The 121,394-nt window shown below is 42.9% G+C and overlaps 3 protein-coding genes across 5 annotated transcripts; all 3 read left to right on the forward strand.

The window, feature by feature from the left end:
- Positions 1–2,088: 2,088 nt before the first annotated feature.
- On the forward strand, positions 2,089–81,258 carry LOC129327451 (serine/threonine-protein kinase N1-like). 2 transcript variants are annotated; one of them, XM_054976103.1, is made up of 22 exons: positions 2,089–2,474; positions 55,697–55,997; positions 64,426–64,571; positions 65,682–65,811; positions 66,108–66,253; positions 66,790–67,003; positions 67,308–67,508; positions 67,752–67,861; positions 68,321–68,464; positions 71,509–71,584; positions 73,764–73,926; positions 74,566–74,662; positions 74,792–74,877; positions 75,815–75,890; positions 76,137–76,228; positions 76,933–77,109; positions 77,368–77,430; positions 77,737–77,813; positions 78,046–78,188; positions 78,588–78,695; positions 78,997–79,077; positions 79,622–81,258. In XM_054976103.1, exons 1-22 carry the CDS (start codon positions 2,454–2,456, stop codon positions 79,823–79,825), a joined length of 2,856 nt encoding a protein of 951 aa, XP_054832078.1. In that variant the 5' UTR covers positions 2,089–2,453; the 3' UTR covers positions 79,826–81,258. The 2 variants fall into 2 exon arrangements, with proteins under 2 accessions (XP_054832078.1, XP_054832077.1); XM_054976102.1 differs by lacking the exon at positions 2,089–2,474 and adding an exon at positions 52,160–52,234.
- An 8,127-nt stretch (positions 81,259–89,385) lies between these two features.
- On the forward strand, positions 89,386–110,353 carry LOC129327579 (UPF0575 protein C19orf67 homolog). Its single transcript, XM_054976333.1, has 7 exons — positions 89,386–89,663; positions 90,460–90,604; positions 98,095–98,195; positions 98,974–99,159; positions 99,676–99,798; positions 101,083–101,230; positions 110,231–110,353. The coding sequence occupies exons 1-7, from the start codon at positions 89,386–89,388 to the stop codon at positions 110,351–110,353; spliced, it is 1,104 nt and encodes a 367-aa protein (XP_054832308.1).
- Positions 110,226–118,679, forward strand: LOC129328979 (ATP-dependent RNA helicase DDX39A). 2 transcript variants are annotated; one of them, XM_054978335.1, is made up of 11 exons: positions 110,226–110,370; positions 112,307–112,520; positions 113,173–113,300; positions 114,028–114,120; positions 114,635–114,818; positions 115,094–115,212; positions 116,528–116,659; positions 116,787–116,896; positions 117,142–117,286; positions 117,410–117,557; positions 118,399–118,679. In XM_054978335.1, the coding sequence occupies exons 2-11, from the start codon at positions 112,313–112,315 to the stop codon at positions 118,413–118,415; spliced, it is 1,284 nt and encodes a 427-aa protein (XP_054834310.1). In that variant the 5' UTR covers positions 110,226–110,370; positions 112,307–112,312; the 3' UTR covers positions 118,416–118,679. The 2 variants fall into 2 exon arrangements, with proteins under 2 accessions (XP_054834310.1, XP_054834311.1); XM_054978336.1 differs by lacking the exon at positions 110,226–110,370 and having other exon boundaries at positions 112,442–112,611.
- Positions 118,680–121,394: the final 2,715 nt, after the last annotated feature.

A 121,394-nucleotide genomic window follows, 5' to 3' on the forward strand; every position in this document is an offset into this window, starting at 1 on the left:
TTTTCCCTTCCTTAGGAAAGGCAACAGAAAGCATACAGTTACCTTTATACCATTTGTTTGTTATTTCAAGGTAGGGGCAGCTTTCCATTCTGAGACATATGAGCTGCTCCTATGAACTGAAATCTTTGTTCTGCAGCACAAGGCCTTCCCTCCTTCCTTAGCCATTCCATATTAGGGATTGGTTTGTGACTTGTTAGGCATATGAAGATCAGTTTATGATTTAGGACAAGATACCCAACTGGATTCGCAGTTATTCCTACACAGATATTTATTTCATGTTAAATAGTTTCAGGTTTTGGAGAAAATCATGGTTCATTCTTTTTAAAAAAAAATCAGAAGGGAATGAATATATTCCATGTATCAAATATTTTTCTGGAGTTACTCATCCAAGGAATGAGGTGAGAGGGGCTTGAGCAAGCTGGAATGCATGCAGTTGGTTTTGGCAAACTAGTTACATGATAGCAAATATTACAGGTCAGTGCAGTTTGGGAAAGTTTGGACCTGTACCAAAGGCTTTGGGTACCCTCCTACAGCTCTTCTTTCTTTCTTTTTTTAAAGTCAGTCCTCACAGTACAATGACTATGAATTAAGCATGCAAATTGTACACACAGTCGATAGCACAAAATTTTTTCCCCTCTGTCCAGATTCTGCTCTAAAGCTTGGCTGTGGGAAGGATCATTTTGCACTTCTCCATGGCCTCAAGAGGGAACAAGAAGATATGGCGTCACCTGGGGAGGAAGAATCCAACACTCTGGGGATAAAAGCTGTTGCTGTATGAAGGCTTGGAGTTGAGAACAACAGGGAAATTTGCTTTTTGTGTGTGAAATGTCTTAACTCCAGGCCCCCAATAATTTATAAAGTGCAAAGTATTACTAGCAATATACTGATCTTCCAAATAGGATGTGAAGTATAGGTTGCTCTTGCATTTTAATTTGGAATTATGTTACACTTCCTGTGCAACCCTGAAGCTTCTCTCATAATTTATGTTATAGGAAATAAACAGACTTGCTTGTTAGTTAACCTAGTGATACTATCCTATCTAGGTTAATTGAACTACCTCTGCCTTAGGGATTTCTTGTCCTCCAGGAAGAAGCTACTTTCTGGAAGATTTGGAAGGATTGTAGATCAAAGCATGCTTGCTGTAGCAGGAAAATTTGAGGATGTACCTGTGATCGCTGATGCTTGTAATCCCCTGCCTGTGTTGCCATGCAAGCCCCCATGCATAAAATAGAGTGATAAGAGGAGAAGACTGAAGCAGCCTGGGCAATTTCTTTTTGATACCCAGATGAAAAAGAATGCACCTCGTCTGTAACATTTTTGAGTGCCCTAAGGCTGTTTGAGCCCTTCCACAAAGTGACAAAGCATTGTATCATCACTGGCCCTTGCTGACATCAGTATGTACTTGGGTTTGTCTTACAGGATCTGAACGGCCATCATTTTCTAGGGGCTTTCATGTATGCCTGGGCCTCTCTGGCAGACAACTGACTTTCTCACCATTCAATACGTTGAATAGACAGTGCAAACCAGCAGCCGTTGGGAGAAGAAGGCGGAGCAATGTCAAAACATCAGTGGCTGTGCGAAGTCCATTGCAAAGAAGGAGCAATCTGTGGGGAAGGTCAGCAATAACTCTGCAATATAACTGGAGGAGCAGCTGCGGAGGCGGGAGAACATCAGACAGCGCTGCAGCGCGAGAAAGCGGCGGTTTCAATTCGGGGGAAACATCTGTCGAAAAGGCACCCCCGCCTCCCCAATGGCGGTGCCCAAATGAGCCTTGTGTGTGTCCTTTCCCCAAGCAGGCATCGGTCGGGCTTCTGGGAGGCATGGAGGGGGGATTGGCTGCCTCCTTCAGCCCCCTCCCTGACCGTTGTTGCTAATCTTTTTTAATCTTCTCCGGAAGGGCGGGAAGGGGGACCCGGGGAGGGTTGCAGCAGCTGCGAAAAAAACCCGCAAGGCTCCGGCCTCGGCTAGCATCCTCCCCCCGCCGCGGGCGCTGGCTGCGGCGCTGTCTCTTCCCCCTCCCCGCTTCCCCGACACGCTCCCCTCCTCACGTGACCAGCCCGGCAAGTTGGGCACCGGCAGGGAGCGAGCCGCGGGGCCGGCGCCGCGGCGACAATAAGGGCGGCAAAACAAGCAAGACAGAAGGACCCCGGCCTCTGCTGAGCCGGGCGCTCGGAGGGAACCGTCCGGAGGGCCCCAGTAGCGCGAGGAGCAGCCGCAGCCGCAGCGCTGCTCCCGCTAGGCGGGAGGGACGGAGGGAAGGACCCTCCCATCCCAACTCTTTCCTTCAGCCGCTGGCGGCTTGTTCCTGGGCGGGCCGCCCCCTTGCGGGGCTCCACTGCTCTCACACGCCCCACGGACCCGGAGGAGGATGGCAAACCGGCGGTTACAGTAAGGGCAGCCCTGCGTGAGGAGCAGCGAGAAGGGGACGAAGCCAGCCGGCGCGAGAAGCAGACATGGCCAACGAGTCGCTTCAGGTAAAAGCCGGAGCACTGGGGTGTGTGTGTTGCTGGTCGCGCGCGCACACGGGGCGCGCAGCCCGAAGGAGACCAGGCCGCCCCGTGTCGCGCGTTTTTGGACTGGCCACGAGCGCGGGGAGCTCTTTCCGCGCCTCTCGCCTGGCCTCGCTCCGGCCAGATGGTGCCGGCAGGCTCATCCGTCGTGCGGCCACTCCGTGTGCCGACAGCTGGACCCTGGGGCTAGTCTCTGTTACTAGCCTTGACTGCCTTTGGCCCGAAGGGGAGAGCCGGCCTTGTCGGCCAGAGCCACCGCTGAGTAGCCTAGAGCAAGTCTCCCGCCGGATCTGTAATGGGGAGGGGGACACTAAGTGCTACCAGTATGAAGAACAGCGGGTGCTTCTCTGTCTTCTTTGGGTCTGGGTGGGAAGTTGATCCAGATCCCCAGTAGTCTGTGTCTCCCCGAGTGCTGGTCTAGGCTTGTGCGCTCTGCCCCTTTCCAGTTTAAGAGTAAGGTTCGAATCCAGATATCTGAGGAAGGGAGCTTTCACTCTCGAAAGCTCATACCCTGGAAATTTTGTTGGTCTTTAAGGTGCAACTGGACTCGACTTTTGCTCTTCTACTGCAGACCCAACAGGGGCTACCCATCTGAAATTGTTTCCAGTTTATGTCACTTAAGGCACCAGGCAAGTAGACCATCTCTTAAGATGGCATGCTGCCTGTTTACTTTTTTTGACTTACCGGTCTCCTTTATAAAGCATATTCTTGTGAGCCTGTGCCAGGTAGCTCCTCAGAATGGGGAACTTCACCTTCTCTTTCTAATTTCCCTTTGAAAAAGTGACCCAAATGCAGCTGATGAATTGGAATAGATATGATATGAATTCTAACCACAGTGTGCGTGCATGTGAAGCCAAAGATAGTTCCTCTCTCTTTTTGCTTGGGTGGGTGTCTTATATTTCCTTTACTCTTTTGGCTCGAGGGTCCTAATGACTTGCTAGCTTGAGGGGTTTTATTCTTTGGGAAGCTGCAAGAGCTATACTAGCTAGTTTGAGGCCAAGTATTTTCATAAGGCTTTCATGATTATTAGTCTTTGTGCCAGTTTGTTTCTCTATTACCACCATCTACTTTAATTTATTGTTTGTATCGTATGTGTACTCAAGGGAGTCCTCTTGAGATGAGAGCTTTGCAGTCAAAGAAATGCTGAAGTGAGACTTTTAATAAGAGAAGCCTGTGGTGGAGCTCTGTGGGAGGGAGCACTGCCTAAAGAAGAATTTATTTTGTTAGGCAGGCATCCACTGGGCATAGCTGTCCTGTGTTCAACCTTTAAAATCAGGCCTGTCGTAGACTTTCAAGGGATGCTTTATGTTCTGCTACCTGTTGATTGTAATATTACAGAAGGAACTTTCTGGAACTAGGGATAGATAATTTACTCTGGGCATTGGATTGTTCTGAAATATAGGACATTTGGCAACTCATCCCTTTAAAGCAAATTGCACCATAAGGAATGTGTATGCTCAGTTGCTTGCTTGTTTAAATTATCATTGCCAGCTTAAAAATCGATGCTTTGAAACCATTCTTCCTTGCTTGAGTAGCTAACAACATTTCAATTATTAAAGATACATTGCTGATAATCAAATCCATTACTGTCAACCCTTTACCTTGCACTGTCAACAGAGTACATTGAGCTAACAGGGACAGAAAGATCAGATTAAGCTTTTACCCTGACATTGCATTTTGTATTTTGTTCAGCTTGGATGTCTGAAATAAAGAACAAACAATCGTGATCTTAGGCTGCATACTTCAGTAGGTCATAGAGTGGAGAGGGTTCTTGCAGATAGCAAGAATGAGGAAAGGAGCAAGAAAAAGACTTGCCCTGAGCTGGAAGTCCCTTAAAAATTAGCAGCCCTCTTATAAAGGAACTTGTGCTCTGTTCATGTTCAGGATAGGCATTATTTGCATGTGTGTGTGTCTTTCAGTGTTTGTTTAATGAAAAGCTGCCATGGGGCGCTGCAATTGGGAGGGGAGTGGGAGTGGGTGCTTAATCTTTTCCTGGTGTGGGGAGAAGGGAAGTAACCAGTCAGGAAAGGATGAAGCACCTTTTCTGCCCTGGCATGTACATCCTCATCTCCCAACTGCAACACCTTAGGGCTGCTTTTCAATTAATGTCAAGAGAATATTTCAAGTCGACCCTCAGAGTAAAAAAGTGGGTAAGAACTCAGATTTCCCTTTCACACACTGTCATCCAAATTCATAACTGTGTTTGTCACATGCTATTAAAGATTCTTTTAATACAGACTTAACCTCCTCAACATTAGATGGATTTTTTCACTGCCACATTATCTTTAGTCTCAACAGTATGGATTTGTAATAGTCATTTAGTGGGAAAGTTTGCTTGTTTTTTGTAACCTTCTGTAAACATGTTTATATTGTAAAGCATTATAAGTGGGAACTTTGCCTAATTTCTGGTTTGAACTGTCAACTCTTTTGCAGATTTCCTGTCTTTCATAGTGCATGCTTCAGTTACAAATCCCAGGTTTAGAGAGAGCGATTAATACGACAGAATAGTTAGAACAAAGGATGCAACCCAGTGCACATTTACCTGGGAGTAAGCCCCACTGAATAAAGTGAAGTTTATTTCCGCGAAGCATGCGTTGTAGATCTAATTTAAACTCAGTGGAACAAGCAAGCATAGGATCTAGCTTCAGGAATCAGAAAGTGAAACTGATAAACTAGTATTGATTATCCAAGCAGAAGTAAAAATCGAACAGCAGGAAGTAACTGGGAGCCCTTAAAGAGCTATTTAAGGATTTGGAGCTTTCAAGTGCTTCTGCTGTCTCCTCTTATTTTGCCCATTTGAGGAAGTTCTGCTGACTGAGGCCATCATGGGAGTGAAACGAAGAATATAGCTTGATACATGTGAGACTTCTAAGGCAACGGGTTTGGGCTACTTGTACTGTTTTGTTAGAGCAGGTATGCATCTGGGGGTGTAGTCTGGATTAATTTAATAGGGCAAGAGTTAGAGTAGTGTTACCTGTTCTTAATACCCCACTGAAAAAAGCGTGAGACAATTGCTGATACAGGCTTTCATTTTTCCTAGAAACTTTCCTTTAAAAAAAGAAATATGTTAACTATTTGTAGAACCCACATATTGGGGAGGGGGGAAGGCGGGAAGGCGGGAATGGGAAATGAGCACAAGTCAAGGGATTGCTAACCCGTTATTGCAATATGCCTTATTTATGACATTTTAGAAAACAGGACATTTTTCTTTTCCATCTCCTTCCTGCCCGCCTGCCTTCCTGTCTATTTTGTGTATCTGCCCATGCTACAGGTTTCTACCATGCCATTGTAAACTTCAAGGTGTGCACAATTTGCAGCAAATAAAAGATATCAAAAGCACCCAGAGGGGAGAACTATTCCAATCATTTTTTCCCCCAATCTGATGGGAGAAACCTGTATTCGTACCCTAAAATTCAAGCTGTCAGATGTTGTAATTGTATCTGAAACATTTAGTGATAGTTAATATTTATAACAGGGGTCTGCAGCCTGTGGCGCTTGACCCAAATGTGACTCAGCACAAAACAAAATAGTTTCTTTAAAAAAGAAATAATTAAGTTAAGGTGTATTGGAGTCGTAGATAGGCTGCTAGAATAACCAGTATGTGAAGGGAACGGCATAAAGCCACTGGGTGAGTTTAAATTTGGGATGGGGTTTGAACTCATGCTTTTATAGCCCACTATACCATCTTTCAAGGTGCTTATGAATTTTCATGTCATCGTTATGCCAGGGCCATATTCTTTGTGGCATTCTAGTTTTACTGTATGTACCACTGAAGCAAGCATCCATAGGCAGAAATTATATTTGGCAGAAGTTTTCTTTAGAAGGCAACTCTTCCATAAGGATTCTCCCAATTGCTTGGTGAACGATCCAGATTGCTTCCCAGTAAAGGAAGTCAGGTCAAGGCCACAAAATTATGCTACCAGGTAATTTCTTTGTGCAGAAAAATATGTTAATTATGCACAGAGTATGTAGGCATCTCTGTATTTGTGTATGTGTATAAAGTGATGTCAAGTGGCAGCTGACTTATGGCAACCCTGTAGGGCTTTCAAGGCAAGAGGGTGAGCGGAGGTAGTTTGCTATTGCCTGCCTCTGCATAGCAACCTTGGACTTCCTTGGTAGCCTTGACAAATCAGAAAACTAGAGAAGGTGTGAATTACTCTGGGTTGTAAAAGTAATTGGTACTGGATGCTGAGCCATTTGCCCCTCCAGCCAATTTATGATTATCAGCTGTGCTCTTGGCTCACTTAGGTATGGGTGTGTGAATGTTCTGTGTCGTACTCATGTATGTGTCATACTCATACACATAGTTCATCTCTTCTTTAGCGCTGATTTAATCAGGCTTGTTTTTCTAGACATTGTAATTAAAACTGGAAAAGCTTCTGCTTGGGTCCTAGATTTCTCATTCTAGTTGGAATAGGATGCTATGATCAGAATTCCTGATTATATAAGTATCCATTTGAAAAGGGCTGCTTTTCTCACTCTGAAAATCATAATGCATTTCAGCCACTCTCAGGGCCAAACTACAAGTGATGAATGACACAGGCTGGACACTTGTCAGCTTCCCTCAAGTTTTGATGGGAAATGTAGGCAGCTTGGCAGAATGTTGGACAAGTGACAGTTGAAAAGTCCATTGGACAGCAGTCGGAGAGCCAAGCTGCAAGACCAGGATGCCTACATTTCCCATCAAAACTTGAGGGAAGCTGACAAGTGTCCAACCTGTGTCATTTGTCACTTGTAGCTTGGCCCTCAGATGAAAAATAGATGACTACCATATACAGGGCTTTATTTGCTGTGGCACCTTTATGTTTGGAATTCCCTTCTCATACCTATTTACTTCTAAGTTTGACGCACTAGATGAAAATGTTGTGCTGATGGCTGAGTATGTGTTTTCACCTGTATGCACCATTTTGTTTATATTTTTGTTACAACTTCAGTATTTTTTGCCTTTTCTGCTTTTATAGTTAAGGTTGTATATAATTGTTTTTAGTATGCTAGTTGATTTTGCATTGTGCTTCTTGTTATTTTTATGGTTCTGCCAGTTTTTAATTTAATTTTATATTTTTCTAGGCTGCGTTCATAGATCTTGAATACGCAGGACAAATGTGTTCTTAAATTAAACTGGGTGACCACAGAGAGAGTCCTTTTTTAAAAACCACGCAGTGTTGCAGATAAGAAATATATCATTGAATCTAGGTTAAATTTTCCATCTGCAGTATTTTATGTATGTATGTAATTTATAATCTGTCTTTCTCACTGAGACTCAAGGCAGATCACACAGTATGAAATTAGTACAATCAGTATCAAGTACGTTTCAATACAGTATCAAGGACATTTCCATAAACAATGCCATAGGGTAAATAGAGACAAGTTTAAAAGACATAGTATTAGCAAGAATCCAATACAGAGTAGAAAAAATACTGAAGCAGAACATAATCAATTCTAGGACTAACATTAGACAACATGGAGCACGGGTGGTATGTAGGAGTACCTATTTAAAGCAGCAGATAATATGTAAAGCAATATAGTGATGAAGTCTATGGTACCTAACTCATTAGCGAAGCATCTGAGACCCCATCCCTACAATACAGCCCTTCCATTTGAGTAAAAAGCCTTTTTGAATACTTTGGTTTTGCATTGTTTACAAAAAGCCAGGAGAGCGGGGACTCTTCTGACTTCCTCAGGCAGGTCATTCCACAGGATAGGGGCCACCACAGAGAAAGCTCATGTACAGGTTGCTGCTGACTATACCTGTGTGCAGCCTGGCCCCTGCAGGAGACCCTGTTCACATGAGCGAAGCTGCTGTGGAGGAACATGGGAGGTGGTCCTGTAGGTATGCCGGACCAAAGTCGTGAAGAACTTCGTATGTAATAACTAATTCCTTGAACTGAGCATGGTAACTGATGGGTAGCCAGTGGAGCGACTGTAGGATGAGAGTGATGTTCATGCTCATGCTCGCTCCTGATAACAGTCGAGCTGCAGCATTTTGCACTAATTGGAGCCTCCTAGTTAATTTAGATGGGAGACCTATGTATAGGGCATTACAATAGTCATGGAACTTCCCTGTCTCCCATCCCGCTGCAGCCCACTGATCTCCACTAAAGTTGCTTCTGGGGGATAGTAGACCCCGAGAAACAAGTGTGTGTGGGGGGGGGGGGTCTACAGTGGGAAGAAGGAATCAATGGACATTGCTCATTTAATCTGGATCCAACCCATAGATTTGCTTGAAATGACTTGTGTATATTTGGGTTACAGGAGTGGGCAAGCTGGGCAACTAATATGCCCTTGGGGGGCATACTAATCATACGTTTCAGATGTTGTATCAATAAGCTTAAACTAAACTGTGAGTATATATTTTTCTCATTTTCTCTCTTTCCAAGCCAAATTGCATTAGTGATTTTCTTGAATCTTTCCTCCAGCCAGTGGAAAAAGGAGCTGTAAAGTTCTAACATGTGTTGCTATTTAGACATGCCCCTAAGCTTCATTTCTAATTGGACAACGGAATATCATCTATAAGTCATTGCATCTTGTCTGGTGCAAGAGCTGGACAGCCAGGTTGATATGCAATTAGCTTCAGAGGGATAGCACAGTTGCATGTACTTCTAGAGCTTGTTATGCTTTGCTAGTAGAGTAGCTAATTAACTCACTGACACAAGAGGAGCGTAGTTTTTCTTTTTGGGAAGTATTACGTCCCTCTGAGCAGTCTCTCCTGTGGTGTTCACTGTATTATTCACGGTATGAGTTAATTGTGCAATTGTATTTGGCCTGGCTTGTTGGAGCCAAACCTCCTCTTGATTTGGAGGGAAACTTAAATTATTGCTTTCCTTCCACTGCTGGTTGTGCAGTCGGAAGTGGCTGCTGCAAAGTGCTTATTAGTGTCACAGTTGCGTGGTGACTGCTGCCATGGATGGAGGCTGCTTTCTATGTGCAGTGCTCACTAGGGGAGCTTGAGCAGAGCCAGTGTGTAATTGCTGGCCTGTATGGAGGCTGAATTTATCTTTATTAATGCACACAGAGAAAAATGAGTTTTATTTGTGAATAATTCAGTCTGAATTAATGGAGAAGATCAAATAATCCTCTTTGGGTTTTCAGGGTTTTCCTTTTCTTTCTTAGATCTTTCCTCCAAACTGAGCCAAATAATGGCATAGAAAAAATGTATGGAAATGCTGGGGGAGGTAGCTCTTCCAAAGGAAAAAGAGGGGTGGGGGAAGAAAGAGAGAAACCAAAAAGCAGTCTATGAAGGGGGTTGGCCTGTTGGTACAAACAGGGATTCAGATAACAGCCTCTCCAGTTCCAATGCAAGCTCCCTAAAAGTCAATGGGTGAGACCTTAATGTTTCATTGTTCTCAGTTCTCTAGCTAAAGAAATTGAAGTTTTGTGAAGATGCTAGAAATTCTTTGTTAGAAGTTGATCACATCTACTCAAAAGCATTATTTTTTTCAAGGTCTCTTGAACAGAAGCCAGTATTATGAGACATAGCTTTAAATTGGTTTACAACTGTAATGAAGATATAACCTTAATCTCAATGTGTCTTGGTTCTGTATTCTTGCCGTGAACGTTCTTATCTCATTAGGGTTGTGTGATAAAGAGACTGTCACTAGTCAGGAAGTGGTACTAGCTGTTTTGTTCATTCTCTGCTGCTTTTATGTATGGGATGGAAGGAAGGAGATACAGGTAATCTGTCAGTGGAAAGGCAGCAGATAAGAGGATTTATAGCAGTGAAATTAATGGGGAAAGGGTTAAACACCCCTTCTTTCCCACTTGCAACATTTAGCGGATAGTTGTTTTTTTTAAGTTGGGGGAATGGTACATGTGTGTTATGTTAGTTTTGGCCTTCAGCAAGAGGCAGAGCTGAGTCTGACCCCTCTGGAATTCTTTTATATCTAAAGCAAGAGCAGAAAAGACTTTCCAAGGTTTGGAATGGAAGGCTTGTGGATAATGGATGTCTGCAGTGCTGCTCCTAAAATAAAGTGTAGGGAAACAAGGCTAAGAGAATTTGTCATAGGTTTTAGTGGCAGAACCAGAAAGCCTAAGTACCTGCTGACTGAAACTACAAGGGTGTGAATCACAACAGTTCCTGCTGTTTTCCTATGCAGTATTTTCTTTTTGAAAGTATGTGCAAATACTTTCAAGCTTGTTACTGAAGCCTAAACCTGAAATCCTGGTTAGTTCTGCCTAAAACTGATTTTGATTTTGATGTTCATTTGTGAATTACTTAAAGAATATTGGTCTAGAATATGGGGCCAATAAGAGTGTGTTATCTTTCTGGAATGGAGTCTGCACTAAAGGCCTGCATTTTTCTGCTCTGGATCCGCTTTCTGCTCTTCTACTGGTCAACTGAGTGTGGAACTACAAGTGACAAAAGGCACAGGTTGGACACTTGTCAGCTTCCCTCAAGTTTTGATGGGAAATGTAGGCAGCTTGGCGGAATGTTGGACAAGTGACAGTTGAAAAGTCCATTGGACAGCAGTCAGAGAGCCAAGCTGCAAGACTAGGATGCCTACATTTCCCATCAAAACTTGAGGGAAGCTGACAAGTGTCCAACCTGTGCCTTTTGTCACTTGTGGTTCTGCTCACAGTTAAACTGTTAGAACTTGGGGTGTCTGAATTAGAGATTGACAGGTGCACACGCACCAACCCTGGAAAGCAGAAGCCCCAAAGTGTGGGCCTGATATGTCAGCAAAGCCCATTGCTGATATATTATCTTATATGTCATAAAGGAACCTGTCAATAGTACCTCCCCCTTCAGTGGGGGATTGTCTATTTGTGCATGAGATCCTGGATGCTTGTGTGCTGCTTGGTGATATAATTTCCTTTTGGAAAGGGCTAAAAAAAATCTAGCTTCTTGGTGGTCTGAAGAACAGGAATGAATAATGAGTACTAGTAAAGCTGCCTTTGCAAGTGTCTAGTCTTGATCGTCTGGTTGTGAGCAACAGAGCTTTGGTGGCTTCCCCCAAAGGCAAGTTACTGAAATTGCCACCTTTCTGAAAGGAAGAAATCTTAGCCAAAGTTAATGTTTGTTAGTTATGCATAACCTAAATACATAAACATTATCTGACATCTAGCAGTGTGTGTGTGTGTGTGTGTGTAAAAATTAGCAGCCTGGTCAGGTGATATATCTGAAGCCCATTCAGATCAGCCAATCTGCAACTCTTTTAATCACTGTCTCTGATAAAAATCCTGAACCCTGCTTCCCATCAAAAATGTGTCCAATGATAAGTCAGATATCTGATGACAAGGGCGTTGACTCTTGGAAGTTTATACCCTGACAATCTTGTTGGTCTTTAAATTGCCACTGGACTTGAATCTTGCCTTTCTTAATTAGTTTTTGGTACCTGATTAGTCATTTTAGTCCTTATCTTGTGAAATTATCTGTTGATTCCCCTTCATCTGTACTGTGAAATGGATGGACCTGAATTTCAGGTCTTGTGTGTGTTATCAGGCTGGCATTGCTTAGGTACAGAGGGATCTCACAGTCAACACAACTACAGTCACTCTGTAAATAACAATATGACCTAAATGCAGAACCACCAGCATCCATGAGAAGAAAAAAGTTGTTAATCTTGCTGGTTGAGAAGAAAAGGGAATATATGGGCAATATGACTAAAAGGCTTTAAAAATCGAACTTAGTTTTCGTTTCTACTGGGGAGGTGAATTTCAGCACAATTCCCTCATTTTTTAAAAAATGAACAGTGACTTTTGTCACTGTTGGCAATTTATCTGCCTTGAGTGAGTTACTTCAATCATTATGAGCTAGGTTCTTATGCACAAAGATGTGCACACAGGTCCATGCACGTGTACGAGGTTTCTTTTCTGACTCTGGGTCGTTCATTCAATCGTGTCTTTCCCCATCCTGCTATATATTTCATGTCCTCTTAACCTCTTAACGCAAATACACAGGTGATGCTATTTCCTTGTAGGAAGACATATATATACAATCCTGAACCTGCACATGTACAAATGGAACATGGGCATCTCTTAGGATTTCATATTCACATTGAGTGCTATCCACATATACATTTCTATATTTTGTTTTCTTGTTGCTGTTTCATATAAAAAGTATTCCCTCTTATATTCTTTCATCTCAAAGCATCCACTGCTCAAAACTGTACCTCATACTGCCACCACCCCCTTTCCCAGAAACAGTTGGGGGATTTCATACAGGAGCATTAAAAAGGAGAAATAATAGGAAAATACTATTTGTGGTCTGGCAGCACCTTCCCTGTATTTTCTTTTTTTAAAAAAAGCTGTTGCATCAGCTCTTCTAACAGCTTTTTGAACTTTGAATCTAAAGAGTACTGGGGCGATCAGGGTTCTGCAGGACACTTTCTAAAGGGACAACTCAAACGGGAAAAATCAGTGTGTGTGACTCTGCTGCGGGGGTTGACTAGGAATCTGTGTGTCTTGGTCAGTTTAATAGGTAAGGTAACTCAGCCCTTTGCATCAAACTCAGTTGCTTCTACTAATTGGAACTGAAACTGAAAACCCCAGTGCTGTGTAACGCTAGACTGGAAGTGTTGGGGAGGGCAAGAAAACTTAATGATCTAGCTGTCCGAGAAGCGTGTGTTCATGTCTACATGTATGCTTAGTATATGTGCATATTCATATTGGGTCACACAGTTTTGTGTATATGTGTGTATTGTATGCTCAAGGCTTTGCAATCCTCCTCTAACTGAGGCTGCAAGAGAAACAACTGCTGTGTTTGGGAGTGTTTGTGTGGGGAGATTCTTTCTTGAATACAAAGTGCTTCCCGTTGCTAGGGCTGCCTCTGGTCTTTGAAATCCCTTTTGCTGGCCCCAACCACAAAACCAGGCTAAAAAGCTCCAGAGTAGCTGCTGTTGTATGGGCAGGTGGCTCTCTTTGAATGCCAGGCCCGTTTAATTTCTATGTTCTAGCATTGGCTGTTATTGGAAATGCCTTGATATTCCAAATTTGCTACCTTCTAGTGAATTGTGGGCTGGGAAATGTTTATTTTTACACTCTCTGTGCATTTAGAACTATGTGTTCATGAGCCATAATGTGAAATCATTACTGCCCCTCTTGTCCTGTTTTCATGAATAAAAGTCTGATCCAAGCGGAGCAATTATACTGATTGAATTTTACTGTGCATCAGGCAAAAGCAACATGAAGGAATTAGGGGAAATGGGCATCAGTCTTTACTAGTTCAAACAATATATTAAAGATTTTCATTTAGGATGGCAAACATGGCAACACATCAGTAATATAACCACCAAGTGTGAGAAGTTCAGCCCCTAAGACCTGTGTCTTCACACCCCAAAATTCTCAGTCCTTCCAAAGACAAGGGGTGCAGATTAAATCATCCATTTTAATATCAAGGCAGGGATTTCAATTAAGGCATTTATTTCTTCAGGAGCTTTTAAGAGAAAGCAGCACAGCGACCTGAGAATTTCAGAGGCACATTAACCAAGGATCTTTTGTGTAGCCTTCCAAAGCTCCTCACACCCTAGCCATGAGTAATAATTCAAGTTTGCAGGATAACAACTGAGAGTATCGTCCTTACAATGTAATCTTCTCTGGTAATTCAGTCAAGATCCCAGCAAGGTCCATCAGGCCTCCTCCTGGTCATTGTAAACAGTAACACCTGTCACACAAGTTAATTCAAAAACATGCCACCAGACACATTTCCTTTCCCCATTTCATCAGCTAGCTACTATTATCTGACACTCCTCATTAACAGAAAGTTGGAGTTGTTCTTTAGCAGCTTGGATCTTGACACTCGCACCAGTAGGGTCTTTGATCCTAAAGTTGCATCAATCATAATACAACTGAGATGTCACCAATGAGCAGCCCAATCATGAAACTGACTCAATGCCGCTTTGGGATCCTAGTTTTGTACCAATTCAGCCAGTAGTACTGCATAACTTATTTGTGCCTAGGTAAATTCAGTTGTGTAAGGTTATATAAAGCCATCCATCTCTCATTGTTGGTTCTGCTCCCAAACTTTATTTTATCATCGTGGATACTGAAATCAGTAGACCTTCTCATGAAGATAAGCAGAATATGATTCTTCTCTATGCCATTTTGTTTCCCTTCCTGGATTGATCCTTCATATCTTACTGTCCACTTGCCTGTTCTTTAGGTTATTCCAGCCTTGATCTCAACCAGCCAGCCTTACAGCTGACTGGTCTTCACCCATAGCATGGTCACCCAGCTAGGGTCTCCTTTATTTCCTTCCAAAAATCATTCTCTGTTTATCCCACTACACCTTTTGGGCAACCCATCATCAATTTTTTCTCTCCAGATTGGTTTCCCTAGACTAGCAATATGGGAGGAACATAGTTTGAGTTAAGTGTAACTTAAATTGGACATTAGCTTAAAATAATACTGCAGAACATTAGGTCTGTGCAAACGTGAATGGTTTTTGTTGAATTGCCTTACGTAAATTGCTCTGTATTGGTGTCATTGAATAGTTCAGCCTCACTGTCCTGACAACCACCATTTCTCTTCTGTTTCCATTCTGTACACTCCACTGGGTAATAAAATTATTTGCTGATTAAATATCTCCTTTCCCCTTTTCTGGAAGAATTCCTGCAGGAAACTGGGAACTGTGTATACAAAAAAACTCAATCTCTTTTACCCCAGAACTTCTACACATGTAGAGGATGGCCTTTGTGTGCCTGCCCTGACACAGGGACAGAGTTGGGTAATCTAAACAGGGATATCAGAATCTTCCATACTATTAATATGGACACAAATTTAACCACCATGGCATATTCCTGCCCCCCTTCTTCTTTGCAATCTTTCCTTTCCCCTGACTACAAACTGCACTTTAGAAGCGCTTGAAATGCCTCCAGTACAAAGTTTGAAAGAGAGTCCTGTCATCCTGTCCTGAATCCTTTGTATATGACAGAGAGCTTGAGAAAAGAAAAAGGTGGAAAGATCTAATTTGGTGGCAACTGCAAATGAATATTGCCTGCTGAGGATAGCTAGAAATTGATAGGCTTCTGAGGAAGAATTGTTGAGAGGTCTACTGTATAAAGCATCCCTTATCTAGAACTTGTTTTAAATGCAGACATTTACTTTGAGATGGTAATGGACATTTATAGACTTAACAGGATAGTGATTTGTATGTGGTGAGACAAGAGAGATCAGAGACTGTTTGCAATTAGATAAGTTTTCACACTGGCTGATGCTGGTTGATCTGAATATAAGAAGGTGTCTATAAATTTAAGGGTATCTACAGATGTACCTTCTTACCATTCAGGTTTTTTTCCCTAGTGTCCCACCTCTGTTTCTCCTATGCTACATCTGCCTTGTTCTGACTGCTTTGTATGTTTTTGGTCTCTTCTCTCTCAGGCATGCTTATCGAATTAAACAATTAGTTGTAATCTTTTATGTTTGCTTGAAACATTGTTTGTGGTAACAGCAGGAACAACTATCTTGCTCTTCCTGGTCTTGATTAAGCTTGGAAATCTACCCAAAAGGCGATGAGAGTAGACCCACAACATCTTTACTGCTAAAATATCTGTTTGCAGCCTAAAAATAATTTATCAAATTGAGATTAATTATCCGTTAGCAAATATCTCCACCTGTCTTAGCTGTTGTGTGATTATCTAAAATCTGCTTTGACTTGAGTGTATCAAGGCAGAACTTTGCCAGTGCTGTGATTTTACTGTTACCTTAACTTCCCTAAGAGAGTCTGTCTTGCAAGAGCAGCTCTGATTCTGCTGCTTCCCTGTTGCAGTGGGTCAGGGTTTCCATCCTTCATAGCATTTGTAGCATGTGAATTTGGTTTCCCACAGCCAAGTTTTATGTTCAAGGATTGTGGTTCTTAGGGACAGGGCAGGATCTGGGGTGGTTTTTATGGCGAATTTTGGACTGCAGGGTGGCTCATTGATGCCACATGCTCTAGGATAGCATAGTGCAGCAAAGTGCAGCAAAAGCAACAGAAGGTGGAAGGTTGCTGGTAATACCGATTTTGAAAAAAAATTAATCTAGTAGTAACTCTACATGACAATCAGATTTGTTGCTTATTTATTGGAGCTTTCTGTTGGAAGTGTGTTGGAAGAAGGTTGCACAAATGTTTAAATCCCGTTTATTAGTGTTCCTTAGTTACTATTTACGGATAGTAAGTAACCCTTAGCTTCCACCCACCTTTCTAGTGAATCTTAATTCTTGAGACACAGCCTCATGTTACCAATTACACTTGTGGCTTACTGACTGATAAATAATTGGCTGTGCAAGTTGTTTGTTTTGTCCTAAAGGTAGAGCTAGAATGTTAAATCTGTGTCTCTTTTTTTCATTGAAACCTCGTCCCTTTTCATTAAAGGTAAACTTGCTTATTATGTTATGGTTAAAACAGCCTTACATATCTGAGTCCTGGTTTGCCTCTCGTCTATTCCCATTATAGAAAAAATTAAAACGGGAAAGTGAACATCAACCAGGAAGTATTTGCTGTTGTCAAATGAAGCATAAAATGGGCGTAGAAGAGTGACTGTCACTCATCTTGTCGTATCTTACACCCCACCAGACACTCTATCAAAGAACCTGGGTCCCATTGTGATAGAAACATACATGCACACACATTTTTTTGAGAAGAACATTTATAATTATAATAATAACATTTGATTTATTTACCGCCCTTCAGGACATCTTAATGCCCACTCAGAGCGGTTTACAAAGTTTGCTGTTATTATCCCCACAACAAAACACCCTGTGAGGTGGGTGGGGCTAAGTGGATAGCTGGTTCTGGAGCAGGATAAACAGCTTATACCAATGCCTCTGGGACATGAAGCTGCTGGTGGCACTGATACAGGATATACTGTTTATACAGATACAGCACCTGTACAGACAGAAAGGGTTGTTGTGGTCAACTCTGGAGCCTCTTGTGTCTGTTTTAATTGTTTTTTAAGTTGAAATATCCAACAAAGACATGACTGACAGCAACTCAGGAACAGCTACTTTCTGTTCAAGAGATCTGGGTTCAGCATTCACAGAAAGCCATAAAATGGAGCTCCCTTACAGTACTTTTCGGGGGGGCCATTTGGGCTCAAAGAACTCCATTATAGTGCAAATTATGTAGACATACATAATTTGTACAGATTGCAGAATTAAGCAAATTTGCTTATTTCATTTGAACCTCACCTTTCTCCCACATCGTTCTCTTCTCCTTCACTGCTAGTTAAGCCTTCCACATGAGCAAGGATGGCATCTACCACCTTTCCAAACAAGTTCTGCTTCAGTAATCATGGCATGATATGATAATTGTTAGATAGATTACCTGTATGTATAGGGAACCACTGGGGTAGACAAGACTGATCTCTCTACCCTTATATGACCATGACGTGTACGGTGAGGAAAGCTAGGATGATATTCCCTGTAAGGAACTGTCCTTCCCTGAGCATGCTTTGTGTATGTTATCAGAGAATTCAATAGAAGTATTGAACGCACTAGAATTTGCATGCCACATCAGTGCATTATAGCCATGCTTTGCCACAAGCAAAGGAGCATCCCATCTACAGTCCCACTATTTTTGGTAACGTGTTGCAGAATTAAGCTTTTCTTCACAGAGGATTTGCGTTACCACAGTGCAGAATGTTTATGCATTTTTCCTGGCTCTGTTCCATCTGCTCCATTCCAAAGCATTTTATGAAAGTTCATGTGTTCACAGCAGATCAGCAGTTGACCCGGCCTTTTGTGGTTTCTATTGGGAGAAGGATCTACATCTGCAGCTTTAACAAGCTGCAAGAGTGTTCTGAGTCATGCCTGCCCTTTTTGTTGTTCCTAGAAAATGCAGCAGAGTGGGGCCTGCTTCTGTACTTTTATCTCTGTACATCAAACCCACAGATAGATAAGAGAGGAGGCAGTGAAAAAGATCAAAGCCATGGGCTTGGCAGATTCAGCAGTATCCTGCCCTTTCTGAGGTACTAGACATCAAGTTCCATGTGCCCCCCCCATCTTTGAAATGGAAACCCCAACACTCTTTTGACCCTGTAGGTTAGGTGTTGTTTATCCCCATTATGAGACTGAAGGAGACCGGCCTCATGTTCAACAGATCTTAATGCGACTACCTGCTGGATATGATTTCTGCTTGTGCTGTCGAGCCACAGATTGGGGATGTTGGTTTATATTTTGCAGTCATATTGAGAAGAGGTTTAATACCTGGATTGTGTTTACATAGAAATTAATTGTTGCCTTTGTAAATCCTTCAAAATTTTCCGTCAGGTTGTATTCTGTCAAATAACGGTGCAAGCAAACATCAAATCAATTTTGTCTAGCCATTTATCTCAATCCATCCAGTTCCTAAGAGGTACAACAGAAGAACCTACAAGCCCAAACAGGTATGGAATAGGAACCTAGAGCACCTTCTCTCTTTTCATCTCATGGAGACTATTCCAGGCAGGGAAGTGTAGTTTGGAGAGAATGGCGAGGATCTTTAGTTGGAGATTGGTAGCTGTTCTCACAAAACTACAGTTCACAGGGGTTTCCCTGAGAGTTAAATGCCCAGGGTGTCTCCAAGCTGAGAGATGGCATAGCGCACTACCCCTATTACCTAGCCAGCTGATTGTACCTATTTGCTTTTAATTAACTTTATTTTATTTAAAACATTTGAATACTGTACTTCCACCCAAAACAGCGTCCCCAAGGTGGTGAACATTAAAACACTAACAAACAACTTTAAACAACATTTTAAAATAATTTAAATTTAAGACAATGTTTAAAATGGTATTAAAACTGTTCAGTAAGTACAGGTACAGAAACACACAACACAAGGTTGTTCCTAGTACATAAAGAACATTGCAGCCCACCACAGCTGTAGTCCTAGCTTCATTCAGTGCATACTGCTACAGCTGAGGAGAATGGAGGGGCAGGCTCAAGTAGCACTATGTGGGTATATGCTGACTCCATAGAAACTTTTCTGCGAAATAGACACAGTCCTCAATCTGACAGTTTAGTCTGTGGCTCCTTGCCTTGGTTGCCTGCTGTGAGATGCAGCAGCTGTGTGACTAGCATTCCTCCCCTACGCAGTGCAAATCTCTCTCTGAAGGACACAACTGGCAACAAATCCCCCAAGTTCCCAGCAACTGACTCACTTTATCCCATCTGGCTTCTGTCCATGGTGTTGTGAGGTGAGGGTTGGGGTGGGGAGAGAAATTAGTCTCTGGCCTTCAGAGATGAGGTTGCTGAGGCAGATAACACCTCATGCATTTTCTGTTCATGATGGCTGCATGTTTTACCCCAGCCCCTCTGGCACTTCTTTGTGAGTCAAGACATGGCTCCTCTCTGGTTTTGAATGTATAGCTACTTAAAGCTAGAACATTTTGCTGCTGAACTACAGTGACCCATGAATGGAGAGCTGGCTGGCATGGACTCAGGTGGCTTGGCTTCCGTCATCCTTTCTTTAGACCTCTGGGTCCTGGGAGATTAGGGGATCCTGCACTAAAAACTACGGGTTGGTCCCTCACCATGAGAGATCATTTTGGCCTTGTCTGTAATTCTGTTTTTTGAGCTTGACTTCCTAGTGACCTCTGTGCACAATTGCTGGATGGCCTGGGTTGCACACAGATTGTAGGCAGAGAGAATCTGCTACTGTAGCTGGATCAGACAGAGAGATGCTGTGTTGGCCCTGATAATGGCTAACATGGGAATTGGCCTGCATTTGCAGAGCTTGACACCAGCAGCCTGCCATTCACAACAAATGAGCTAAGCTTGTAAGGATCTCAGAAATCTCTTTCCTCCGCTCTGTGTGCAGCTCTTATGGCTTGTTACATAGTTGTAAAGGGGTAAGGAGAGTTCAGATACGGAGAGACAAATAGGTTGTCCTTGCCCTAACCACAGATTTAAAAGCAGCAGGTACACATAACCACCTGACCTTGCTTTTGTCCATCTCTTTAAAAAACAGGCTTGGTGCTTTGACAGAGTCCATAAAGTTAGGCCATGTTCAAAGATGGCTGAAATAGCACTCATGATAGAGGTGCTTTCCATTCAGTTATAATGTGCCAGACCTCTTGATCAGATAGACAACTAATAGAACACTGGATTCTTCCATCCTTAAGATAGGATAGAAAGAGCTCTGACAAATACTGCCATAACACAGAAACAGATCCCAAGACAAAAAGCTTACTGGCAGTTTCACATGTTGGAGAGCCTTGGACTTGATTGTAGCTACAAATCCACCTACTTTGCCTGGAAATCAACAGTATTTTTCCTCTTTGGGGAACTCATGCATGGACAGCTGGTTCTGGAACAGGATAAGCAATTTATTCCAAAGCCTCTGGCAAGCAGCTGGATTTTTCAAGTTATGCTCTCACTGAAAAAGAGCCTGTGAATGGAGCTGTTAATATATTGCAGGAAGTGGGGGTGAGGGACAGGGGTTCCAAGCCATGAAATGGAAACGTTCCAGACTTTAGGGGGTGGGATTCCATTTGAAATATTTTCATTTTCAGAATGAAGGTTGACATGCTTTTATTTTCAGTGCATGCACATTGCTGCACATCTTAACGATCAAAGATTCAAAAGCTAGTAATGATAGTGATGAAAGCGTTTTGACTGCATTTCACTAGATTACTAACTGGCAATTTTAAGACTTAATGGTCAGAAAAGTATTGGCAAAGCTACTAATATATTCGATAGACCAGAGTGTAGTCGTTTGCAGATCACCTTCTGCATGTTTTAAAGTTTTATAAATATCAATATATCTTAATTCAACATGGCCCTATGTGTGGATACAAATATGGAGACTGGGGTTGTAGACAAACAAGACAGACCTTTCTCCACACTTGAGAAAAGGTCCAAGTTTGCAGAAAAATCTGAAGTCTGAAAAAAGGAGTGTTTAAATCCTTCAAAAATGGTAGAAGCAGCACCTGTAGTTTGAAGAAATGAATGCCCTCAGTGACCATTGCTAGGCAACCACAACAGTATTGTCAACCTTCAAGGCTTGATTTCTGTCAGTAAAAGGCAGGGGAGGGGAAGAGCCCTTTCCAGTGCTGTTTTGGCCTTTGAGAATGGACTCTTCAGGGCCAGTCCTGGCAGCAATCACTGGGCGACTTGATACCACACAACTTGCATGACTCATCCAAGCCCAGTTGTTTGCTACTGTTCAGCAGGGAGGCCATGGCAAGGTTTCTGCCATGAAACCTTGCTGGATGACCTTGGCCCAGTCACATTCTCAGCCTAATCTGCCTCACAGAGTTGTTGTGAGGATAAAACAGAGAGGAGAGGGAAATGATGTAAGCAGCTTTGAGTCCCTACTGCAGAGAAATGCAGGGTACAAATGCAGTAAATAAATAATAAATATGGCTGAAATTCCCCACTGGCTAAACCTAGCATCTGGCTGCTTTGAATGACACTGGGCAAAGTTGCAGCAGTGTTGCTTGTTTCAGTTTGGTTTGGGTAAAATTGATGTGATTTTCTGATATAATGTTGTTCCCCTTGCTTCAGTTTGGTTCTGTTGGGCTTTCTCTGGGATGAGCTCAGCTTGCATTTGGGAGTGTGCCTTGGTCATGGCTAGCCCAAGGTCATCCAGCTGGATTAGAGTCCCGCGCTCTTAACCACTACACCAACCTGTCACCAGTGGATTTTCATGTATAAGTAGCATTCTTATACACGCCATATTTGCTTGACCAGGATACCTACTAAATAAGAGGAGGATAAACTTAGAAGAAACCTCTTGATATCAGGAACAACGAAGTAAAACGTGTTCCATAGTTTTGATCTCCCTTGAACTACAAGGGCATAGCCTGCCTGTCATGGGAACTATTTTATATCACTTGTCCAAAATTGCAGAGAGTAATACTTGGCAACTGGCAAGGGTAAATGCATTCCTGTGACTAGAGATCTCCAACTGAAAGAGATCAGTAGCTGGGGAAGCTACGTATCTAGAGTTTTCTGATCACAGAAAGGTCAGTACCCTCTCTAGATCTGCCTGCCCTTTGCTTTAGAACTTGCTTCAGCTCTCAGAACAGAACAAGGGAAGAAGCACAAATTGCTTTTAGCCACATGGATTGATCTGCCTTGAAGAATCAAGGGGGTTACACCTTGAGGCTTAAAATTTAACTTTATTCAAAGGTTAATGGAGGCGAGACACGCCCTAGCTTTCACTTTTACCATATCTGACTCCATAGCATACCTGTCTCCAAGCACAAGTTTGCATTTGAGACACAACAAAACAGTTGAAGGGCTGCTCTCAGGAATTTCAATTGCGTTTGCTTCTTCTTTTTTTTTAAAAAATTTTTTTTATTGGATTAGAAACATATAATAACAATTATAATCACATTCTTTAATTTCTTCTAATTCTAACCCCCTCCCTTCCCCCCCCTATTTGTTGACTTCCAACAGTTTTCCAACCCCCTATCCACTTTCCCTCTACTCCCTTCATACTTATTTTATTTATTTATTATAATATACTTTCAGATTCTTCTAAGCACTATTTCCACTTCCTTTCACATATAAATTGTCATATAAATTGTCATATAAATAGAAACCTCTTAATCTATCTTCTTCATTAAAACTAATAACAATATTCATTTTGATAACCTGTGTTTTATCTTACTCCTTCTATTCTCTTCATTATGGGACAAACAATTTGCCCCCCTTTATACATCAATTCCAATACTACTATACACATACTTATTATACACACTTATTGTCATTTACTTAGGCTTCTATTCTATATATTGTTCTTTATCTATACATATACCATAAGTCTAACAATTAGACCTATCTTTAAATTTACGTATGTATGTATACATTCACTCTATGTTATGCGATTATCTTTCCAAAAAATATAGAGTAGTTAATTTCTATCCCAATAATTCTCATAGTATCAACACTACTTAATATAATACTTAAAAATCATATAAAGTTGCTTAGAGTTTTTCCATTAACTCTCTACCCCCACGGTATAGTCACTTCTCTCCTCCTGTGTACCTCAATAGTTTTCAAACTGCCACAGTTCTCCTCCCACCTCCCATTTTTTCACCAGATATTGTTTCAGCTTTCCCCAGTCCGTGTTAAACTGCCCTGGATCAAGGTCTCTCAATTTTCTTGTCATTTTGTCCATCTCCGCCATGTACAGCAATTTGTAAATCCAGTCCTCAATAGTTGGCACTTCTTGTACTTTCCACTTCTGCGCATACAAAAGTCTGGCTGCTGCCGTCATATAAAATATCAATGTCCTATGTTGTGCTGGAATGTCTTCCATTCCCAAGTTCAGTAGCAGGAGTTCTGGGTTCTTATTAACTTGAAATTGTAAAATCTCACTCATTACTCTTATTATTTCCCCCCAGTACTGCCTAGCTACCTCGCAAGTCCACCACATGTGATACATTAATCCCTCATGTTTTTTACATTTCCAGCATTTATTAGACATATTCGAGTTCCCTAGCGCAATCTTCTTGGGCGTCAGATACCAACGGTAGATCATTTTGTAAATATTCTCTTTAATATTGGTACATGTCGTGATTTTCAGTGTATGTTTCCACAAGTATTCCCACGCCTCCATTGTTATTTCTTTGTTAAAGTTTATAGCCCACTTCACCATTTGCACTTTTACTATCTCATCTTCAGTATACCATTTTAACAACACTTTGTAAACCTTGGAAATTTCCTTTTGGTCTTCTTGTAAAATTACTTTCTCTAATTCTGAGTCCTCCATCCTTATCCCTCCCTTCGCACAGTCTGAGTAATAAAGATCTCTGACTTGTCTATATTGAAACCAGTCGTAGTTTGGAGACAGCTCTTGTTGCGTTCTTATTCTTATTTTAGAAGATTCTATTTGAGTTATCTCCTTGTACGTTAAACACTGTTGTTCATTGTCGACCGTTCTTGGATCTATTACTTCATATGGAACCACCCAGGAGGGAATTCCTTCTTGTAGGTATTCTTTATACTTCTTCCAAATTGTGAAGAGGCTTCTCCGAATGTAGTGATGCAGAAACATAGAATCTGCTTTTACTTTGTCATACCATAGGAATGCATGCCATCCAAATAATTTTTTGTATCCCTCTAAGGCCAGCAGTTTGCGATTTTTCAACATGATCCAATCCTTCAACCATACCAGACAGATTGCATCATAATAAAGTCTCAAGTTGGGCAGTTGCATTCCCCCTCTTTCTTTTGCATCCTGTAACACTTTCATTTTCACTCGAGGCTTCCTGCCTGCCCACACAAACTCTGATATTTTCCTCTGCCATTTATCAAATTGCTTGGAGTCCCTAATGATTGGTATCGTCTGTAACAGAAACATAACTCTTGGTAACACGTTCATCTTAATTACTGCAATTCTTCCCAGCCATGACAAGTTCAGTCTATTCCATTTAATCAAATCATGCTCTATTTGAGTCCATAATTTCTCATAATTATTCTTGAATAGATCTATATTTTTTGCAGTCAATTCAATTCCCAAGTACTTCACCTTACTTGTTACCTCGCAATCTGTTATTTCCGTTAATAACTGTTGTTTTTGTTTGGTCATATTCTTACATAAAATCTTTGATTTCTTTTTGTTTACATAGAAACCTGCCAAGTCTCCAAACTCTTTAATTTTTTCTATTACCTTAGGCATGTTTTCAATTGGATCTTCCACAATTAACAATTAACATCTGCAAACGCTCTGACCTTATAGGAAAAGTCTTTTATCTTTATACCACGGATTGCATTGTCTTCTCGAATCTGCATCATCAAAATTTCAAGAACCAAAATAAACAACAATGGGGATAGCGGGCAACCTTGTCTTGTACCCTTTCCAATAATCAGTTTTTTAGTCAGCTCGTCATTCACTACAATTGCTGCACTCTGGTCTCTATAAATTTCTCTCACTGCTCTTATGAACCTTTCCCCCATTTGTAGCTGTTCCATGGTGGCAAACATAAAGTCCCAGTTCAAATTGTCAAATGCTTTTTCAGCGTCTACAAAGAAGAAACCAACCTCCTTATCACATCGCCTGTCATAATATTCTATAGCGTTTATAACTGTCCTTAGGTTGTCTCTAATTTGTCTATTTGGTAAAAAGCCTGCTTGTTCTTCTCCAATAGCTTCGGCTAGCCATCCCTTTATTCTCTCCGCCAAGATCTTTGCAAAAATCTTATAGTCATTATTGAGTAAAGAGATAGGTCTGTAGTTTTTGACATTGGTCAAGTCCTGTCCTTCTTTGGGGATCAATGATATATTTGCTTCACTCCAGGTATCTGGGATCCTTTGGTCCCTCAAAACACCATTGATCACCTCTTTTAAAAACGGTACCAATTCATTGGCCATTGCCTTGTAAAACTTAGCTGTAAGTCCATCAGGCCCTGGCGCTTTTCCTAAGTTTGTTGACTGTATTGCCTTCCTTATCTCTTCTTCTGTTACTTCGCTGTTTAGTTTAACTCTCCACTTCTCAGAAATTACTGGAAGCTTCATTTTCTCCAAATATGCGGCTATCGCATCTTTATTCACTTCTTTCTTATCATACAATTTAGCGTAGAATTTATAAAAGGCTCTGCTAATAGCGACCTGTTCCAAGTGTACTTTATTGTCATCACATATTTTATTTATTATCTTTTTCTCCTTTCTTTTCTTCAATTGCCATGCCAAAAATTTCCCAGGTTTATTCGCCCCTTCAAACGACTTTTGATTCAGTCTTTTAAGATTCCATTCCAGTTCTTTATTGTTCATAGCCGTCAACTGCTCCTGAAGGATTTTAATATCCTGATATATTTTCTTTTTCCCTGGTCTTTTCTTCAGCTGTATTTCTTTGGCTTTTATTTTTTCCATAATCTCCTGTCTCTTCTCCTCTTTTTTCCTTCGAAGTCTTCCATTTAAGTCCATTAATACACCTCTGATTACTGCTTTATACGTGTCCCATACCTTATTGGTTGGTACTTCTTGATTCATGTTGTACTGTATGAAGAATTTAGTCTCCCTTCTCAACATTTCCATATTTTCTCCCTCTTGCAACAAATCCTCATTTATTCTCCATCCTTTTCTCTTAATTCTTTTTCCAAGCTTCCACATAATTGGGTTATGATCTGAGCCTACCATGGGCATTATTTCTGCTTCCTTAGTCCAAAGTACTAAGTCCTTTGAGGCCCAGATCATATCAATACGCGATAAGGTAGAATGTCTTGCAGAGAAAAAGGTATATTGTCTGCTTGTGGGATTCTGCGTTCTCCACACATCTTCCAACGCTTCCTGTTGCATTAATCCAAAAAAAGTCTTTGGTAATAGTCCTCTTTTCTTTTGTGTAGTGGCTGATTTCTTATCCTGTTCCAAATTCGTAACTCCATTGAAGTCTCCTGCAAGTATTATCTGATCATATGAAAGTTCATCTAGTTGCTTCTTTAAATCCTCAAAAAAGCACTCTTTAGCTCCATTAGGTGCATATATTCCAATCACCAACACTTTCTTTAAATTCCAAATACATTCCACTGCTATAAATCTGGCTTCCCCATCTCTAATTATCACCTTTGGCTGTAGCTCTTCTTTTATATATAATACCACTCCCCTTTTTTTCTTTTTTGAGGCCGCTACAAATTCAATGCCCAATTTACTTACTTTAAGGTATTTTACATCCTGATTTCTAATATGAGTCTCTTGTAAGCAAACTATATCACATTTCTGTTTTAATAGCCAGTGGAAAATACTTTTTCGCTTATTAGGTGAGTTGAGTCCATTTACATTCCACGATAAAACTTTGCACTCCATATTCAAAGCCTTGTTGTTGGTAAGTCTTTTTCATTGTCCGTCATGAACCTTTCCCTTTCCAATTCAGATCTGATGCGCTTTCTTACTCCTCCAAATTCAAAAGATATCCCTTCCGGTAATTCCCATCTATATCTTACTTTCATGTCTTTCAAAGTCTGGACTAACACTTTGTATTTTTTCCGGTCCAAGAGCACCGATCTGGGTAACTCCTTCATAATGATAATTGTCTTGCCATCAACTATCAGTGGATCTTGAAATTGCTTGGTCACTATCATTTCCCTTACATTCCTTGTCGTAAATTGCACTATCACATCCCTTGGTACCTTTCTCTGGGTCGCAAATCTGGAATTTATTCGGTACACCACATCCAGGAAAGCCACAACCTCCTCCTCCTCCTTTTCCAGGTATTCAGCTAACACTTCAGTCACCTGTTCTTGTGCTGTCTTTCCTTCTACTTCCAGCAAACCTCGAAACCTCAGCTGCTTCTCCATATATTTACTCTCCGCAACTGCCATTCTTCCCCTCATTACTCTCATATCCGTTCGCTGCGTCTCTGTAAGATTGTCCATCGCCTTCTCCACATCGTTAACTTTTTGCTGCGCTGCCTGCAAGTCGGTTTGTATCGTCTCCATTCCCTTTTTTACTTCTGCCAGCTCATTTTTAACTGTCTCTTTGACATCTTTGACTTCTTTCACCAACTCCAGTTTTGTTTCTTTAAGCTCCTTTAGCATTTCACAGAATTTTTTGTCCAAGTTCTCTATGGCTGCTTGCCATTCTTTCTTCGACATCGTGGGGCTTGATTTACCTCGCTCCCACGAGTCTGCACGTTTTCTTAGCTCCGTGGCGTCCAAATTGATAATCCTTTTAACTAATTTAAAAGTCCCGGTCCTTTAAATAAACAAAAATCGCTTCGAAAATCCAAAATGTCGGGCGTCTTTTCTCTATGGTTTCTCTGTACCCTTTTGCAATCCAAGATGTCCTACTTCCACCCTTGCTGAAGCCAAAGCCCTTCCCTGTTCAAAAATGGCGATGCCCTTCTTCCTGTCTTCCAGTAGGGGCCGTCTCCTTCTGACGACTCTATCACTATTACGTACTTCCTGTTTCCCGACTCTCTGCTGCAGCTCTCGCGATGGTAGCAATTTTCCCACAGCCTGCTATCGATTCTCGACCACAGGTATGATAAACAAATGTCCCTTTTCTTAAATTACTTCTTTTTACTTAGTCCTTTTTCCAATCTATTTCTTGCCGGGTTTCCCCCTCCTTATAATAAGTCTGTTGCAGTTTAAAAAGTCCTTTTAAAACTTCGTTATTCTTAACAGTCCATCCCAATTCAGGAGATAGTGATCTTTACCTTTTCAAACGTCTTTCTGGGTTGTAATCACTGCTTCAATCTTAAGTTCTCTTTCCGTTTGTTTTCCCCCTGTTGAAGCTTGGGCACAAAGGTCTTATGCCAGCCGCACTGGCCCCGGGTCTGCCGCAGAGATCTATGCCGACCTGTCGAAGGGTGGGACCTCAAGGGTCGAGAGAGAGTCCTTAGCGCAGAACCCCCCCTCGCCCGAGATCGACGCGCCCTGAGGTCTTTGAGCGTTCTTTGCCTGTTCTCCGCCTGTTCTCCGCTATTTGTGCCCCTCCGGCCGCTGAAACGGCAGCCCGGTCAGCTCTGCACTTAGAGCTGCGTTAGACCTCCATGGATCCCAAACCGGAAGTCCAATTGCGTTTGCTTCTAAGGTGAAAAACAAGAAGATGATGGCCCAATCATGGTCCCGTATAGAAATTGAGCAAATGTTTTGGTCTGAAAAAGCTTAAGAGCAGCTGGAATACAGTGGTCACCCTTGGTCCCTAAGAATTTGATTTTGTCCAGCATCAACTGCATAGTTAAACATTCTTATAATTGCTGTACCGTGCCACAGTAAGAGCCCTGTGGCGCAGAGTGGTAAGCCGCAGTACTGCAGTACAAGCTCTTCTCACAACCTGAGTTCGATCCTGGCAGAAGCCGGGTTCACATAGCCGGCTCAAGGTTTACTCAGCCTTCCCTCCTTCCGAGTACCCAGTTTCTTGGGGGTAAAGTGTAGATGACTGGAGAAGGCAATGGCAAACCACCCCGTAAAAAGTCTGCCAAGAAAACGTCATGAACTCATGATGTGATGTCCCCCACCCCGGCCGGGTCAGTAATGACTCAGTGCTTGCACAGGGGGTTACCTTTACCTTACCACGCCACAAGCATTTATACCGGGGAGTAATTTTTATCTTTGCCCTTTATCCTGCACAGAATTTGGAACTTACCGAGCAAGAGTTCTCTCGAAACACTCACATTTTTTCATTTTAGCTTTGGATGAATTACAGCCAGGGAACAAGTACTGAAGGGGGAGGATTGAGTACACTTCACCTGAGTTGGGTGTTGAGGGTGACCAACCCAGGCTGCAGGCAGGCCTGTTAGCATGATATGGTTTATTTATGCCATTTCAGAAATAAAATAGATTTTCCCCCCTTTCATGACTCATTAGATTGAGAGTGTGTATGGTCATCTTGCTAAACGGTTTTACCAGGCCTAGAGATATTATGCTTCAGACCTGCCTGCAATAAAAATGACTTTTGGGAGGCTTGTTGCCGGAGAGCAAACAAATATGAGTCTGAATTAATAACTAGACAAAGTAGGGTCTCTGTTCAGCTGTTTGTTCTAGCAGAAAAGTGAACCCTAGTTTTTAAACAAGAGTATTGGAACTCCTTGGGTCTATTCTCTCCCCCCCCCCAGCTATTCCTGTAGGTTTGCTAGGCTGTAGTGGCTATGCCAGGAGTTTCAGGGTTTGTTTTTTCCAACTCTTGGATGATGGTGGGAATAATGGTTCTTGGACACTTTTTATCAGGTATTGCTCCTTTGTTTATGGGTCTGTTTGTTCTGCCTGGACTGAACATCATCACTGCCAACTGCAACACCTAAGCAGATTTTATTTTCCTCCCGGTATAAACTTGAGCATGGCTAGTCACATGAGCCCTGGAGCGCAAGCCAGAGTGTAAGAGCAAAAGTGTCTTCAGCCCATAAACCAGGTCAAAACGTTGTTGGTTACTTTCTGTTTTATTTAAACTGTGTTTTAAAATTGTTTTTATTATATTTTCATTGTAACTTACCTCCCAGGGTTGGTGTGAGGATAAAATGGAGAACAATGTTATATGAAGAAGGAACATTACCTCCCACCACCCTCATTGCTGAGTGCAGCAATTCTGATAGTGAAGGGAGCAGCTTTGTGCCCATTACTCATGACTCTGAGTACTTTTCGGCCCAGTAGCAGAAATTATTTATTGCACTGCTGCATTGGCAGACGGTTAATGCCATGCAGGGTGCATTATAAAAGTACTACTGCCTTTAGTACTGGGATCTAAAAGAGGCTAATGCTGGTACATGCAGTGTATTCCTGCTACAGCAGGATGGCTGGATCTCTTTTATTCCACTCCATAGATAATTTTCACTATTGTAGAACAAAATGTTCCAGTACCTTGGATTCAAATTAAAAGCCCTTCATCATGAAAAATGACATGTATTAGAAAATGGCTCTGGAAAAACCAAATTACCCAGAATAAAGTGGAATTACACCCAAACATTTTTTTACAGACCCTTGCTTTCCTTCAAGTTCCACAGATTTTGGCTATGATTTTGACTATGATTGGCAGTCAACTTTTATTTCTGGTTGCCAGAGGGGCTCTGCTTCCTTGCTTTTTGTTCAACACATGCAATGTCTTTTGTATATCCTCCCGGGTGGTGGTGGAGGGGGGGCTGGCTTAGAGGAGAGGAGCAGCAGGTGGTGTGCGTGTTTAATAAAAATCCATTTCCGCCAATCCATAACACTAATGCTCTGTCCTGATGTAAGATGCAGCCCAGCGTCACTTTTGAGAAATAATTTCTATATGCTTTGTTGCTGGCTTTTGAAAAAGTATTATTTATGTAATGCTGTGAGTGTGTGTAATACTGTGTATTATGTAATACTGAGAGCGTATTAGGGGTTATCCCTTTCAGTCATCAGAACTGAATTTACGGTTGCCTTACCTCACTCTATATATTGGAGAGTCACAAGGCCGCAGGAGATCTTTCTTCCCACACAGGTTTGATGTTCATTGCTCAGTTGGCAGCCCCACATAACCTGCTTGTTTCTGATTATGGGCTGGAGCCAACTAGTTGTTTCACTCTTGGTCAGTCCCCTCCTTACAAAAGCCCCATTCCACGTGGCTTTTGTTACATGTAGGCCCTGTGAGCCTCAAAAAAGTCTTTTTGTGTGGTCTCATGAGACCCCTTCCTTTTTCTGGCAGTAGAAACGTTGGTTGAGACCAACCCCTATGGTTGTTTCTAAGAAGCTAGGAACCTAAGAATGTGGCAAAGTTTCTATTTTACAGGCAGGCAGACCTCTATACATGCTTGCCACAAATGCTTCCAGGGAGCTAGCTGTATTAATCCTTCCTCTGGAATGAGGGATGGGCAAAGAAATTAGGAGCCATTGCCCTTCCAGTTGCTTCTCACAGCATTGGTTAATTGAAACCCATATTTTTCTCCCTGCTTGTAAAACTTGTCCTGACCTTACATCACTGGATGGGGGAGGGTCACTGGTGATAATGCTGGTCAGCAATGTCTGACCATTTTTCTCAAGGTGCCTTTGATCCAAAGTGGAATGCGTTGCAAGTTGGTGTGCAAATATAGAACAAGGTAAGGATGCAGCTTGCATGCATGCAGTGCCATTTTGTACATTGGAATTCCATTTTGCTGCAGTCTTGCATGTGCTTTCATTGAGCTCTTAGTAGCAGCAGTAGTGCCTATTACGTCCATCTCTGTTACTGAAATCAGAGCTGACTCTTGATATTTTGCGCTGGTGTGATTTAAGTTGCATACTAACCTTTGGACAGGTGCAGAAACAAATCATTGCTCTTTCAGTCACAAAGCCTATGGGACTGGAGCAGTTTTAAATCTAGATCAAGGTGCTCCTGTCTTCCTTACTGATTCAGGGCAGAGAACTAAAAACAGCTTCTGAATTTAGGCATGACCAGTAAAGCAAAAAAAAAAAAAGAGAGAGAGTAATCTTGTGACTACCAGACAACTGTTTCATGATAGGAGGAAGTCTGGGGGAGAATGCATTCAAGGGCTTTAGAGAAGGATAAGGCTGACCTTGTTCACTGACCAAAATAGCTTAAATTTTATGTCCAAAAACAATTGTATAATAACCTTTTGTTAGAACTAATGAAAAAGTCACAGAATTGTGAGCTGACTTTCACATTCTCCCAAATTATTTGAGTTTGATGTTTGGCAAAGAAAGCAAAGCTGGAGGGATGTGGAGTGTTATTTTAGGGCATGATGGAATAGTCCCACAATTTGTGCAGTCTTAAGATGGCAATTCAGGAAGCATTATGCAGACTTAATTAGGTTAGACCATGCTAGTTAACAACAGTACTGTTCCAGTTAGTGGTAGAGGCATATCTGAATTGCTGCTGTCTTTCATATTTTCAAAGAGAGAACCATCATTTCTTTATTCAGTGTGCCCATAATTCTTTGTGTAACCTGTGTCGATCATGGTCTAATCTAATAAAGCTTGCATACCCCTCCTGGACTCTATTTTAAAACTGCTGCTAACTGCAGAGCTTTCTTTTTTTTCCTGTCCCATCTTTTTTCCCACTCCCCTGTCCTGATCATCTTTTTTTTTTTTTTTGAGTTTGTGGTCAAACTCTAGCATGAAGAAGAGTTCTGGCAAATGTGAACATTTTACGATGTTTTAGTTGGGCTCAACAAAAGTTGTTACATAGCTGCTTGTAATTTTAAGTTCAGTTTAGTGTTATGATTTAATTGCATTAGCCTGCCTTGATGTTTCGGAGATCCCTGCTAACCATGAATAAACTGTAGGCATGAATGCGACCAGTGTTCCACAAAAGCACTCACTTTTAAAGGCAGGGTGCACAACATACAGCCCCACAGCTCTGGTACCACATAATCAACCCCTTCCCCCAAAGCCTCTCCAATCATCCAAGGTGCTGAGATCATCCTTGCAACCAAGGTCCTGGTTAGCTGCAGTAGGAGGCCCAGATTTCTCACAGGGCAATCCTTCTTCCTGTAAGACATCTGAAGCTCTGCCTGTAGCTGGGGTTCACTGCAGCTGCAGTGGTGACTGCAGTGCCTCAGCTCAGCTGAGAGGCAGTAATTTCAAGGTAAAATCATTCTTCTCAGCTGAGTTGAAGCACCGCAATCACTGTTGCAGTTGCAATATCCTGGTAGATACCACTGGAGACTTGGCTATGGACAGTGCAAGGAAGAGGTGTGAGAGAAAGAGCGCATGCCACCCATCCCTGTGGCAGGAGCAGAGTGATGGCCAGGTATCTGCTTGGGACAGGATTTACCCTATACTGGCCAAATCTAGGGATATTAGTTTTGTTTAATGAACATAAACAGCAATTAAAACATGGTGCAGAAAGGTGGGATCACTGAGGCACACCAGTCAAAACATTCTGGAGAGCAAGGTGATTTGCTAGGTGACCCCGTATTGATGAGTACAGTTTTCCACAGGTTCATATCAGAAGAGACTGTCCTTCAAATATGTAGGCTCTAGGCCATGAACAGCTTTAAAGACGTTGGCACTAGCACCTTAAACTTGACCCAGAAGCAAGCAGCCCCTTAACAAGCCACTGCATTTGCACCAGCTGGAGCTTCTGAATGTCTTCATGTTGAGTGTGTTTCAGTGATCTAGCCTCAGAGTTACTGTGGTATTGTCAGATCCGATGTATGCGTAAAGTGGGTCAACTTCTAAACTTAATGCAGCATTCTTATTTCACTAAGAATCTAACAGGACACCCAAGCTTTTAAACGAGACCTTCAATGAAAGTTGTACCTCATCAGTAGTGGGGAGAACTACCCCATTTAATGCAGACATCTTACTTACGAAGACCACCTCTTTCTTGTCTGGATTCAATTTATTTTCCCTCAGCTACTTGTCCACTGATTCAGTGTGCAAATGACAGCTTCTGAAAATTTAGTCAAGGTGACAATACAAACAGAGTGCCACCCGCATATTGATAACACTCCATTCCAAAACGACATATGATCTTGCTCAGGGGTCTCACACTGATATTGAACATGAGAGAAAAGACCAAACCTTACATGGCCCCCCTTCTGTAGATCCCGTGATCACCCTTTGAGTATGACCTTTTAGAAAGTATCTAAACCATTTTAACACTGCTCTGCCTAAACCTGACTCCTTTTCTAGGCGCTTCAGCAGTATGGTATGGTTCATGGTTTCAACAACAGCAGAAAGATCTATTAGCACTGCAGTATCAGAGGTTCTTGCCTCTGTCCTTTTGGATACAATGTCTCTAATACTGCCTGTATCCTGAAACCAGACATAAAGCCTGTTTGAAAAGGGTCGTAGGCAGATGGGTCAGCCAGGTAAACCTGAAATTATATTTTTTGTCAAGGAAAGGCAGCTTTAATGCAAATCTGCAGTTGGTTAAAGCCTGCTTATCTGTAGACATTTCTTTTAGTAAAGGTCTGATAACCACCTGTTTCAGGAACCTTGCGGGGGAAACCTTCCAATAAAGAGGTATTCTCAGTTTTCTGGATCGGAGGTCTTGTTACCTGGCTACAAGATTCTGTAGACCACAGAGGGCATGGGTCCTAGTGATGACTTTCATGCTCCCCAAGATCTTGTCAGCATCACTCAAGGATATGACATTGAACTGATCCAAGTAATTTCAATTATATGGTGCTATAGAAGCTCTCAGTGCTTGGTCATGAATTAAATTAGCCTCTTAAGTCTGTGAGATTTTATCAGCAAAGAATCATGCAAAAACATGACAGCCAAATACCAGGTCACTAACATTTACAGACTCCTAGAATTGTCAGTTGCCAAATTAAACTAAATTATTGTGATGAATCTGATTCAGCTGATTCAGTGGTGACAGTAGTAGTAAAGATGTTATGGATTGGTCCAAAAGATTTCACATTTTTAAAGAAAATTTCTTTAACTAGGAAATGTATTTGTTCCATATTTGAGCTTGTAAACATTACTTTTGCTAACAAAAGAAATAAAAATCTGCGAGGGCAAAGTGGTCAAAGTTACAGAAATAATAATTTTCATGAAGATAGTGAATTTAATTCTTGAAGCTTAGAGAATAGTTTTCCTTTTATTAACATAGCTAAAACAAGATCCAGCTAGTCTAGAACTTATCTGTTGTTACAAGTAACATTCTGATGGAATTGAACTGAGAAGTAAAAAATAAAGAGTTGGCTGCCAAGCCCTGCTATAATTTGTGGACCTCTGAATGGGACAGAGAAAAAGATTCAGAGCTAAAATTTAACGCTATGAAATGGAAGATAGATGTTGCCTCTCCCTGTGGTGCAGGTATAGTCTGCTTGAAGTTCTCAATGGAAGAGGAGTAAAGGCCAGTTTTGAAAGTTCTGCATGCCCTAAAAGATTCATTACCCAGTGGGGTAGTGTTTTTGTTGTGGGGTCTTTTAAGATGAAGGGAAAAAAGTGTTCACAGCTATAAAAACTGTGCTAATTTCAGCTGGTGTTGGTATGTTTCTGTACCCATGTTATGGCGGTGTAGTCTTCCTGCCAGAGAATAGTCATCAACTCTGCACTGCAATTTGAATGTACAAGGGGGAAAAAACCTGAACTTCCCAGGAACAGAAACCTTCGCATAATTTGGATCACTGTTCAATCCCCTACACAAAAGCAACATTGTCTAGAAAGGCCCACAGGTTCACTTGGGTATATAGATTACATTATGGGTTGTTAACACTAGGGGTATTTGGAAATAATCAGTACAGTATTAAAACTAAAAGGATGTCTGAGAGGCCCTGCTGGCTCTTAGACAACTTAATTCATTGCCTGTTCATCTGTCCCCTGCTCCAATTAGGTAATAACTGAGCTCCTTGTGTAATCCTTTGAGACTCCATTTATTCCTATGTGTGCATAGAAGATATTTTTCAAGCAGCTTACCATTGGCTTGGTGGGCCACAGGTGCCATTTATTCATCCAGATGAAGAGATTCCATAAAGTGCAAAGAGGTGTGTCCTAGCATGTACGTTTCAAGCCTACAAACATGAGTCTTCATTGACATCTTTTTTAGTCGCAGTCAGTTGACCAGCAGAATTATTCAGCATCTCCTTTGGAGACTCAACGGCCCATTCAGAAACTGTACTCTGAATTCATTGGTAAAGGATGAGCATGTGCACAGTTTTGTATATATGCAGAGCAGTGAGAAAGCTGCTGAATGCTTCAGAGATCAGGTGTTTCAGAATGTAGGCATGGATTTAGAACTTGGGAAGTCTGACTTCTTTTCTAGCTGTTGCTTTTTGCTGTATTGAGTGACATAAGTTGTCACTGAGTAAATAAGTTGTTGCCATTGTTTGTGATGCAGTATATGAGAGTCATCACTCTCCCTTTTGTGGATCATGCAGATGTGCTGGAAAATAGTTGGAAGAACAGACCAGGATAGCATTCTGTATATGGATGGAACTACTGGGGTATGCAGGAAAATCATGAGGTAGTCATTTTTAAGTTGCACCATTCTCACCTCCATCCCATCAATACACAGGAGTGATGCTGGCATATGCATGCTCCCCCCGCCCCAAGAAAGCTGGCATCAGAAAGCAGCATGCATTCAGGAGCCTACAGACAGTTGAGGGGGGGGGTCGAGTTAAGCTAATGACAAGAAAATAACATGAATAGGATTAAGGAATGGTCCTGTGAGGATATGCCTGTGAAAGGACTGTTCCATTACATCTTAAGGAACTGAGGCAGGGAATCTTGTGGACCAAGGCTAAGCAAGCATTGCTCAGGTACTGTAGGCCACTGTAAACCTAGTGGGTCATCTTGTCCCCTGGTTCCACAAAGTTCTCAGACAAGAAGAAACTCTGCCAGCTCCATCCCAAGCTTCTAGAGTGTGGCCACTACCTGGGTCCTCTTGTCTGCTGGCCTCATGGAGCTGCAGGACAAGAGGAACTTTTGTCACATGGCTGGTAAATTCAGTGGCGTGGCTGCTGCTTGGCTGCTTTTGGCCACTGGCTGCACAAAGCTGGATCTGTATTTGAGCAGAGGAGCTGCAGGAATTGTCCCTAGAAGCATGGTTCGGGGTGGAGTAGAATGCGAAGAGGAGGAAAATGTTCCTATTGCCTTGCCCCATGGGTCTGTGATTCGATATCTTGAGTATGTGAAGATTCTTTTCCTGAAGTTACCATCATTATGCACTTACAGTGGGCAAGAAGCTGGTGCAGTTTGCCGTTGTTTTCTGAGCATGCAGATTTCTGTGATTATGGCTGCTTTTCAACAAGCTCTACTATTGTTACTCTCCCTCTCATTCATGTTATATGTATATATCACATTTAACTCCTTTGTTGGATGATTGTATAGATTAATTAGCCCAGCCTAAACTTATTTCCTCTCGCCTTGAGAATTATGCATTGACAGAAAACTGGATTCCTAACACTGAGCCGCAGGCATAGCCTCTCTATTTGTCCATATCGAGACCAGGTGGGACGTCCACAAAAATCTACCTGTTAAGTAGAATTTTAAAAGGATAGTGTTTCCTAGTATATTCAGATTGCTGTAGCTCCAAAAGGTCAGTGACTCCTAAATAGATCTGACTCACTCAAAGGTGGTTAAATCTCATGTTTCATCTAGTAAAACTTCAGCAGAGCTGTTGATAGCCAGAGAGGAAGAGTTTTAAACAGACCGAGATCAGATTGCTGAGATGTATGTTTGACTTGCCTACACTGTTTTCAGAAAATTTACGCTACAGGAGAAGGAGAAAACATGGGCTTTGGATCTCTTGGAGAGTTTATATGCATGAATGGTGGATTTTTGGTGATTCCCTGCTTCTGCAGCAGACCTGAAACTCCATACTATTTCCTTGGGGTCCCCTGTTCCTAGGAGAAGCATTTCTAGGGGTAGTTTGGCCTGGAGAGAGGAGAAGTTCTCTGACAGAAATCCCTTCTGTCTGTGGAAAGGCTCCTCTGAATCCATCTTATAATTCTTCCTTAAGACTGTACTGAGTTAAGAACTCTAATTTCATCAGTTTTTAGTGCCACTTAATCCAACCCTTATTAATGATGATTTTAATAATTTATCTGCAGATGTATAGCTTCTTTAGTGACATTTGCAACCTGAATCAGATATAAAAGATTCTACTCATGGTATCCCATTAAAGGAGCCACCAATGAGAGTTGTCCTGTGATTAGAAAGTATAAAACTACCACTTCTGCTGCCTCCATTTCCCCACAGTAGCTTGATAAACAGTTTACTGACTGGAGCCATCTGGGCTGCTTTTGTCATTGTGTTTCTGACTTGGGATGGAGTGAATAACTACACTGTGGTGTCCAGGTCCTCAGCTGTTGTGTGACTTAGGCCAAGGGAGATCAGTTTCTGCCAGGTGGGAGAGGATGCCGGGACTATTAGAAGAGTTGGGAAATCCAGCAAAACCCGGTCATCAGTCTTAAATCTATCATACGACATTATGGAAGAGTCCACGGGATGCTTTGAACTTGGGCATGAAGAATTAAATGTAGACTGTTGCTCAAGGTGCAACATGAATGCCTGGCTTCAATAATACAGGTCTGTTGCCAGCTAGGCTTTTTGGCCCAGCACTTTCTTAAGAGGTTTGGAAACCTGATATTCATATCTGTAAATGTACAGGAATAGATATCCATAGATAGTATGGTTGTTCTAGAGTAGGGACTGAGAAGTGTGGTTTCTATTTCAGCCAAAGTTTTCACAATCAGGAAAGCAGTTTATTGCTTCATTTCCTTCTCTAACAATCTCAGCATGTTATGTTCTGAAAGCACCCAGATGTTAATGGACATAGTGACTGCAGAATGGTCATCTCACAGGAAGACCCTGCAGAAGGAATCCTGTCTGCCTGCGTTTTGGACGAGTGTGAAGGAAGAACAAGTTGTGCAGGGAAGAAAGAAGTTTCATTCTAAGCCATGAAGGTCTCTCTCTGTCTGGGATGGCCTTGGAGCACAAGAGCTTATGTCACTTCCCAGGATTTGCAACAGAAGCTATTCTACATTCCTGTGCCTTGTAGCAATGCCTCCTTTGATTCCTGGTCATGTTCCATATGCAGTGGTGAGTCTGTTGGTTAGACAGACCTAGGACTTGAAGAGCCAAGATTGGTTTGCTTCTAAGACCATTAGTGAGAAATGGGGGATGAAAGCAATCTAGGATTGTCAGTTTGGGGTGGGTAGTGTTTCCTAAGGGCTAGAGAATGGGGTCAGTGAGAGATTTGGACCCTTGGCTTCCATTTTCAGCTGTGAGAATGTATTTGGGTTAGAAGCCTAATAAAAAGTGAACTGTGATTGCAGCTGGGAATGTAGAATCCTGATTCTGTTGCAGTCTTGGCTGTCCACTTTGAAAGCAGGTAAAGGAATCTGTCTTCTGTTTCCAGTAAGAAAGCTGTCCAGAGCTGGCTCCGACCTTCCAGACTTGACGGCGACCCCCGTCCCTCACCCACTGTACCCGGAGCCTCACCATGCCCCGATGCTGAACCAGGGGCCCAGCCTGCCACTTTCCCCGGCCCTAGCCCCCTTACCCAGCTGGGGGACAATGACAAGCACACTGGGAGAGCAGTGGGGGAAGGCGCTGGGGGCGGCTGAGGGCCAGAGGACACTGTGGGCTAGCTGATCTGCGAAGCGATGCAGCAGCAGAGGCCCGCCAAACAGCTGATCTGTGCGGCAGCAATCTCTGGCCCCGCTGAGCCCTGCTCCTTGTTACCTTTAAGGCAGGGAATACAGCTTCAAACAGCAAAGGTTAACTGGGCCCTGCAGATGCCGGGGACGGGCCGAGCCTGGGAGGGGCAGTGAGCAGGATGCCCTGCTGGGGGTGTGTGTGGTTGAGGGAGGCCGGGAACCAGCTCTCCATTGGGCACCAATCCAGGGAGGCGGGAGGGCTCCCCCATGACGGGTGGAACCAGGATCAGTCCCAGAAGGGCACCACAGGTGTTGGTGGTGGGGTGCGCGGGTGGGGGGGAGACACAGGGAGCAGGTTGGATGCCCCAGGGAGGGGGCAGGCTGGAAGGATGCTATAAAGGGAGGGCTCCCGTTGAAGCCAGGGAGGAGAAGGCTGGCGTGATAGTGGAGCAAGGGAGCTGTAGATCACGGCACAGCAGGCAGGAGGAGGAATCGGGTGCTGCAACCCCCTCCCCTGCCTAATCTGAGGCTGATGGAGACCCTCCTGCACACATGCCCAGGAAGAAATCTGAAGTGGGGGCTGACGGGCTGGGCAGGGTGGCAGCGCACAAAAGCCATAGCTAGCTTCTTTAATCTGGCACTGTCAAAAAGGAATGACAGAGATGGACCCTTTTGTGTGCCAGCTGGCTGGGCATTCTTAGAGAGCTGCTGTAGCATAGTGGTTAAGTGGCTGGGTTGTGAAACTACACGCTGCTGGTTTGACTCCCACTGCTTCCATGAGTACAGCAGGTGGGCTTGGGTAAGCTACTCCCTCTCAGCTCCAGCTCTCCAAATGTATTGTATGGATAATAATAGGGATAATAATAACACTGCATTGTAGGGGTAATAATAACACTGTATTGTAGGGATAATATTCTGTATTGTAGGGATAATAATAACACTGTATTGTATTGTAGGGATAATAATAACACTGCCTTTGTTCACCACGCTGAGTGGGGCTCTAATCTGTCTATAAGCACAGTTATTATTAAACCTATTGTATATAACATCGTTGCATTTCTTTTATATCAGTGCTGAGTGCTGATCCCAGAGGAAGAGCCCTATCAATGAATAAAAAGCAAGAGCAGCTCTACAGAGCATCAGACTTCTTCCAAGGTTTTTAAATATTAATGTTGCGCTTAGATTTTGGGCCTTTTGGTGGACCCAAGGACTTACTGGTAACTAGCATGACTCTTGCCTTCAGAACCAGGTTTTTAACACACAGCCACAGGAGTACATTAAACAGAAAACTGGTTTCTGGCACTTGATCTGTGTGGATGTAAATATTTAGTAAGACACCTGGCCTACATGAGTAGGAGCCAACTGATATACATTTTGTATACTTTTTATTTAAGATGGAGTAGGATTCTTAATTCACCTTCCTAAAATACTTTTCAGGGGGCATAGAACAAGTCGGCAGACTTTTTGAATAAGCCAGGAAAACCCAATCAGCAAACAGAAGAGAAACTATAATTAGGCATATCAAACAAACACATACCATACTACTAGGGCAGTCCTAAACTTCAGTAGACTTAGAATGGTATAACTCTGTTTAGGATTGGACTAGAGTTTTCAGTCCCTGACAGTGGCAGGGGATTCCCCACCCTTGCCTCTCATTTCTTGCCACCAAGAGGTGACAGAAGAATTTTTTTTCAAAGGCCATCAGGCCAATGCTATGATATCACTTTGGGGAAATTTGGAAGTGATACCAGTCATCTATAGAAATTACCCCCCCCCCCTCAAAAAAACCCCACCCCAAACAAACTCTGATCTTACCGTAGAGTTTCTAGCAATTCCTAGAGAGGTGTGCAATCACTTCCATGTTTTTCCATGGAAGTGACATCAGACCAACATCCGCTACCCCTTGGTTTCTTGCTGGTCGCTGGACCTGACACCCCTAAATTGCACTGTAGCTTCTAGAAGCCTTACATTAAAGATACAATATGGCATCAGTGGAGAAGAAATTTTACGTAGTTGAGTTACTTATAGTTACCAAAATATTTCAGGAAAGCATCACAACTCTTGGCCGGAGTGGCAATGTTATTACATCAGATAGCCCCTCTTGGGGCCAAAATAGACAAGATGTTGAAAGATCTGTGATTACTGATATTCCTTTAAAAAGTTAATTCAAAGCAGCCACAAACAAGATGGATAAAATCTATTTTGTTTAATTAACAAATATATTAATTTTTTAAAGGTTCAACTATAATTTTCTATTTAAAAAATAACCTCCTTTAAAATAAATGTTTCCCTGACCTGACTGGTCCAAGTTAGCCTGATCTCATCAGACCTCAGAAGCTAAGCAGAGTTGGTGCTGGTTAGTACTTAGATGGGAGATGACTAAGGAAAACCAGGGTTGCTATGCAGAGGTAGGCAATGGAAAATCACCTCTGTTGGTCTCTTGCTTTGAAAAGCCCCATAAGGATCTGTCTCTGTCTCTGTCTCTCTGTCTCTGTCTCTCTCTCTCTCTCTCTCACTCACACACACACACACACACACACAAAATATATTTTACAACTAGCATTGTTGCATTGTTGGTCCAAAGCTTTTGAATTCTTCTGAACTCTTTCATGAGGCTGGATGCTTAGAAAAGGGGAAGGATGGATTCCCAGGCCTTGACCTTAAGTGATGAATGCCCGGCAGATTTGGACAGATAAAGCTGTGCTTGGTTTCAGATTGCACCTCTAACCTTTCGGAAAGATGGGAGAATGACAGCCTCCAAATGAAAACATTAAAAAAAATGAAAAGCAGCCTTTACTTACAAAGATAAAACTGTGTAGAAAACATCTCAACCCATCTTATAGCGCAGTAGTTCATGCACTTGTATTGTGGATTAATACTGGGGGACAAGATTTGGCAAATCACCCCAATGTTCTCTGTTGATCCATCTGGGTGGTCTTTTACTCCTGTGTTATACTTACCAACTACCAGCTATTTGAAATTGGCTCAGTAGTCTAAAGAATTATGAAGCTATCTTAGAGGGTACAGTGATCTGATCAGTAACCACCATCAGCCCTTACTTCTGGCTGAGAGTTACTTTTTTGTAGGAGGACGGTTATAAAACAGTTGTAGAGAGATGGGGCAGAATAGAACAGAAAGGAACACTGGGAAATATGAGCAACTTCTAGTGCTGATTCTAGCTAGGACCTGTCTACAAATATGTTGCATTGCTTTTGGTAAGAAAAGAGACCCTATTTGAGATTATAAGCCTTGATGTAAGACACGTGTTGTATTACTATTTTCTAAAACAGTAAAAATAATTGGGTTAAATATTTAAGAAACTTCAGTGTACCCTCTAAAATTGTATAAATGCTCTATTTGGTTTTAAATTGCTTTTAATAAATGAATAAAGCAAGTGATTCATATGCATCTTTGTTTAGCCATTATTTACATTAAAATGTACAAATTCGATTTAAACAATTTATTTAAATCAGTGTTTTTCTTCTGGTTTAAACTTTTGCTGTGAGGGAATGAAGGAGAAATACTGGTGTGTGTGTGTGTAAATCTCTTCATCCTGTGCTGTTTTTCCAGTCCAGCCCTCTGCTTTTGTGTCTGCCTCACAAAGAAACAAGTAGGTACCTGTCCTGTCCATTTCCACTGCTGGGTCAGATGGCAGCTTATAGGGGGTGTGAGCATTTAAGTGTTCCCCAGTATTGTTTTTCAGTGTAGTGTTTTCCTTCTATGCAGCTGCTTTTGAACCGTGAAACAAAACATGAGAGGTCTCATCCCAGGTCTCTGGGCCCTGATTTCAACAATGTATTATCCATTTTTTTTCCAGGTTTAGCTGATGACCTCCTTAGTCAATATTTTCAGCTAATTAAAATCATTTGAATTTAATTTCAAACTAGAAAATTCACCTGGAGGGAAGAGGGGAATAATTACGTAGTATACCTCATCAGGGCTACTTCCACACAAGGTGCAAAAACATATCCCTGTCATAATAGCAATAGTAAGCAGCATAGGTGTGGGTAGGAATACTGCCCACCTGCCCCATACTTTCACTGCTGCCCCAGCCCCCTTTTCCTCCATGTCTGCATAGAAGCATTGGCATGACAGAGATGCTCCCGGGGCCCTTGTGGCCTCCCCACCCCCATTTTGCGGGGTGTGTGTGTGAAAAGGAAAAAAAAGCTCTTTAAAGGCCCCAAAAGAAAAGGGGAAATGCAAAGCTTGATTCCACCACTTAAAAAACGTTTATTTATTTTATTTTTTAGTCCACTGTCCCCACACACAGGCTCAGAGCGGATTAACAACATATAAATACATATAATAAAAACAATTAAAACTCTGGTAGCAGTCATATAAATACAGCAATAGAAACATATTAAGACAGCCTACCTTGCACCCAACATCTAACATCCTTAAGATCCACGGGGCAGGGTGGCTGAGATCTAGGCCGTTTCCACACTGTCTATAAGTAGTGTGAGACTCACAGAAGGCTGCCAGCTTCCTCGTGCGATTTTTGATGCCATCTGTTTACAAAACGCCACAAACGGTGATTTATGGCGTTTTGTAGTTGGATGGTGTTAAAAATTGCTCGAGGAAGCCAGCAGCCTTCTGTGAGTCTCGTGCTATTTATAGACAGTGTGGAAACAGCCCTAATAAATACAGGTTGGGGGACATATCCCCCCCCCACTGGGAGGGGCCGGTTGGATGCTTCGCCTTCCTCAGTCCCCATAAACCTGGCAGAACATCTCTGTCTTAACAGGCCCGGTGAAATGATAACAAATCTTTTTGAGACTGGGCCTCCACAGACAGAGGTCTACCAGGTAGGTGCTAGGATCAAAAAGGCCCTGGCCCTGGTTGAGGCAAGGTGAACCTCCTTGGGGCCAGGGATCACCAGTAACCATTTGTGTCTGCTGATCGAAGCAACCTCTGGGGAATATAGGGAGAGAGATGGTCCCGCTTTGCCCTCTCACCACAGTGGCTGTAGGTATTGTGTCCACGCCACAGTTCCTCCTTTGGTCCAATTTAAAGGGGAAAGTTCCAGGAGGTTCACGAATAGCATTCAGAATGAGCACGACTATCTGTGGATGCTGCCATTGAAGTTGGGGCTTCCCGCATTCCATGTGGGGAAAAAAAAATCTCCATGTTGAAGTAGGCCAGGTTTGTTAAATCCAGAGAAACAAGTTCTGTGTTCACCCCAGAAACCAGTTGTGCGCAGCACTGACTGTCTGGAAACCTGTGGCATCATTCACTCATTTTCCTGAAGCAGTTTTTGAAGACTTTAAACATTGATTCTGCTTTTTAAAAAGGAAGGGGGCACAAATGTTTATTTAATGGAATAATAGAGGCAGACATCCTGAAGCACAGAATCAGAGGGAGGCAAAGTAGACTACTGAATCACCATTTGGTTTACTGGCCAAGACATCTGTCAAATATCACATTGTGAAGGCAAAGGATGTGGGACTCAAAAGTATAAGATAAAAATGCAGAGTCCAGATCAGCATGTACAATTTTTTTGCATAGCTGAGAATGACTGAAGAAGATGTCTGCACAATAGCAAGAATTGAAAGGGAATATGTGTGTGACATGCATGAGAAGAGCAAAAGATAATGAAGTCTGACAAGCTGGTCTGGGGATTTTTGTAGTTTTCAAATTCGGGTATGGACTCCATGGCTACAGTGCCATCCTAAGCAGAGTTACACCCTTCTAAGTCCATTGACTTCAGTGGACTTAGAAGGTTAACTCTGCTTTGGCCGGTGCTGTTAATACACAAAACATCACATATATCGCAGCTCATTTCATGTTGACTTCTGAGCCTTATCCACCATTCTTTAATGTTCATATCATAATTTTTTTCTGGTTCGCCATGGGTGACGTATAAAAATATTATTGTATTTCCTGCTGCAGATGTGATGAAAGATTGTTAGTTTCCTTGCTGTGGTGACAAGGAATCTACTGCCTTTGGCTGTGCTACAGTAAGATTTGCTAGTTTGAATTGCTAGTTTGAATTATCACAAGCTCAAAGTCATGCTGGGGAGAATCCCATGGTCTGAGAAACTCAGGGAGAAAGGAGTTCAACATGGGTGGGAGTTTCTTAAAAACGAGATTTTTTAAAAAGTTTTTTTATTTTTTAATATCTAACAAAAAAACTACAGAAGACTACAAAAGTATAAAGGGGAGGGGGAAAAAAAGGGGGGGGAAGGAAGAACTGGGAAAAGGGAAAATCAACATACAAACAACAAACACTACACTACATGTCTTGTATTCCCTTCATACTGCAATTTTTCTTAAAAGTTAACTTTCTAATATGCTATCAGATTGGTAGGTCTTATACAATACAGATTATATTCAGGATCAGGACTTCTTCCCCCCCCCCTTGCGTCTCGGTCTCAGTTCTCTCTGTGCAGCTGGAGCAGCTGCGCCTGCTCTTTCCTCCCCCCCACTTTCCCCTTCAGACTTCGAACTTTCTTCCTGCTGAAACTCCTGATGGTTGAACAAAAAGTCTGTCAGCTGCGCGTCCGATGTGATCTTGTAAGTTTGATCTTTATATCTGAACCAGACGCCTTCTGGAAAGAGCCACTTATATTTTATATCACATTTCCTCAAGAAAGCCGCAAGTCATTTATACTTGAATCTTCTTTTACGAGCCAAAAATGGAACATCCTTCAATATTTTAACCTTATTGCCCAAATAATCCAAGTCCACATTATCCGAATTGTCTAAGATGGTGTCCCGAGTCTTCTTAGATGAAAAGTCGATAATAATCTCGCGAGGCAGCTGCCGCTTCATTGCATACTTTGAAGATGTCCGCCGGACTTCCAAAATATCGTTTTTTATCTCTTCTTTAGTTGCCTTTGCGAATGGCGCCAAAAGTCCAGACACCAAATCTTTTAAATTTTCACTTTGCTCTTCTTTTACATTTTGAAGACGCAATACCGTTTGGGCACGGTCCACTTGTAATCCTGTTATTTGATTCTCCAAAAGCTTCACTTCCTTACTTGTTGCTTTCATGAGTACTGCGTTCTCGTGCGCAGACTGCTCTGCTCCGGTCGCTGTTTCTTTAATGGCTTTCACCTCGCTCTCCACTGAATCAACCTTTTGCCCTATTTCATTCAGTTTCGCTACAAAGGGCTGCACAGCATCGAAAACTGCTCGTCTCACCAACTCTTCCAAAGTTTCCCCCTTCCCCTGTAATGTCACCATCACCGATTTACTCATTGCTTTCTCGTCGCCATCTTGGGGGGGGGGCGCCAACTAAGTTCCGAAACTCGGTGCAGGGGAAGAAGTCTGCGCCTTTTTAGCTTCAATTTCCACCGATCCTTCGCATACACTTAAAAATCAGAAGGGATTCGCTTACTTACAGGTCTTCACCTTAAATCTGCTTATTGCCGTTCTCCATGGCCCGGCAGCACACGTGGTGCTGCGCAAGTCTGCCGGCCTCCGTTGGAGCAAGCGGGCAATTTACCCCCTGCATTGCTTCCAGAGGGTTCTTCCTGCGGCGCCCCGGATCCAGGCTCCCTCACTGGGAGTCCTGGAGGTTAACCCTCGCGGGTCAACCACCCAGTCAGGCTGCTCAGACAGTTCCCCCCGGACCTGTGGAGAGGAACGTCCGACATGGCCGGGAAAACGAAACCGAATCTTAAAAACGAGATATTGACGGCACAATCACAAACTATTCCAATGAGAAAGAAAAATGGGAGGCACCTAAAGAGGTTGGGGTGGTTCCATAAACAGCTTTCTAAAGATCTGAAAATTTAAAAGACACATTTAAAAATGGAAGGAGGGCTGTATAACCAAGGATGAATATGCCAGTGCTTGTAGAGAGAGTGTTAGAAAGGCTAAAGTTCAGTAGGAGCTTAGGCTAGCAAGAGATGCTAAACACAACAAAAAGGGTCCTTTGGTTATGTTCGGAGCAGGAAAAAGGATAAGGACATGTTAGGCCCACTGCAGAGAGAGGAAAATGGGATTTTAACAGGTGATAAAGAAAGGGCTGAACTGCTCAATTCCTACTTTGCTTTGGTCTTCACTTGCAAGGGGAACTGTGCTTACCCTGGCAGAAAGGGAACTCATGAGGAAGAAATGGAATCGCAGCATATGATGTTGGGGTGGTATGTAAACACCTAGCTTCTTTAAATGAAATCAAGTCCTCAGGACCAGATGAATTGCACCCTAGGGAACTAAAGGAATTTGGTGCTGTAATTGCAGAGCCTCTGTCTGTCCTCTTTGAAAATTCTTGGAATACAGGTGAGGTACCAGAAGATTGGAGGCAGGCAAGTGTTGTCCCCACCTTCAAGAAGCAGAAAAAAGGAGGCAATTATCAACCCATCAGCTTGATAGCCATACCTGGAAAGGTCCTAGAACAAATAATCAGTCAGTCCTTGAGCATTTAAAAAAGACAGCTGTGACTACTAAGGGCTAGCATGGGTTCCTCAAGAACAAGTCATGTCAGACTAACCTTATTTTCTTTTTTGAGAGAGTTACTGCTTTGGTGAATCAGGGGAATGCTGTGGACATAAGTTTATCTTGATTTCAGGAAGGCTTTGATAAGGTTCCACGTGATATTCTGGTTGACAAGTTGATAACACATGCTTTGGCTCCTGTAATGATTAGATGGATTTGTAACTAGTTGACAGATCATGCCCAAAGAGTGCTTTAAATGGTTCCTCTTTTTCTTGGAGAGGAATGACAAGTGGAGTGCCTCAGGGATCTGTCCTGGGCTCTGTGTTGTCCAACATCTTTATAAATGACTTGGATGAAGGAATAGAGGGGAAGATAATTAAATTTGCAGATGATACTAAATTGGGAGGGGTTGCAAACAGTAGAAGACAGAAGCAGGATTCAAGGTGATCTTGATAGACTGGAAAATTGGATTAAAACTAACAAAATGAATTTCAACAGAGATAAATGTATAGTTCTGCATATAGGCAGGAAAAATCAAAGGCACACTTATAGGATGAGGGAGACTTGTCTTGGCAGTAGTACATGTGAAGAGGATATAGGGATCTTATTATATGATGTGCTGAACATGAGTCAGTAATGTGATGCTGTAGCTTAAAAAGCAAATGTGATTTTAGGCTATATCTACAGAAGGATAGTGTTCAGATCACGTGAAGTTGATGGTATTGCTTTACCTTGTGCTAGTTAGGCTTCACTTGGAGTACTGTGTACAGATTTGGGCACCACAGTTTAAGATGGATGTTGACAAGCTGGAACATGTCCAAAGGAGGGCAGTGAAGATCGTGAGGGGGTCAGGAGACTAAGGCTGTTTCCACACACATTGAATAATGCGCTTTCAATGCACTTTAGCAATCCTTTGGAAGTGGATTTTTTGTTCCACACATGGAAAAGCATTTCCAAATGTTCACTAAAGAGTATTGAAAGTGGATTATCCAACATGTGTGGAAGCAGCCTTAGTCTTATGAGAAAAGGCTGAAGGAGCTGGGTATGTTTAGCCTGGAGAGGAGGCAGCTGAGAGATGATATGCTAAGCCCTCTTCAAGTATTTGAAGGGCTGTCATATAGAGGATGGAGCAGAGTTGTTTTCTGTTGCCTCTGAGGGTTGGGCCAGAAACAACAGGTTAAAATGAAAGCAAAAGAGTTTTTGGCTATACGTTAAGAAAAACTTCCTAACAGAGTGGTCCTCAGTAGAACAGGCTTGAGGTGGTGGGCTCTCCTTCCTTGGACGTATTTAAGAAGAGGCTAGAGCTACGATGATTCTCTGACTCAATATGAATGAACACAGGTCAAGAGAGGGAGTGCATGAAGGGATAAGCTAATATTTGGCTCTCGTGGCCCTTTCTTACATATCCAGTGAAATGCCGATTGTCATCTAAGGTCAGGAAGGAATTTTCCTCCTGGCTGGACTGGCCAGGGATCCTGAAGAGGGTTTTTTTGCTTTCTTTTGGGTATAGAGGGAAGTGGGAAGGTGTGAATTTCCTGTGTTGTGCAGGGGGCTAGGTTAGATTACCCTTGGGTTCCCTTCCAGCTCTGTGTTTCTAACAGGGTATTGTCTCCCTTCTAAGAGCCATGGCACCAGCTGCTGCATAGTTTTCTAAGCCTTTTTACCTCTAAAACTGCTTATCTCCATTTTGTTTCATTTGGATTATATATATAAGCTGCACATTTGCATACACTCTGTTGAGAAATACACTGTGTGGCCTTCAGTAGCAGAGCAGTGTGTTCCAGTAGGATGACCAGCTTAAAGAGGGCAAGAAACACGGCTGCAGAGTCAAAGTCTAAGCCTCACATGAGACAGCTGCTGGAGGTCCGTGGGTTGTGCATCAAGCATAAAGGGTGTAGTGTCAGATGGGCATTGTTCTTCCATAACAATCTGAAGTTTTGGAGATGAAGGAGGCCCTTGCATGATTCTGCTTTTGATGGTGCCATTGGTCACATGTTAACTGTAGACAGTAGTTTTCTTGCTGAACTTGGGGCAACCTGAACTACCAGGGAGATAGTAAACTCACCTTCATCAAGGTACATGGACTTGTTCTACTGTAATTATCCCTGCAAAAGTCAGAATAAAATCCACCTGAATTAGCCAAACATAAAGCAGTATTATAGCAAATGGGTGATGTAGATGCTGGGGAGATGATCTGCTCCTTGGAGCTGTAACTTCTCTTTCTCCATTGAGGGCTTATGAAACAATACATAAGTAAATGAATGCTCTGTTCTCTTTCCTACAGTATAGATCCCTTCTTAGGCATGCCGTTCTAACACTCGATAGAAAATGATCCTCTTTACATGCCACAAATCCTGCTGAATAACATTAGGGTCTGCTGTGCCTGTGAGGGAAGTGGGGTGAGTCAGCAGCTCCACTTCCTGCTCTGCATCACAAAGTGTCCGGTCTGAGCACTGAGGCTGCTTACACTGTTACTTGGCCCAGTTCCAACCCAGAGCTGAGGCTGAGCCAGGCCACATACAAGTTGGGCCTACATGAAGGCTGAGCTGCAAGCACAGTTCCAGTGAGGCATTTCACTAGCTTCCTTTGTTCTCTCTTACTTCTAAAGTAGGGTGCTTTGCTTGAAAGCGAGTGAGATATTCTTGTTTTTTCACCTACCTCAATCTGATTTTTTCCCAGTAGCTGTAAATACATGGGACAAAAATGTACTGTTGCCAAATACAAAGCTGGATATTACACTGGAGGATGAAATTGGGAAGCATAAGCTCCAGACCTTCAAAAAAGTGACTGTATAGTTAGTGTGATATGCAAGAGGCTGATACTGAGGCTGACTTTTCAGTCTACTGTTGCTAATATATGGAACCATGAGGAAAGGGGGTATAATCAGACACTGCACAAGATATCCCATAGATATGTGTGCCAGGCTGCACACAGGTGAAGTCAGTAGCAGCCCGTACACGGGTTTTCTCTGTGGTGGCCCCTATCCTGTGGAATGACCTGCCTGAGGAAGTCAGAAGAGCCTGCTCTCTGACTGGCTTTTCGTAAACGATGCAAAACCAAACTATTCAAAAAGGCTTTTTACTCAAATGGGAGGGCTGTATTGTAGGGATGGGGTCTCAGATGCTTTGCTAATGAGTTAGGGACCATAGACTTCATCACTATATTGCCTTACATATTATCTGCTGCTTTAAATATGTACTCCTATGTACCACCAGTGCTCCATGTTGTCTAATGTTAGTCCTAGAATTGATTACATTCTGCTTCAGTATTTTTTTCTACTCTGTATTGGATTCTTGCTAATGTTATGTCTATTAAACTTGTATCTATTTACCCTATGGTATTGTTTATGAAATGTCCTTGATACTGTATTGAAATGTACTTGATATTGATTGTACTAATCTCATACTGTGTAATCCGCCTTGAGTCTCAGTGAGAAAGGCGGACTATAAATGACATTAATGATGATGATGATAAAGAGAAAAGGAGGAATAGTGCCAGATCTTGGGACTGCAAGGGTGGCATCTTTCTGTAAAGCCATGCATCACATCATTTGGATGTACAGAACTGATCTACTACCCTGTCGGTGAGATACGTTCTCCTGTGTATCTGTATTTCTGTCCCCCATGCCCCAAGGAACTAATTTGCACATATCCTCTAGCCATAGGCTTGTCTATTTCACTGAAGAATCCCAACCAGGCTAATATTTAAAAGGCGTCTTCTGCACTCGGTCATAATACTGTGGGTGACCGTATGTCTTTCATATTCATTCAAGAGGGATGTGGGAAGGCAAGGCGGCAGCAGAAGGCATGCAGGCTCCGTCATTACTCCCTACTGTTGTGGCCTGTTCCGGTAGTGCCAACGAATACAGGAACTCTGTTTAGGAAGTGGTTTGTTTGCACATAGGCTGGAAAGGCCGTTCAAACTAACAGGCAGGAAGTGAGGGTGCAGGCAGCACGCAGTCCTGAGCAGACAGATGGCCTGGAGTGCGTCTCCTGGGGTTAGGATGTCTCTTTCAGAAGCAGATACACCCTCAGACCAGGAGCTGGAGGTACTACCTTTATAGAGGGACATTGGGAGGCTTGAGAGGCTTGAAAAGAGTTTGATCATTCCTGTCCCCCTCTCTGTTTTGGAATAATGGGAAGTAAGAACATGATGATGTGTTGTAAGTTTATGGTACCTAAGGGGTATATTCTTCAGGGAGTGGCTACAGATAAGCAGAGCCCTAAAAAACAGTGAGGCTCTAATGAGGAGGGGGGGAATCCAACTGCAAATAGGGAATTAGATGGGGGGGTGTTACTGCTGCATAAGTATAAGATATGTTAAGTTGTGTGCAGAAATGCATCATAGAGTGTGTTTATTGCTAGGGACAATGCACACAATGTCTATGTCTGCATTATAACTTATCTTTCTGTGCATTTATCTACACGTACACACTAGTTTATAGATGAATATATGTATTCCCTGTACATCATAAATGGTAGCTAATTGCACACAGGACAGAAAAGGGTAAATGTACAAGAAGCAGGAAGTATTAAACTTGTAGTCTATGTTGTAGTAGAGGTTTTGCCTGGATTTGGGGCATAGCATGCTATATTCTTAACAATGCAGCCCTAAGCAGAGTTACACCCTTCTAAGCCCATGGACTTAAGTGGATTTGGAAGGGTGTAACTCTGCTTAGGATGACACTGTAAGAGTATGCTGCAAGCAGTAGTAGGAGCATGTTAATGTAGTTTGTAAGCAAGATCATGTGTCTGCTGGGAAGGGGACTTCAGCACCTTATGTGATGAGGAGGGAGGGCCTGTGATACTTGTTCTAATGTATCAGACATGTGACACCAAGAACAGCAGATGTATTATACAAGATGCATGTGGACTCTCTGAAATTGACAAGTCTTCATTGGGGATTAGATATATACAGGGTTTTGCTCTGTTTTGAAACTGGGATTATATCTGCATTTCAGATGCCAAATGACAATAGCTGGTAAATGACAATAGCTGGTGATATGAAATCACTCCACAACACATTCAGCATCTGAGATCACTCCACTCTCCAAGTTATAAGGACAGATGGACTCCCATTCTAGCTGTATCTGAAGAAGTGACTCATGAAAGTCCATACCCTACCACAAATTGTGTTAGTCTTAGAGGTGCTACTGGACTCTTGCTCCTTTCTACTGCTACAGACAGACTAACACGGCTACCCATCTTGATCTATCTGTTGGGTGAAGTTCACTGTTGTGCTCTTCGAAGCCATTAAGGAAAAGAGAGGGCTGTCTTAAATTCACATACAAATTATAGCTATGTAGTAGTAAAAAACTTTGTGTGTATAATGGTTTTTTGTTTGTTTGTTTTAAATTCAGAGTCATCATTCTTTTGGGGAAATATGGGGCATTTTATTCCTCCCAGCAGATGTGTGAAGGCAATGTTACTGGATGGTGGGAGGAAACAATTGCAAGAATTGTTATAGAACCAAATGTGCTGAGTTCTCACCTGAGCTTGTATTTGTAGCCAGGTCAGTGTCTGCACCAAGCTGCACAATATCATGGGGATCTGTCAACACATCATCCAAACATGTAGTTTACCAACATGTTTACAACGTGCAGGAGTGAGGGGAGAGGCTCATAATTCAAAGTGGTGGCACTGGGGAAGAGGGAATCAACTCTTTTCCTTATGTGCTGTTTCATCAGTTTCAATCTACCATCATCTTTGGGCTACTTTTACCTCCAATAAAGCAAAAAGACAGGATTCTGTCTTCACTTTTTCCCCATACCAAAATTAAAAGCAACCTAGGGAAGACCAGTTTTGATCAGAGAAGGGATGTGTACCTGCTCTGTATTTTATGCACCTAATTCCTGTGGCTGTTTTAAAGGCAAAATAATGCACTGAACTAATCACAGGTTCTCAGTGTAGCATATTGTTTTAATCCTCTGATAATCTAGTTACTAGTGCCAAAAGAATCCTCCATTCAGTACTAGCTAGAGCTGAAGAGATATAGTTGTCAGAGCAAGGTGTGATAGAAAAGCTGGGCACTGGGTTTTCTCTGAGGGCCAGACTACAAGTGATAGTGACCACGGGTCCATCCTGCAGCTGCCGACGCCATTTTAAAGCCATTGTAGTTCTTTAAAAATGAATGCAGGGCCTGCTCTGGATCATGTGTGGGGCAGCCACAGGAGCTCTGGTCCCCCCTGCCTTTTCAGATGTTAAAACAGCAATGGGGGTGGGGCTGTTTTGGCACCTGAAAAGATGGTGGTAGGGAAACGAGAGCGCCTGCGGCTACCCCGTGCGCAATCCAGATTAGGGCCCTGTGGCCATTTTTAAAGAACTGCAACTGCTTTTAAAATGGTATTGGTGTCACTTGTAGTTTGGCCCTATTTTTTAAATCTCTGGAGGAGCAGTGGGCCCAAGCCTGAACTCTTATCTAGAAATGCACTTCTAAGGGCACTTCCCTGGGAGTAAGACCCATTGAATAGACCTGAGCAGGATTCTGAGTAGACTTGCTGCCATTGATGGGTACCAATAGTATACCCTCCCCACAGATCTAATATGAACTTTGTAGGTATGCAGTTTAAATTGGGAAATGTTCCAGGCAGGGGGAAGGTTTAAATTCCCCCCTCCCTTGCAGTACTTCCCTAATAAAATCAGAGGCCCCCATGGCTGCTTTGAAGAAGAACTGCATGAGATCAGATCAAGGGTCTGCTACCACCTCTCGCTTAAAGCCTAACATATCAGAATTAAAATTAGATTTTATTTTAAATCAGATTATTTATTTTAAAAAGAGAGATTGGGGATTTTAATTTTTTTTCTTCATTGATACCGTTCTACCCTGTAAGTGAGAGGGCTTGAGGTGTTTGTTTGAATCAAGGAATTATCAATAGTCATTATAGCCACTCATAGCCATTGTATCATATTAGCTTTCTATTTGGGAATGTTGGGGGATGCCTGGCCTGCTGCTCAGTCACTCCTCTGAATTCCAAATACTGCTTTTGCTTATTGGATTTGCAATATGATGATGGTGTATTTTCTTTTTGGTGGTGGTCTTGATAGAGCTTTGGAGCAGCCATGTTTGTTGCCATTTGCCTTGCTAACTATCTTTGTTGCAAAATAGTTGAGTTATATGCCTGGCACTTTTATTTGTATTTATTTATTTAGATATTCAGGCCCTGCTTTTCACTCCCAGTGCTTTCTTCCTTCCATTTTTCATCCCCGTAATGACAACCCTGTGAGGAGGTCAGGCAGAGAGAGAGAGAGAGTGACTTGCACAAGGTCACCCAGTGAGCTTCCTTGGCAGAGGGGGATTCAAATGTGGATATCCCAGATCCTGGTCAGACACTCTAACCACTACACCAAGCTGGTTCTTTAGGCATTTTTTAAAAAAATGTATTAATTATTGCAGGATAGGTGTTTATTCAGCATGGCCGAGAGGGGAGAGCTGCACCTTGAGGGACAAGAAATTATGCTTGAGACTTGATGCCCATTTTTGTAATCACCTTCTTACTATTTTCCCCTTACAGAGTGATCCAGGCAGCTGGTCAGTGCTGGAGCACCTAGGCCTGGATCAGAGCTCGGATTTCTCAGACACTAGTGTGCAGCAGAAGTTAGATGAAGAGAAAGAAAAGATTAAGCGTGAAATCCGCAAAGAGCTGAAGATCAAAGAGGGAGCAGAGAACCTACGCAAGGCCACTACAGACCGTAAAAATCTCTCCAATGTGGAGAACTTGCTCAAGAGCTCCAACCGCAAGCTGGAGGCCCTGCACCACCAACTGCAAGACCTCAATGCACACATTGTGGTCAAAGACCCTGAAGAGCTGGGGGGTGAGTGTGAATTTAATCATGGAGTAAGAGGAAATCAGTGAGCAGTCTTGACGGGATCACAGAACAAGCAGAAGTATGAGCCAAAGAGGCCTGTAAACCGGTGACAAGGTGTGCAGGCTACAGCCAGCTGTCTGAGAATTTATGGCTGTTTCTGGCTTCCTGATTATTCCATCTGGGAGAGTTCATGATGACACTCGAAAAAGTTCTTAGTTATGTTTTGATGAACTTCCCTTGTTAAAGAATAAACAAAAGTTTCAAAAGTATCTGTAGCAGTAACCAAACTAGTAAGTGTTTGCACTTGTCCCTAATCTAGTGGCAGGCATTTCAAAGAGAACAGTTGGTTCAGCAAAAGCTATATGTGAGTAAAGAAATCACCCATATGACATCAGGCTGGCATCTACTTGCATTCCAGAAGGGTTTTGTAGCAGATGGAGAGATAATCTGTTTTGAGTACAAATTAATAAAAGACTTTAGTGCAGGCTGTTGGATTTGCAAACCTAGAGTAAAGGCATTTATTGCTATTGTGGTTTGTCATTGCCATGTGAATCCTGCCAGTGGCCCACTGCTCATTTGGCTGTTCTTCTAATGCTTTAAGAAACTATGTTTAGACACACACAATAATTCTGTATTATTATCCAATACATTCCCTGCAACAGTTGAGACAGGACTTGCTGTGTTAGAAGCTATTCACTTTCCTGTTTTTTTAGTTATTTGGGAATAATGTTTGTCATTGTATTTACTTTCAGTTGCAGTATGGGTATATCTGGAAATTTTCATTACATTTATGTTATGGGTGGTGAGTTTGGAAAATGGAAAGCTGAAAATGAATAATCTTTTTTTTAGTTACCTTTAACTTTTTTATATATAATATATTTTTATTTTGAAAAATGAAATAATAGTAAAAGGGGATTCAGAAAGAAAAAAAGGATTGAATAACATAGTTGTATAAATCAGAGATAGCTCTTTATAACAGAATATATATATATATATTTTTTAGAAAAGTTTTTATTGGGTTAGGATCAATTATTTATACATTACAATCAATTTCCCCATTTTCCATTTCTAACCCCCTCCCTTTCCCCCCCTTTTTTTGTTGACTTCCAACAGTTTTCCAACCCTTTGTCCCTTTTCCCTTACTCCTTTTAAATTCCTCTATCTAACAAATATATGGTCTCCCATTTGTTCTAAGCAATACATTCTTAACTATTTTTAATACTCTATACCCAAACTATGAGTCATTATTTCCATATTGGATAAACAATTTATCCCAATTTCCATAATTCCAATTTCAAATATTTCTATAAATCATAAACCATATAGATCATACATTCGTTTAAATCAAACAATTTGACTTATGCTCTATATGTTACTCATTCTTTTAGTTATATATAATTACTTTAATGTTTCTACTTCCCTTCAATAATAATTCTATATAACTATCATCACATAATCAATCAATTTGACTCATATATATCTTCAAATAAACATATTCAGTTTGTTACATTATACCAGTCTTACCAAAAAGAAAATATTATTAGTTAATCAGTCCTTATAATTAGCCCTTATGATTAATTATTTTCTATCGATATTCTGTTTATTCGTCTATATATATCTGTATATATATCAATCTATTAATCTAACTGCTTAGAAGTTCACAATTATCTCTTCTCCCCCCCGGTAAAGTCACCCCCCTCTACATTTTATTGTACTTCAGTAGTTCTCAAACTGCCACAGTTCTCCTCCCACCTCCCATTTCTTCTCCAAATATTTTTTCAGCTTCTCCCAGTCTGTGTTAAACTGCCCTGAGTCCAGATTTCTCAGTTTTCTTGTCATCTTGTCCATTTCTGCCATGTACAGCAATTTGTAAATCCAATCTTCAATAGTTGGCACTTCTTGTACTTTCCATTTTTGCGCATACAAAAGTCTAGCTGCTGCTGTCATATAAAATATCAACGTCCTATGATGGGCTGGAATTCCCTCCATGCCCAAGTTTAGTAGCAGGAGTTCTGGGTTCTTATTTATTTGAAATTGTAAAATTTCACTCATTTCTCTTATTATTTCCCCCCAGTACTGCCTAGCTACCTCACACGACCACCACATATGATAGAGGGAGCCCTCATGTTTCCTACATTTCCAGCATTTATTAGAAGTGTTCAAATTCCCTAGCGCAATCTTCTTTGGTGTCATGTACCAACGATAGATCATTTTGTAAATGTTCTCTTTAATGCTAGTACATGTCGTTGTCTTCATTGTAGTCTTCCACAAGTATTCCCATGCCTCCATTGTTATTTCTTTATTAAAATTTATAGCCCATTTCACCATTTGTGTTTTTACTGTCTCATCCTCAGTATACCATTTCAACAATACTTGGTATACCTTGGATATTCTTTTCTTGTCCTCTTTAAAAAGGGTCTGCTCTAGTTCCGAGTTCTCTATTCGTATACCTCCCTTTACAGAGTCCGAATTATATAAGTCTCTGATCTGTCTGTACTGGAACCAGTCATAATAAGGTGATAGTTCCTCCTGCGTCTTCATTCTGAGTTTGGATGCTTCAATTCTAGTTATTTCTTTGTAAGTTAAACATTGTTGCTCATTATCAACAGCTCTCGGATCTATCACCTCATATGGAACTACCCACAAAGGAGTTCCTTCTTGTAGGTAAATTCTGTACTTCTTCCAGATTATATATAAACTTCTCCGTATATAATGGTGCAGGAACATCGAGTTCACCTTTACTTTATCATGCCATAGGTATGCATGCCATCCAAATATTTTTTTATATCCCTCTAGGGCTAGTAATTTCTTGTTCTTTAGCGTCATCCACTCTTTCAGCCACACTAGGCAGATTGCATCATGGTAAAGTCTCAAGTTGGGCAGTTGCATTCCGCCTCTTTCTTTTGCGTCTTGTAAAACTTTCATTTTCACTCGAGGCTTCTTGCCTGCCCACACAAAATCTGATATTTTCCTCTGCCATTTTTCAAATTGTTTATAACAGAATATATAAACCGCAAAGTATTTCTCTGCACTTTTCAACATTTTATATTCAACATTTTACATTACAAATTTGATAATCTATTTACTGATCATTGTTCTTAGTTTTTTTAAAATTTTCAGCTACGTGATCAAAAAAAGCTTTCAATTTTTCCAGAAATTCTAGGATTAGCCTATTATATATATAAGATGTTAATTTTGCCATTGATGCATATTCAAATAGTTTCATTGTCCGTCTTCTGGGACTGCACACACACACACAGGCTTGCCAATCAGTAGGTTTTAAAAGCTAAAGTCCACCAGGGGGCTCTCTCCTCTCCAGTGAGCATGCATGGCTTTTCCCGCCGAAACGGCTCTGGGAGGCAGCGCCCCCTCACCCTCCGGTTCCTTCTTTGCCGCTGACTGGGAAGGTCTTGCTCGTTCTGCTTGTGCCTAGAAGGGGAAATAAAGGAGAAGGAGTTGTAAGAAGTTGTTCCATTATGGCTGATAAAGCTCTTTTCAAGAGGTGCGTGACTTGCGCAATGAAGATGACCAGAACAGACGGCCATATACCATCTGAAGAACCAATTCTCCCTTAATATTTCATAATCTGTAAATCTGATTTCTTTAATCCATAAATTTTTCTACTGGTCATACATATATTTTCTCCAAAGTTTTGCATCCATTTTGTCATACATTTTTTTAACTTGTTCTGATCCTGTGGCATATTGCAGTAAGATTTTATATACTTCTCCTTGTAAGTGATTCAAACATTATTTTCTCTCTTAACCAACCACCTTCTTTGGATAGTTGTTCTTTAAGTTTAATCACCATTTGATAATCCATCAACCATGAAATGTTTTTTCCTTGAGCTTGAATTTCTTGACATGTTATATTTTCCCTTTTTTATCCATCTTATATGCATAATTCATATAATCAGTTTTGTTTCTTATCCTAATAGGCATCTATTGGTGATGTCAGTGAAAATGAATAATCTTAATCTGTAGTTTTATCTAGCGTTACCTGAGTAATTTCACCATTCACAGTATAAAATCATACTTCTCCCATACAGTGATACCTACAGCTCCTTCATAAAAGCCTGAGCAAAGCTGAGAGGTTGCTCATGTGAGAGAACTCAGTTTAGTTTGCTAAGTGCTGTTTGTTTATAGCTGTTCTATACATCCCCACCCTAGTCTACTGGTGCCTTTTGTCTGGGGCATGAAACCTTACTCTCTGGAACACGGCAATACTTGTTTGTTTGCTGCTCTGTACCTGCATTTTTTCCAGCCCCATTTCCTGAGGAACGCTAGCCTTGCAATTCTCTGGTTTTAGTCAGAGTTATGTCAGAGCAGACATCTTTGTCATCTGGTTTGCCCTAGTGGGCTTTTAATCAATAGGGTAAGCAGAAGCAGAGAGAAGAACCAACCTCCTACCACTGAATATAGGAACAATGGAGTCTGTGGGGGGACACGGAAGCAGATCTGCGTTTATGTGGCAGTCCCATCTTCTTTGTCTAACTCTTAGACCTGGAGTTTGTGTTTCTTTAGAGTATCCAGTCCAAGTTAGCTCATTGTACAGAATGGGGACTACACCAGATGGAGATTCAGCAGCCTTGTGATTTTGCAAGAGGAAGTGGTTTCTGTTGCACCTGACAGGCCACAGAAAAGGGGAGGAGGGCAGAGTCATCTTAAGGAAACAACTGGGCTAAAAAAGTTCAGGGCCTGGGTGCGGCCATTTCCTTTTCACCAAAAAAATCTGTAATAAAGAGTTGGGTCTCCAGGCTCAGAGCTTACAGTTGCAGGCAAGTAGCCCATCCTGTTTTGAAATGTTGCCATTCTTGGGAAGAGAGAGTTCCCTGGCCAATGGCATCCAGTTTTGGCCACCGCTGACAATAAGAGTTCTGAATGGATTATTGATTTGATCCCGTCACAAGCTTGTCCTCATTTAGCCTAGGGATTGTGGCATTTTCTTGCTGACAACACTGCAAGTGTTCTTTCTAACTGAGCATTCTGAAAATCTAGGATTTAATTCACTGGTGTACTAGCTTTTAAGATCTGAGCTGCCCCTTTTCTTTCATTCTAGCTGGCTTGCTGCTAAGCAGTTCTGGCAGTCTTGTATAAGAGCAGGCTCCCAGTCCAATAGTCTGTCTTTTTTTAAAAAAAGGAAAAACACAATAAAAAAGAGTGTTATGGCCACACAGTTGCCTAACACGTTCCACATAATGTCGACTAAGGACCAGAATGTTAAAAGACAGAGTTTCAATGTTTCCTCTTACTCTCTAAAAGCTTTTGATTTGTGTCTTCAATAAGAGTGCTTGCCCTAGCAGTAGTGACTAGTACAGAATAGAGGGGCCATTATTTGTTCGGCTTGATGGAATATGACTCTTTTCAATCAGTTAAATCACATGCTGATATATTCTACCCAGACATATAGTACTGTGTTCTCTTTGAAATCCAAGTATGCTAACTATTAGCTGAATCCAGCAGCTTTCTGTTGCCATTCTCACAGCTCATGAATGTGCTCTTGGGCAGAGAAGATAATGAAAGAATCCTCCTTCTAGACTAGGGTTGCCAGGTCCCCTTTCTCTCCCGGTGGAGTGGGAGGAAGGGACTCGGCACTCACCTTCCTCTTTTTCACATGCACACAATCTCTGGTAAGTGACGCCATTGTGTATGGCCCGGGAGCACTGCTGTGCTTCGTAGTGAGCTGATTTGGGCCCCAAATGGGCCTGATCCTCCCATTTGTAGCCCAAATTGTCCTGCTGCAAGTATGAGAGCGCTCCTGGGGCACACTTGGGAGGCCTGTTCTCCCACCTTTCCCCTGCACTGGCCAGGTGAGTGGTGGTGGGTGCAGAGGGTGGGAATGGGGAATCCCCGCTCCCACTGGGGGACCTGGCAGCCCTGTTCTAGACCAGGGATCCCCAACCTTTTTGAGTCTGCAGACACCTTTGGAATTCTGACACAGGTTGGTGGGCACCATCATAGAATGGCTGCCACAGGAGGCAGAGTCGATAACCAAAATATCGGAGATTGAAATTAAGCATGACTCTAATAGCAATTCTTCAACATTTCAAGCAGAAGGTCTGCTTAACAGGATGCTTTTTAAAATGAACATATTGTTTTAAAAAATCTTTCATATTCTCAGCTTACTTTCAGTCACACAGTGGAGATCCTTGTGCTGTGGTCACCCCTGCAGCCAAAGAATTTTTAAAAAAATTGCCAATCAATCTCCAGAGACCAATCAGATGCTCTGCAGGGCAAAAGCCCCACTGGCCCCACCCATTTTTTAAAAAAACACTTGGTAGATACCAAGAAAATTGTTGGCGAGTGCTATACAGTTGCCCATACATGTGCATTTTTTTGTGGTGGCCCCTGTCCTGTGGAATGGCCTACCTGAGGAAGTCATAAGAGCCCTCACTCTCCTGGCCTTCTGCAAAGAATGCAAAACTGGATGATTCAAAAGGGCTTTTTATACAGATAGGAGGGCCATACTGTGGTAAGATGATCTCAAAGAGATGCTTCACTTGCGACTTAGGGACTATAGATTTCACCACTATGTCTGCTGCTTTAAGTACGTGCTCCTATGTACTTCCTGTTGCTTTAAGTGTGACCCTACTGGGTAGTTCTATGTTGTCTAATGTCAGTCCTAGAATTATTTATGCTCTGTTTCAGCATTTCTTCAGCTTTGTATTGGATTTTTGCTGATGTTATGTCTTTGTAAACTTGCATTTATTTATCCTATCATGGCATTGTTTATTGAAATGTCCTTGATACTGTCTGTGTTAATCTCTATGTAATCCGCCTTGAGTCTCAGTGATAAAGGCAGATTATAAATAATAATAATAATAATAGATCCAGAGGAGTTAGCCATGTTAATCTGTAGTAGCAAAATCAAAAAGAGTCCAGTAGCACCTTTTAAGACTAACCAATTTTATTGTAGCATAAGCTTTAGAGATGCTGTTACAGCTGCTCATCTTCCAATCTGATATATGCCCTCATGTGCCAACTATGTCCTTCTGCTCTGTACATTGGACAAACCAGCCAACCTCTATGCAAAAGAATAAATGGACACAAATCTGACATTAGAAATGGCAACATCCAGAAACCAGTGGGAGAACACTTCAATCTACCAGGACATTCCATCAAAGACTTAAAGGTCGCTGTAGTTCAACAGAAACCTTTCAAAAACAAAATCCAACGGGAAGCTGCTGAATTGGAATTCATATGTAAATTTGACTCTGTCAAGCTGGGACTGAATAGGGACTATGAATGGTTATCTCATTATCACAGGTAACTGATTTCATTTACATAGGCGGGGTCAGGGAGAGTCCAGTGGCACCTGACGTGGGCTTTCGAGGACCACAGTTCTCTTTGTCAGATGCATCTGGTGGGGAGGGCTGTGGTTATCGAAGGCTTGTGCTGCAGTGGAATGTATGGTCTTGGTGGTGCTGCTGGACTCTTTTTGATTTTGCTACTACAGACTCCTTTGAACCTTTACACAAGCAAACTGATCCCCACATCAAAAGGAGCTGTTTGCATCTCCATATCAAAGGAGTTGTTTACATCCCTCCTCCCCTCCCCTCCTCTATATTTGACCAGTTTCTTTCTGCCCTCCATGCATCAGACGAAGAGAACTGTGGTTCTCGAAAGCTTATGCTACAATAAAATTGGTTAGTCTTAAAAGTGCTACTGGACTCTTTTTAATAATAATAATAGCATTCGATTTATATACCGCCCTTCAGGACAACTTAATGCCCACTCAGAGCAGTTTACAAAGTGTTATTATTACCCCACAACAGTCACCCTGTGAGGTGAGGTGGGTGGGGCTGAGAGAGCTCCAGAGAACTGTGACTCGCCCAAGGTCACCCAGCTGGCTTCAAGTGGAGGAGTGGGGAATCAAATCCGGCTGTCCAGATTAGAGTCCCGTGCTCTTAACCACTACACCAAACTGGCTCTCAACACCAAACTGGCTCTCAAATGACATAAATAAATAAAATAAAAATAAAATGTTGGGGACCCCTGTTCTAGACATTCTACATCATCTTTTACATTTGCTAATGTTTTATGTTTTAACATTTACAGAGCAGTAAATATATTTTCCTATTGTCATAGAAGCTCATAGAACCCCCATCAAGTTTCAGAAGAAATGTATGATTATTTATAAGTGTTAGGGTTTCTCTTGAGGTGCAGTGGTCTGAGGGTGAACAGCAATTTATTATGTATAAAGCTGTTGATATATGATGGAAAAATTGCTTTCTTTACTAGAAGGATGTCTTGCTCTGTCATTGTACATTAATGATGGAAAAGGTAAGGCTATGTACATTTTTCTCTCTCAGATGGTCTATACCATAGAGAAACCATCCATTTTACAAAACATAAACACAGAACATCCTTCCCTTGGTTCTTTAAGATTTGCACCCTTCTGGCATTAACCGCATCGGTGCTTGTTATCTTTTCAGTTGCCCCCCAGTCACCAGGCAGCCTGAGCCGATCAACAGCTACCAAAAACCGTATTGCTGGCTTGGAGAAGCAGCTAAATATTGAGCTGAAGGTGAAACAGGGTGCAGAGAACATGATCCAGATGTATGACAACGGTGCTGCTAAGGTGGGTGTTGCCATCCTTGCCACTGTATTCTCAGGCTTGCCAAAGGCATTTGGTAGCCTGGCTATCCCCTACATACCGTCAAGGTGACAAGGGGGGCAGTATGTAAAGAGCAGCTCGTCTGCCCTCATTCACAAGCGTTGTGGCCAAAACAAGCTCGTTCTTTGTTTAGCAGGCTGAAAAGATTGGTTTATTAAACTAATAATCGTCACAACACAGGTGAAGTAGCTTGGTTCTGCTGCCTAAATTCCTTGAGCTACAGATGAGGGGATTGAGTCCAGGATCTTTTATGTATAAAGCAAGCTTTTTGCTTCTAGCTGTGAAGGAATGGCAGACTGACTGCATTTTTAAATTACAAACAATAGGTTTTAGGTAGCTGTAGCAGCCTTAGCTGCTGTCAGTTTACATGTTTCTTATTTAGATGGATATGTTTTTTTCCTCAGTAGGTTACTTTTAAATGACTAAACAAAGTAACAAATATCTGAGTACAAAAACATCTTTCCATTCTGATTGAGAATGTATTTGTACCCATCTGCCTATCTGAAGTTGGCCCAGATATCGCATACTGTTACCTGTTGCATGTTAAATCCTCCCTTAGATAAAGACTGCAAAAATTGGCTGAAAAGGTACCATAACCACAGCGTTTTCATGTCTGTGAATCTTGGAAGAGGCAGACATTGCTCTGATTCATTTGGATTCTTCTGTCACGATTCCATCATAAAACTGAACAACCAGTTTTAAGTATGCAGTCTTTTATAGGACTTGAAAAATTAGAATACTTTTTTACACCTGCAAACTGCAGGAGTTTGTTTTTTAAATGTCACATTAGAAATAATTTTGAAAAAAGAATCAACGAGGCTTCTTCCTGCTCCCTTTTCAAGCAGGCTTTATTGACCAGAGGCCAGTGACACTTCATATGGACTAGGATGTGTCTCCAGCTCTGTGAACAGTGTGCAGAGATGTTGTGGGGACTGGGTGGGAAGCTTTGTGTTTTCTTCAAGTTAGAAGATACCCAGGGAGCTAGATGAGTGATTTCTGCCCTTGGATCTGGGTAAATTCTAATTATTTTCTACTGTCCTTGGTAATCACGCCTCCACTTGGTCTGTCCTCTAGGACCGGAAGCTGCTGCAGACAGCCCAACAGATGCTACAGGACAGCAAGACCAAGATCAATATAATCCGTATGCAGATCCGCAAGGCTATGCAAGCTGATGAGGTGCAGCTGAATGTGGAAGATGGGCAAGGTGAAGGAGAGGATGATGAAGACAGCCATCCCTGTGGCCTGCAGACTTTCTCAGTGCAGGCAGGCAGTCACTCAACAAAGGCCAACTGCTCTCTCCCTCAGGAGCGGGAGCATACTCTCTGGAGAGATTTTAGAAACCTCTCTGTGCCCTACCTTGGCATGGCACTGAAGCTCAATTTGCTGAGGCTTGGGATGTTTTGGGTTCTTTCCACAGCAAACCAGAAATATCTCACACAGAAACAGTGCTGTTCCCTAGTCATGAGCGTTCAGTCCTGACAGTACCAATGTTACTTGTAGGTAACACTGATCTGAGTGCCATAGAGTTGAGGATTGAGGAGCTGCGACACCACTTCCGGGTGGAGCACGCTGTATCTGAGGGGGCCAAGAATGTATTGCGTCTACTGGGCTCCAGCAAAGTTCAGGACCGCCATGCCATCTCTGAGGTAATGAGCTCCAGTACTCAGTTTGGGGTTGCACAAAGGAAACATACATACAATTATGAATGAAAAAAACCTAGAAGAGTCAATTTTGCTTCCCCATAACATACAATAAAGTTAATATGTAATACATTTGTAATAATCCAACTTTCCTCCCCTCCCCCCACATACATTTTCTCCTGTGAAATTCACTGTTAATGCAGTTGATTGGGGAAAACAAGCACACTTTCAAAGAACAGGAATGTCATCAATTGTCACAATAGTTATGCCGCTTCTTTGCCACTGTAACTCAAAGGGATGTAGATCGGCATAGATGATTGTATATGGGCTTCCCGATTGCAAGCTCTGTTGCTGAAACAACAATGGGATGAGGTTGAAGGATCCTGAGCATGTCCCAAACAAAAGAGTTCTTTGTCTCTAGATCTTTGTTAATATCCTAACAAAGCTGTAGTGCTGATAGTGCAAGGCTGGGAGATGGATGCTGAAGGAAGGTGGAGGACAGAGCAATATCTGATCCTGAACCGTCTGTACTTCTGCTGTAGGCACAGAACAAGCTGAATGAGTCAAACCAGAAATTGGACCTTTTGCGTCACTCTCTGGAGCAACGTCTTGGTGAGCTGCCACAAGACCACCCCAAGGGCTGCATCATCAAAGAAGAGCTTATCCTCGCCTCCTCCCCTGCCTTCAGTGCTCGCAATACCACTACCTACCAACACAACCAGTACAACACCCTTTCAAAGCCATCTCCACTGACAGGTAACAGCATTTCTTATGGACTTTGCTTGGTTCAGCATGCTACCTGGTCACTCTGAACTCTGTACTGTGCCAGAATTTTCCTTGCAATCCACTCCCTTAATTGTCCCTCACTGCTCTTAGTTAGCAGTCATCTACTTTCTAACCGGTTACATACTCCCCCACCCCATGTTCTCTCCCATATTTAAGTGTAACATGGTAAAAGTCCTGATGCACCCAGTCATAATGTTGAAGTACTACTTGACTGCTCTGCTCTGAAAGTTCCTGAGCAGTGTCCAGCTGGTGAACTTCTCTCTCTCATTGGTAGGCACATTGGAGGTGCAGTTGTTGGGCTGCAATGGGTTGTTGGAGCATGTCCCAGGACGTAGCCGTGGCTCCACTGTCTCTCTACCTTGCAACAGCCCTGGCGAAGCACGGCCCTCTTTCATGAGCCGGAGTGGGCGAGGGTTGTACAGCCGGAGTGGTAGTGTAAGTGGCAGGACCACCATCAAAACTGAAGATATCAGCAGTGAGTATTTTTTGCAGTTTGGGGCACTAAAATGAGGGAAGGGGTTCAGTGCTAGGGGTATGGGAAGGGGCACTGAAGGGGGGCACTGCTGGGCCTTCTAGCATAACTAGCATACAATGAGGTCTCCGCTTCCTTTCTTTCTTCAAGCTATTCAGTCAACATTAAATGGGATTCTTGTATCCTGCTGCCTCTTGCTAATTTGCTGTCCCTCAGGCCTCCAGTTCATTGTTCTTGTTGTCATAGATGAAGTGAGTGCTGTACTGAAGCTAGATAATGCAGTTGTAGGCCAGACAGCCTGGAAACCCAGTGGCCTGCAAGCCTGGAACCAGATTTTCACTGTGGAGCTGGAGAGGGTATGTGCAAAGACTTCACTGTTCCATGATATTTCTGTAGGTTAAAGGGGTCACCACAGCTGTGGTAGATAAGATTCCCTCTGCACCCCTGTGGGAAAGAAATGCTAAGATGGTAGTCATACTCAACCACTTACTTGCTGTTGAAGTTCTCAAATATAACTCCAAAGCTAAGAAGAAACATCAGAGGCCAAATACTGATTAAACAGGGGAAATTGTTCGTTATTAACAGATTATGAAGATATTTCCCATCCTTTGTAACTCAACTGAGGATAGAGCAGTGATCCGGATGCCTTTATGGTAGCCTTCAAGAACACTGTTCTTCAAGCATATAATGAAGGAGCTGTTGACCCACTGTGGTTAACAGTTGTGTATTGGGACTTGGTATGGCAGATGTGGGTACAATTCAGAGTCATTATCTACTTGCTACTTTCTGACAGATTCATTTCCTATCCATACCAGGCAAGAGAGCTGGAGATTGGTGTATACTGGCGTGATTACCGCAGTCTTTGTGCCCTGAAATACCTCAAGTTAGAAGACTTCCTTGACAACCAACGCCATGAAATCCACTTGGAATTGGAGCCACAAGGCACTCTCTTGGCAGAGGTAACAAATAATTGGAATCAATCTGGGTAGATCGAGGGCCTTAGGACAGCGGAGTTGGATGCCTATACATTTGAATAGTCATTCTCCTGTTCATATTCAGCAGTGAAATCTATCTATGTGAAAAAGTTGTAACATTTTATCAGTTCTGCGGAGGTAAGATGTTTGCTTACACAGATGGAAACTTTGCCAGAATGTACAGGACCAAATGGATCGATATTTTAGCCTCTAGAGAAGATCTTTACATACTAGTTTACAATAAGCATAGGGCATGGAGTAGTTTAAATTGTTGTTGGTTATATAATACATAATCACAGGCAGGGGACCTGCAAGACTCTTCTCCTCCTCCTTGCTGGGATGGCAGCATCTCGCACTCCCCTGCCCCACTTACCCACTCACTTGTAGAACTGCCACCCTCCACCCAGCTGCCGCATGGGGGTGAGGGCTCCCGCTTTTCCTCACCCACTCACAGTGCCAGTGGGGTGGGAGTGACAACAGTTCCCAGTCTTCTCTGCCATTCTGCTTGGCTCGGTTGGTTCACCCTCCTGCCTGGATTGCAGTGGCAATGGAGGTGCATGAGGCGCAACAGCTCCCACTCCTCCTTCCTTGACTGCTTCTCTTCCTCCCCAGGCTGTCTGACTCATGCAGCAGTAGGCAACTGTTCCTCCCTTCTCCAGAATGGCAGCTCATACTGTTGCAAGATCTTGGAGGTTTTGGCCAAACCTTAAATGTTTAAATTTTCTTTTTATATTTTTCTGCAAACCTAGGGGGTTACTCAGGTATACAGAAAAATATGGCCTATCTGTACCTGGCCTTGTTCTCTGGGGTTTTTGATCCATACAGGTGCTAAGTTCAGAATTAGATATATGATTATAAATACAATTTGAGAATCATTGATTATATTCTTCAGTCTACCTCTCCTTCTTCGTTCATTTCTGCTCCTCACCTTAACAGGATCATAAGGAAAAAATATAGTCATGTTCCCAGGTGAAAAGGTGGTGATTCAGCATCCCAGTTTTTCTGTGCTGTGATTGGGAAGGAAGAGAAAATATGTATAAGGATAAATGAGTAGAGGATTCAGATTTACTCTTGCTCAGTTGTATTTCTGGAAGTCAGTTTCCTTCATAAAATGCTGAAAAATCTTAAGTAAGTTCTGACCCAGTGAAATGGACTTCAGGGTTAAGTCTGTGAGCGGTATAATAATGACCTTTGATGTAGGCATAATAAAACCAAACTCTTGTTACAGCACAAATCATTTACAAGTAATGAGTTTGTATTTACTGTGGCACTATTAATGTGTACAAACAAGGTTTAAAAACCTAGAACCAAACAAAATAGAGATTAAAATATGTTGATTATAATTACTGCAAGATAAAACATAGAAAGATCGTTTGTTTTGATGTCTTTAAATTTCCGTGCAATCTGAATAAAATACTAGCTACAGAGTTTTTAGGCTTTGAAAAAGCAGAATCAGATCAGGAGAGAAATATCTGTTGGTGGTCCCTGGCCCCAAGGAGGCCCGCCTGACCTCAACCAGGGCCAGGGCATTCTCAGTCCTGGTTCTAGCCTGGTGGAAGGAACTCTCTGTCCACTGAGAACAGGGCCCGGTGGAATGTGTTAACGTTTCGCTCAGCCTGCAAGACAGAGATGTTCTGCCAGGCATATGGTTGAGGCTGGGCTTGGCCTCCACCAGCTGAAAAAATGGAGAATAAAATCTGAATCCTGCCCTACTAGGGTTGTCCGCCACCTTATCTTGTCGAGCTGTGTCTGCTGCTATTGATTGCCTCCATCTAAATGTATATTTTTACATGTGAAGTTTTTAAAAATCTATTTATGGTTTTAATTGTATAAATTAATTTTGTGTTTTAAAATATTGTAATCCACCCCAAACCCTTCGTGGGGAGGGCAGAATAGAAATCCAAATGAAATAAAATAAAAAATTGCACCCTTTGGCCCAGGAAGAAGTATACCGTGGCTACCCTGCCCCCCGCCATCTGTGTAGCAGTGTCTCACATTTTTAAGACCGTTGTGTATGTTCTTTCATTTGCCTGGATTGTGTGCATGGATTTTTTTTAAAGTGAACAAAAGGACGGCTGACTCCAATAGCGGTGTCTGTCTCCAAGTCCATTATGTGGAGATTGCACTGGAAAATACCTGAGCTTTTAAATGTATCTTTTAAAAAACCCCATGATGAACTCCATTCCCAGCCATAAAATACTTTGTTTTAAATTATAGGAAAATATATCTCCAAAATAAAAACATTATGGTGAGAAAGGATGTCTGGAGTCCCTATCACAGCTATCAAATACATAGTTAAGAGATTTTTTTTTAAAGCACAAAAGCTCTAAAAGAGTCTGATGCTTCTTTTTAAAGTGTTCTCTTGTCAATTAGATATCAAACTCCAGATTATTCAAAACTTGACAGTGTTATCCTTTTTATGATGTTTAGTTTCTATTGAATTGTTGGCTTCCACAGAGAGTTTGTGTTATGGGAATTAATCTTTGTTTATAGTTAACATAGGCCTTGAGATACTACCCAAGAGACAATTGAAATGTTGAAGTCAAAACAACCCAACTTCTGCTGTACTGAGTTAGAACAACAACTGACCCTTGTGGACCCCTGGATATGGTGCTTATTCAGACCTGTTAGTGATCCCAGGGTTTAGCACGCAACAAGTCAAACTAGTAGGTTCTTGTTATGTAAGATTTCGATGTGAAGGACTAGAGATCAGAGTTGGAAGGTCTGGTTCCCTGAAAGTGACTCACTTTCTAGGAAGCTGAGAGCAGTGAGCAGCAGAAACCCTTTTCAGGCCTGGAAAGAAAGAATTTTTGTGCTGGATGCTGGTGAAAATAGAATCCATCCTTCTAAATGAAAGCCTGTTCCATCCCACTTCTACAAGAAGCCGCTATCTATGTCTGGCCCATTCTGTAACTTGTCTGCAGCCTCCGTCTTGAGACCCCTTTTGTATTGTAATAACATTGGCAGAAATTGCTTGTCCAGTGTGCAGTCCAGCTCTTCCCAACTTGTATTACTGTCTCTTGCTGCAGGTAACTTTCTTCAACCCTGTCATTGAACGCATTCCCAAGCTCCAGCGACAGAAGAAGATCTTCTCCAAGCAACAAGGTAAGGAATAAGATTGCCTAAAGGACAGCTGGACTTATCACTACCAAGGCTTGTCTGGTCTACTTGGGTGCTTCCTTTACCCAGAGTCTGTCTCTGTATCAAAAGACGAGAGAGAAGTATATGTGTATTGTTCTACATGCTATGCTACTCTCCCCAGATCACTTACACAGATGTAGCTTGCCATCACTGGCAGTATTAATCCTTTTGTGCTGAAATTCAGACAACATTGGGAGCAAACTGAAGGGAGGGGAGAGGAAACTTCAGCTTAGTGGTTATTTCCTGAAAGATACACCACTTTTCTCCCCAGTTGTCCTTCTAGTAGCATAGGGTGGAGTGTTGCAAGTCCCGGGGATGATTTTAGCAAAAGACTTTCTCCAGAGTGATTGAGCCAATTTTAAAACATTTTATTTCTGTAGACAGTGGAGACACAGGAAAACAAAACAGGCAAACAGATCCAACAAAATAAAACAATGTTTCTGGCCAAAGGAATGTTAGCAAACATCCCTAGCTGACTTGCAGCGCTATTGCAATGCGAGGGTAGTCTTCTGTGGGTGTTCAGTGGCTGAAAGCTGCCAACTTGTAAAATCTCATCCTTCCCCACCCTCATTTTAGGAGTGTAGGAGAAAAGAGGGATTATGGCTTGACCAGTCTGAAAGGGTGCATTAGTGAAATTTTCTCACTGTAAATATCGAGATCAATGAAATGGCTTTCCCAGGATCATGTTGGCACTTTGTGCAGTTTGGGATGAGGTGTAAAATGTGTGTAAAGTGTGCAACAGGTGTAACCTGGATCAGTTACAGCTGGCTAGCCCATTAATTAGCTATAGATAGTCCTATTGTCATTAAAAGATGTATGCATCAAGTGTTAGTCTGAGAAGAGAGGTATTAAATCCCTTATCTGCTACATGAACCTTTGTGAGAAAGAAGAGTTATAAAGGAAGTAAATAAATATGATAAGCTGCAAATAAAGAAAATGGAGTATTGTGTTTCTTTGGCCATCCCAAACTGGAATTCATAAAGCCAAAGAGATGTATTTCTCCATCACATACATAGTAGCCCTGAGAAACTTCATTAATGCTTTGACAATCCATATGGGATGGCCTGGCATTGCATTTGGAAGTTGTATGTTGAGATGGGGGAACAATGAGGAAAGCACAGGAATGCAGTGAATTATATGAACAAATGCCGAATGAATGAACTGAATGAACAAATAATGATGATTCCACATTGATCAGCTAAGGTGGAATGGGCCAAAGGTAAAGAATTGAATTGAATGCGTCATGGATTTCTGACAATAGTTTAGCAAGTGAGAGAGGGCAGTTAGCTATAGAACAGTAGCAAAGAGTCCAACAGCACCTTTAAGACTAACCAACTTTACTGTAGCATAAGCTTTTGAGAACCACAGTTCTCTTCATCAGATGCATCTGAGGAAGAGAACTGTAGTTCTCGAAAGCTTATGCTACAGTAAAGTTAGTTAGTCTTAAAGGTGCTACTGGACTCTTTGCTATTTTGCTACTACAGACTAACACGGCTAACTCCTCTGGATCTATAGAACAGTGGTACTGTAATGTAGATTAGTGTTATGTTTGGTGAAGAATAGGTGTGGCCAGTATTTCTGTTGATGGTTAGGAGGTGTGGAGCTCATGGTATATTGTTATGCATGAATCTTACTGCTATTTGGAAAGAGTAGTGTGTGAACTGAGAGAATAGTGGCTGTCCTAAGACCACTTACATTGCAATCCTATGCAGAGATACTCCAGATTAATACCATTGACATCAATGTAGGTGAGGTCATGTCACAGTCTTCCTTCTTAGTCATTATGACATACTAGCTCTAAGATATCTGCGTCTCTCACGTGACACATCTTCTAGTAGAGCTAATATTTGCATTTGTGTGCACAATATGTTTGGATTTGGAATGGTGGTGGCATTTTGTGGGAAGAGGAGCAGTATATTTATCAGTCTTAGATCTTTCAGAAGTGAAGCCATTCATGACTGTATTACTGTTTGCATCAGTGAAGTTTGAGGACTTGCCTTCAGTATTGGCTAATGTACCTTGCCCATTCCAGTTGCCCCTTTTAGCTTGTGATTCTTTATCCTTTGCTTGTTGGCAGCCTGGCTATCACAGTGCATGAACTGATATGACTATCTGCCCTGCCCCCTCCCCTTTTCCTTCTCAGGGAAGGCTTTCCTGCGTGCCCGGCAGATGAACATTGATATTGCAACATGGGTACGGCTCCTGCGACGCATCATCCCCACTGCCAACACCACAGGCACCTATAGTCCCTCAACACAGATGACCCCAACATCTGGCTCAGAGAGTAGGCATAGTCTCAACTCTGGGTGAGTGTCCTGTACTGTTAGTGGGCAGACAGTTGGCACTGCAAAAAATCTCAGCTTCTGTCTCAAGTTCCTGTATTTTGAGTTATTATTTTTCCATTTATTATCAAGGATTAGAAAAGTTAGGATTGGAATATGAGGAACAATATTTTTGTGGGGACAGTGTTGATGCAAATATCACATCTCCTGTCCACGAGAGGTAGCCCCTTCATGTTTACAGGTTTTCAGCCAAAATTGCCACCATTTTCACCATCACAGTAATTGTTATAATATAATCTGTTCTTTTTAAATGGAGACTGAGAATATAAGGATTCTGATTTCTTTTGCATTCATGGGGGCTGTTGTAGCCATGCAAGTTTCCTAGATCTCCTGACAATTCCATTCCATTCGATTCCCAAAGCATTCCCAGTCTTTTCAGCGAGCAAGCGGTGGTCTTTCTCCAAGGCACAGATACTTTCCTACATTTCACATACTGTCCAGCCAGGACACTGTCTGCATCTGCTGTGGGATGTTGGGGGTGCCTGCATGCTCTGAAGACATGGACCTGGGCATTGCTTGCCACAGCCCCATCTTCTCTCCAAACAGCAGTTCTTACTGTGATTTTTGCCTGGATTCTCCAGATTGGCATTTTTCCCTCTCCAGGGACATTGCTATTGAGAAGCTGAGCTTGGAAGGGGACCGATTGCAAGTGGAACAAGTAGACCAGGATGACAATGAGCTACCTAATAAGGTCTTGTTGGTAAGTGTCTATTTTTGGTTTGGTTGCCCCAGGAGTTAATTTTTGTTTCCTGTGTCATAAACACCAGAATGTTGCTTGGAGCGTTTGTCTCCAGGTCTCTCCAAATTGTTCGTCTGTTTGTTTCTTCAGACCCCACGGGTGGGCGATGAAATTCCTTTCCAGGTGGAGCTGGGCTCAGGAGGTGAGGCCAGAGGGTCTGACAGTACTTTTCACAGGTAGGGAATGTGCAGCCCCCCTACCCCCTACATGTACACCGGCATCCATGTCCTTGCTATCTTCCTGTCTCACCCCATTGTAATTGCATTTCCTTGCTGAGTCCTAGATTTGCTCCCTTCATCTGAACTGGTCTCCTCTAATTGAGTTGCCTCCTGCTCTCAATAGATCATACCCACAGCCCTGGAGACCTGCTGAATTGAATCAAGGACAATTACGTCTCCAAACGAAATATCCAGTCTCCCAGGAAATCAGTCTAAATTGCAACAATTGCACAGTTGTGCCTCATCTGTCCTTCAAGAAATTGCTTCATTTTTGGAGATCAGACACACAGTATACATTGTTGCTTGGGAAACAAATTTGTTTCTCCAGGTAACAGGGCTGTGGTGATTTGCAGTGCTTTCTGTAATGTGTATGTACAAATACCACAAACGCTTTTTGGAATATTGCCTTTGACTCCACAATGCCCACACTGTGTTATGCTGCATCTGCAAATGGGATTCTCATGGGAAGCCAAAGTAGTTAAGGCTCAAGGCAAAATTAGGAGAAACTGTTTTTGAGTCCCCACTTGCCTTCAGTTGTTTTTTTCCTGACTCCCATTATTACATGCATCCAGAATTCACTGGAGGGGCATGGGATGAATGATGGTAGCCCTGCCCCAACTCTACATACCTTCCACTCACCTGAACTAGGCCCTTTTATCCTAATGAACACACGAAGAATCCTCGTCTTACTCAGCCCGTATATAAGAGTAATGTTTCAGCTTGTGTAAGGAGCATATATTAGAAACCTGTTCTGCCACAAGAATGGCCATTATTTTGTCCCTCTTGACATCATGGATGTTGATGTTGGTTATGATAATCTGTTCTTCTGCCCAGATGATCTCACCCCTGGGTGACTGGAAATACCATCTGTGACTTGCTCTTTCTGTCTCAGCAGCATCCTTAGAAAAACACCTCTCACTATGGATGATTTTCGATTTGCAGCTGTGCTTGGTCGTGGCCATTTTGGCAAAGTAAGTACTACATGCCCACTTGGGGTTCAAACCATGTCCTCTCCCCAGTTCTTCCAGCTGCCCGTCTGTCATCAAGAAGCATACCTACCTTTTCCCATCTTGACGGTCTGTCTGCCAGACCCAAGAGCCCTGTTCCCTCACCTCTTCTACTTTTGTCATTGAGCAAAGACATCCCAGAGATACTAGTGAACTTTACAGAAACTTTGACTACGACTAACCTTGTCTTGCTGGTCATCTTGAATGTAGGTGCTACTGTCTGAGCTACGTCGGACAGGGGAGCTTTTTGCTATCAAAGCCTTGAAGAAGGGTGACATTGTTGCAAGGGATGAAGTGGAGAGGTGAGTCTGTCTAGCAGCCAGGCAAGGTTGTGGTGCTGGGATGGTTGGGGATTTGTTATGAAAACCTCTTCTTCTTCTTTTTTTTTAATTGATATTTCTGGTGCAACAGTAGTATTTAATTTGGAGCACAAGTGTAGCCAGTATTGGGCTTTGATAGTGTTGTTTTGGTGAGAATGCACTTATGTATGCAAAGGGGGGAGTGTATGCATACACACAGGTTGAAAAAAGCATGCTACTACTGCTGCCCAGAGTAGAAGTGGCTCCAGTCAGATAGGTGCAGGGGTTCCAAAACTGCCATCATCTCCTGTGTCCCATGATCACCCAGCTGGCTTGCACCATCTTCACCTCAGCCCCTGACTTAATTGCTGCCCTGTTCTTAGCAGGGAGATCCTAGATCTTCCAACTGCATGGAATGCCAGTAGTGCAATGCCTCTTCATATAAATGAGAGTTGAAGTGCGTATAAATGGGATGAAATGCTAGGAACTGTGTGCAATTGCTGGCATGTATATTTTGCTGTGTGAATAAGAAGGCTGACTGGACCAGGTAGGTCTCTGCTTCTAAATATGTGCCATTTGAGTGAGCTGGAACCTGTATGTTTCCTGTCCAGTTCCAACAGGGGTGATATGAAAGCAGTAGTTCATATGGTTGGGTTCAAGTCAACTCATGGCTACCCCTTGTCCTGACACGGTCTTTTTCCTACTAGCCTGATGTGCGAAAAACGAATATTTGAGGTTGTGACCCATGCCCGGCACCCCTTCCTAGTGAACCTCTTCGCCTGTTTCCAGACACCTCAGCATGTCTGTTTTGTAATGGAGTACACAGCAGGTGGAGACCTTATGATGCACATCCACACAGATGTATTCACTGAACCACGTGCTACGTAAGTTGAGAGCCAGGGGAAGGGAGGCACATGCGGCACTATGAAACGGAGCAAGAGTTTTTCTAAAGCATCTTGCTCAGTGTGATTTATGCCACTCCTCTTCAGCACACTGAGATCTAGTTTCATCTTGTCTACTATTTTGCATTTCCAGCACCGTTTCCAACTCTCTGGATCCTTTACACTGTAGTCATGGGTGTCTTCCAGAGTATGGTTGGGCATTGCCTCTTCTTGAAAAAGTCTTTCTGTTTCCTTCTGCAGATTTTATGCTGCTTGTGTAGTCCTAGGGCTGCAGTTTCTTCATGATCATAAAATCGTATACAGGTAAGTTACACCCGGGGGGGCCGTCATCTTAGTCAATTCCCTTCCTTCTACTGTTGTTTCCACATCCTTTCACTTCTTAATGCTCTGGACTAGTTTCCCTGCCCTTTTCCTAGGAGCAGTGAGCTGTCAGAATGAACATGGTTCATCCTGTCTCTCCTGTGGAGGACTGCATGGTGGTTATTATAACAGCATCTTTGTGTCTTGTCACTAAAATGTAAATGCAAGATTAATTATATTGTGCCTCCAATTAATGGCAGGTACCAAAAGATTCTTCAGAATTCTGCCTCAAGTTCTCTTACCTTTCAGGGACCTGAAGCTGGATAACTTATTGCTGGACATGGAAGGTTTTGTGAAAATTGCAGACTTCGGCCTCTGCAAGGAAGGTGATTGTGTGTGTGGCGGGGTGGGGTGGGGATAGATCCCACCATAGTAGGCACAGGATCCCCTAAATCAAAATGCAAATAAAATACATCCTACAGAAGTGACAGGGAACTAGCAGCCATCCTGCTGAGCACTAAAACAATCTGCAGTTGCTCCAAGAAGGGGAAGGGGCTTTGAGCAGGGCTGTGGGTGAATTAGCCATGTTTTAACAACCATTTTGTTCTGTGCTGCCAGGGATGGGATATGGTGATCGCACCAGCACATTCTGTGGGACACCAGAGTTTCTGGCTCCTGAAGTTCTGACAGACACTTCGTACACACGAGCAGTTGACTGGTGGGGCTTGGGTGTACTTGTATATGAAATGCTTGTAGGGGAGGTAAGTTCACCATGTGACAAAGGAAACAGGGTATATATGTGTGTCAAGACTGGGGTTGTTTATTGGTGGTGAGGCATAGGCAGGGTTGGAAATCCATCCTGTTCGAGGAAAGCAGAAATTGGGCATTTTGAAAATACTAAGCTAGGCTTATTCCAAACAAGCAGCTGGTTTTACAGTTCCTGGAGTGTGTAGAACTGGCTTAGAGGGATGCCTCTGGTGATGTAGGAAGAACTGTTTTCAGAGGAAGAAATTAATCTAAGGGATTATGGGAGACTTAGTTTTTGAGGGGGCCTGGTTTAGTTAACAGTTTAGGTAACAGAAATTAATTCTGAGGGAGATTAACAAGACTGGTTTAAATAGTGCCCCCATCAACTGACCCTGCCTCCATTCACCTTATAGTCCCCCTTTCCTGGAGATGATGAAGAGGAAGTATTTGACAGCATTGTGAATGATGAAGTGCGCTATCCTCGCTTCCTTTCTACAGAAGCCATTGGTATCATGCGCCGGGTGAGTTTGGGTGTTCTTTTTTGCCTATCCTAAGGATAGCCAGAGCCAAAGTCTAGGATTACCAAGGCATTCATAATAAGGGAGTGCAAGCTCTGTAAAAAAGGGGGAAGATTTGGGATCTTATCCAGAGATGCAGCATTCCGTTGCAACTCTTCTTTGTCTTGCTCCAAGATGATACAAGAAGGGACAGAGAGAGCCACGTAGAGCAGATTCCTGTAGGGCTGCGCAGCGGGTCGGTATATATTAACAGCAGATTTGCTTGTCCATGTGACAGTCTGATAACGTGAAGGTCTTTATTCAGTTGCTGCGACGGAACCCAGAGCGGCGCTTGGGCTCCAGTGAGCGTGATGCTGAAGATGTGAAAAAGCAGCCGTTTTTCAGGGTCAGTATAAGTCTGTCCATACTTGGTTTATACTCTTCCTTCTATATATCCTGGGAAAGGGCTGCCCAATTTCTTAGCAACTCAAAAGCATCAGCTTGGAGCTACACTGGGCTTCATTGTAACCTGTTACTAGCACAAGGAGATTCTGTGATAGCCACATCTTTCCCTAAGGCTGGAGACAGACTTATGTCACATTAGAGCTGTAAGAATTACTGAGGCATTGGTGTGTGAAACAGTTTGCATACTCACCAAGTGCTGTATAAATATTAACCATTATTATTAGCCAGCGATGTTCCTGCATGAAACTCTTACCATTGCTACTAAAGGGAAGTCTTTTTTCCCTTTCTGTGTATACACCAGCATCCCTGCCCAGTGAGGAGAAAATAAATTTTGAAAAGAGAGCCCCTCGCTGAGCTTGCTGGCTTATACCACTGTGTACTATAATGTTCACTATATCTTCCCAGTACCTACCCTATAGCTTCTCTTGCGGACTCTCCATGCTTCAAGCTAAGTATATTTGGTTTTGGTTCCCTCTCCTCTGCAGAGCATCGAGTGGGAAGCCCTGCTGGCCCGTAAGATCAAGCCACCATTTGTGCCAGTAATCAAGGGCCGAGAAGACATCAGCAACTTTGATGAGGAATTCACAGCTGAGGCACCTATGCTGACTCCGCCCCGTGAATTACGGCCCCTCACCCAAAAGGACCAGGATGCCTTTAAGGACTTTGACTATGTTTCTAATGCCTGCTAGCTCTGGCAGTGGGGGGTGAGGAGATCCCCAACAATACTGCCAGCCTTATAGGGCAGGATTCTGCTCCATTAGTGACTCATATGCTTGCTAGCCCTGCCTGCTAGCTCTAGGGGTGGGGCTAGGAAAGCCCAGCAACACTGCCAGCCTCATGGGGTAGAGAAATGTTCACCATCATGTACCAGGTCTGCAAATAGGTAGGGAAATACTTCTGCATGCTGCAGGATATGACATCAAGCATGCAGATACCATGGACACATGCTAGTTCCAAGGAAGTGGCAAGAGACAGGCGGCCAGCCCCGTCTAGCAGGTAATATTGACTGAGAGATTTGAGCAATGAAGTCTCAGTGAAAACACCTTTTCTTCATCTGTTCCCAGACTTCCTACTGAACCAAGCAGAAATAATTTTCCATAGTTAGGGGCCCATGGGTGTTGAAACCAGAGAACCATTCCCTAACCCCAGCACACACATCTTAGAGCCTCCAACATGGAAAAAAGTACAAGCAGTGTTGCAAAGAAACAGCTTGCCCTGCTGGTACTGTTCTCAAAAGCTTTTTATTCAAATCCCTAACCCTAAACGAAAACCCCTTACTCCTTTTCTGCACCATTGCCATGTACCTGCCTGTAAAAGTCCTGCAACCTATTGGTAGGTTCATTCCCACCATTTGGAAATGACTGAATTATACTACATTTCCTTCCTATATCCTCGCTCACTTTCTGAGACTTATCTACTGCTGTGCTAACAGACTAACTCAAGTGTAGGAAGCAGACAGGGTTTTGAGACCCTTGTCCACATTCCTCTCCTGGTTCCATTCTGTAGCTTTTGAACAAAAAAAGTCTGTTTTTGTTTTCTACTGCTGCTGACATCCTCATTCTTTCCTTGATCTGCCAATGAGAGAAGTCAGTGGATATCTAGATCCCACTCACATGCATCCCATGTTGATCAAGATGATATACTGTAGAGTTGCCAAGACTGGTGAAAAAAATGTTCAGTCCCTTTACCAGTGCCTTAATGTGTGGAAATGGGCAGCTGAAACTTTTCAAGGCATGGAGGTAAATAACATCCCATCAAAGGGACAGGGCGCTGTTTCTCCTGGTAGTTGGTAAATCCGTGTGCAGGGCTGTAGGCAGCTCTGAACCTGAGCTCTGACACTTCAAGGTTTTATTGTGAAAGGGACAACACAGGCATGGGAAAGAGTTGTGAGTAGCCTTTATGGGGTAGGCACCATTCTACACAATCACAGCAAAATTCTTCTCAAAACATGAACAACAGTGGGAAGCTCCATCTGCACTTACACACAGCTGGTCCTTTTTGAAATATCCCCAGTAGACTCTGTCCAGCAACCTGGGCACTAATCATGTAAAGTTAGCCCAGCCCCCTTTCTTCAGTGCCTGTTGGAAGAAGTACTATTTTTGTTAGCTTGTCCTTGGCACTGTTTCCTCAGTGTAAAACTAAACGTTTCTTAAAAATGTTGACCTAGTATTTTTGAGCACAGAGAAATTAGTAGGAGTAAGCAGGACTCGGTGTTACTCAGACATAGCTCTCTCCGTAGCATATTAGCTTTTTTTTATTTTCTAGACAAGTTGAATCCTTGCCTGGTGCTGCAAGCTACATCTGAGATGGATGCTATGGCTCATATCCCTCTACTGCTATGGCATCCTTTTTATGTGATTAGGTAACCTGGAATAATTATCATCAGCTGTTTCTTTATTCAGCCACTAATGTTGATTAGAAGCTCTACTCCAGGAAAGAATGGGAAAATCTGCCTTTTTACTATTCTTTGATTGCACTGATTGTGAGTACGAAAGGGTTGTTAAGGCCTGTTAAGGAGTAACTAATCCTGATCTTCTTGAGTAGGCACCCCTTAAGTGGCAAGGTACATGTTTAAAGCTTGACTAAGAGGCTGTAGACTATATCCCTTCCCTTATGAGTACAAAGGAGCAGGGCCTCATTGCTTATACACAACACAGCTCTTTCTCGAACAGACTTGTAATCTCCAGTTCACATATAGGGTGCTCCTTTTATGAAGCACTCTCCTTTTTCAACCTTAGCTTTTCCAATCCCATTCAGTCATGTTTCAGGCTTGAAATTCAAGAGCTGGCATCCATTTGCCTTTGAAGAAAGGCTCCAGTCTGCAGTGCTGGGAGAGAGAGTTCAAGCTTCTACAGTACAATCCTAAGCAGAGGTGTACCTTTCTAAATCCAGTGAAGTCAAATAGTCTTAGAAGGATGTCACTGTTTTGGATTGTGCTGTTAGAAAAGCAACCATGGGCTAGCTTGAGCGGGGGGGGGGGGGGTTCTGTGTAAGTTGCTGCTTCAGGGAAAGTAGAACTGGTTTTGTTTGCATTGTGAGGGAAAGGGTCCCCCATTTAAGCAGCCCTGCTGCCAAGAATGTGAGCAAGTCAGAGGGCTACAGAAGACCTTGTGCTTACATGGCTCCTTTAAGTACCATGGGAGATTTCATGCTGCCCGAGTCCTTGTATATCTCTGCTTTACATTGGCTCTCCACCTTTCCCTTTTTTAAACACACCATTCCAGAAGATAAGCCTAGCCCATTTTTTTTTTAATTGTAGTTGTAATCTATTTTAAAAGCAGCACTTCTGGTTCTGTTCTCAATTCTGGGAGGGAGGGCCTTGTGCGCCACAGCTTTGGGATCAAAGACTCCAGTGTTTCAGCCTGGAGAGTAGCATCTGTTCCTAGATAATACGCTGTTGACTTCCTTTGTGCCTCTTTTTCTGCTTTGTTGTCTCTTATCTTTCCTAGAGGACATATCCATGCTTAGTTATCTATATGGATTTTGTGCTAGAAGGTGCTTTCATGCTAAGGACTTGAAGCTTTGTCTTGTCTACTGAGTTTCCTTTCTTAATGTAACTACCTCTGTTGCCTGACCAGAATCACACTGTGGCCACAGAAATGCTGCCTGGATTCGTAACTTCTCTACTGTCAAGTCATTGAGTTTTAAACTGTATGCTTGTCAATACAAAGATGCCTAGACCAACACAGGCATGTTGAAGAACGTGTGAGAGAAAAAGCCTTGCAAGTGAGCCTTGCAAGAACTACTGGGTTCTATCCCCAGCTCTTTTTGGATAACATGCAAGAGTTTCCTTGGTTCTGTTCTTGCTTCTAATGTTCACTTGCTGAATAAATTTTGGCTATTCCTTTCTTATCTGCAGAAGAGGGGAAACCAGCTTTGACCTCTATTAGAAAGCATTTTGTTATGCTTGGATGCAGAGCATTACTACATCTGTGTGCTCAGGCTATAGGATGAAAATGTGTGTGTTACAGTAAAGTATGGGTATAGCATGCTTTGCTGTAGAGTATGGAAGTCTTGGACAGACTGTAATTCGGGACTGCATCAGGAAGCTTTGCGGTGTGATCCTGGGCATAGAATTCTGCTCTTGAAAATTTCAACTTTTATTTTTTTCTAAAATCAAGTTTCTAAATTTTAAGGTTGTAAACATGGTTTTGTGTGTAAATTTCCAAAGCCAGGATGGAAGCAAGATTTCTAGGAGCCAAGGCTTTAGTGCCATTTGCAGGTGTCTTTGCCTGTGCAAAATAAGTAAACACCTATAAAATTCCCTACTTTGAATAATTTATACCGCTCACAGAATTCAGCCATAGACATTTGATTTGGTTTCTAGGTTTACCTCACCTTGGCCCAGGATACAGTGAACGGAGTCTGACATACAGCGTGGGAACACTAGAGGCAGATAATGCCCACATTGGGAAGGGGTGTGTGAGCGAATAATCCCAGCTTTTAAATGTGGATTGATACCTCAGGATTAACTTTATTCTCCGATTTAAACCCTCGTATGCTCTTATATTCAACACTGTATCCCCATGTACAGTTTATGCGGTTTTAAAGTTCAAAGTCTGTATCTTCAACTAAAATCATCTTACCATGTAACAAATTATCCAAACATGCCTCGCATCCTTCACTTAGGCATTGAACCTATTGTGCCACTCAAAAGTAGCAGCATCTTAGATAGAGAAAAAGCATCACTCCTGGCTTCAGGAAGATGGCATTAAGTTGAATGTAAGGACAGACTGTCAAGAAAAGTTGTAAACATAAGGAGGAAGTGAGAGGTCCTATCACAAATGGGTTGTGTGCACTTCTGCTTATAGTCAAATGGTTGGATTACCTAATTAATGACTGTCCTAGGCAGTTGTATGCCAGATATCTAGCTAGTGTGCATGTGGGCTGGAGTTCCAGTTTATGTCAATTGGTCTTGCACTGTTGGGAGCCAGTGAGACTACATCTTGAACTACTGTGATCCTACTTTTTCTGCTGGAATGTGCAGTTTTCATTGCCATAATGCTGGTTCATCCTTGCGGTGTGAATCTTCTACTCATAGCACCACATCTATGAAATAACAGCAGTAAAACTAGCTGAACATCCTGTCTTCGTATGTTCACTTCTGAGGTTAATTTAATCAGACAGCCATGCTCCAAGTTTGTACATCTTTGCTTACCTGAGAAAATTGTTACTAGTACAAAATAAGTCTCTGTAGGATAGAATTTAGGAAACTATGCAACAAAAGCAAAGTAACTGATTCAGCTGAAACATGTAGCACAGGTAGCAACTTCCTGGAACAGGGTGCTGATACAGCCCTTTCCTCCTGCTTTAGCCAATGTGACTTCTGTAGCCAGCATTGTGCTTTTGTGTGATGCTGAATTTGCTGGACTCCTTAATTTTTCAGACCAGCTTTGTAGCCATTTCAGCCAGTTTTCTGCATAACCCACATGATAAGATTTTACAGAATATATACTGCTTCCTCTACAGGTTTATATGTAGGATGAAGTAAATGTATAATTTAACCAGATTCTTTCCTCAAATCAGTGTGATGGTCGATGCCCAATGTGGAGGTAATAGGCTGGTCTTTAGCTACATGCCAGGCCTGAGTAATTTATTAACCTTCCTGCTGTGGTTCCTATATTGCATGGCACACGGTAGGCATTCCTGCTGCTCTCAATAATAACATGTGAATTATAACAGTTTTCATGGGTCTTTTTGTTGTGTGCATCCATCATTCATAAAGGGAACATACTGACTTAACAAACGGTGTGGTGATTACAAAGTTGATCCATCCTGGATCAGTGTGGAACTTGGTCCAAATGGGATGATTTTTTTTGTCCAAGCCATGACTACTGAACATTCTGCACACCTATTGTTGAAGTGCCCATGCCAAGGAGGAAAGAAGATATGTAGGTATTTCGACTAGCTCAGCTTGAGTATATAGAAACAGCTATTGTCTCTGCTTCAAAGATTGGGGCCTTAACTTGAAATTAGTAGTACTGAAGGCAATTTTCCATCTTCCATCTTTTGACCTCTTCTTTTATGCCCCCAAGGGGATAGCCCTTTTAAATCAGAATAGGCCACATTCATCTGTCTAGTTTTAGCTTACAAAAAGTTGCCCTTCTTTTCTTGGAAAGAGATGCTCCCAATTGTGCAAAAGCCCAGCAAGCTCGTGCTGGCTGAAAGTTATCAGTTTAAGAAAAACTGAACAAGACGACTGCTGAACTGTAACTGATTGTGGTGGAATAGGCCTGGTGACCTGCAAGCACTGCTGCATTTGGCCCTCCAAAGCATGTAGATGGCCAGTCTCCAAAGGGTGGCACACCACTTTTCTGATCTACTCAACTCTGGAAGGATTGTGTTCTCACTCTTTGGTATGATGCCACCAAGTGGTCATTTTAGGAATTGCCTGTCATGAGGGCCAGTACTCCCAGCTTTCGTGTTGCTGTTCTCATGTCCACAGCTTCCCACTACCCAAGGTCTGGTTACCATGAGGATAGCTTGTGCACTTCTGGGGAAATAGTGTTTGAGCAACTGGCTGCCTCCCTTCCTCTGGTGCCTATTTTAAATAGCGTGTTTGAATGGTGGAACGTTTAAAATAAAGAATTTATTAATAATAAAAAGTCCACACGCATACCCTGTCTGTATAGCAATGGATTGAAAAATACAAAGGTAAGATGAAAAGATATGACCCTTCATCCTTTACATGCTTTAGCTGATCTTGTTCTAAGACAGGCTCTTTAACTTTGAAGTTACAGAGTTCTAAAAGCTTTCCATTACCTTGATGTCTTTGGACCGCTAGCTTTTGTCAGCTTTGTGTGGTAACAGCTGCCATCTATGATAGAGCTTGATGTGAGAGCTCTCTCCTTCACAATATCCCCAGATGGAACCAGCTGAAATGGACCTCCTCTCCCTGCATGCCAAGGGGTTTTGTTATCTTTCTGCCTACCCTCTTCTGGGTCAAAGAATCCTAAAATCTTAAGGAAAATACAGTCTAGCCTCTTACACCCCCAAGTGTCTGTGTCTTCCAGGAGTAAGATTCTAGCTGAAGTGTGAGTACTAGGCCATTTAATTGACCCTGGCTAGGGTGGCCCATCAGCATATCCAAAGCTTTGGTTTCTTGGTACTTGGCTGATGCTTAGGAGCAACTCCCCTCCCCTCTTCTGCCAGGAGAAAGAAAAAAATAAATATGTGCAGGTGTCACGCCCAACCCTGAAGTAAAAAGGTACTGATGGTTACCCAGAACATTGCGGTGGGGGGGGGCGTCATACTTCTGTGCTGGAATTTGGTGGTGGCAAATTTGCCCAAGGAGTATTGGACTGAATGGAATAAAGTTTGACAGACATGGATAAAATGGTTGTTGGGGTGTTTTGGAAACAGAGAACCTCACCAAGCCACATTTAAGTTGGGAGAAAGAACACATGAGGCTGTACAATGATCCGTGCCGTGCCCTCTCAAAAAGGAGGGCTTGGCCTTTAAGTGGTAGGACTGCAGTTGGACTTCCTTGAGTACAGCAATGCAACTCTAGTGCCTGCAAAAAAGGAGGCAGCCAACAGCAAGCCTACTTGTAGCAGCCCTTGTGATGCCAGAAAAGTATGGCATTACATAAGAGCAGTATCTTCTGTTTGCATGGAAGCACTAAGCTACTCATCACCCCCCTGAAGACCTTTGCAAGCTCTGCTCCGTATGTGTGCGCACAGAGCCTGAGGTTACCATGCAGAAAACTGAAAAGGGGCGGGACTCCGCTCAACAGACCTGGTAGAGTGGCCTTTCCTCTGGCAAGGTCATAAGTTACATGTCACAGCCTTAAGAAATCACTAGTTATAGACTACTGGCTCCTTTGCTTTCAAACCAGGTAAGTAAATGGCCCAGTATTATTATCTTCATATTGCAGATCAGGAGTGAGGACAGCACAAGTTACAACAATCCTGCAACATGGTCAAATGTTGTTATTCCCATATTGCCCAGGGAGATGACTGAAGGAGAACAACCTGTAGTAACTCTGAAAGGCAGTCCGTTATGGTTATTCCCCACACCACCAGAATGGGTTATAAAAATCACGTGGGTTAGTCCAGGATTGGGTGGCGCCTACTGAAGATGAGGATGGCACAGGCTGGCAGATAATACCCCCTATGACACCCCTCCAATGAAGTCCATTGTTAAGTTGATATAGCCAGGGTGTGAGTCACAGCGACTTCTGACTGCCCTGCTCAAACTAATACTTGCTTGCAAATAAGTTGTTGCTCCTAACAGCTAGAGACCCTCCATAACATCAAAAACTCAAGGTGTGTGCCTGCTGACCTCTCTGTATGGTGTGAATTCAAAGTTCTACCAACTTCTGGTAATGTTTAATTGCATTCCTGGGCAAGACAGACGAGCGTTTGGGCAACTTGCCCTCATATCTGCACCCTGGTGAACAAAATCTAGATTAAGCAAGGCTATTTTTCATATTAATTCTGATTGGAGGGAACAAAGAGGGTCACTTTATTAGCATATCAGTTTAGGTAAAACTTATAAAGAGGTACATTATCAATCAGTGGTTAGTGAGTTGGACTAGGACTACAGAAACCTGAGTTCCAATCCCCCGTCAGGTGTGAGTTCACTGGACGTCCTTGGACCAGCCTTTCAGCCTAATGTACCTCATGGGCAATCTATGTCCCATCAGGAGGACCAGTGGACTCGGACACTTTTGCTACTTCTTTAAACACACTCTTTCTTGTACACACACAGCTTAATAAAATATTATCCACAACTTCAATAAAAATCTGTGAACTTTTAAAAGACTGTTTCAGGAGAGGATAAATTGCAGAGAATTGACAGGGAGGCATGCAAATCTCTTTCCATGACTGCTACTACTCTGCTCCAAATTAGCCACCCAGAAACTTCCGTAGGATCACAAACATGTAGCTGCCCTCACAAACGTGCACTTAGAACTGTTTGATATGGGAACAACTGGCACAACGATGATTTGGAGCACAGAAACTTAAGCACTCGTCTCCTGAAGCAGGTTTTTTAAAAATAAGATAAATAAAGGCTATTGAAGTTTCTTTATACATATTTGCATGTAACGTTTAGTTAATTCTCCGTTCTTCACAGTTATGATTAACTTGGTATTTATTTTTAAGTTGTGACAGTTTAGAAAGCTACAATGAATATACATATATAATAAAGGGATTGGTCATGTTCATACTAAATTTTCTTTATGGGTCCCGTTTACCAGGGACTGTTAAGTAAAGTCTTTTTATTGGAATGAAATGATGGTGAGGAGCTTGAGGAGGCCCACCAATCTGAAGGATGTAGGCTTAAGGACAGTTTCTATTCAGTTACAAATGCGTGCTATCCATTGAGTGGAACAGCATGTGGATACTAACACTTTTACCTGTAACTGATGAGTTTCAAACGAGGTCCTCATATAGTCACTCACTGCCCTCCATCTCATTGGGACAGTCTGTATCTTCCTTGGTGCTTGCAGATTCTGTAGTGAGGAAGAGGGAGCCCCCTCCTGGTTGGGTAGAATACCACAAAGGTGGCAAAAGCTTATTGGCTGGGTGGAACCCTCTTCTTTTGAATCCTAACAGTCATAATTTTCTAGAAAAGACCATCTTGGCCACTGCAATCAGAATCTTGTCTATGCATGTGGACCACATTCAGTATCACTTAGAGGTAGGTCTCTTCTTTCTAAGGTTCCTACCTCAACAACTGTTCCTAGAAACACCCCTATGCACCATGATTTATGAAAGGTTTGATGGTGTTCACTCACTGTGCTTATTAGTGAAGTATCTCAGTGTTCCCAAATATGAGTAAACAAAACTTGATACAATTAAGAAAGTAGTCACTAAAGCAACACAGTAAGTCATTCTGAAGACTGTAGAGAGAGAATATTTGATTTATATACCGCCCCTTCAGGACAACTTAACACCCACACAGAACAGTTTACAAAGTATGTTATTATCCCCACAACAATCACCCAATTTTATCCTCTTAATAACCTTGTGAGGTAGGCTAGGCTGAGAGATGGTGAATGAGCCATAGTAACAATGAATTTCTTACCAGAACTGGGATTTAAATCCAGACATCCCTTGTCCAACAATGTTATAATATCACCCTGACCTTAACAGGATGAAGATATGATGGGGTGAAGACTATCTTTTCCTTTTGGTTTGGCAACTTAAAATACGTTTGTGAGCTCCTCTGGCAATGGGTGAGCTGTACTAATGCTTAGCTCCCTGACCTTCTCTTAGCAGAATACAGACACAGGAGTTCAAAGATGGCTACCAAGCAAGGATATAGTTGTCTTGCTGAAGGCTCTGTGGATGTTTCAACTACCAATCCTGAAGGCACCCTGAATCTCAGTCCTTGCAGCCCAGGGCTTTGTCTCATCTCCCCTCCTATTGTTGACCCCCACTGGCTGAGTACTGCACCACCACAGCCTGCATCACCCTCAGAAATGAGTATAACTTTAGAAGAGCTCCTGGCTCCTATTACTGAAAAACTCAAGTACTTGCTGAAGAAAGCAGAGGATTTCCAGACATACTTGCTATACAGGTGGCAGAGGATTGGGCCAGGGATGGGGAACAAGCATGGGATGTGGCATCTTTTTAACAGTTCACGATTGTTCTATTTGCTGAAATGTGATGGTGAAACTTTAAATACAGAACAGCTGTAGTTTATAGTAGAGAGAGAGAGTAGAAGAGCAGGCTGAGTTGGTTCTGGCATGCCAGTATAACTGTGAAACACATTCGGTTGAGGGCTCCACATCCTGATCCTCCTTTTCTGTGGTCACCACATATCTCCCCTATTTTAGACCCTTATCAGGACCAGATCCATTGATCAGGTTATATACATTCTTGTGAATATTTTTGTTGGGCACTAAGGAAGACTGGCATTTCTTGCAATGGACTTTGAGGCAGCTGTCTCACTTTGTGCAGGACATTTAGAGGCAGCACAAGTCCATGCTGCTCCTGATCTGCCTGGATGCCCTGAATTAGGCAAGATACTGAGCTTGGGCAACCAAGGCGGCTAGGGGAGGGGGCTGCATTCTCAGTGTGCACACGAAAGGCTGGATGTTTTGTTTACATGGCCCCCTTTAATGGTTCAACAGTTTCACAGTGGGATGTCATGTCCAAGGTTCCCCAAAATTAAACCTGTCTCTACGCACTCTTCTAATACTAGGATATATAGTGTAGCGGTAGTGTGCATGCAATAGCAGGCTCAGTCCAAAACTGCAAGCTGCAATTGCAAGCAGGAAACAAGAAGGAGGACTAAGTAGATGGCAGTTAGTTCCATGAATGAATGTTGAGCTAAAGACTATGGTGACCATACAACTGCCCTCCTATTTCAGTAGAGACAGAATGCAGAAGGAGCAATTTGCCAAAGCTATGCCCACATTCCTACAGATGTGTCAGCCCTACTTCCACTACCTGGAATCTACAGCACGGAGCTGCACACCTTATTTAAGACCACCTCAGGAGCCAGTGCAGAGGCGGGTGAGTCTATAGGGAGAGCAAAAGTTTTGGTACAGTTGGGAGGTTTATTTCCTTCAATCTTCAGCTCAAAATGCCACAAAACTGAGAAAGATGTTAAATGGGATTCATTATTTATTTACAGTATTTATAACAGTTTCCCTCCAAATACAGGATTTAAGATGACTACTAATATCTCTAAAAAACAACCCAGTCCTTTAAATCTTTTATATCAAAACACTAATGGAATGTCCTTCTAAAATGCTCTGCCTTACAGTTTTAAAACTCAATAAATGAGGCTTTCCTGACAAGTTTTGGAAGGTCATTCCACAACGTAGGTGCCACCACAGAAAAGGCATGAGTGATGGCTGACCTTAACCAGTCTACAGGAACAGCAAGAAATGATTGGTCCAAGGATTAGAGCTACTGCACAGGCTTATGGTGAGAAACATGGTCCTTCAAGGATGTAGGTCCCACGCCATGAAGGGCTTTAAAAGTGACACCTTGAATTGGATCCGGAAACAAACTGGCAACATACTCCTAATGTATCACTCTGAATTAACAGCTGGGCAGCCACATTTTATGCAGGCTGAAGCGTCTGAGCTGTTTCAAGAGCAGTCCTATATAGGGCATTACAATAATTGAGCCTTCTGTAGCATGAATTGACACAGTGAGATCAGTTGGATCTAAATTTGGGGACAGCCTCTGCCTCAATTGAAGCTGAGGAAAAGCATTTCTTGCCACCAGACTTGCACTAGTGGCCAAAATTGTGGAAACCTTTTGGGAAAAGTGCATTTTTGAGCTTTGATGGCTCATAACACCACTTTTTTTGGAGCAATACCATAAAATTATATATCAATGGAAAGATAATTTAATGAAGAATGTAATGCAACAAAGTTTGTTCAATTATCTGTATTCTATCAAATGTTATAGCCAAATAACCAGGAAAAGGAAGCACAACTTAGGTTGATATGAAGTAGCTTTCCTTCATTTGAATGTAGTCATTCAATATAATACAATTAAAGAAATGGCACGAAGAGTTGACTGGTCATCCAGAAAGCGATGTAAAATAGTACTATTAAGTGAACAAGGCTACAGTTATGAAGAAATTAGAAGAGAAATTGGTGGAAACTTAACCAAAGGTGGCATTTCTAAATTTTTGAAGAGGTATAAGGCAACTCAGTCACTACAAAACCAGACAGGTAAAGGCAGGAAAAGGTCACATATGCAAGGGATGATAGAAGAATTGAGAGACTGAGCCTAGGTGACAGAAGAAAATCATTGGGGTGTATACAGAACAAAATGGCGCAATTCAATGTGAAGTTGAGTGCAAGGACTGTTCGGCGCAGACTAGAGGAATTTGGTCTTAATGCTAGAATTCCACAAAAAAACCCATTGTTATCTCTCAAACAAAGGTTGAAAAGATTAAACTGGGCTAAAACCCCATGTTAACTGGACAGCGGAACTATGGGACAGTGTTATTTGGAGTGATGAGACCAAAATCTCCCTGTTTGGTAGTGATGGCATAAAATACGTGAGAAGAAGAATCGGAGATTTGCATCCTGATTGCATTACACCTACCGTGAAACACCCAGTTAGTGTTATAATATGGGGTTGTATGACATCAAAAGGTGTGGGCAGAATTTGCATGATAAATGGCAATATAAATGCCCCAAAATACATAAATGAAATACTTGAGCCCAAACTGAAGCCTTCCACACGTGATCTTTTCCAAGATAACGAAGCATTTATATTTCAACAAGATTCAGCCCCATGTCATGTTGCTGCTGTGTGCAAAAAGTGGTTTCAAGATAATCATATTCCACTGTTGGAATGGCCTGGGAATAGCCCAGACCTTAACCCCATTGAAAATCTATGGAGCCGACTAAAGAAACTGGTTAGTGAAAAGCAACCCAGCAATAAAACGCAATTAATAGAAACAATACCTCAATCGTGGTTTCACATTATAACATCTGCAGAACTAAAAAACTTGGTTCAATCCATGGGAAGGCGTTGTAGGGCCGTAATTAAAGCAAAAGGTTACACAACTAAGTGTTAACTGACATGGTGAGAATTGTTGTATAACTCATTTTTTCTGTGTTTCAATTTTCTTCTTTATAACTATTGTTCTAAAAAAATTTCCTTCATAAAAGTTATTGCATTACTTTCTTGATTACATTATCTTTCCATTGATATATCATTTTATGCTATTACTCCCAAAAAAAGTGGTATGAGCTATCAAACCTCAAAAATACACTTTTTCCAAAAGGTTTCCACAATTTTGGCCACTAGTGTACTGGTTTTTCAGAGAATAGTCCTAAGTAGGGATGTGCGTTTCGGCATTCAGAATGCCGAAAGAATGCCGAAACAAAAGTGTTTCGGCTTCTTTCGGGGAATGCCGAAACGTTTCGGGGAATGCCGAAACGTTTCGGGTAGCCGAAAGAAAAAAGCCGAAACGTTTCGGGATTCTTTCGGCTTTCTTTCGGCTTTTCTATGGGAAAATGCCTCTGTCTTCCAGGACGTCTGGAGGAGGCATTTTCCCACCGAATAAGCCCAAAATTGGTGGGGACCTTCCTCTAACCCTTCTCTAACAACCACCCAAGTTTCAGACAGATTGGACTTTGGGGGGCCATGTTATGGCCCCCCAAAGCAGGTCCCCCCATCCTCCCATAAGAAAGCGAAGGAGCAGCATATTGTTAGCATGCTGCTGCTGATCTTTCTTCATTATTTCCTATGGGGGAAAAATGAAGAGGCAGGCTTCCTTTGCCAGGGGTGGCATTTTGCATGCAAAATGCCCCCCAGCCCTCAGGGGCCCTTCTCCCACCCCTCCTCCCACCCCCCACCAAGGCTCAGCCTGCTCCCACTTGGGGGGGCCATTTCATGGCCTCCCCAAGTAGGTGCTCTAATCTCTACCACTGACAGCTGGGGGAGGCTTGTGTTGCCAGGGGTGGCATTTTGCATGCAAAATGCCCCCCAACCCTCTGGGGCCCTTCTCCCACCCCTCCTCCCACCCCCCACCAAGGCTCAGCCTGCTCCCACTTGGGGGGGCATTTCATGGCCTCCCCAAGTAGGTGCTCTGCTCTCATCTCTACCACTGACAGCTGGGGGAGGCTTGTGTTGCCAGGGGTGGCATTTTGCATGCAAAATGCCCCCCAGCCCTCTGGGGCCCTTCTCCCACCCTTCCTCCCACCCCCCACCAAGGCTCAGACTGCTCCCACTTGGGGGGGCCATTTCATGGCCTCCCCAAGTAGGTCCTCTCAGCTCCTAAAGTCCACCCCTTACAGCCCCACACAAACCCAATTCCCCCCCAGCTGCCACACACAGACCCAAATCCCCACATTAGCCCCTCACAGACCCAAATCCACCCCCACCTGCCCCACACCCATAACCCCAGGAACAGGCTGGCAAAGGCCAGCCCTCTCCCTTTGTTCCCTATGCTGGGAACTTCTAAACTCTCTTTCCCTGGGCAATTCTGCACAGCCCAGGGGTGCCACAATGGTGGGCACACTTCTGAGTGCCAGCTGGTCCCTGTGAAAGAGCACCTGAACCACAGACACCCTCCCTCAAATTCCCCCACCACCTACAGAGATGGCTGGCCAGCCAGCCCCATTGTTCCCTATGATGGGAACCAACTGCACAACAAAGAATAAAACAAGAACAACACAAAATAAAGTTTTAAAAAAATTATATTCTCCCTTCCAAAGTACAAGTAGGCAAAGCATTATGACACATTACACCAGCAGTCCCCCACACAGAAAAATTAAAACAAAACTCACTTAACATCAGAGAATCACAAAGCATGATTCCTGTCAAAAACACTTTATTTCTTGAACAGCTTTAGGTTACACAGCAGGGGGGAACACCAAAGGGCATGGCAGCACTATCTTACACAAAAATAACACAACTCACTTCACATCAGAGAATCACAAAGCACAATTCCTGTTAAAAACACTTTATTTCTTGAACAGCTTTAGGTTACACAGCAGCGGGGAACACCAAAGGGCATGGCAGCACTATCTTACACAAAAATAACACAACTCACTTAACATCAGAGAATCACAAAAACACAATTCCTGGCAAAAACACTTTATTTCTTGAACAGCTTTAGGTTACACAGTAGGAGGGCACAACAGGGCATGAGAGCAATGTACTGCAAAAAATAATACAACCCACTTCACCGTTTTTGACAGCAATTGTGTTTGTGTGATTCTCTGATGTGAAGTGAGTTGTGTTATTTTTGTGTAGTACACTGCTTTCCTGCTCTGTGGTGCCTTCCTAAAGCAGTTACAGAAATAAAGTGCTTTTGACAGCAATTTTTTGGGGTGATTCTTTAATGTGAAGCGAGTTGTGTTATTTTTGTGTAAGATAGTGCTGCCATGCCCTTTGGTGTTCCCCCCTGCTGTGTAACCTAAAGCTGTTCAAGAAATAAAGTGTTTTTGACAGGAATCATGCTTTGTGATTCTCTGATGTTAAGTGAGTTTTGTTTTAATTTTTCTGTGTGGGGGACTGCTGGTGTAATGTGTCATAATGCTTTGCCTACTTGTACTTTGGAAGGGAGAATATAATTTTTTTAAAACTTTATTTTGTGTTGTTCTTGTTTTATTCTTTGTTGTGCAGTTGGTTCCCATCATAGGGAACAATGGGGCTGGCTGGCCAGCCATCTCTGTAGGTGGTGGGGGAATTTGAGGGAGGGTGTCTGTGGTTCAGGTGCTCTTTCACAGGGACCAGCTGGCACTCAGAAGTGTGCCCACCATTGTGGCACCCCTGGGCTGTGCAGAATTGCCCAGGGAAAGAGAGTTTAGAAGTTCCCAGCATAGGGAACAAAGGGAGAGGGCTGGCCTTTGCCAGCCTGTTCCTGGGGTTATGGGTGTAGGGCAGGTGGGGGTGGATTTGGGTCTGTGAGGGGCTAATGTGGGGATTTGGGTCTGTGTGTGGCAGCTGGGGGGGGGGAATTGGGTTTGTGTGGGGCTGTAAGGGGTGGACTTTAGGGGCTGAGAGGACCTACTTGGGGAGGCCATGAAATGGCCCCCCAAGTGGGAGCAGTCTGAGCCTTGGTGGGGGGTGGGAGGAAGGGTGGGAGAAGGGCCCCAGAGGGCTGGGGGGCATTTTGCATGCAAAATGCCACCCCTGGCAACACAAGCCTCCCCCAGCTGTCAGTGGTAGAGATGAGAGCAGAGCATCTACTTGGGGAGGCCATGAAATGCCCCCCCAAGTGGGAGCAGGCTGAGCCTTGGTGGGGGGTGGGAGAAGGGCCCCAGAGGGTTGGGGGGCATTTTGCATGCAAAATGCCACCCCTGGCAACACAAGCCTCCCCCAGCTGTCAGTGGTAGAGATTAGAGCACCTACTTGGGGAGGCCATGAAATGGCCCCCCCAAGTGGGAGCAGGCTGAGCCTTGGTGGGGGGTGGGAGGAGGGGTGGGAGAAGGGCCCCTGAGGGTAGGGGGGCATTTTGCATGCAAAATGCCACCCCTGGCAAAGGAAGCCTGCCTCTTCATTTTTTCCCCATAGGAAATAATGAAGAAAGATCAGCAGCAGCATGCTAACAATATGCTGCTCCTTCGCTTTCTTATGGGAGGATGGGGGGACCTGCTTTGGGGGGCCATAACATGGCCCCCCAAAGTCCAATCTGTCTGAAACTTGGGTGGTTGTTAGAGAAGGGTTAGAGGAAGGTCCCCACCAATTTTGGGCTTATTCGGTGGGAAAATGCCTCCTCCAGGCGTCCTGAAAGACGGAGGCATTTTCCCCCCAAAAAACCCGAAAGAATGCCGAAAGAATGCCGAAAGAATCCCGAATCCCGAATCCCGAAAGAGATTCTTGTTTCGGCTTTCGGCTTTAACGGTAGAGAATCTTGTTTCGGGTAATCCCGAAACAAGAAAGCCGAAAGTTTTTTCCTTGCACACCCCTAGTCCTAAGTCCATCATAATAGACATAGATAAGGACAACGACAAGAGCCAGTGTGTTGTACTGGTAAAAGCACTGGACCAGGGTCTGGGATACCCAGCTCCAGACCTTCACCATGTCATGGAAGCTCACTGTGTAACCTAGGGGCAGTCACATTCTTTCAGCTTAATCTACCTCACAGAGTTGTTGTGAGGATAAAAGGGAGTACAGAATGATGTAAGCGGCTTTGTGTCCCCATTGGGAAGAAACGTGGGATATTAATGAAGTAAAAATAAAAGACCCTGTACCCAATGTGGACAATGCATATGCGCACACACACGCATACAACTTTCTGACGAGCATCATCTCCTCTTGCATGGATTCAGCTTACTCTCATTTGACCACTGGGACACAGCAGAAAAAGGAAATAATAATACAGGGCGACTTTTGATTTTTTAAATTTATTTTATTTATAGTCTGCCTTTCTTACCAAGACTCAAAGTGGATTACCCAGAGAAATGTTCTTTCTTTGAAGGGGAAGTCAGATCTAATTCAGGAGCCAAAGCTCCCTCCTTCCCTTCAGAATTTATGTTTGTACCTAAATGCCCTTTTCATATCTTGCAGCACCTTTTGAAAATTCTTTTTATGTTTACTTTTGCACCTAACAGTAACTGTGCAAATATAGTATTTATATTTATATACACACAGTGCACTTTCATAAAGACAGAACAAAGTAAAGGGATGAGGGGCCAAGTCTCTCTGTTTCCGTTCTGCTGCCAACTCTTTGCAAACTGAAGACAAAAGTTGAGGGGAGGGTGATGCCTTTCCTGGGAAAGGGAAGGAGACAACAGGAAACACATGCAACACAACTTTAGTATGAAAAATTTGACTGGAGAAAAAAAGTTTTCATTTAGCTACCAGAAGGATATAGGGGATGAAACAATAGTCATCACCCCATTATCAGACATCCACCATCACCCAAGAGCCTAACTTTTCAGTTACATTACCTACATTGACTGTTGATTTCCTAGACATTTTTTTTCACTTGCACTATTTCCAAGTTCTTTGGTTCTAGCCGTATTGCATTGTTTGCTCATTAGTAGAGATGGGCATGGACCAGAAAATGGACCTAAATTTCACACAGAGCGGCCCGGTTTGGTTTGTGAAGCAGTAGGTTGTGGGGACACCATTTCCCACTGACCCATGACCTTTTTGCCGGTCCATTGGTCAGTGTTTTTTCAAAAAAAAGTTTAAACTGCTCCCGGGGCCACTTGCAAGCAACATGGGGAGTGCTTTAACCCTCCCCCCCTTACACCAGCTGACTGACGGCCCTGGGAGCACTTTTACCCCCCCCCCTTGCTCCAGGCCCCGGAAGTGGCCCCACAGACCTGTCTGCAGTTCATAAAAGTTCATGGTCCATCTGGTCCATGAAACTCCACGGACTGTCAGCCCGTGGTCTTTTCCCAGTCCGTGCCCACCTCTACTCATTAAGAGATCTTTGCGGTTTGATTGAATTATTTTTATCATATTTTGTAATCTGCCTTGAGTCTCAGTGAGAAAGACAGGTGACGAATGTAATAATAATAGCCCCCAACTGCTACTGCAATTCACTCCAACCTATTCTCTCCACACAGCTCTTGGAGATCTCTCAGCAACTGGCCTGCCAACTTGAGCAACTGGTGCTGATGTATGCTTCTTTCAGCTTTGTCTCCCTCGAAGACACAGACCCATTCAGGTAGGAGGTGATCTCCAAGGTTGGGCTAAGCTGTATTGTATATGCCCTGGAGCTGCTGCTGAAGCAGCTACAGCACCCTGAGGACTAGAATGAAGAGTTCTGTAGTTGGTACTCACTGATTTCTTCAATGAGTGGAGCGGAAGAAAATTCATTTTTTCAATTAAATTAATATTAGCTGGTTTTTTATCATCATGAAACATACACGTTTAGTCTGATAAACATTTTGTCCTACAGAGGGCATAATTGCACAGAATTTTCCACAAAAGCTTTGTTTTAAGAAAACTAGTTTCTAAATTTTTCCTGAAGGTGTTCAATGGCCAATTTTTAAATCGTTTGGTTATTTTTTGTCAAAATCATTAAGGTTTATTAGGTTAGATACAGCCATTTTTTCAGTTATGCCCAATCCTTCTCCTTACTACTGTTCCACATGACTTTTATCCATGCAGGCCCCATGACCCCCTCATAGTCTTTCTAGTGGTCAAATGGGGGGACTCCCTCCCCCCTTTTTTCAGCAGTAGAAAACCTGACTGGATCTAACTCCTTGTTTCAATTTTGGCAACATATTTGGAATCTAAAATTCAGTTACAGCAATCTAAGAACTTCATATTCTGTATTGCAAATAATTGCTTTTATAATTCAAAGTGTATTCATTAGTTTTGTATGCATTTTAGAAGATATTTCTTCCAACTGAAAGTGTACTTCTATCCCAGCTCCCTTTATTTACGCTCCGTCACTAGGCAGTTCTGCTCCAACCTGTCTGTTTCCAACTCTCCATCAGTGTCTCCTGTTTCTTCTGTGGAAAATTTTGGCTCAATGAATCACGCCAAGTTTCTGTCTTCCGGTATTGCATCTCAGCACCATACACAGCTGCCCAAGTTCCCCGCAACCTATATAAGAAGATGCGCTGGAACCTTGACATCTTGGAAGGGCCTGCTGGCCGGAATCAAACACACCGTACAGAACAGTAAGTTGCTGAACACTCTAGAGGTGGCTGCGGCGGGTGGAGAGGACCTAAGTGGCTATACATACACAATACCAGTTTTCCCTACTTGCAGTGTTGGGAAGATGGTGAATTTCAATGTTGAGCCACTTTCATTGTCATTGGTGGTTATTCAGCTTCCAATGTTGAACCACTACAGTCTTGTCATTGGTTGTTCTATTCGACTTCCATTCTTTGAGCTTCTCTGAGACATGCTTGACCTTTGTATACTCAAAATTGTTTGGTGTAGTGGTTAAGAGCAGTGGGACTCTAATCTGGAGAATCAGGTTTGATTCCCCACTCTTCTACTTGAAGCCAGCTGGGTGACCTTGGGTCAGTCACAGCTTCTCAGAGCTCTCTCAGCCCCACCCACCTCACGGGGTAATTGTTGTGGGGATAGTTTGTAAACCGCTCTGAGTGGGCGTTAAGTTGTCCTAAAGAGCAGTATATAAATCAAATGTTATTCTTTACTGCCTATGAGATCTTCTGCATTTGTTCTAGCTACTTCTTATGCTTCCGAGATACGGGAGATGAGACAACAGTGAAGATGCAGAAGCTCTGGTCAATTGGACGCTGGGTGCCTGTGGATCCTGACAGTGAACACAGCTCTGATGTGCTCTCCTGGTAGGCATGCAGCCCAACAGTGCTGCCTAAAACATGTGTGAGCTGACTTTTGTCTTACGTGGCTTACTGTTATTACAATCCGTCAAGTCCACTAGTGCATTTAATATTTACAAAGCAAGAGCTCATAATCAATATCTAAAATTAACAATTAAGGCATAACTAATCCATGCTAAGTAACAATACACTCTTCCTGACACAGATCAGTGATCTACTAGTCACATTCTAACACTGTATGGAAAGAATGACCATTTGCTCAGGCTTGCTTTATTAGTTCAATGTGAACTGCTCTGGTTCTAGAAAAACTTTGTATATAATTTTTTTAAAGTTTCTATTTTAAGAAGGGTCTGAAATCGCAACAATATTTCTAGTTACGGTGTGCTATACTCAAAGGATTTTGATAATTTTTAGTCCCTGTTAAATGCTGCCCATGTGGTTCTCTCTTACTTGAACCTGTTGAGAAGCAGCCTTCAGCAGCATCCATTTCTGACTTTTCTCCTGAGAATTATGTGAGATTAAGTTCTGCCCATGAACAGACATCACAAGAAAAATGCAGAAAGCACCTTAATTTCAGGAGTCAAGGTCTTGTTAGAATAATTAGATACAGCTTTGGAAAGGTAGTCTCAATGTCTATTACCATTGATATACGACTCAAGCCTAGATAGAGAAACAAAGATGTGTAATATTGAAAATGCACTTGTTGCATTGCCTTTGGCCCTGAAATACATCCAACATGAAAATCAAGATGGGATGATATAGAAGGAACTCTGCACCGCCTCCAGATTAGATAAAATTTTATGGCATTTCCTCCTTAATGCTATGTGGGATGCAGTTTGAAATGTGTATAAGAAGCTGCTCCTTTAACTTCCCACACATTCTTTACTTGGTAAACATAAGCACAGCCAGTGCCTGCCTGTTGAGTCAATATCCTGATTTTAGACTCTTGGCTGAATGCTAGCGCAAGTTTTCTGGAAGAAAGAATATAAACAAACAACAGTGAAAGCAAAAATAAAAAATTCTCAAATACTGAACATTTTGTAGCTTCTGGAAAAAGATGTTCTCAGAAGGGACATATTGCATCAGCGACAAGGCTCCTATATGACTAATTACATTTCCAATGAAAGTGCCAAGAAAAGATGTAGGATAAGGGGATTCCATGCATGTTACAATTAGAATAGCTGTCTGTGTATTTATAAAGCCACATCACATTAATAGTAAGGGGCTGAATTTATCTGGCTAGCATGGATGCTACTTCTGCCACCACTGACTGTGTCTTTTGTTGCACAGGGTTCTGTGTCGTCAGCCCATGGGGGATTACCAGCAGCTCCTGACAATCGGCTTTGAGGAACCCTCCCACACCTTAGCCACAGACCTCTTGGTACAAATACTAAATGCACAAAACACTGGCCTGCTTAACCATGAGCCCTCCTGTAAGGTGAGCTCAGGGGAGCAGGCGCAGTAGTAGGTTTACCAGCTGTATATCTTGACAGTATGCCACAGGATGCAGCCTCCCACTTCCCAATGCTACCACCACTACTTCAGCAAGTACACTGTGCCATTAGCTGGTGTCTTCATATTATAAGTGGCTACGTCATCCCAAACATTTTTCCTTACTTTGTGCAGCTTAGTTTTGAGATAGGAAAACAAAGAACCCCCCCTTTTACCCTACACCCCATTTTAACCCCCAATGCCTGCACTGTTTACAATGGAGATTAAAGTGATTTTTTAAAATAAGGATATAGATTGATAGTGACTCTTTCTGTTGCATTCTTCTACTTGGTCCCTGACCACTTCCATACACCTACTTTGAGATTATCAGCTTTTTTAAAAAAATGCTCAGGCTCTTATGACCTCCCTTACATGGTGCAGTAGGAAGGAGTAGAGGGTAGGGGGGGGGGAGTCAGCTTTTCCTTTCTTTAGTGGATGAGTCTGCACAGAGCCTATTTTGCTGCCACCAAATATTGCAGGTGTTTGTAACAGCCCAATAACCCAGCACACCTTGTGCCACTTTGTGCTCCCTGTTTTCATCTGAGCTCTAGTAACCTCACATGGGCACTCAACAGGTAACAGTGCCCATGACTAATAAAACAACATGCTCTGGCTCTGCTTCTGACTTCTGTTCTGATAACTCTTTTCAGGCTTGAGGTTGATGTTTTGAAAAGAGCTTTGTTAACTTGTAGAAGGATGTTGGAAAACTATCTAATTTGATACCTTCAATTATAATATATTGTTTAGTCATGCATTTACCCAATTTATACCCATCCTGCTCTGACCTGGATAGCCCAGGTAAGCCGAACAGGATTGGCCTTGATTGGTAATTAGATGGGAGACCTCCAAAGTAGGCCAGGATTGCAGAGGCAGGCAATGACAAACCACCTCTGTTAGTTTCACGGCTTGAAAACCCCAGCAGGGATCACCAAATTCAGCTGTGACCTGATGGTACTTTCTGCCGCCATCTTATGCACTCTTCCAATGTCTGGGATGGTGCAAATATAAACAACATAAAAACCATCTGGATGAGCCTTTAAAATCAATAGTTAAACAGTTAAAAGCTGTAACTCATGCCTCATTGAACATACAGCACAAATCAAAGGCATCAAGTTCTATCTCCAAATGCCTGGTAAAATACATGTGCCTTAACAATATCTCCAGAAAGCCAATAAAGATGGGCATTTACATTGGAGGGTGCTCTAAAGCCTTGAAGTGACCATGGAAACAATCATATCACGCCTTGCTACTACTCCCTGCATCAATGGGGTCTTTAGTAGTAGATTTTAATGGGCTAAGTGTATGTTTCATAGGAGAAGTGGTGCAGGCAGCTTTATTTATTTTTAAAAAATATTTCCAAATTTCATCTCGGAGTTCTCAGATAGCTAAGAGCAAATAATAAAATACAAAACACCCATCAACATAAATAAACAATAGAAAAAGTCATCATCAGACTTCAAGGGACAATTTCAGAATGTTAATTTGGATCTGGAAACCCCCAGCTTTAATAACTGAAGTTTGTCCCACAAAAGTTTTCGAACTTCATGCAGGAAACACCAGAATGCCTAACAGCATACAAAATCATTGTAGCTAATACAACAGCATGAGGAACAACAGGTAGTGTATGTAACAGCCTTTCAAAGCTGCTAGATAGAGGGATGACCAAGCTATATGCATTATATGTATTGCAACCACTAATATCCAGTTTTGACATCCCCCATGTAAAAATAGCATCAAAAATTAGGGAGAGCTGTAAGAATCATAAATGCACATACAGGTAAACAGAAACAGAGAAGCCATTTTATTTAATGGGGTGTATCTTAGATTCAAATTTAACATTGTTTACCCAAGAACTTGGGTTGTCAATAGAGATGGGCACGATCCGCATTACGAATGAAAAACCCCCACGATAATTGCGATCACGCGATCGTGACCCGGCGGATCATGATCGTCCACGGCCAACAATCCAGTGGTCGGGAGAGGCCTGGATCGGGGCGATCGGGCTTGGTTTGGGGATCCAGACACTCAGGCGCCAGAAATCTATTCCCCTGGCAACGGAGCCAGGGGAATGCCTGAGCTCTGTTTGCCCTCCTTCTGTCGCCCTGGAAACCCGAATGGAAGCCCAGCTTTCCTTGATCAGCAGGGCTTCCTTCCAACCACAGAGGAGCAAAGCAGTCACAAGTTGGGAGAAGACATCCAGGGGAGGGAGGGGGAAGGGGGTGTTCTGTAGCCATGGGCACTCCAATCTCATTCCTGCAAACCCTGATAGGCAGCTCTGCCGGCCGCCGCCACCACCCACCTTCCCACATAGCTGGGAATACCAGCGTGCCCTGCTTTGGCCTCCATGATCCACAGCTCGGGAACGGGAGATGCTCGGTGCGGGTCGTTAATTCGGGATCGTCGCTGGCGCCGATCCACGATCAGCTGGATTGTTAATTTTTTTTGGATCGTGCCCATCTCTAGGCATGACCCTGATTATGAACCAAAAAACCCCCACAAACCAGCCTGGTTCGTGGCTTGTGAACCAGTGGTTCGTGGAAGCTCATTTCCACAAACTGGTCTATTGGTTTGTTTGGTTCATTTTAAAGGGCAATGCCCCTTTCTGTGCCGCTGCAAAGCAGCAGGGAAAGGGGCAGTTTAAATGGCCATTTAAACTTTTCCTGCCGCTTGCAAGCAGCAGGTCCCTTTAAACGGCCCAAAGGCCAAAACCCCCAGCCCCCCCAACCCCCCTTACCTTGGCTCTGCTGCTGGGATGGCGGAGGCTGAGGCCCAGCAGCAGCGGTTCTAGCCTTCTCCGCTGCCCTGTGGGCCCGTGACCTCCTCCCCCTACTACAGCGAGGGGTGAGGGCATTTTTGGCCTCCTTCGCTGCTGCACAGGCCCGCAAGGTGGTGGAGGTGCCTGAAAACACCCTTCCCACCCCTCGCTAGAGGATGGGGAGGAGGCCACAGGCCCGCAGGACAGCGGAGAAGGCTGGAGCTGCTGGGCCGCAGCCTCCACCACCCTAGCAGCAGAGCCAAGGTAAGTGGGGGGCTGGGGCTTGTGGGCTTTGGGCAGTTGAAAGGGCACTGCCACTTGCATGCAGCAGGAAAGGGCCATTTAAACTATCAAATGCCCCTTTCCCTGCTGCTGCTAAGCAGCTGGAAAGGGGCATTTAAACCCCATGAACCATGAACTGGTTCATGAACTTGCTCCAGTTTGTGGGGGTCTGTGGTTCCCAGTTCATGAAAATGCCACGAACCATTAACCTCATGGTTCGTTTTTTTTGTAGTTCATGCCCATGTCTAGTTGTCAACCAGCCAGGAAAAAACATCACAGCCATTTAATAGAAGCATAAAAGGATGCTATTTACCTCCATGCTATGAAATACTTCAGCTGCCTAATTTCCATACATTAAACCTCTACTGAAGGGACAGGATTTTTTTCTCCAGGCCTGTTGGAAAACCTTCCAGTAATTAAGAAGATAATAATGACATACTTTGTAAACTGCTCTGAGTGTTAAGTTGTTCTGAAGGGTGGTATATAAATCGAATGTTATTATTGTTACTGTTATGTACCAATAAGGTACAAGCAAATGTAAATGAATGTGAAAATAAGAGGCCTTGAGTATATATTTAGAAATGATACACATACCAATCACGGCAAAGATATGTAATACTGAAAATGCTAGAACTCTAAACCTGTGGAATTGCTACAACCTACAATGTAAGCAACAGATCAAGGTGGAATTGAGTGGTTAAACACTGAATTCAGACTGGGGAGACAATCAACCAAGACTTCACTATGAAGCAAACTGGGAGATTATAAGCCAGTCATTCCCCTCAATCCAACCTGCCTCACTGGCTGTTGCAAGGAGGGAAAACAGGATTATCCTACTCAAGTATACGACCCTGAACTCCTTGGAGAAAAGGAAGAATAATAAATGTGGTCTGAATCTCTATTGCTTTGTCTCTTTCAAGCATTAACAGCAAGGTCAAAGCTTGCTCTTGGCAATGTGCACTAACACAGTAGAAAGTCCTCTAGCAAGTGAAGAGATTTGCTGTTCTGAAAATATACAGCTATTAAAAAATTAAAATCCCAGGCTCCTGAAACCACTGAGGATCCAGTTCAAAAATCACTATAATCTGTATAATCAAATGCAGGTTTCTGTTGTTGTTTTGCTGTAGGGTCTCAGAAGGCAGACTCACATGAGCCTGGTATAATTAAATGTAGGTTAACATAGTGAGCGGCAAGGTAGTTCTATCATGTCACCTTGCAACCTATTTTACCATTTACCCACATCTCAACTGCTATTGGAATGTTCCTAGCAAATTTTTCCAAAAGCTCATCTGCAGTGACATATAGTAAGATGAAGATATAGCTAAGCAAGTACATGGCTTTACCAACGGAGACCTACATTCAGTTATGAACTGTCAAGACTTCAATACATTTTCAGGGTCCATATGAATTGACTCCAAGATAGCAAATGATTCTGAAATGTGAATTTAGTAAAACTAAAGATTTGCAAATATAATCAGCTATGTTAAGTAAGAATATAAAAGGCTGAACAGGAAAAAAACCCAAACCTATATGAATGATGACTACAATGATTCCACTATAATTTCACTTGCATTTTCAGTGTGTCCTCATCTAGCACTATATAGATAGCTCATGGGACCTAGTCTTCTTATGGGAACCTTAGAGAAGGATACACAGGAAAAGGTCACATGGATTCCACTTTCAAACGTGTTTGCTTAGCACTGGAACCTGAGTTTGGTATTCCACATTCCCACCCAAACAATGTGTTAGTAAACAGAGAAAATACATTTATCTAACCTCTTAAATCAGAAAGCATCATCCTAAAGGCCCATATTGGACTTCCAACACCATTTTACAAAATGATCAAAGTGATTTAACTCCTCTGAGAGAGAACACACCATATTATAAGCCATAAAGCTGTCTAAATCTGAGCTTAGCAGAAGCCATGCCTGAGAGCCAATCAGGAATCATATAAGGCACAACAGCTGGATTCTGAGGAAAGGTTACGTAGTACCTTGAAGTACCTGAAAGAAGTCTCTTACAAATCATATGCCAATGCCTGCTGGAATAGAAGACCATAGCTCCTCTATACAACATCAGAGGATCACCTGGAGGGCAGTACAGAACAGTGTGGACTTCAGTGCTTTCAGGTAGGAAGGTAGAGAATCATACCATGCACTATTCAGCCTCGAACAAACTTGCGACAAAGTGCGGATTTATTGTGCTATATGAGAACTACATTATCTGAAATCTATTTTTTGTAGGACCTTTGCCTTTTCACATTAAACACAGTTTCATATAATCCAGCTAGCACAGTGCAGTGCTTATTGGACTAGGACCTGGGAGACCCAGGTTTGAACCCCCACTCTGCCATGGAAGCTTGCTGAGTGACCTTGCCCAGGCACAAACTCTCAGCATAAATTACCTTAAGCAGGTTGATGTGAGGATAAAATGGAGGAAACAAGAACAAAATAACCTGCTTTGTATCCCCGCTGGGGAGAAAAGTGGTATATAAATGAAGTAATAAATGATCATTTTCATTCTTTGTAAAATTGTTATTAATTGGTTAAGGAAAGGAGATAAACAGGAGCCCTACAACACCATTTAGTAGCTTACAATTTAAGAAATATTAGGTTGAGGCACTGTATCAAATTTTTGACCCGTGACTTAACTGCAGTGATCCAGGCAACAGTCACCTCTAGATTGGATTACTGTAACTCGCTCTATGCAGGGCTTCCCTTGAGTCGGGTATGGAGGTTACAGCTTGTTCAAAATGCGCATGTTATTGCAGAAGCACCAAGTGGGGCATACACAACACCTATATTGCGCCAGCTGCATTGGTTGCCAGTGGAGTATTGGATCAGGTTCAAAGTTTTGGTATTAAACTATAAAGCCCTAAGCAAACTGGGACCAGCGTATCTGGGGGACTGCCTCTCCCTATATATACCTCAGAGGATGCGTTGATCAGCAGAAAGAGTTATTTGTGGCCCCTAGCCCCAGGGAGGCCTGCCTGGCCTCAACCAAAGCCAGGTCCTTTTCAGTCCTGGCTCCAACCTGGTGGAACTCTCTATCCATTGAAACTAGGGCCTGGCAGGATTTGCTATCTTTCTGCCGGATCTGAAAGACAGAGATGTTCCGCTGGGCATATAGTTGAGGCTAGGCCAAGGCCAGGCCTCTGCTAGCCTTGTAGGAGGAGGTGAATGATTTAAACCTCTCCATCAGATCTGCCCTTTAATTGGCTAAGCAGTGATTGCCACCATCTGGGAAACTAATTATTATATTTTTTGTATTATAATTGACTGTGATTTTATGTTTTTAATAATTTTTATGTTTTTAATGATTTTATGTAATAATGTTACTGTGTTTTTAAATGATGAGATCTGCCCTGAGCCCTCTTGCGGGAAGAGCAGAATAGAAATCCAGGAAAATAAATACATAAAAATAGAACCTAGACTCTTTTGTTCTAGTTAATTTCCCTTTGAAGGGAGAGAACAAGGGGTGATCTCATAGCAAGGGAAACTCTTATTCACTGATTTTAGCATATGCAAGAAATATGAATCTTATAGTTATTTTCAATTCAGCTTCCTTGAGAATGACCGATAACATTAGTGGATAGTAAAGTATGGATGGATTTGAAAGCAAGAGTTGGTTCCAGTAGCACCTTAGAGACCATTAAGATCTAAGATATCCAGTAGAATTTTGACTCTTGAAAACTTATATCTTGGAAATGTAGTTGGTCTCTAGGGTGCTACTGGACCAGAATACTGCTGTTCTACTATAGACTAACAAGTCTACCCCACCTGGAACTGAATTTGAAAAGGCACGCCTCAAAATAGTAAACAAAAGGTTCGAGTTGGCTGCCTATATGTACAATGCATTCTGCTGACTCATTAAAGGATATTTTGCTTGCACTGGAAAGTAAGGACCCCACAAAGTGGCTTTCAAAGAAAGTATTTTCAGTTTAAGACAATCTGCTCTTACAAGGTGGGAAATTAATTCTAATTAAAAAATACAAACAAAGCACACCACCATCCTCAACTCAAAGCAAGCTGCTTCTAGAAAGCAAACAATAATTTCCAGTTTGTGACAAATTAATTCTGTTGCAAGGAAAGGGATTGTTGAAATGGATACAGTCTCAGATCCTGGAGCTGACTGAAAAAGCATTGGGTACTTGCTATCTCTTACATTCATCATAGAAATGAAAGCTGAAAAATGGATGGATTACAGCTGGACATATTCCAACGAAAAATATGACACAGATTTATCAGTAAAATGGATTGGCCACTGGGAGGATGAAAGCTTTTAATGAAATAGTACATAAATTACTTGATGTTTGCAAGCCAACACTAAAGACCTTAATATAACATGTATTACAAAGCACAGCAAGTATCCACCTCCCATTGACTGGGAGGAGCAGAGCACAGAAAAGGGTAACCAAGCTGATTTACCAGTTGAAGCACCTTTCATTAAGGAAAGGCTGAAGAGTCTGGGACTTTTCACTTTAGAAAACAGACAACTAAATGGGGACATAATAGAAGTTGATAAATGTATGCATGGAGCAGACAGCAATAACTTTTTCTCCATCTCCCGAAATACTAGAACTCAAGAGCATCCAATAAAGCTGATGAGCAGTGAAGCAGTGGACACAAAAGGAAATTGTTACACAAGTAATTAAGATGTGGAATTCACAGCCATTGGATGTAAGGGAAATTAGATTCATGGAGGATAGATTCAGCAGTTACTAGCCATGGTCACTAAAGGCAACCCCACATTCAGATGCAGTAAACTGCTGAATACTAGTCCCAGGAGGCAACATCAGGGGAAGACACTGGCCTCTATGCCCTGCTGTTGACCCTCCAGAGTAGCTGGTTGGTCAGGATGCTGGACCAGATGGACCTCTGGTCTGATCCAGCAGGGCTCTTACATTCACAACTCCACATTGTGATGTCTGACAGCGGCTACCTCCGTTTCTCTGAGATACCTTTCTACCTGAAACTCTCACTATTTCCTGGAGATACCAGTGCAGGAGCCTAGGACCCTCCAACTACATGCAAAACATATGCTTCGTGCAGGAGGATGGTGAAAAGAGGAAACCGCATAAACCTGAAGAAACACAAAAGAAAACGTATTTGAGGGCCTAACTTCACATTAAACCATACTACACTGAAGTTGAGCAGACGTGCTGTGAGTTCCCAGCTGAAATTTAGATTCTCAACACATGGCACCTGATTTGGACAAGAACCATGTGGTGTGCAAGGACTGTAGGCTTAAGCGTTACAGGAGAACTTCAGGCACGCTATTATGTTCCCTGTAGTAATCTTTACTTTTTCTAACAAGCCAGGTGATATGAAATTTAAATGAAGCGTTTTTTCGCTAGCACATGCCAGCAGGGTCCTCCGTTCCAGTATGAACCAAAGAAGAGATAGAGACACGACTACTGGTCTTGTAAGGCAGAAAGAGTAAGAAAGCCTTCAACGAATTCAAAGAGGCGCCCTTTCCATCTAATTTGCCACTTGAAGAACCTTCTTCGGTCAGCGCAGTCCCAAACGCGTCTCTTTAGAAGCGTTCCAGCCAGTTCCACTCGACCTACCTCACGAACAAGCATACTGAATGCTACAACCTTCGTTATTTTTAACCAAGTCAGCACTCGCGACAATACCGCTTTGCACGCTGTTCCTCTCACTGGTCCCACTACTGTGGGGGGGAGGGGCTGGTATACATCCCCTTTCTGGCACCCAAAATGGCGATTAGTCCCTCCCACCATTTCGTTGCCGCCCTTTTTGAAACCACCAAAGGGGAAAAATCACGCCCAGACGGCCATTTTGCTCTCCGTGTAAGATCTTAATCGCGAGACGGAAGAGCGTGACTCTGAATCCAATCACCAACCGGGTCGTTTTGATTGACGGCTCTTTCCCTGCCCCTTCTTCGTAGAGAGGCGGAACTGGGCCAAACAGCGGCCGATGCGAAGGGAAAGCGCTTCCTCTATGCCGCCACGCTGTTCCCTTCGGCGTGCGGGTGGAACTTTGTGAGCGTGGAAGCAGCGGGAGCGCCTGAAGGCCGGGTCCGATCAGGTAACTGCGTGGGTCCCAGGGGCGAAGGCAGGGGCAAGGCGCGGAGGAGCGCCAGGGAGGCCTCGGAGCGTGGATTCCTTGGAGTGAAGGGCGGCCGCGAGGCTTTCCTTGGGCGCCGCTCCGTCGCTTCCAGTGGAGCCCTCCCCTTTGTGGAGGGTCCCGTCAAACCAGATTGGCGACCATTTTAGTTCCCGCGTCCGGAGGCGGCCTCCGGCAAATTGCTCCTGCGGGTTAGGCACGATGGCCAGGCGGTGCTTGGATGCTCTGCGTCGCTCCCCATATCTCTGTAAAGGGAGCCGGTGGGGTAGTAGAAGGCTCTCGGGTCCAACAACCTGACGGGCCTGCCTGGGATTGTGGACGCCGAAGACTTCCGCGCATTGTGCTTTATCCAGAGCCCAGACGCGGGAGGGGAGCGGGGGAACGGGCCGCAGGGACCCCAGTCGCACGGGACGGCCTCTGTTTTTTCAGCAGCAGAGCAAGATGCGTGAGCTTGGAGGGCAGTCACTGAATGAGACAGCGCCAACCTCCTGATTCGGCTTCTGCGCTCCGGCTGGCCCCGGGACTTTGGCCTTTGCTGCGCTTCTGGCGCTCCCCTTGCAGCCGATGTATGAAAGAAAAGGGCCTGTATCCCTTTCTGTCTCAGCCTTCTCTCCCCGCTATTGTTTATGAGCCCCCTCTTTACTTTTCAGATATCTGATCAGTAGACGGTGGTTTAAAAATAAATAACTTTTTAAAAGCAGTTATTGGAATCTCTGCCTTAAAAGTACTCTGCCTTTTTTGAAGTCTTACTGTAATTGGATGTATATTATGGATGATAACCATAAGCCGTTTCAAAAGTCTTTCAATCAAAATTGACTGTCGTTTCTGAGGCTTTGAAAGCTTTCCTACGGGGCAGTTACCATGTTAGAATACCTGCTTGGCAAGCAAAAATGATGGTAGTTTAGATAAAGCTAGATTGCTAACAAGCCTTCTAAGTTAAGGACGGGAGTCACCAAGGCTAAGGAGAAATAAGCACAAGTTTGCAGTATCTTCGTTTTGTATTCAGGTAGATCTTAAGTGAGAGCAAGTAATGGTGATACTAGGTGAGGTAAGGCCTTATATATTTTTGTTTAAAAGTGAAAAGGAGGTGTAGCAGGGGTGTATGGGATTTACTGGAGGAATTAACCCTTTCCATTTATGAGCTGCTGTCCTGATTTCAATCTTCCTCCACCTGAGGTTGCCCTGTTGGGTAAAGCATGGATAAATGCCCCACAGCATTCTTTCAAGATCCATGAGCAAAAGTCGGGGGGGGGGGTACCTTCAGACTTTCACCTCTTGGCAAGATCAAAAGAAATTTATTAAATTGGTATCATTTTGGAATCCAAGGCAGCGTACATACAATTCTCCGGAGGCATTCCATCTAGACCTGTACCTGTTTAGCTTCAGCAAGTTGGCTGCATCATGTACCTCCCAACCATGTCCTGGGGCCACAGATCATTCTGGACTTGCCTTTGTCACACATTACTTCTGGCATTTTAAGGTGAAGATTAGTATTGGTAGAAAAGGCCATGTCTGTGCGGTAACACGTGCCTTGCCTGCATGCATTTCTACAATAGCAATTGTACAATAGCACAATTTCTACAATAGCAATTAGGCTTGAAAAGTGTGAAAAAAAGCCTAAGCAGTGCGCTTCATACTTTTAAGAACATAGCTTTAGAGCCCTTGGAAAACAGTATTGCCTTCTTTAGCCATTAGCAGGAGTTTCTTATTGGGGTTGCTAATTGGAAGATGACAGATACGGAGAATTTCAAGCTGCTGTTCCTGAATTGCTGGCAGTAGTTACAGCTGCATTTCTACCTCACCCACATTTCAGTTCCCCCAGTTCTCTTATTTACCAGACTTTCTATAACACTCTTTAAATGTCCTTTAATCCTGCCCTGGGCTTTCTGTCTTCCAGTGAGATATGGCTGAGCAGGATGTGGAGAATGAGTTGCTGGACTATGAGGAAGACGAAGAGCCTCAAGCAGTGACTGACGCAGCCCCCATTCCTGCCAAAAAGGATGTGAAGGGCTCCTATGTTTCCATCCACAGTTCTGGTTTCCGAGATTTCCTACTGAAGCCAGAGCTACTTCGTGCCATTGTGGACTGCGGCTTTGAGCATCCATCAGAAGGTAGGAGCTGAGCCAAGGCCCTTGGCCCCCTCATCAGCCAGCCCAGCCCACCCACCGGAGAGCAACTGCCAGTGGTGCCACGCGGTGCAGGGTGAGAGCTGGGGGCTGCAGGGAGCAGGGGTGGGAGGATGTCATTGCTCTGGGAAGGTGTTCTTTGTTGTCACTGTTGAGGTTATTGTCTTTTGGGGAACACTACCTGATGGTGTTAAGATTCCATATTGGAGATGTCAGGCTAACTTTTATCAGCTGAGTTCTTTTTAGGCTCAGAAATCTTATTTATTTATTTATTTGAGCAGGGAAGACTCATTAGCCACATGACTTTACATTATGCAATATTTGAGGAGAATTCAAGCTTGCTTCTTCTGTAGGTTAACAATCCTCCATATCCTGCTCACTTTAACTTGTAAATCAGAGTGATAAACCTAGAAAGCTCCAGTACATTTGCTGGAAGTGAGGCTGTTTGTAGTAAGTGTACAGTGAGGTTGATCTCATGGAAGGGAGTGATATGGAATCTCAAGACTCGAAATGGTGGAAGGTGGCTGGGATACAGGCCTCCTGGGTTTCGTGCTATTTATTTATTCTGGGTTCTCCCACATTTTGGGGCTGCTTCCCCCCCCCCTTTGTATGACAACTTCTTCTCTTGCCCTCTCAGTGCAGCATGAATGCATTCCACAGGCTATCCTGGGCATGGATGTGTTATGCCAAGCCAAATCAGGCATGGGCAAAACTGCTGTCTTCGTATTGGCCACTCTGCAGCAGATTGAACCGTCAGATGGCCAGGTATGTAACAAGGAATATGGTTCTGCCATAGTCATGACTATCAGGCTCCAGTTCAGAAGACATAGAGCTAATAGAAAACTGGATGTCCTAAGGCATCAGATAAAGTGCTGTCCAAACTGAGGACAAGAAGAAAGAGTGGGAATTTGATAAACCCTACTGTGGAAACTCTCTGGGAATAATGTTGGGCATGCTTTCCAGATAAATCTATTCTGGAATAGATATTAAGAGGGCATTTTTGGTGCTCAGTTTGTCACTGGAGAGAACCTTGTGATAGCTTGCTGCCTTATGCTGCTGAAGTAATGGATGAGAGATCTGGATTAGTTTCTAGACTTGAACGACTGTTGCTAGGTTTGGGGATCTCATATTCCAATGAGGCAAGCACTGAACTGTCTGAAAAGTTGTAGTTCTAAACGTCTCCAAATATGCTACTAAGCCCAAGCTGTAGAAAATCCAGCCAGAAAAGTACTAGTAGCTGTTTATTTTTCTAAGCTGGAGCACATTACCTCATCTCTAGCTTCCCCAGAATTCCCCGTGATGGTGATGTAGCTTGCTGCTGGCCGGTGATGCATAGTTGTGCGTAGAGAAGAACTATGCAGTGTGATGGAGTTCTGAATGACGCTACATATTATACTGGAAACTGATTCTCAAGGTTAAGAAGATTAATGTTTCAGATGGTGGGGAGACACCCTTTATGCTGCCCTTGAAATCACATCTTTCTTTCTGGCAGGTGTCAGTGTTGGTGATGTGTCATACCCGGGAGCTGGCCTTTCAGATAAGCAAGGAATATGAGCGCTTTTCCAAGTATATGTCTTCTGTCAAGGTGAGAAGCAATCTGCTGCAGTTAGGCCCAAGATATATAAAATCCCAGGAGGACTTATGATGGAAAGGGGGTGTTAATTAGGGAATAATACATTATTTGAGAAGGAATATGTAGTGAAAATGGTGCCCTTACTGATTTTAGAAATGCCCATCTCACTTAACAAGCTTGTAGCACTTCAGCATGAACATCAGTGAATGGAATGGAATGGAAGGTCCTGTTGGATTGTGGATTGTGTAGTCTAATGCTAATATTACTAAATCTGGCCCATCTCACATTGTGTGACATCTTTGCACCACCAAAAGGGCCTTGAATGTTGGTTCTGGATAAGAGTGGGTCTCGTGGGCTGGGGAAAGTTAGTTGAGACAGGCAGGTGCTGTTCACAACTTATTGCAGTCCTTTCTTTCTCTATGTACTTCATCATTGTGGAAGCGTTCTTAAAATATGTGAAAAGTCCTATCGGTTAAGTCACTGGGTTTCTCAATGTGGACGACAGTAATTCCTATTGGTTCTGCAGGTATCTGTTTTCTTTGGGGGCCTTTCCATCAAGAAGGATGAAGAGGTGTTGAAGAAAAACTGCCCACATATTGTGGTGGGGACCCCAGGCCGTATTCTAGCTCTGGTACGCAACAAGACCCTCAACCTGCGCAATGTCAAGCATTTTGTATTGGATGAGTGTGACAAGATGCTGGAGCAGCTGGGTAAGAGGAAGGAAGGGGTGGGGTGGGGTGTCCTAGGCTGTGAGTTTTCTTGGTTGGAGAATATTGATCCATTTTGGTGTGAGCACCAAGGTTCTAAATCAAACGAACATCGGGCTAGTGGGAAAGGCAATGCTATTGAAAACATTTTGAGGAAATTTAGCTGTCCTCTGAATTGCAGGAGGGGACTTGGATTGGTATAGCTGTCAGTTCAGAATGTAGTATTGGTTGAAGTATTGGGAAACCTCAACTCCTCCACCCTCTTTTTTTTTTTGTAGACATGCGTCGTGATGTGCAGGAGATCTTTCGACTGACTCCCCACGAGAAGCAATGCATGATGTTCAGTGCCACCTTGAGCAAGGAGATCCGACCAGTCTGCCGGAAATTCATGCAGGATGTATGTGTGATAGATTCAGGAAAATGCCTTTCATTGCTTGACATAGAGACTAAAGGAATCTCTTTGAGGCAGTTTGCCTTTTCCAGCTTCACTTCAAAGAAAGGGCTTCTTGACAACTAAGTTACTCCAGCCTGTGTAAAGCACTGGCTTGTTCAAACCTCCGACTTTGCAGCTTGTTTACAGGTGGAGTTTGGATAAAAGGTAGTGATTGACGCCCTGAACGTGTGTATTTCTTGCATGTTAACAAGGTCACCAGAAAATGGGATTGTTAGTCCCTAGGGTTGCCAATCTCCATGTGGGGCCTGGAGAGCTCCCAGAACTGCATCTCCAGAATACAGAGATCAGTTCCTCTGGAGGAGGTGGTTGCTTTGGAAGGGTGACTGTAAGACATTATACCCCGCTGAGATCTCCCCCCCTCCCCAAGAAAGTCTTGCCATGCCCTCCCTAGGGTCCACCTCCGAAATCTTCAGGCTGGCAACCCCATGCGAAGTCATGACTGAATGAACAACAGTCGTAGGGGAAAGACATGCTCAGCCAGTCAAGTTAAATTTCTGATACAGAGTTGAATGTACAGAGTGGCTATTCTTAAGTGGCAGTGACTTTCCAGGATATTCGATCTTTTAAATTGTAGGTGCCAGGGTCTGATCTTGGGGCCTTTTGCATGCAAAGTATGCTCTGCCACTGACCTACATCCTTGTTTGGGTGAGAAGGATTAGCATATTCTGTGTCCCACAGCTTTGGCCAGTGTGCTGCAGCATCCAGAGGGAAAATTACTTGGGGTACCACTAACACTTCTATAACTTCAAACAAAACAGTGCTGCTTCTGAGAGCTGTTATTGCATGTTCTGCTTTATAGAGGAGAGTAGTCTAGATATCCCAAGAGGCTGGACCATCTCACCTATTTCTGAGTCTTTCCATTGTTGCCACAGTGGATCAGTGACTGTTTAACTCAGAGCTTTGATGAAATGTACAACAAACATGTATCAACTTAGTTCTCTCTTCTGCCAGGCACTTAAACAAATGTGGATAATTAATAGTTGTGGGAATTCTCTCTGCAGTCTTAAGCGTGTGGGGTGGGGGGTTGGACACACCCAAGATTCCATCTACAATTCTGCAGATGAAACAGTTCTTTTTCCGGCCCCAGCCTCCTACACAGACACTACTGTGATCAAAGTAATGCTGGTTGCTATGGGAGTTTGATATTTCTACATTTCTCAACTAAAGTTTGGGGTTTAAGACACCATAGATAACATTTGGAGGAGTTTGCCAGCATTATCTGCCAACGGTTACTTGTGTTTTTTGTTCTTTCTTGCAGCCCATGGAGGTGTTTGTGGATGATGAGACCAAGCTGACTCTGCATGGCTTGCAGCAGTATTATGTGAAGCTGAAGGACACGGAGAAAAACCGCAAACTCTTTGACCTGTTGGATGTGCTGGAGTTCAACCAGGTTGTGTGCCGGAGGGCTAGCTAGCAACCAACACCCCTAAATGCTATTCCCAGCTCTAGGCATGAACAAAGTCGCCAAGCCCTCTGGGACTTCCTGGTTAATCCTCTTCTCTTCCCACCTCTTGCAGGTTGTGATATTTGTGAAGTCAGTGCAACGCTGCATGGCATTAGCTCAGCTCCTGGTTGAGCAGAACTTCCCTGCAATTGCTATTCACAGGGGCATGTCTCAGGAAGAGAGGTGAGTGCAGGGAGACAGATGGATCAGGGGAGGGTATGAACGCGAGTAGAGTGCTAGCCTCTTCAGATGTGATGTAGCTGGTCATTAAATCAGTTCTGCGTATGTAGCAGGGAGGAAATCTAGAAAGTTTTATGCCCTTTGCTTGTGTGTACGGTGGGAACAATGAGCTATACATTGCATTTTGTGAGGGGAAAGGGTGTGCAGTGGTTCAGTGAGGGTCTGTCACTGCTTTTGTTTTCCCCCAGGCTCTCTCGGTACCAGCAATTCAAGGACTTCCAGCGTCGGATCCTGGTGGCCACTAATCTTTTTGGCCGTGGGATGGACATTGAGCGGGTCAACATTGTCTTCAATTATGACATGCCTGAGGATTCTGACACCTACCTGCACAGAGTAAGCTCTTAACTAATGTGATATTTGTGACCTGGTGGTTGACATGCCCCCCAGGTTACCTCCTGGCATAGCAGATTCAGGATGCCCAGAGGAATGTCCCCAAATGTAACCTTTTCTCTTCAGGTGGCCCGAGCTGGGCGCTTTGGCACAAAAGGCTTGGCTGTTACCTTTGTATCTGATGAAGGTGATGCCAAAATCCTCAATGAAGTGCAGGATCGCTTTGAGGTAAATGTGGCTGAGCTCCCTGAAGAGATAGACATCTCCTCATATAGTAAGTATGGGTACCTTTTAGTAGGCTTGTCTTCCTGCTCATGTATTTTCTGTACGTTTTTCAAAATTAGGGTTGGTTATTACAGAGTGAACATTGTCTTATCTGCTCATCTGTCTGGGAAGCCAGTAGAAAAGGAAGGCTGCCAGTGCAGTTGTGTTTCTTGAGTGACAGACCAAATCCCCGCTCTTGCAACCTAACCTACCTAGAGAGTGGTGGTCACAAGGTTAAAATGGAGGTTACAATGGAAGAAGGTAGAATGCTGCTGTTAAGCCACTTGGGTTTCCACTAGGGAGAGAAGTGGGGGTGTAAATACCTAAAGCAAGTAAAAATCGCATGTTTAGTGAATTCTGGTCTGCATGTGAATTGCTAGTATGAGTTTGCTGGGCTGTAAATTTTTTTTGTGTTTAGAAGCTTGAGAGTCCTAATTGGAAATCCCTAGACTGATAAGAGGTCAGATTAAAGAGTTGAAGAGCAAATAAAAATATTTTATTCTGGGGTATGGGTTTGGCAGAAGTAATGCAGAAGTAGCAATTGCTGTACCAATAAGGAAGGGGCTGCCTAGGGTGGGATGATGGCAGGCGAGGCTCACAGTTAAAGGTGCAGCTGTGGCTCATTCAGGAGGAAGATAATGCAGAGCAGCAACTTTCCCAGTGCCTGCTCTGCTGTTGTGGTGGGCTGTCCTTGACCTCCCATTAGGCTAGCTGTAGCCTAATAGAACTGGAAAGGGGGTGTAATGTAAGGCATGGCTAAGGCCATTCCATGACAGGCACAACTACAAGCGATTTGCTTTAACTTTTGGCCTTGCTGCAGTGGTATTGACCTGCTGTCTTCTCTTTTGCAGTTGAGCAAAGCCGGTAGCGTCTCAAGGATCCTCCTTGTCTCATGCACCATGGAAGCTGAGCCCAGCACCTCCACAATTCTAGCTCTTTGTTGGAGCAAGACAGAATGTTTTTTTTTTTTAAAGATATATATATATGCTTTTGAACCTTTAGGGGTTGTGGTCTTAAATGAACGTCTTACAAATTGTGCTGGTGATATTTTGACTCATCTCAAGTCTGGGGGCTTTTTAATTAGATGTTTCTATTTTCTGTACATTAAGTCCCAGTGGCTGCGTTACCTAATAAATGATTTTTTAAAAATATCATTTTCATGGCTGCTGTTGATATTATGGATACTGAAGTTCTATCAAAGATTGAAGTTTCCCAGCTGTATTACTTGGTACTCTCCATCCTTGCTTGTATCTCTCTATTTCCTGTTTTATCCTCCCCCTTTGCCTGTTTTTAGCATTTGTGCTGCTTAAAGTAGCTGTAACATATAATAATAATATTTGATTTATATACCACCCTTCAGGATGACTTAACACCCACTCAGTGGTTTACAAAGTATGTCATTATCATCCCCACAACAAAACACCCTGTGAGGTGGGTGGGGCTGAGAGAGCTCCTAGAAGCTGTGACTGACCCAAGGTCACCCAGCTAGCTTCCAAGTGGAGGAGTGAGGAATCAAACCCAGTTCTCCAGATTCGAGTCCTGCGCTCTTAACCACTACACCAAACTGGTTCTGTCCTTGCGCCATTAAGTGATGATCTTTGGATGTCTTTTTTAATCGTGTGATTCTTCAGGAGACCAGCCTCTTTACCTTTGGCCTGGCTTCTGACTAAACTTTGTTCTTTTCTGTTCGGCATGCATCTATTGCGTTCCATTTCACATAAGGGAGATGCTAGGTCCTTTCTGTAAGAAGCTTCAGTTTTGTCTGAGAATGGTACAGGAGAAAACATGTTGGCAATTTATTGCTATGCATGATCCACTGTATTTTGAGAAAGCACTTTTTTCTTTTAAAGGAGTATCAGTAGAATATAAATTAAAACCCCTATGCCTGTCTCTACTTGGAAACCAAAGACTGTGAAGTTCTGAACATTATACCAGACATTGCAGGTTCAATGTTTCTTTAACACATCTGTCCAAACAACTTCCTACATAATCCTGAATCCCAAAATGTTTTATTATGCATGCTATAACAAAGTGGTTGACACAAATGCTTTGAATAAGGGGTGGATATCTACAGGGGAGTGAAGACACTTTGACAAACTACATTTGCTCTCCTAAAGGCACTGAAAGTGAACTCAGCAGTACTGAACATGGTATTAGAAATCTGACACTTTCTGTATTTTGAATTCATAAGATTACTTTTCTGGTATGCAATTCATCTATCCCAAAACTACAACAACTATCAGGTGCAAGGCTAGATTTGAGGGTCAAATTCTTCTACCCAGTTTAAAGCTGGATTTTATTTTCATACAAAAGATTCATATTTGCTGGATAAGCTGCCAAATCAACATTTATAAAGGCAATTTTGACTTAAGATTTTTTCTAACTCTTAGTGTTTCTGGCTTCCTATGTGGGTTAACTAGTGCTAGTTCTTTAGGAGTAAAGTGCACCTGCTTCTGCTGTATGCACAGCCAAGTTCCACGGCAAGGAACTAAAAAATGGGAAATTGCCCCAAATAAATTGGTCAAAATAGGAAGGTTTGTAATCGCCAGCATTTCATGTGAACCACCACTGTCTGTCTGTCTCCATTAGCTTCAATGGCAACCTTGAGTGCTGCTTCCCATTCCTTCTGCTACTTTACACAAGCTGCTGCTGTTCTGTCCTTGCGCCAAAGCCTCTCTCCTGTGTGGTTGATTGGTTTTGCTGTTTAAGATTACATCACTTGCTGTGTTTTCTATCTCTCTCTTTGTCTCCCCATTCTGCTGCTGCTGCGTGGAACTCCTGGGGAACAGGAGGTAAAGAAAAGTGCACAGCTGTGAATGTGCAGCTTTTAAGAGGAAATGAAGCATCAGGAGTTCGTTTCTGGATCAGGTGAAGTAAAAAACAGGTTCCTTGGTGACTATTCTGTATGAGTTAAGAAAAAGTACATTGGTGCTGAGCCAAAAAGTAAAATCCAAAACCCAAGAACACTCCACATAGTCCCTTTAATTAGGACCAACCAAAGACATGTCACATTATGGCATGTACCTGATTTATTGCCTCTTGGTGAGCAAAAGTCTAGTTGGAACTTGAAATCAACACCGTCTTAATCTGCTCTTCAGTACAAAGTGCAGGATTTAACATGTCCAAAGATGCAGTCCCTTCACCACCAAAAAACCCCTTACACTTTTTAAATTTTTGTAACATTAGCCTGATTAAACCACCTGGAGAATTTAGGCTTTCACACAGTAGGCTGGATCCAGAGTACATTTTCTACTGCAAGGCGAAAAACAGATTGGTCTTGCCTCCCCTATACTTTGCAGCCCACTGATCTCCCCAAAATTGTAGACTGGATCCTGCAGAACAGCGTAAAAGGAAAATCGGGTCTGTGGAGGGGCCCCAAGCTGTAAGGGAATTGGTGGAAAATTTACTCCAGATCACCCATTACATGGCATTTGATTGGTCCTAATAAAAAGTATTGTGTGGACTGTTGGTGTTAGGGAAACTGGTGTTTACCTCTCGTAGCCTTACAATGAGAATGCTAAGATGTTTATAGGTACAGTTCAAGGGCAGAATATGCAACATGTACACAACCACATTACCAGCATATGACTGCTCTCTGCAACAGTTGCTGCTGCATGTCAGAGGGCAAGTGAAGAGTTACCTGTACCCCACTTGACGCCATTTAATTTGGGCCTGGGTATGTGGCACAAAACACAGGATGCATTTGTGTATTGTATCTGTTTTAACTAATTTCACATGACTAGCATTCATATAAACACCATTCAGAATGCTGACACTCATCTGTTTCCTGTCTCTGTATTAAGTGATAGCAGTTTGCTTCCAACGTACAGCAACCATATTAATGACC

Source organism: Eublepharis macularius, chromosome 4, assembly GCF_028583425.1.
Source record: "Eublepharis macularius isolate TG4126 chromosome 4, MPM_Emac_v1.0, whole genome shotgun sequence".
NCBI classification, from domain to species: Eukaryota; Metazoa; Chordata; class Lepidosauria; order Squamata; family Eublepharidae; genus Eublepharis; species Eublepharis macularius.

Bases quoted from the DNA above. Each gene is read 5' to 3' on its own strand.
- LOC129328979 (XM_054978335.1), top strand. From the start codon at position 112,313: ATGGCTGAGCAGGATGTGGAGAATGAGTTGCTGGACTATGAGGAAGAC. The intron at 112,521-113,172 runs GTAGGAGCTGAG...TTGCCCTCTCAG, and splicing joins CTTTGAGCATCCATCAGAAG to TGCAGCATGAATGCATTCCA. The intron at 114,819-115,093 runs GTAAGAGGAAGG...TTTTTTTTGTAG, and splicing joins CAAGATGCTGGAGCAGCTGG to ACATGCGTCGTGATGTGCAG.
- LOC129327579 (XM_054976333.1), top strand. From the start codon at position 89,386: ATGGCTACCAAGCAAGGATATAGTTGTCTTGCTGAAGGCTCTGTGGAT. The intron at 98,196-98,973 runs GTAGGAGGTGAT...ACTCTCCATCAG, and splicing joins GAAGACACAGACCCATTCAG to TGTCTCCTGTTTCTTCTGTG. The intron at 99,160-99,675 runs GTAAGTTGCTGA...CATTTGTTCTAG, and splicing joins CAAACACACCGTACAGAACA to CTACTTCTTATGCTTCCGAG.
- LOC129327451 (XM_054976102.1), top strand. From the start codon at position 52,160: ATGGCCTGGAGTGCGTCTCCTGGGGTTAGGATGTCTCTTTCAGAAGCA. The intron at 76,229-76,932 runs GTGAGTCTGTCT...TTTTCCTACTAG, and splicing joins GCAAGGGATGAAGTGGAGAG to CCTGATGTGCGAAAAACGAA. The intron at 77,110-77,367 runs GTAAGTTGAGAG...TTCCTTCTGCAG, and splicing joins TTCACTGAACCACGTGCTAC to ATTTTATGCTGCTTGTGTAG.